The sequence below is a fragment of the Trachinotus anak genome, unplaced genomic scaffold, assembly GCF_046630095.1.
Source record: "Trachinotus anak isolate AG129_WGS33_773 ecotype Australia unplaced genomic scaffold, CSIRO_AGI_Tana_v1 ptg000004l, whole genome shotgun sequence".
In the NCBI taxonomy this organism is placed as follows: domain Eukaryota; kingdom Metazoa; phylum Chordata; class Actinopteri; order Carangiformes; family Carangidae; genus Trachinotus; species Trachinotus anak.
The window spans coordinates 10891305-11019510 of NW_027273855.1; the positions used below are offsets into that span (position 1 = coordinate 10891305).

Sequence of the window (128206 nt, forward strand, 5' to 3'; positions counted from 1 at the left end):
GCTCCGCCAATAAAAAACAAACAAAATACCGCTCTGTCAAGGTAAAATATTCACAACGAACATAACGGAATTGTGAAAATAGAGACATTAAATACCTTCTTTTTCGGAAATAAATCACCGATAATCAATCGGTCATTGGCCAACTGCCAGCATGTAAGTAGCCAGCTAGGCTGCTGTCCATGTGGAAACATTTTTTTATTTACATGATTTGGTTAATTATGAGGATTATGAGGATATGAGGCATTGAGCTCATTTAACAGTTATTGATGTGAACTTTATTTAGGTCAGCAAGAGCCACTAATGATTAGTAAGATGTAGAAAAGATGTTGTTTTTTTTTTTTTTTATGTTATTGGCGAAAACCCTAGAGGGCTTAGAAACATCGCCGCGCCTCGCGATAACACACCGAGCTCGACGCGAGAGATCAGAGTTGCGCATGCGCGGAGTTGCATCCGCTGAGATTAAAGTGAATGCAACGCAGAAACGATGCAGAACTAAGGCTGTATGGGAAGCTTGCATAAAGAATATGCCTTTATGTTGATTACAGCCTATATTCTGTAACATTCACGTGTGATTTAGAGTGTGTGTTTTCTTAACAGGGTTATAACAAAGGACCATCAGCTGCTCTTTGACATCCAGGAATCTCCCTGCTGCTTGCAGCTCTCAGAGAGCTAAGGTGGAACTAAGGTGGAATTAATAATAAAAAAAGGAATTACGGTTAATTGTTAGATAAACTATAAGCATAATCAGGTGTACTTTGATGATCACCATTTTCTGATCTGTTTATTCTAATAACTTAAATTATTAGGCTGGCTTTATGTTGGAAGGGACTCAGTGTGTCTCTGGTTAAAGTTTATTAAAAAGTTAGAAGAAAATTTTCACATTTCATAGCTAAACATTTGTACAAGCAAACGTTTGGCATTTCTGCTTGAAAAATGACAGAAACAATTAATTATCAAGGTTACTGCCCACTAATTTTCTTCAGATGGACTGTGCATGTATGTATGCATGTATATATACATACACACAGACAAATATTGATGGATTATATTGTATCTCTCCTATTATTATTCCGTGTCTTCCCTCTATCTGGGGATAATCATGCTCCATGTTTTGGAACCACAGTTCCCATAATGCTTTGGGAATATAAACAAGAACTATAATGTCATCAGCTGTGTGCTTTTAGTCTATATTTAGTAAATGTTTTGCAAATTAGCACCATTAAAAGTATGACGAATCAACTATTACAAGTTCTTGTATGCAATGGATCCATGCATGTACAAAAAACTATTACTGGATTAGTGTGATAATGAAGAAAACTCCAAAACGTTTTGATTCTCAGGCAAGTTCGGGAATTGCATGGAAAATCTTCTTCTGAGCAGAATTATGGACATTATTCGCGATGAATGCTATCAATACTTACATCATCGGAAAGTCCCACTGAATCTAAAACTATATATTATAATGTCCGTGTTTTCAGAGACTTTGCCCCCGATCCGCACGGTCCCTGATTCTAATGCACAGGGACTGGGAGGGAAGAGAGCAAGATAAATGGGTCACTCGCATAATTTCGCCTCATTACCGCATCGAAGTGTTTTCCTTCTACTGAACCGGTGTGTCCTTGGATGACACTGCTGAGCAGTGGCCATCTACATTTGTAAAACAAATGCCTCTCGGTTTCAAGACAGTGGAACAGAACGGAAGAGAAGACAAAAAAAAAAAAAAAAAAATGACGGCGTCTTTGGGTTTGTGATGTCCCTGTTTCATTTCCTGCCACTCCAGCATGGAGACAGCGCCGTCGGTGTTCGCCAGACCTCCTCGCACCGTCTGGTCTGAACCGGTTCGGGGAAAGTGCGCGGTCTCGTGCACACTGCAGACTCCGAGCGCTGGTTCACACAGCCCTGACGCGCGCCCTCGCCGGCCAGGCCCCGCCCCCCTCGCCCCGCCCCTCTTTCCGTCAGGAGCTTTCTGATTGGCTCCCGCGGCCGCGGCTCGCCCACACCTTCCGCGTGCTGTTTGGACGCTGGGAGAGCGTGCGGGTTGCGATTGGCTCGCGCGAACATTTTCTCTCGGAGCAGGAGCCGCGAGCTGCGCGCGGGCACGCGTGCGAGCCGGAGTTGTAAACGAAACGTGTGCACTTTTCAGCACCAATACCGCGTGGATAGCAGCCAAGCGGAGTCGGGAGGGCAGTCGCTGTGGGGTTTGCTCCGTTTATTGTGATAAACCGACGACTTTGCGGTTTGCAGCGCCGTGTAACCGCCGCGGTCCCGGGGAAACTTTATTGGTAGTTTGGAGTCGACAGGGGACCGATATAAAGCGGCACCGCTCGAGCTTTTGTCTGCCCTGGGGGGGGGGGGCAAATTTTGCCAAAAACAGTATCTCCACAGAGGCAACTTTCTGCGGGCAGAGGTATCTTCATTTTCGGCTCGCCTGTGTCGAATTTGCGCGGGTCTGTGTTCGTCTAGCTGCGCCCCGGGTGGACTAAATGGCTGCAAATGAAGGCAAACAAAGGTGATAAAGAAGATTATTTATCCTAGCCGGCTCGGCCCGAACAGCGGTTGAGCCGTGGTCCTGTTTTTAGCCACAGCACAGCCTGCTTGTACCGCTAGCCACCGAGGTCTCCATTGTGTGAGCATCTCTGAGCTATTCCGCTGCCGCCCGATCCCCAGATCCCGCGCTGCCAACACACACCTGCCGCTTCCCACAGCTACAACTGCGTGTTTCCTGGATTTTTGTGTAACTTTTTTTGAATCCACGCATCCAAAATGTGTTCTCGGGTGTGGTTCGTGACCGACCGGCGTATCAGTCAGGAGTATCCCCAAGTTCAGATCTTACGGGCACTGAAGGAGCGCTGCGCCGATGAGGATGTTGAATTCCGCTCTCTTCTCATGGATCAGATCGTGCTTACGATCAGCGAGGGACAACTAGGCAAGTACCACCCGGCTAATCAAAGCAGTCCATGACTGGCCGTAAACTGTGTAAGTTAATGGTGTAGTGTAACTTGGGTTTTATGAGATCAACAGTGCTTTACGTGGTCCACAACGTCGATAGCAGACGGTTATTGTTTGGGGACTACACTCCCGTGAAGCAAGGGGAGGGCTAGCCCGGTCTGCCTGCTAGCAAGGAAGCCAAGTGTAAGCACAGCCGTGACCGCCTAACCCACTTTCCAGCCAGAATGCCTGCAGACTGAGGGGAGCGATGATGCTTGATTTAATTTCGCTGAATGCGTTACACTCCCAACAACCGATGATAAGATTAACCCAAAGCAACTGGGAAATAGTTTTAATATAACAGAAGTCAAGTAATTAGATCACATGCATTTACTAGCATTTAACAAATTAAACCAGCATCAAAAGTGATTCTGTTATCTACTTAAAGAAGCCAAAACGAAGTACTGAGGTTAAAAGAAGCACATATTCCATCTGTGGACCTGTTTTCTTCTTATTACTTAACAGATTACTAAAATGGCACATTGATGATCGAAGCTGAAATCAGTAAACCATGTATCAGCTTAAACCTCATATGCTGCTGTTTCAGGGTATCTGCCAGGGTGTATATGTTACCTTATCTATGCTACCCACTTTGAGTTGTATTGACACATCTTCGGTCAGTCTTTTGTTGTCATTCTTGGACAGCTTTGTACAGGACACACTGTGTTTTGGTTGTTAGGATAAGACAACATTTCACAGTAATGACTATGGAGGCCTTGATCAAGTGATGGTAGCAGTAGAAACATTCACCAAACAGACACTCATGGAATTTGTCAGGGTGGCGTGAAGTGGGGCTGTGTCACCAGATGTGAGGTGTGTAAGTCTCAATTAACACATAGAGGGTGTAGGCTGGCATTGGCAGAATTTGTGTAGTTGGAATAAGATTTGGGAGGTGTAGAGGGGGGACAGCATGTCTTTTGCAGACTACATACTGTCACCTTTTACTGTTACATTGATGCAACTGTACAGTTCAGCCATGGCAAAGCTTTATACTTAACATAGACCTTTAAATGCCAACAGTGAAGTGTTAAAGTAGAAGGCAAGGCATTTAAAAAGTTACATATATCTCACATACAATGGTACAGCCAAATGAATATTTGTGAACATAAACAAATTCTATATTTGTGGCATTTATACAGAATGCCTACCACATGAACAATTACATACAACTTTTTGCTGCCGTGGCTAGATAATCTCACGTAAAAAAATAGGCTAATTTGTGGATAACAACATGCTAAACACATCGAGGTGACACCTTGAAAAGGTGAGTATATTAACCAACACGGATAGGTACGTAGACGACTGTCTAGACCTGTAGCTTAGCAAGACAGACATCACAACTAGAGCAAGGCAGTTATAGCATGACCTGTAATCCATGCTGACCCCAGGTCGCAAATACAGTAAATGTCTTCTGAGCTTTGGCCTGACATTACAGATTAACAGCCAGCAGACAGACTGGCCTCACTACACTACTAAATGTTTGCAATCTTCTTTTGTTTCTGTATTGGAAACACAAGTGGTATTTCACCATCATGTAACCTGTAATGCCCTTGTGGTCACTGACCATCAAGAGGTAAGAGTTATTCACCATTGCTATCTTGGGTGCATTTACATTCGAATGAAATGTGTATAAATTTGACATCTACATGTCATGTAATATTAATTGAACAAGCTATTTCAGAAATGCTTACAGAATTTACAAAATAACAATGCTTAAAGGATGTAAGTAAACCTTATTTCAGAAATGGGAATGATACCAGAACTGCTTCATAGATAGGTTTCCCATTCATAGAAGATGTTACATTGTCAACCTGCACCAGAATAAGTTCTTGCACACATAGTATAAGTTTGAGGGTAGGTCAGAGTGCAATCACAATGCTAAAACTGATAACACCTTTACAGCTTGCTATTTCAAAGGTTTCTCATTCTCTTGGCTCATTTATGTGTTCTCAAGTCAGGTTTAGGTCCACATTTCACACTGAAGTTAATGGGTGTGTCTTCAGGAGGCGAGATGAATACGCACATGCTTGCCCACACACCGTTATGGTTTGATGTCAAATAATGGCAGCCAAAGCCAGATAGCCGCAAGATGTTTAAACAGAGACCGGATATGAATTGATGTCACAATCCTTTGTGATCCTTGCACATGCCACTGGTCATACTTTTACCTCAAAGATGGCAAATGCAACGCTCCTGTGTCAGTGAACGGGAAGATGGCACATCTTTACCACTACACATGTGAGTGTGTCTCAGCATCAACATACATGCTGTTGGAATACTGCATTAATGCCAAGCCCTGTTTGGTTATTTCTGAAGCTCATACTCCACAACTACAAATACAAGCTCTTCACTGTTGTTTTACAGTGAAGAAAAAAGTGTAAAAAAAAGGGTTAATATTTTAAGGAGCTTTTAATGGGTCTTGATTGAAGTAATTACTTGGGTATATCCCACTGTTGTCATTGTTTAGGTAAAGAACGAGGTTCTTTGTCACAAGCTAACATTTTTTTAAAGAGAGTGCACAGTCTTTTTGGGGCTGTGACTTGATCGCATAAGCCAGCGCTTCCAGGAAAGCAGCTTGTCTGCCAATTAACCAGCAGTGTCTCATTCGCAGGTTGTCACATGCAGCCTGTAACATGAATATTTGCATTTTATTGAGAGGCTCACACTACTTGCTTTTTTGTCAAGCCAGGAACACAGAAAACATAGATCTATATATCACCACACAGTAATAGCATTTTTACATGCTATTTTAACTATGTACTACACATGCACTGAATTGTATTAAATTATTACAAATTGTGTCAACTAGGCAGGGGGCTAATATTTCAAATGACAACAGTAATGACTGACACACCCTGAAAAGTTATTAGTCACTTTTATTTTTAATGTTATGGATAACAGCACCATTCCTAGAGTAGCAGATCCCTATTAGTACGTGGCAGACTGACATATCTTTCCATACTAAATCTGACTATCTGTTGTGAATGTCCAGCCTTTCTTTTTATACATGGTCATACTGCAAATAAGCACTTGTGTTTGTAATTTGCATAGTTGCAGTGGCCAAAGAGAACGACTGCTCTATGATTACCGGAGTCTTAACTTCTTAACTTAAGTATTGACTGTAATTTATTTGATTGTATGCACATATGAAAATATTACCAATATATTATATTGGAATATTTTTTGTGTTTTGAGATTATTGATATTGATGATCACTACAGTATTGTACATGCCAAATAATATGATGGAAATAGCGTGTTGCTATGAAGTGTGATGTCAAGGGAAACTGATACCTTAAAAAGATCTTCATGAACATGTTTCACACTTTTCAGAACTTCATTAATTTAGATAGCAGAATCATTGTATGACCATGCTCTATCTCATCTGAAAAATAGTGCACAGTAATGCTGAAATACTTCCCAGGCTTAAACTAAATACCTAAAAGGTGACCATAATCACAGTTAATGTGTTTTGGATTTGACCTCCAGTATTAAGTCTGAGGATTCTTCTGTGGCAGTTTAATATGTTTGTTGAGCTCTCTATACATGCCATTCAGTGTTGTCTTTGGCAGATCAATTTGTTGTCTCATCATAAATTTCATCTACCTCGGGATAGTTCAAGTGCTGTCGGTGCCAAAGTAGCCAGCAGCTACACAGTGCACAGGCTAAGTCACAGGGGACATGCAGGTTTACATGGCCTCTGTGTTCGACGAACAAAAGATTTTTTTGCCTGGCCTCACTGTAGGCCTGCAATATATGTTTTTGTCTGATGTGTGTATTGATGACAGATATGTAAAAAGACCATTGAAGGCATTGTTAGCCCAAATCTAACTGGAAGAAATCACAGGGGAAAACTGCTACTCCATCAGGCTAATTCAAAAAGGATACCCAGTCCCAGAGTGAGACAGCATTTGGGGCTGGCAGAACCCACCAGCCAAACATTGGCACTGCATTTGTCGGCATCGCCTGCTTTGTGACGTTGCAGCGGTATGCGTAGAATGCTTGTTATGCTTGTTAGCTTTGTCAGGCAGATTGAAAATGGGCCACACATATACAGTTCATTGAAGCACAAAAACATGATGATCTAGTGTTGAGGTAAAAAAAATCCCATCAGTTCTAACTATAAACTGGTCACACCCACACTAAATTTAGACATTGTGCCACAAAAACCTATGTTGCCTTTGTTATACACCAAAATGGTCAGGATGGTTTCTGAGTGTTTAGGCGATGGTCACATGACAGACAGTGCAGTGCACACGAACGCTTGCACAGATGAATAGGACTGATTCATCTGGCTGCCTCATTGGTCTCTGTTTGGTTCCCCTGGAGATGCGATGAGCACCGTGAACAGTGAATACTGTCTGTCAAAAACCATGAGACCACATCCCCCGACACTTCCCACTGTAACACCACTCACTGTGTTCTCAGTGGCTGCACAATCAGAGCAGTGTGAGAGTGTTGAATAGGGCTGGAGAGACAGCAAATCCTCCTGCTTCTATACTGAGATTGTGAGGAGCAAGAGAAAAAAAAGGAGGAGTGGTTGGCTTTTCATGGATCATACTCTTCATTTTCCCCCTCCATCTTTCCCTACGTGTTATTAAGGCTATAGGACATCCCTGACCTTTCCTGCTTGCTGCCTTTTTTGTTCTCTCTCTCTCCCTTCTACCTGTCTGTGCATAGAATAACCCTAAAAACAAGTATTGATCCAACCTAAAGTGTGTGCACAATGCATGCAATGCAGGCTTGATGCACAGTGCATCCACTGGCACATTAATAGCTGCCTGTCTGTTGTGATTATGTATGCAGCAGCCATCAAGCTTCTTGTGACCTCCGATGATCTCAGCCAATGGCGGTGTCACTATTGTAAATCTGCAGATTCTAAGATGGCTGAAGTTCAGGTTACTGTCGAGGTGAAGTTCTGCACCAGAGCAGATGTCTCTCTTACCCCCTGTCTCACACATACAGTATATGTGCATACCCACACGTTTACACAGGTTTTGTCATCACTCAGTCTGTTCATCCTGATGAGCTGTTGGGTCAGTTCGTCTGCTCAAAAATGTCATGCTTTGTCTCTGTTTCCTCCTCTCATCCAGAGTGACAAAGTAGCACCAGTCACAAGTAAAATGCTGCCAAATCTTTGGCTATGGCCAGTGAATTTGCCATCTGCCTTATAAATATCAAGCCAATATTCTGTTACATCAAAATCCTGTTCTATTCTGTAGTCCCAGATAGCTGTTGATAGAGACTGGAGATGACGATTGACTATTTAAGTCTGCCAGATTTCTAGGTTGTGGAAGAGTTAGTGTATAGCATGTCCTTACCAGACTAATTCTCACCATCATACTGCGCAGTCTTCTTTTTGTCCAGTCTCCCCTGTTGTCCATGGCTTATACATGCTGTGCTGTATTGAAATGGCTGATCAGTAACCACTGCAGATGTGTTCAGCCAGTCTATTGTTTTTAATTAGCTCACATTTGCATGATTAAAGTCAGGCTGTTAGGCTGAGACATTGAAAACTAATGCCAATATAACTTTCCAAAAATCAAAACACCATAAATTTCAAATAACAGTCACTAGTTAACAATGATGTTTCATTGTGACAGGATTATTACCATTTAATTTTAGGAATATTGGATTAGATTGTAGTCAGAAATATCCTGAATTTTTTTAAAGACCCTAACAAAACAAATATGTTGTTGCATACTGTGCAATACATTTTAACAATGCTTTTCTCCCTGCTGTGTGTTTATGTCTTAAATTCAAGTTTTGCACCCTTGGGGTTTCAGACATCTCTCCCTACCCCACTGCCCCACATTGAGACAAAGTAGTGTAGAGTGCCAGTGTACCAGCAAAGACATCTCCTTCTCAGTCAGGAGAGAATGACAGTATTGGCCCAAAAGGCAGTGGAGCTGGCATCACTGCAGGGGAGTACTGTATATGGGCATCATGTAAATAATCGTATCAGCAGGCAGGGCACGTTCCAAATTTGTGGCTTAACACCACAGGCCTTAGAGTTGGCTGCCCCTGCCTGGTGCTGTAACCCAGCCAACTCTTAGTCAGAGCTGTGTGGTGACAACTGGAGAAATGTCCACAAACAGTCTCCACTAGAGGAGTAAACTTTTCCACCAGTGGACGATAGATGTAAAAACTCACCAACCACTTTCACAATGTTTCCAGATACTGTAAATACTTTTGGGATGTATTGTACAATGCTTTATCTAGGGCTCAAACTTTTCTTGAGTGACCTGTATGTATGAGGTCCAAGGCTGATAAACAATTAATCTTTTGTCTAACTGTGGTCATTATCTTTCCAACCTTCCACTCCCTCCCCATGTTACCCTCCAGGTCTGCGAGTGGATCAGGAATTGGTGACATCTTATCCACAGGTGGTGGTGGTGCGGGTGCCCACACCCTGGGTGCAGTCAGATAGTGACATCACTGTGCTGCGCCACCTGGAGAAGATGGGCTGTCGGTTGATCAATCGGCCTCAGGCTATACTCAACTGTGTCAACAAGTTCTGGACCTTTCAGGAGCTAGCCGGCCATGGGGTGCCTCTTCCTGACACCTTCTCCTACGGTAAATCAGAACGTCAATCTTTCCCACAATGTTGAGGTGTTGTGGTAGCACAGTGTTATTGTAACTAAGACCTCTGAAGCTGCGCTCCTTGACTATAATCAGCGAGTCAGACAGTGAATGTATAATGTAACCGACTTTATTAATAAATCTACTTCCCATTGTGTGGACAGCAAGTACACATCTTGAATCGGGGGATGCTTGCCTGTTGACCTATACTGCATTTACTGTACTTACTACATGCTCACATTGCATTGTCCCTGATTTAGGGCTCTTCACACTCTGTGATGACTACACAATGTAGAGTGTAATTCTCTCAGTAGAGTACAGAAAAAAGTATTTGATACAGATGCACAAATAACAGCAGTGTCCATCACAGCACCCACTGCACAACTTCTTACCACAGACTCAGTCAACCTAGCTTCAAAATTCCTCTGTACATCAGTGTCTTCATGAATAATTTCCGTCTTATGTAGTGTTTACAAAAAACTTTAAGGACTGCTTTTGTTGCTTAGGTCAATGATATTGTGGCGAGTTAGTAAAATTAAGTGAAACTGAGTGAACACAAGCTGGAGATTATGTGAAGCAAAACCCATATAAATTATCTAGTATGCATAAACAAATCATAAGAGAACATATATGCATCATCTACAGTCAAAGTCAAATATTTGTATGCAACACCAGCACTGCTGTGTCAAATGTGTCAATTGTCTGAACATGTATATATCTTACTGACCACTCAAAGTGCTTTGCAATACTTGCCACCTTCACTCACACATTCATACATCACACACACACTCATACACTGATGGTCAGCCATCAGGGGCTCAGTAGGGTTCAGTATCTTGCCCAAGGAAACTTTGACACGCAGCCTGGAGGAGCCGGGGATCGAACCACCAACCTTCTAATTCGTGGACGATCCACTCTACCTCCTGAGCCACTGCTGCCCTCAATCTGTATAACAGATTAATAAGCCATTAGTGTGACAATCACTACTCCAGTGCAATTATTCAAACAGCAGAGAGAAAATCCCATTCACATACCTGGTCAAATCCTCTTAGCTGTCCACCAAACCGCTTATGATTTTTACAATTTCTCTAACATCACTGGTTTTTATTTACTGTTGTGAAAGGCAGGGTATGTGGGGAAGCAGGCCTCATAACACAAGCTAGACAACTGCTTATTTGTAGCAGTTTGTTGATTTTTTTTAATAAGGCCAGACAAAGGCTGACATCATCACCAGATATTTCTTTCCTTTCTGTTCTGCAAAAATCCACAGTGCTCTGGTGTTTGTGAGTGCAGAAAGAGAAGGATACAGACAGAGAGAAAGAAAGAAAGAGGAGGGGGATGTTTGGCCTACATTCCATTCGTCTCTCTGCACAGTAGGCCAGGCGATGCATGCAGAGCGGCTGGAGAGCTTATGTAACCCCCCCCCCCCCCAACGCCCCACCCCATGCCCCCTCATGATTTTAAGAAATAAAAAATGTCATTGCCTGCCTCCTGTTCACCACCTCAGCAGCTTATGACGTGGTTGGACCAACATTTGGTGTCCACTCTTTCCCCTCCCCTGCTCGCTCAGTTCTAGCCCCCTCTCACTGCAAACACATGTGAATCAACGTATCTGGAAAAAGCCATGTGACAGGGTAGTCCACATCTGTTCCCTTGACTGAATGCCACAGAAGACCAAACAGGCAAGCAGAGAGAGAGAGAGGAAGAGAGAGAAGGAAGTGGAGATGAAGAAAGTAAGAGGAAAGAAGTTAACACCTCCATTTTTCAAATTTTCTTTTATACATTATTCAATCGCTTGTCAAGCCAAAGCAGAAAAAGCTAAGGCACATCTGTCGCTACATGCTGCTGTTATGAATTAGTGTCAGTTATGGTCAGCTGCTTCACATTAAGGCATTCCTCAGAGACTGCTGTGTTCCAATCTCATGTATAAAGCTGCAAAATAAGTATAAGCTCAGGAAAACACTCCTCCAGCCTTGCTGTTTTGAGTCACTTCTGTTGCCATAGTGACAGGCTACCCCCCACCCCCACACCCACCCCCCAACCTTGTGTGATCTGCTGTTATGTGTGAACAATGCTGTCAAAACATGGACAAGTTTTTTATAAATTTTACACCTCTGCGTGGGTGCGTGTGTGTGTGTGCCTGCTATGTGTTTGTGTGCATGGGCGTTTTCCAGGAGGGCATGACAACTTCCGTAAGATGATTGATGAGGCGGAGCCACTGGGCTACCCGGTGGTGGTGAAGAATGCACGTGGCCACAGAGGTAAGACCATCTTCATGTCACCAACCACATCTACACCACACCTCAAGAATCGGTACACTGTACGCCCACAATGAAGGCTCAGGCCACACTGTTCAATGATTAGAACTGAGGTGCGGCAACAAACACAAAACAGAAGGTTTAATGCTTACAGAATGGCTGATTTTGACTTTGACTTTGTTTCTAGTTTACAAATTACCCCTAGTTTCCTCATGTTAACGCAATTCACAGGGGGCTTGTGTGGGAAGTTTCAGCCTTGCCATTGATGTTGTGCTTCCTAGAGATCAGCCCCAGTGTCTGCTGACCCATTAGCCCTTTCCTATTCATGGTTATCGACACTCGACTGGCTCTGCCATTGTGTGAGGGAATAACAATGGACCTTGGCTAGCACAGGCTGCCATCGCAGCACATTGTTAATGAAAGCAGCCGTTGGTCAACCACTAACTTGACCCTTTTTATGGAGTTTGCTGTCTCAAGAATTGCTTCATTTCCCTCTGTGGTTGACCATTGACACTGGCTGAAGTCCAGCTTGCCTTTCTTCTCATGAGGAAGTATAAAGGCTCGTGAGCAAATATAAATAGCTGTTCTAAACTCTTAAGAATAATTGGTATTAACAGGTCTTTACTAGAACCCAAATTTAAATTTCATGTGCTCTCCCTGCCCAGCCATTGAGATGTGAAATGTTGTAATTCACAACATGGTGTATGCCTTAGGGTGCACATTCTTCATTGTTTTAGAATCATCTGTACAAATGAATCTGTACCCGTGTCTCACTGAGTCACAGGAGCATGATTACTTGTTTGTCTTGCTTTCGATTTGTGAAGTGTTACATCATGCCTGCCACTGTCTATCTTCACATCTTCATGCTATTACCAAGGGATTGCCTTGTCATCTCATTTGGATTGTTAGTCACACACGATGTGCACGTACTCACACAAGCAACCACATGATTTTCCCTGGTGCAGGAACAGGGGTCAGAGGGCTTGACAACCAGGAGACAGAGCCAAGCGGTGCTAATTAAAACAGGCGTCTTCTATCCTCTGTGAGAAGCAATTCTGTGGCCGCTAATAGTTGTGTCCTGTCCATCATATGAGAAATAGGAACTGGCATGAGACTTGGTCAGCAAAAGCAGCTACTTGTCAGGAAAGACTCAGAGGAAGTAATCCAACCTCAACTAATATCAAGCAAATGTCAGACAGTGCAAGTACTTTCTTTTCATGTTAACATAAACAGCTTCAGTTTCCCTGAAAACAAGCTCATCTTTCCTTCTTTAATTCATCTCATACCTCCTTCCCTCTCCTAGGCAAGGCTGTGTTCCTGGCACGGGACAAACACCACCTGACAGACCTGTGCCACTTGATCCGTCATGATACCCCCTACCTGTTTCAGGAGTATGTCAAGGAGTCGCATGGCCGTGATGTGCGAGTGGTCCTGGTGGGCGGCCGTGTCATCGGTTCCATGCTACGCTGCTCCACTGATGGTCGCATGCAGAGCAACTGCTCCCTGGGTAGGCAGATGCCCGAGAGTCAGTGATGACATAGTAAATTAGTTAACTATTGAATACTATCGCACACCGATTTGTCTTCAGCTGAGTAACTGTTTGTAATGTTTTATTTCTAGTCATGTGGTTAAATGGCATCACTGTTCTTGGGGGATTATAACTAGTCTGGTTATTATTAAGATCTTGAGAGGTTGATTTATAAACAGTTTCTATGCTCCTTCCACAAACTGACTTCCCAAGAGTTTTTTTTTTTATTATAAAAGCATTAATTATTAACAAATACCTTTAGAAAAAAAACATGGTCTGTGTTGTATTTTGTTCAGCTCCTGCTATATGTGCCACATTCAAGGGGCCACTAGATTGTTCTAATCATTCCTGTACATGAGGACATTATTTAACAGTCAGTCAAAGCATCTTCCTTGATTTTTTTTGCGAGTATAACACTCCATCTGTTCCCCAAAACTGGTTTGTGGAACAGTTCCAAATCAACAAGCTTGTCCTGAATGCACCCTAGAGACATCAAATGACACAGCATTCCAGCTGATGAGACTGATTTCCAATGTCAGACCATGAACAGTTTTGGTCTAGTTGAGGCTGTAATGTGCTGTGACATATTTAGGACATCAGTCACCAGCTTATTCTGCATTTATGTAACAGATCATGTTGACACTTTCACAGGCTGGATATGATGTGGTATTTAATTCTATGATATTAAATTTTTTTTTTCTTTAATTACCCACATATATTTTTTTGATTGCCCTTGATTCATAAAAGCTGTATAATTTTTGACAATGTGTGTGAAACTCAAGTTGTTCTTGTGGTCCATCTCTCTGAAAAGTGAGTGAATGACATTTTGTGGTGGGTATTAACCGGCCTCTCTCTTGATTGTTAGGTGGTGTGGGTATGATGTGCCCACTGAGCGAGCAGGGCAAGCAGCTGGCCATAGAGGTGTCTAACATCCTGGGCATGGATGTGTGTGGCATTGACCTCCTGCAGCTTAATGACGGCTCATTTGTGGTCTGCGAGGCCAATGCCAATGTGGGCTTCATCGCTTTCGACCAGGCTTGTGGCATGGACGTGGCAGGCATTGTTGCCGACTACGCCCTGTCGATGCTGCCCAGCCGCCTCACCCGGAAGATGTCTTTGCTGTCTGTCGTATCAAGCACCAGCGAGACAAGCAGTGAGCCTGAGGTGTGCCCAGTGCCCACTGTTGGTGGCTCGCTGCCTGAGGCTGTCTGCAACATGAGCGTGGGTTCTACTTCCAGTGAGAGTGACCCGGAGCTAGCTGAACCCTCCCAGTCCTCGCCCTGCCAGTCCACAGGCCCCACCTTGCCTGATCTCCCGGACCTCCCTGATCCAGCCTACAATTTCAACACCCTCCTTGCCAATGAGATCAAGTTATTGACTGAGTGAGATTCAAGTGGCTTCTTGCACTCACAAACACCACAAATACACATTAAAAACACACACGTACACACACCTGTTCGCATGGCAACAGATATTCCTCTCAAAAAGACATATCAATCCAAAAATTATAAAAACATGATTTCAAATGCAAAACGAGATCAGAGAAAAACAGAACACATACAGACACAACCACATAAATACAAACACCAAAACATGAGCCCTCTCCTGCTATTCCCCTTAAAAACACACAAAAAACAAAGATCTGAGGCTGCTCCCCTGACTCTCCTATCTTTGCACCTCTACTCCCAACCTGCAAACCCCACAATCCAAACTTAGCTTACACTGCAGCATGGTGGTGAGAGTGGGATATAGTACACAAGATAACTGCCAAATGCCTCTTGTAGTTTCTGTTTTGCAAAATAGTAAGGGTGAAGGTTTTTGGGTGGGTGTGGGATTCCCATAAGGCAAACACTTGCCATGTTTTTATCCTCACAATACAGTAACATTATTTAAAGGAGAATCGTTGTTGACATAAAAAAGGGTTTCATGCTGAGACTGTAGTCAGGTTTGGTGGATTGGAGGCAAAATGAAGTGTTTTCTTTTCAAGTGGTTAGCTCCTTGGTAGAGGAATGTATCCTCATGCTAGGCACATTATACTGTCAGTTCTTATGTAGCAATGTTGTGCTCCTGTCAAGGACACAGAACAGGATGGGGACCATCCTGCAGCAACTGGAGACGGAGGAAATTCATGAAATTCACATCAAATTAAATGCAATTCATAATTTATAATAACTGAAATGAGAGTTTAATTCACTCTTCACTACATGTCAAATCTCATATGTTGTAAATCTAGCTAAAACAGAATGTATACACAATGTTCTTTTATTTCTTTTTTTACCAGGTTAACGTGAATAACTATAATTTAAAATCCATAGAATCCCACTTTGGAATTAAAATGTAGCTTGAGCTGCTACATTGACAGTGAATAAGAGGCTGATGTTGTGGTGTCCAAATAATTTACCTTTTAATGCGTAAATAAAAATATTACTTACTCAGATTACATACCCATAATACCAGAAAATCATCCTGGGTGCAAACACAGTGTCAATAAATTAATTCTCTGTTCAGTGTGAATGAAGCAGGTTAATGTGAAAGTAATCAAAACTGCCCTAACCTGTGCCAGGTACTAGATAACACATATCAGTTTTGCTGAAGACTTACAGCCTGGAATATAAAAACGAATTGAGTGCCATTACTCGATTTTTAATTTTACATCCCTAGATAGCTTGTTTGATTAGCCTTACCAGCAGCAGCAGTGAGCTGCTTTTTAAAATTCATTCAATGTTTAGCACTTTATATGACACAGTATGATATGATAAACAGATGCATTTTTCGCTCTCACTCAGATGACATATTTAGGAAACATGTATCAGAGTGTGAAACCTGCATCTCCGCCTGCAAGCGAAATATACCTCAAAAACACTTTCACTGCCATAGAAAGACAGAGATATTCAGACATACAGTACATATCAGCCAGGATCCTTGTGGCCCCCGATTTACCAGCTGTTTTCTCTCTTTATGTCTCGGAACTGAAAAGGTAGTTGTGTATTATTTTTTTATTTCTTTTTTAGCTTCTTGTAAATATTTAGGTAGTCAATTAGCTTCAGTAGTATCCAGCTGATAAAACTGGAACGGCTGAAATAACTGCCAACATTGAAATTTTCCATTGTGGACAAACTTGTTTGTACAGATCTGGAATATTGAAAGGTTGAAATTGAAAATTGGTGCTAACGTTTCTGGATTTGGTTAGATGTGATTTCTCAGTCATGATTTTTGTAGATTTCACTTTTATTGTTTTCATGTAGTTTTTTGTTTTGTTTAGTTTTTTTTTGTTTTTTTTTATTTTGATAAAAAAATGAAGTATCCTAACCCAAAAAATATGTTGGCCTGGTGTACAAATAAAAAAATGAAAACTATATTTTTGCAGTCTCTTTGAATAGAATTTCTTTCCTTAGAAAAGGAAACAGGGATTTCAGCAACCAACAACTTACTGCGTATAGTTTTCTGTTCCTCTTGATTTACCTCCTGCACGCCCTCTGAAATAACTTTCAGCGTTGAGCGTACTCTGGGTTTACTGCCGTTCATTAAGAATAATTTACAAATCTGATCAAAAGCACACAGTAGTAACGTTCATGTTTTTAGGCTTGTAACCCCTTCTGTTGAACACAACTCAGGGAAGCAGCCTGGATCACACCCTTGACCCCCAAAGGCATGGCATATCCATCCAAGCATACTTCAGAAACAACATCACACATAGGCAGACAAAAAGACACACAAACAAGAATGAAAAAAAGGTTGTAAACTACAGTATAAGACAATGTGGTGTAGCTATACCATGGTTAACATGCACTTTTTTTCCTTGCTTGTTTCATATTGTTCCTTGTTTTCTTCCTAATTTATGGTAGTTTTAAAAAAAAAGTGGTTTGTGTGCACTAATATTGTTTCAATAAAGTGAAACCGCTGTGAAGCTTGATTTTATTTTCCTTTTTTTGTGGGCCAATTTACTAACTGTCTGAAATCTAAAAGGGGCCTGCCTTAGGGTGCCAAATCTAAACCCACCAGACAACAGGAAAGGCAGCTTTTTTTAAAGCCTGCTGTCAAGTGATCACAGTGGCTCCACTGAGAGAATAACATCATTTACACTACTGTGGTGTTGTCCGGTATCTATATATTCAAAGTATCTGACAAACAAAACTGTGAAATCTGCTGATGCTCACGCTCCTGACATGCTAGGGCTGGTGAGCTCAATCATTACATAACATCCCAACATAAAAGCTTATATGGGTGAACTATCTCCAGTTGTTGTTGTCCCCTATTTTTTGAAGTCTTCGTCTTTGTATTGAACCCTGCGTCATTCCACACTGTGTACATAAGTGTAAATCAAAGATCTCATCTCCTTTCAAGACATTAAAAAGCCAGCCATAAGAACGACTGAGATGTCCATTGCTCTCCTACAGCCCTTGTTATTCAACATTTCTAAGCCATTGATGGGTCATTTAACTGTGCCCTAACAACTTTAAAAATGCCTTTTCACTGTCTGGTTTCCTTTGGGAACATTGACTTGAGGGCCATAGTTGACTGATGGTCCTAGTTCAGGCACGTTTCTTTCAGCTTGGTCTGTATAGATCAATGGCCATGATGAAGTGAATAAAAGGCATGGAAGCTACTGAAAGAAACAAAAATTACTGAAAATGTATTGGCCTGTGTGGTGCTCAGACAGCCTGGAATAAACATGTAAGGACCTCTGGACTAGTCAATGTGTACAACAACACAACAGAGCACAAGGTTGCTATTTAAATCCAAACTGCTGCTAATGTATATCTGGCTCGAAAATGAAAAAGGGAATATGAGGAAACCCAAGTGTTTCCACGTTTTGCTGCCTCTCAACACATAAAAATGAATCTGAATGCCAAAAAAAAAAGCATTTTGTTGTATAATTTAGTACTAATAACACTAGTAGTGAGATGATTTTAAAAGTGATTCTTTGTTTTGATATAAAGAATAAATGTGTCAGAATTGTATATAATATGTAGGATTTCACAGCAATCATCAGGTACATTTTATGTCAATGTGTTTTAAAACAAACCTGAGGTTTGCTTAAAGGTTTACAATATACTTTGATTTGCAGGAGGAAAACCCAATGTTTATGCTTCAGTGAAATGATGCAGCTCTCTGTTGATGATCTATAGACATTAGAAATCTTATTTTTAATTATATCTGCATACGGTGACTTGATGAAGAGGTTCTGAACTAGGTACAAGATAAGCAAAAACATTGTGTAAAAAAAGTCTCAGCAAATGCCCTCACTATTATTCTCTTCTGTATCATTCTGACAGTGTTACAACATGGATCCCAAAATCATGTCATTCACAAATGTGCAAAAAGATGTAAATATATATCCCTCTTTTTTAGAGTAAAATAAAGATGAGTCATTATTCAAAACCAATGAAAATGTGTCTTCTCTTCCTTTTATTGATTTTATCAAGAATTTCAATAATAATTTGTTTTTATGTCCTTAGAGATATGTCCCCCAATATTTTTCCATCATCTACATGGGTGAATCTGTGTGGGGCTAAACAGATGTCCTGATGCCATGCCCTCTTGAAGCAGAAGGAGGAGCAGGGTATGGTGACTAGTCAGGACCAGGATGTGGGCCTGTCTGCAGACTCTGCACCAGCTGCAGCAGGCCCTGGATAGGCTCTGTCAGATCATGGTTTGGTATCAGCTGGCTGGCCTGCAGGGCTGTGCTGCCAAATCCCAGTGCCTAGCACAGAAACACAAATGGAAACAAACACAGCAGCTGCAGCTGTTAGACTCTGTGAGGAGAGCTGACTTACGTAATAAAATCACTTAAAACTGGACTAATTAATCTATCCCACTTTACCCCTCTGACAATCTGATCTGTCAGGCTGTTACAGTGTTCGATACAGTTTACAATAAAATGAGGACGTTAAAGCTTTGTTTGATGCTGTTGACAAAACCATGAAATGGAAACACGCCAAACTCAATGTGGAATTCATTGAGGAAGGAAGCAGTTTCTTAGGGTTTATAAACAGCTAGGAATATGCATTGTATGTGTGCTACTTAAGTGTTTGTGTGTTTAGTGTTATATCTATCCACAGTTCTCTCAGTGGTGAATACAAGTCTGAGTTATTAAGCCACAGACTCTCCTATCTAATGTTTCTCCATCCCTTCAACAGCACCCTGAATCACCCTGAAAAAGTCAAAGAATTTAACCACAATTCCCCCAATAAAAACAAGACATCCTAATGATACTTTAAGAATATACAACTGTATATTCTTACAGTGATTCTTGCTAAAACTGCAACCCACAATGGAGCCATGACATGGACAAGACCAGAAGTCAATCTGAAACCAAAATAACCATCACATAACATTACACTAAAGAGTAAAAGTGGTCATTACAACTCAAAGCCTAGTTTTTTTAAACTTTATAGTTCAATAAATATAAGGAACAAGAGACAGTTGATCTGAACAGAAGACCTGTGGCTGAGTGGCACGCTGAGCAAGCTGAAAACACTACACACAGAAAGGCAAGCAAAAACTGTGGAGATTAAAGATACTCCTCAGTCAGCTGAAGCAGCCCTCAGGTTAGTTAACTTATGCATCATCCAAGCAAGGGGGAGCACTGGCCATAGTCCTACAGCTGTCATTATGCCACTCAAAGTGAGTATTTAACAACAGGGGGTAACTGCTTGACACATGGGCCACGTGGCTGACTATTTTGCCCTTAGAGAAAAGGCTCCATTTTATTAAAAAAAAAAAAAAAAAAGACCACCATCTTTATCTTTTTTTCCAGTAGTTGCAGGACTCTGGTGTAGCTGTTCATGAAGTAAAAAAAACTCCAACTATATTTCACCCAGCCCTGACAAACCACAAAACCACCAGATAAAAACATGACTGTGAAAAAAATCAAACACATAAACTGACTGTAGTGTTGGTTTTGTGTTACTGTCTATTGTTGTGTCTATGTATATGTTTACTGTTTGCTAGAGTGAGGCATCTTGAGCTTAGCCGGAAGATCTCATCCAATTTTTTTTACTTCTCCCTCAACAAGGTTTTAAGTCTGTGGTGGCCTCCTCTCTGGTACAGAACCTCACAACAGCACAGTCATTCACAACATCTGAGCTGCCTCAGTCTTTCAGCTGGCATGACACACTAGATTTCATCTCATACATCTCACGTCGAAAGAGGTGCAGTTTACACACACAAAGCCTCCAGTGACATTACAGAGACACCGGAAACCAAGCTGTAAGTCTGAGTATTGAGACAGTCACATCATCTCCCACTAAATCCCACCTTATCTTTACGGCTTTACCAATTAGAGATAATCCCATCTGGAGAGGGCACTCCAAAGGAGGTGCGTGTGGAGGAAATGGGGAACTGTGTCACTGTGTCAAACTGAACCTTTAATGCCTGGTGACCCCATCAGGTGACTCACCTTTAAGGCCTCTCCTCCCAGAAACCACAGCATGGCCAGGCAGTGGGCCACCAATGCAATCTGTGCAGAGTCTTTTCTGGAGTTATTGTGTTCAAACTCCAACATGGTTCTTAACATCTCATCGACTTCAACTCGACGGGCTTTGCCTGATTAAAAGTCAGTGATACAGACAAAGATGCAAATGTTCTTAAGTTTTTACAATATATTACCATGGACATACATAAACAATACACTTAACCAATTCATAAAAATTGCATGTATGCATTTAATTCACACAGCTTTCATCAGATTGGATGAGCGAGGTTTGTAGAGGTTGGTCAATAAAATTTAGATCTGTTTGTGTCTTATATATATTTCGTGTAAGCATCCTGCCCTCCTGCCCCTATCTTTCCACTGGTAAACATCCCAGCAAGCCTGGGAAATTGCAGTGCAGCTAACAGGCTTAGCATCATATGTAGGGCAGCAGCTGCAATAGAGGGTAGTGGTGCGGATGCTGCGCAGCCAGACATGTGTCAGCAGTGGTCTCTAGTCAGCCCTAAGCATGCTAGTGTAAATCTGAGGTTTAGCTTTCGGATTGCACAGCAAGACAGCTCAGCTAAATATAGCACTGTTGACCTTATTTTTTCACTGATACACCAATGAAGCTCTGCTGTTTAGCGGGTGGAGCAAATGATGGATTGGTGATGTTGTTTTCTGATTCTGCACTGTGTTTGAATGGTTTGACAGAACTGGAGAGATTTGAGAAAAGCTAAATGTGTGGTTTTATATTTTTTTTTACATACACATTTATATGACATTTATATTGCACGTATTTGGTGTGACAAGACGCACCATAAACGGGCTCCAACAACATGTCAGGACTATGGATATTTTGGACGCAGGTCTTGAGGAGTTTGGTCAGATGGCAGTGCCAAGTATGTGCCACCTACAATATAAAAGAAGATAAACAACAAGATAAACCATGAAACACATAAACAAAAATAGATTTGGTCACATGGGCAATTACATCATAACTGCTTAATTAATCAATTATTAATTAATAATTAATTAATTATACCTCAGAGTACAAGGAACGAGCAATGGACATCTTCCCCTGTTTGGCAAACACATTAGCCATGAGGAAGTAGCCACCACAGGTGACTGTGCTATGTAGACCATACTCCTCACTGGCAAAGTATATCTGAAAACAATTGAGAACTCCATTTAATTATATGCTATATGAAAATGTACTGGGGATTTCCTGTGTTGGAGTGAGTGCACATAACATGTAAGCAACGTTGTACAATATTGTACATTCTGAGAGATGAACAATGCACACCAGGAACTCTTTATCATAGTCATGCTTAAAAATATTTACAAGCAGTGAGACAAATCCATTCATTTTGCTTCTCACAATATCAGTTACAGAAAAGTTGAAGATACTTCATGTATTGAAGCCATTGCTGGTGAGTGTACTAATTATGACACAGACATCATTTGCAAAGTTAAGTAGAGCTGCTTCCAGGTCTCCAGTCGCTGTGTGTAGGCGGCCTAGGCTCCTGTGTAGTTGGTGGTGGACTGCGGGACCACATTCTGAGCTCTTCGACACCACCCACTCAGCCTGGGACAGGAGCTCTGTCACCAGACCTAGTTTACCCAAACCTGGAAATGCAAATACACACAAATATACATATATGTACACAGTTAAGCATTCTGCATCATATGGGAAGAACAAAGGAATGCAGTTGAGCGGAGAAACCATTTTGTGCTCCCTCCTCACCCATGTTGGCTTCTGCCAGCAGCAGGTAGGCAGGGACCAGTTGGACAGTACTAGGGCCATGGACGTCTATAGAACAGCGCAGACAGAACTGGGCGGCAGGCAGAGCCTCCCGGTGTTTCCCCTCAGATAGCTTGCTCTGAGCCACCAACCTGCAAATCTCAATCAGCTCTTCCTAAGCAAGGAAGCAAAGATTACTTTTACTTACTTTTACCCCACATTAATTCATCAGACTTCCTGGAACATTATGTAACAATTCATGGGAAATGAGGGTAATCACGAGAATATTCAGTAGTAGCTTATACTGTATATCACTGTTTTAACATTCTATTACCAAAGACGGAGCTGGCTCTGGAAACACTACAGGACCGGACTGGGAATTAAAATTCACTGTGTCCACTGTGACAAAACTCCTGGAGGGAATACTGATTTAAGTCTCAGTAAGAATCATAATCTATATTTTTTACTTTTCAACCTAAAAGAAAACTTTCTCTGCTCTGTCTCCTCTCTGGGATTTGTAAAGTGGAAAAACAAAAGCATGTCTTTTGTACAGCTTCCTGTATTTATGTCAGTCACAGTACATCACAAACTCAAATACAGGTGAGAAAGACTCAGGGGCTTGAACCTATTGAGACTATAAAAGTTTAATGAGTGCTGTAATGAAATCTTGTCTCTCTTTTTCCTCCTTGTCCACTAAAACACCATTCTGGTTGTCCCTCTACCTCTATCTATTCTAAATACATCAATTCAACATTTTTACTTAGCTTGTAAGATGGGTGAAGTGACATCAAAGAACAGTTGTTGTTGAGTGTTTTTGCTATTTAAATTCTATGACTTTTTCTTTACTGTTTCCTGAAAGGTAGCACAGTTTACATGATTACATTACATTTTTTTTTTAGACAGTTCATTCTAACATCTTACTGTGTGCTCTGGGTTTGGATTTGGCGACTTCAGTCATATAAAATTAGGAAAGCTAAAACCCTGGGTTTTCTGATGGCTAAATGGTTAAGGCACATGACTACAACGTTGACAGTTCGATTCCTGGCTGGGGGACCCCTGTTGCACGTCATGCCCCCCTCTCTCTCTGCCTTTGTTTCCTGCCTCTCTCTTGACTTCCAATTATCAAATTAAGACAAAATGCCAAAAAATAAACTCTAAAACAAATATAAACTGAATACTTGTAAACTGAACACTGGACCATTTGAAAGGAAATGATGAATCACAGAAAGACTTCTAAGAACAATGGAGATACTGTTTTCAGAAGTCATGTTTTTCTTTGCATGTCATTGAAAAAAGATGGCAACACTCTACTGCGTATTTCATTGTTTTCCATATGAGGTCCTTGCGCACATACATCCTCACCTTTTTAATCTGTATTTGAATGTGGCCAACCCGCTGAAGACTAAGGAGTGTTGGGGTGCGAATAGGAATAAGCAACTGACAGATTTTCTCATGGATTCCCACCCAGTCAGCCTGCTGGTGCTCTGCATCACTGAGGAATTAAAAGAAAATAGACTGCAACTTAGATTAGACTTTCTCCTTCTCCCCCTTCAGTCACCTTATAGTCATTACATCCACAGAGTCATTATAGTTTTTTTTATGGATAAAGTGAATCTCCCCTCTGGTCCAAATCTAATTAAGGCAAAAGGAATCAAACTGTTGATCAAGAACCAGTTTTTCCTGCCATGATCTGAACTTTATCACCGTCTGCAACTTACACTGTAAGTAAAATTGGTTTAAAAGGTGAATCTGACTTAAGATTGCAAGACAGATATGATAATGTGTACTATTAAGAGTTTCTACACAGTACATATCAGTTGGTTTGAACTCTGCAAACAAAACTCTTTACAAAGCAGAGTTTCTATCCCATTCAGGAAATATTGTCTGAGTGCACAGAGGGCGTACTAAATTGTATGCCATTACATAACTGGTCTGTAATTTTGTTCATCTGGCTCTCCTCTTCTGCACACTTTGGTGGAAACTGTCTTGGTTTTCCCTGTGTTTTTTTTCTACTGAGGAGCATGTGTGCATACTCCAGTGTATTTGTGTTTTTGGACCCGAGACGAGCAGACGGGCAGGCTATGATCTGGCCACGTCACATCAACAAAAGCACTGAGACATAGCTTGTGTCTGTGTGTGTATAGACACGCAGAGACAAGCACAAATCAAGGGGTCTTCTGAGGATACAGAGCCACTGCACTTCCATGACCCTGCTGAGCTTTCTTTGCATGATACTACTCACTTTGCCTAATAATATTCACCACTAGTCAACACTAGTCTGTAGTCAGCCAGAACCCTGATAATATGTTATGGCTCATTAGGCTTTGAATAAACCATTTCAAATTTAACACTGTGACAGTTTTACACTCTTATTTGAGGCCAAAGCAATGTGTTCCAAAAAATATGCTGGTCTGACAAAGAACAAAAGCTAACTCAGCTCTGAACTGGCAGCATCTATTACCTCTTATATTTGCTTCAATTCTAATGAAAACAATCGGTTTGCCCCACAATTGGTATAGTTTATATAGGCTAAAATTTTTCATCTCATGACGAGACTTGCCACTTCACTGTAGAGGCTTAGAGGAAAGCAAGCAGAATAAGTAGCTGTGAGCTCCTTTTAAGACACTGAGTGTAGTGGCTCATCCCTTTACATAAATCCCCACAGGGAGAGATGTCACCACATGCTCCTCTCCACTCCTCATTCGGTGCCAATGAGGACTCCACCAAGCACCATCCTATGATCTGTAATTGACTCTGCAGAGATGGGAACCTGCGCCAAAGGTAATGTTACCTCACATAAAAAGCTGATGTTGACCAACTCAAATTATCGTGAAGACGCAGGCAAAAAAAATTCCCTGACAGTCACAAGAACAGAAATACTCGTGTGGTAATTTCATTTCCAGCTGTTCCTCTCCCTCCTGACAACACAGTCACATGAACGCCCTTCATGCCGACGTGTGCTGTGGTGTTTTCCTGTGGAAAATTCTGGCTAACACTGACACCTAGCGTCAAAACCGTAGACATGGTTTGACCAACCTCACACAAAACGAACACAAGTAGACCCTGTGAAATTAAGAAATGAAGCTCTCACAATTAAATAAGCTACATTATTTCTTTTTTCTTTTTTTTTTTTTTAGCAGCCTTACGTTTCACGATGAAACAGCTAGCTAGGATAACTCGATCTTACCAGTAAAAGGTGACCCGACATTTGTCGCATTGCAGGTGCGCTCCTCTTTGACAAAGTTCACACAACTTTTCCGCCCCTCTGGGTAAGGCAAGAGGAATTATCTTTGATGTTGTCCCAGAAAGTTGAGGTTCAGTTTCCATTGTTACAAGAAGGCCCAGTTGAAATGGATAAACACACGTGTTAGTTTTCCAACATTGCGGATGAAGCTAACGCAAGTTGTTGAGGAACTAAGTTTACATTTGCTATGGCAACAACCCAAGTCTGTATAGGACCATACATGCGGATTGATACGTTCCACAATGTTTGATTATAGTTGTCAAATTATTATCGGGAATTTAAAAACTGGGTTTACTTAAAATATATTGTAACAACGAGGAATTGCACACATTATGTTTCAATATGTGATATTTATTAGGAGCAGCTACTAAGTGTAGTCTACATGTCAGTTTTAGGTACAAAAATATATATTTTCAATTAGCTGATGGGAAAATGAAAAGCAATTCAAATGCATCATAAGGCCTACAACAGTAAATGAAAAATACATAACTTTTCTTTGTATTTGCCGTCTTTGGTCAACATATGAAGAATAGTGGACAAAATCCCCTCTTATGATAAAAATGTCTTAAACCTTAAGCTGAGCATTATATATACTAGAATGACATTGAGGATTCAGTATTTGCCTAAGAGATCGTCCATCATTTCCTAAAAATGTTTCCAATATACATGTATCTACAATTCAAAAACATAATCACATTAACCAAAGCCTGTGCATAAATCATAACATCGGCATTTGTGACTGCTGTGAAATGAATATTTCTCATTAACAAGAAGCCAAGTCAGTTCGATGCTTTGTTTTACTGTACTGCTGTTGACATCTTTTTCCTTTTTCTGGTCACTCTTTCTTACGCAGGTGAATGTATATGACACCGCTACAAAGCAACAAAGGGACGCACACCCAGGCCAGGATGAAGCAGTAGCCAAAGTGTCCTGAAGTCAGTTCTTTGGAGTTGGGAAGGATTTCCTTGTTGTGTAATGTGTAGATGAGAGCTGCAGAAAAGGCTGTCAGGCCTATAAAAGAAAGCATAGATGATGTTTGTTTTAGGAGAATGGAGAAAAGTTTTCAATGTTTGTAACCTGCCTCATTATATATACTTATTGATTGGTATCATGTACAATAGAGAAATTGCAACAGCAACATGTGGCAACAGAACAACATGAATCATATGAAGATCACAATACATTAACCTTTTGTTGAGACTGTGCAACTCTGTGGTGGTGTTTGTGTCATTCATTTAACCTACACACTCAAAAATAGGGGTATGCCAGATTTGCTATAACATAATTACCTCATCCTCCATATTACACACATTTTTACCAATTCAGCCATAAGTAAAAGTAAATTAAAGGCATAGCCACTGTATTCAGTGAATGGTGGATAAAGGGATGTTTTGGTTGTAAAATTATACTTGTAAAAGTACAATTAGTAGGGATACAAAACTGGTCTTGCAAAAAAGGTCCTTTAATTTACCTGTATCAGGTTCTTTCCCACCAACAAGGTCCTGAACTTGAGAAAAAGAACTCTCTAATTCTGCTTTAGCAGAAATACAGAGGATCTTCTCTCTGCCTTATTTACCCACTATGGGATTTAGATATGTGCTTCAGTTTGCAAGAGCAAGGGTCACCCTTTTCAAATGGTCTCATCACACAGAGACATATTGGCAGGCACATTGTTTCACTCCACTGTTACCTGCGAAGACTTGACATAGCCCAGTGAAATAGAAGAGTCCACCCTTAGACATGGTGAACAGCTGACCCAGGAACACCAAGAAGGAGACTGAAGAGAAGACCACTGAGAGAACCATCAGGACCTGCACTGCCTGAAGCCACTCTAGGAAAGGAAAACATTCCCATAGATTTTACCTTTGGGGAGACAGCAGTTAATGTAAAGCCCATTTTGTGGAGGTATATAAAATGAGATTGTTGCCTACCAGTTTCTTTGGAGGATGCACAAAGCCAGGTTCCTGTGGCGTTGTCAAGCCTACAGTTGTACCATAGATCTGAGTTCTCCAGGCCATCAAGCACCCACCAGGACTTTAAATAGAGATTAGACACAGCACGCACAGCTCAACATATTTCACTTATGAAAAAAAAAATAAGTGAACAAACATCATTTCCTAAACATGATCATTACCTTCTCCATGGTTGCAATCAACAGCATGGCCAGTGTAATGAGATGCAGCAGGGTCACAAACATAAGCAGGTATGCCATTTTTATTTTCTGCCAAAAACAAACAAAATCGTTTAAATTTAGGCTTCCTGAGCAACTGCATTCAGCATTACGGTTAGCAAGGAAACAGTGTGTGACCAATTTAACATGTTTTCTGGTTCCAGAGTGGAAATCAGTGTTAGGGGATTTTCCTGGTTTCCCTTGAAACATAAAATGGAAAATATGAGTAGCTTAACACAGTATAGTCTGTGTTGCATAACGCCATGCTTCAAAACAGGGTGCAATGAGTTATTTCTAAAACTTCTCTTTGACTGGCCTCTGTATTGCCATCATTCAGCAAACCTGCTCAGAACCTGAGCGGGTTTACTGAAATCTAAAGTGTGCAAAAGTATTTACCCAATTAAGCTCTACCCTGCTGAATGGTTGTCTGTTTTTTTTCATTTATTTCAACTAACATTTGGATTTCATTAAAGCTGCTCTACATGTAAACTTAGAGGAAATTAATGTCTGAGGAAAAGCCTCTGATTTTTCAAAGCTATCTGATACTGTACATACAGAAGGACTGCACAACACTAAAGTGGCCATTGTAAGTATCACAATAAGAGGACATGCAGTGAGACAAAAAAAGACATGGGGAAAAAGAAACAGGATGAAATTGTCTGTGTAGATCTTTATCTGTAGGAGAGGTCCATTTGGGCGGCAAGTGGAGTCATGATTACTGTCAAATTATCATTATATCTACTGTATATTAAATTTTGTGTAATGACATATCATTATGTCATTAGTACAGATTTCATCATCATCACATCAGACTGAATAAAAGGGAAACATTCAGTGAAAATGACGTAGAAACAAACCAAATAGTTGTCAAAGAAATCATTTCTGTGTGAGGAATCAAATACAATACTCATATTACACAGATATGATATGTGACATTATCTTTTTCTGTTGCAAGGCTGTTAAAAGAAGTCATCTTACAGTGGCACACAACATGTGTGGTAACAAAAACATACATCTTTTGATGGCAGGATTTATGCAGGATCATTACCTTTAGAGCTTGTGTTCTCAGGATTATCTGAGGCAAGGGTCACAACTATAACTTCTTTGTTTTAAAAGTAATCTACCGGTACCATGATTGAACAAAATATTCACAGAAATGCAACGAAAAGTCATGGAAATATCTACTTACCCCGTATTCCGTTCTTCTGAATGATACCTCAGCAGGAGCTTGGAATTTGCCTCACAGCTCTACAACATTGTGCCCCTCTTGGTGGTCCCCTCCTGTCTAGCTTTGCCACACCCCCTTATTTTTTCAATCACTCCAGCCAAACTTTCCAAGGAGAACGCCCATTTCCTCTGTGCAGAACAGAGCTCCCTTTTGCTGTGCCTCGTAGTCCCTCAGTACAACATCACCATCCAAAAAAGACTCAAATGAGACCCACCCATGGGCAGTGCAGGCACGTAAAACCACATGAAGAGACCTCCTCTGTAAACAGTCTGCCGAAATTGCTCTTCGATGTAATGAGCATTCTTCCGTGCCTCATCCATTCATGATCTGAGTCTTGTTAAGGTAAATGTGAAAAATAAACACGCAGCTGCGGCATAGCTCGCATTTCTACACCAGAACATAATGAGTGGTCACACAGTAAACATCTGGGCGGGCCACACCATGCAAACGTGCCTCGGTTCATGGAGTAGGGTCACAGGCGGTAACAGCAAAACAGCATATTATCAAGTTACCAACTTTACTTCTACATACAAGTTAAAAAAAGAAAAAAAAAAAAAAAAAGAAAAACAATAATCATGAAAGGATTCATGTACCTGTGAACGTGTTCATTGACGAATGTATCTCTCCATTAATTTTACTAATTTCATGTCATATTTCATATTATAATTTCAAAATGTAACAGTGTGATAGAGCTCAATGCTAAAATCGTGGCACAATTCTAACATTAATTATCTTATTTCACGGCCATGAAGGAAAGGGTTATGTTTGTTTGTCTCCCCCTGGTGCTTACGTCCATGGATAAACGAGAAAACCCTCATTAAAAGCAGTGGTTCGCCAGAAATAGTGAATAAAGCCTGACACTGATGGATACTGCACACAGCCCACCATTATACATTCACACTGTTTTTGGATTACCAGCCGATTACCAAGGCCGAAACCACATGTGAAAATCGTTTAATTGTCATACATTTTATTTTATTTCAGGCTCAGGTAAACTCTTTAGGGTAATTACTTCTGCCAAGCTATAAAGCTGTCATTTACCACAACAATATTCCTTGGAACATTTTTTTTCAACAAATACGAACACCACAAGTTGCTTTAGTTGGTTGCATCTTTCCTGATCGATTGTCCCCTGCATCCTTTGAATGGTACGGTCCGTTGCCTAGGTGCTGGTAGAAGCCAATTCAGTCCGCCACGCCTGTCCTCAGCACTTGGATTTCTTGTCTCTGCTGCCTTTGAAAGGTGGGTAAAACTTCAACTGCACAAGTTATGCTCAGCTTCACCACCCCAACGAAGTCAGCGTTTAAGCCAGTGTCTCCAGTTATCACGACGAAAACCTTACGGTGTTCACCAATTGCTGCCAAGCGGCCACTGGAGAAAGCTATGGCTACCGTTAGCGAGCTAGCGTTAGCTGGCTGTAAAGTACACCACGATAACTTTGGAACCAACTTTGCTTACTTGCTCGCTCTGCAGGTAGTAACAATTGTCCGTTTTGATTATTTACTAGTTTATTAACACAGCGCAGTTAGCAATACTAGAATAATTAGCTAACATCTTTCTGAGCTTGCGTGGCCAAAAAGGAATGCAAGTGGCTGTTGTCCTACAAAACCCTCGTTTGCTCCTCCTCGTCAGACATTTTGGGGAGATTGGTTAGCTAGAAAATGAAGATTTTTAATTCCATGTGAAGTGGAAGTCGTACAAGAGTGGCACTGTCCGTATTACTATAAAATTGTATAGATATTGTTGCAAAGTGCAACATTCTCAAGTGCAGGACAAGAAGACGCCTGCTTAGAAGATAGAGCTCTTACCCCTATTCTGTCCATGTTAAATTCTTCTTGATAACATATCCGCAGATCAGATATAGCTAATCAACTTGAAGCTTTGCATAGCCTCAGGTGATGCAATAAAACTCATTTGTTAAGCTGTGTGCCTGTTCATGTGTAAGATTAGGTAGCTAGTCTAATCCCCATGCTTATGACTGCAGGTCCTAACATGACTTGACAGCATTGTTCAAAAGTCTGTCATGTTTTACAGGGGAAAACCAAGGACAAGAGACGTTGTCATGGATCAATTGCAACAACAATGGGAGTGATGACGTTTGAGGATCTTCCTGTCATTGCAAATTAAGACTGGTTTCTATATGATACCATGTAGGCTAAATTGTTTGTGACCAGTACTTTTCACCACAGAGGAAAACGTTCATCACTCACAGATGCAGCTTCAACAGACTTAATGTATGACCATGGATCATGAAGAGGTAACATTCATAGCTGTTAATTTGCTTACAGATAACAAAGTGTTAGTCACCGAGATGAGATGCCTTGTTCATTGTTCAACACCAGAAATGTTTGATGGAACTTGAAAACTATTTTAATCTACACAACTTGTGACATTGTTTTGTTTTTCGAAATGGCTTTTTGTTTACTTATTTATTGTTTTTGCCATTTATTCCTCAGTGGCAAGAGCATAGACCAGTTGGTGTGATGTTTAAGTACATCAGGCACATGAGACCTGATACCTAGCTTGTGACAGTATGTTGCATGTTGTTGGAGCAGTGATCGCTCATGGAGTAGTCTAAATGCTGCATGGGGGGCCTGCTCAGGTTACAACCCCTAGAGTACAGTATTGTATTCAGCAACAGGTGTTCAGTGCTGGCATGCCTCTCTGATGTTGTGTCCCTCTCATATGTGTCATGCAAACGGATCAGTTTTCAGCAAGGCTGACAGCCTTGATGATGAATGCTTGCTAATGCTATAGTTTGTAAGATAGTTTGTTTGATCATTGTTTGGCAAAATTAAGTAAAAAGTAATTTGCTTATTATTTTGCAGGTGTCATGGCATGACGTATTTTAAAAATCAGTATATAGCAGTGTATAGCAGCATAGTGCGTACAATTGTTAAGGAAATTTATCAGCCTTTAGGTAAATGACACTTGAGCTGAATATACATCATGCTATAACAGACAAATCTTAATAATAACAAGCAGTGTGCCCAAGGCTACTCATTCACAGGCTTGATTTGATACTTCTTGATTCACCACAGTACTCAGAGGAATTTCACTTCATAATCTGCTGCTTAATAACATTCAGCTTCTCGTCTGAGTCCTCAGGTGTGGACAGAGCTGGACCAGATTTCTCTGCGGCTTCAGGAGGATGGCTTGCCTCCAGCAGCCACTGCAGAGGAGCGGCAGTGTCATCTGTGGCAACAGCTGCTCAGAAGTGAGGCAAAGCTTCAGTCAGCCACCCAGGAGCTGCAGACTTTACGTACCCAGCAGGCCAATGAGATGAAGGAGGTGAGACACTTGTGTTTTAGTAAGCCAAGTGTTGCAGTGCTACAGACCTTTAGGACTAAGGTTTTATGATTTAAGGTTGCAAAACATCCAGTTTTACATAGTATGCACCTTCTTTTTATTGAAGGTATAGACATATTAAACTGCTGTAGATAATGAGTGAGGTACATTAGAAATACTTCCACACTTCTTTAAAATGGGTACAGGACTAAGCCAGTTGGTCAAAATGGTATGCCAATTACAACTGAATTACTTTTGGGTTTTTGTCTTCTTGTCTATCAGGTGGAGAGCTATGTTGCACATATTCGTGGGCTGTTGGAAGAGCGTGAGTGTCTGACTGCAGACTATGAGAGAGACAATGAACTCTTGCGACATGAGCTTCACAAGATCAGACAACAACAAGGTGAATTCACTGCCACTGTTATTCAGTGTTGGCATCCTTTCATTTGGGTTGTAGCCTAGCCTGGCTCACAAGAGCTCCTGAGCAGGATATTTCATACCATTCTTGTCTAATAATTTTTATTTGCCATGCATATTCTAAAATTGTCTGTGTATTCTCTTAGTTGGATATTTACTCGTGTTAATGCTAAATCTGCTGCCATACAGAAATACTAGTGCACTATTGTGTTTTCATCCTGTCTTGTTCTAAATCTTATTTCACCACCTGCCACGCAAACCACTGACCAGTGTAAACTCCCCTTTTTTCCAGAGAGTCAGAGCAAAGAGCTGGCAGAGATGCTGGCTCAGGAGGACCTTGGAGAGATGGGCTTGAGCAGCCCAAGTGAGCAAGTGGCTTACTTGCTGGTGGAGAGGGCCACACTGCTGGAAAGGCTGGAGGCTGCTGAAAGGAGACTAGAAAGTCAGAGCCTCGCTGGCAACTTGAGGGAGGGCCACCACCAGGTAACGCACTGACCCACATCAGAGGACTGTTTAATTTCCTTATAATGCCAGGAACCACATAAGACCACTTTGAAATGTTTCAACAATTAGTATAGTACGTACAGTGTATAGTATAGTAGTGTAATGTATAGTTCATTTTTACCATTTGAAGTATAAATGTAAGGTTTCAGCGAAAGTGCACAGCCCTAGCCATTTTAATGTACAGTCTTTAGTCATTGAATTTTCAAATTAACCTGTCTAAAGGCTTTGTAGTTGTAGTGCAATGTAATGATTACCTATCCAGGGCAAATGAAGAGCCCATATAAATGTGGTTAAGTGAGTCTCTGTGTTTTTGTGACACTTGGACAGGAGCATATTCAGCACATGATGGAGGAGGAGCTAAGGCAGCAGAGGGAGGATATACAGAAAAGCATAGATAACATGACAAAGGTGAGGTGACTCTCATTGTGCCATGGCTGAGTTACAGGTCTGTATAATGTCACAGACTTTTCAGGTTGAATTTAAAGTACGGGGATACCATTTGATAGTTATTTAGTGTCTGTTGTGATTCTGCACACAATGGTCTTTCCTTTCAGCAGTGTGCGTCCCAGAGTCCATGGAAGAAGCTGTTTGGGCTGCGCAGGTCTGGTCAGAGCAAACACAATATTACCCCTGTAGGTTTCAACCTCACAGCTTATACTAATTTAGCAACTAACACCGATATTGTGATAAAAGAGTCAAACAAGGGTGTCACTGGGTTGTTTATGAATGATTCTTATTTTTGAAATATATTCTGCACTGATTACGAGCCTTTATATCTGCATGACCGCTATGATGCAGACAATATTGCTTGTCTCGTTAACACATCTGTCAGTATAATTTTCTAACAGCTGATGGGTGTTTGAAAGGGGTGGATGGGAGAAACAGTCATGGCATGTCACAGATAACAGCATGTGAGTTATTTGTCCCACTGGTCTCTCTATGCAGGTGAATGCTTAGATATAAATTATACTATAACTCACTACCCATGCTCCTTTCCAGGCCTGCAGTTATGATGGAATGTCAGTCTCAAAATGCATGTCTCTTAAAACAGCATGTTGGGCCACGTGCATCTCCGGTCAGTCCAATCAGTATTCTTTTGTGCTGTACTCCCACTCTAACCATCCACAACTCATAATTTAACACCAGGCCCAGAGTGAGGAGATTTCCCAAGAGCGAAACGAGCGCCAGCGGCTTGAGCGGGACCTGGAAGAGGCGTCAAGGAGGCTGGCGATGGCTCATCAGGATATCCGCAGACTCACCAATGAGCTGGATGTTGCCAAAAACAACAACCCAGACTCAAGTGGTATGTTGCAAAGACTTACAGTAAAGTACCGTGAGTTTATGTTAGATTTTGATATGATGCTTTTAAAGACTACATACTCTTACACTGAACAATTTTGTATATTGGTTTTGCACATTGTTGCTGCACAAGTGGTTATAAGAAACACACACATGATAGCATTGAGTACCCATGAATATACTGATTCACACATGCAGCCCCAGTCCCTGGACTACCCATCTTGTTACTTCCGACCTTTAAAATATTTTAATGTCCCCACACTGTTGTCAGGCTACAGATTTGTTTAATATAGCAACTTCACATTCTAAACAGTGTATTTTTTTGTGGAACTGATTGTATTATAGCCAACTACAGGAAATCACAAACAGCATTAGAGAAGAAATCTTATAAAAGGCATGGATTAGCAGAAAGCACCTTTTCTGCTTTATAGAATTAAAAATATGCTTATAATCTCAGGATCTGGGATTCAGGGAATGGTCCAAGAAGTAGAAAACCTGAGGAGGGAAGTGGACAAACTGAAACACTGTGGTGAGACAGACTTGGGTGTGACATAAATTACTGCAAGAGTGACTACCTCTCTAGGAAGTACTTACTATTACTTTCACATGTATCTCTCCATTGGCTCTTGAACTTTAAAAACAAGTAATTGTTTTATTCCTCTTATCATGTTGTTAGAAATATTTCCCTTATTTTTGCTCTCCACATACAGGTAATGTTTTGGCTGAATCTTGTCACATAACCAGACAAAGGCAGTAATGTAAAACTAGTCCCAACAGAAAGTCCTCTTTGTTGGACAAAATGCCTAATGATTTGCTGTAAGAACTAAAATTTCAAGCTCATGTTTTTTTTTTTTTTTGGTTTTTTTTTTTTACCAAATCCACCTTTCTTGACAAATTGACTACCTATAGTGCACTATAGGTTGGTTTAAAAAGAGGAAAAACAAGAAGACCAAAATACATTTTCATGACTAAAACTATATATTCATGGTCATGTGTCTCTCTCCACAGATATGATGAAGCTGCAGAGAGCCAAAGAGCAAAATGACAGACTAGATGCTGAGAACAGAGCTCTGAGGGAGAGAGTGCGCACTATAGAATCTGAGAAGAAAAATCTCCAGGAACAGGTTAATATTTACTGAATTGATTTATTTACATTTTTTTTAATTTAAAAAACCCACAAAAGTTGTTGCAGCTGCATTGCATTGTTGGTGTGTTTGTTCAGTTGGCAATAAATGACGCAGACCAAGATGTAGCAGCTGAAGAGGATAGAAAGGACAAGGGCCTTAACAGTGAACCACAGAACAGTATTTCTGCCTTGTCAGCTCAAGAAAAGGATCACGTTCACAAACGGTAAATTCATTAATTCCTCAACGACACAGTGGGTAACTGTGTGTTACATTTCTGTTGATTTCATCAAGAGTATCCCACCTGCTCTTTCTGACTGAAATCATCATCATTCTCTATCAGGTGTCACGAGGCGATGGAAAATGGGCTTGTGCAGGTGAGGGAGTTGCAACGACAACTCCAAAGGCTACGCAAGGAACAGGAAGAGCTGGAGGAGAGGAATGAGGAGCTGGAAGCCCTGCTGGGGGAGGCCCAGAATGCCAGCAAGGAGGAGAGTCATCGCCATGAGGGAGAACTGGAAGGACTGCACAGGAGGGTAATGAGTAGCACTGAATTCTTGCTCAAAATCTATATTCAATTTCTTAACCTTAGGAAAGATTGATATTGGAAACAGTCATCTCTCTAATGGGTGAGTTATTATCTGAACTGGTCATGCAGATCAAAAGCCTGGAGGCAGAGCTGAAGAGGCAGGATGCCCACGAAAAAATGATGAAGAATGGAGAAGAGGTCAAAGCCACTGAGTCCTACTTACAGCTGGTAAGAAATTACTTTTCAAGGTCTTTAGTCTTTCCTTTGAGATTATTTCATAGTTGTGTGTCAACACAGCAGGAACACTACAGTTCATGAAGACTTCGACTACACAGACTTAAATAAATACGGTGATTTATTAAAAGCTCCTTCTGAAGCACAAAGGGATATAATCCAAATGGTTAGTATGTAAAATAAAGTGAGTTTTAATACATTTTCATGTTATAAGCAGCGAAAGGACAATAAATGTGATTGAGACAGGGATAGCCATCCACCTGTGCTGTATAAAATTAAAGGAAATTGTCACAGTATCCCTAGTTTTTCCTTAAAGATCATATTTGGACTCAAATACAATAAAGTAAAGATAACTATACTGTAGAATTTAATTCTAACTATACTTAATGTCGTCCTTTGCCATGCCTACAAAATTAAATGGGAAAAATGGGAATAAATTTAAACATTGACTACCACCCTGCAGAGATTAAATGATGGTACACTAGAAGAGTTTAAATACAGTACTTCAAAATAAATTACTCAATACAAGTAAATACTTTCACCCTGTGTGAAGCACTTAAGGGACAGCAGCCAGGAGAGACTGGCTATGCTGGAGGCACGGCTGACTGAAGAGAAGGACTGGAGGAAACAGTTGGAGGTTGACCTCAGTGCTGCCCAGGCCGCCCTCAAAAAAGACAAAGAGGTAAAAACCGCACACATTCAATGCTTTGTCTAGCAGAAAAAACAATAACACCACAGCTACACCAGTATGTAAAATTCCGTTTACAGTTGGAGAAATGTAGTCCTGATGAAAAGAGTACTAAAGTAACAATTACAAACCACACAGTAACTGCATATAATTCCTTCATTCCCTACACTAAAGGCTTTGCAGATAGGTGAGCGAGAGCTAAAGAAGCTGAGACTGGAGGTAAACAGCCTTCAGACAGAATGCCAACAAGGGAAAACGCTCATCAAGAGCCTCACCCAAGTCAAAGGGGAAAAAGCAGTTCTAGAGGAAAAGGTTTGTTAATGTTACAGGTCCACTTGCCTCACTGACACAGGAAATATTTAATTAGAAATAGAAAGTCAAAATATATGACGAAATGAAAATACACTGCTTGAATGCATAAGTGTGCAAAATAGACTAGTAAGGCATAATGTTAATAGGAAAAAATATCTGCATTGTAGTTGACAAAAAATAAGTGTTTACAAAAAAATTTATATATCTTAAAAACTCAGCAGTAAAACCAATAATATAGATTATATGAAAAGAGTTTATATTTATTCAACATATTTATTCAACATATCAAAATAAACTTGACATTTATTGTCAACATGAATGCATCATTTTGACATTTATACAACTAAAATGAGTTTCTCTCCATCTTTCTGTCTTGGACTCCCTGCCTGTCAGTTGGCCCAGATGGAGCGCGCCCACAGCCGACTCCAGAGTGAGCTAGAGCACTATAAGGACATTAACCAGACTGAGGCGGACCAGAAGGAAAGCAGGCTTCAGGTGGACCAGCTGCAGGAGCAGGCTGACCAGCTAACTGCTGAACTCAGCAGCCTGCAGGCAGCACACAACACACTGAGGTTTTTGTCAGACCAGAGTTGACAGTGCAAAAGCCGATGGCTCATGCAGTAGTATGTTTAATGTGGGTTGAAATAGAGTCTGGAAACAAGTGATAGTGCTGCTGAACTGGTACTTCTATGTTGTTTCATGGCCAGTCACAAGATACGACCGGAACACTGGCTCTGACTTGTGTTGCATAAATGTGCATATTTTCCAGGGATGAAATGGTTTCCGAGCGGCTGCAGACTGCTGAGCTCCAAGCCAAGCTGAGCTCCAGTGTCCAGCAGAAGCTGGCAGCTGAGGGAGAAAGAGAGAGAATGGAGCTTGAGGTACAGCACCTCAAAGAGCAGCTCAAGTGGCATCAAGAGCAGCTCTCCTCTATGAAGGAAGCACTTAGTAGCAGCCAGAAGCTTGAACTGCACACAACTCACATAAAATCTAGGCTTAGTCCTGTGGAGAGAACCAAGGATGAAAGCTTGGATCAGGTAACTGGATTTCATGTCCTTTGCCAGGGTGTTTTGAATTGTAAGAAAGGTCATATGTAAAATAATCCTGTGTGACTGTTTAGTTAATTCAGAGTTCAGAATCTGCGGCAACAGGGTAAAGTAGAGAAACAGGTCTTCAACATTACAGCCCAGGTTCAAAGTGCAGCTCTCCAGCTTTGGTGTCCTTGAGTAAAGCACCGGGTCCCTACCAGCTGGAAGATACTTTTCTACAGCAGAGCCTAACCATTCACCTGCTTGTAGTGGAAAGAGAGGAAATTTTCTCTGCCAGGATGGTATAGAATTCATATACTGTATATGTGTGTTATGTTCATAGCTTTCGTGTCTGAAACAGGAGCTGAATCATCTGCAGACAAAGCTGGAGGAGGAGCTGCAGCTGGCCTCTCAGCACCAACTGGCCCTGCAGGCTCAAGTCAACGAAGCCCAGGCACACATCAAGGTACTTGTGATCATACCACAACCTTATCGAGCCCAAACAGCCATGCTCTTCCTGCAGATATCTGCAAAAAAAGCTTGGAGTGTCTTCTTTGTATTCAGTACGTTTGAGTTTCAGTTGTCTTTTTATTGCCTTAGTTTTCATAAAACAGCAGTGAGATTATGCCTTCATACTCAAGGTATACTTAAAGTATACAATTGACAGTTGGTCATCTGGATGAAGTGACAGTAATCCAGACAATTTTAAAGTTTTTTTATAGTTTAGCTTGATGCATTTCTTGTATTCTTCCTCTTGTCCATTCATAATGAATTCTGATGAGTATGACAAAAGCTTTAGGCCTCCCAGTTCAAGTAGTTTATCATGCTTTTGACAGACTTTGACTAAAATTAGATTACATGGGAGTGCATTGGAGTGGCTTGATGATTCATAATGGCCAAAAAAATCTTAGATGAAGACACTTCTGGCTTCTTGTATTTATCTGTACTCCCACTCAACGTAAACCTGTCACAACCTTGTCTCTACTTTTCCTCTTTAGTCCCAGGACTCCGTGTTGAGCCAGAAGGCAGAGGAGGCTAAACAGATGAAGCAGGACCTGCAGAGGGCCCAGAACCTGTTCACCTCAGCAGAGAGAGAATTGCGCTATGAGAAAGAGAAGAATATGGACCTGAAGAGACACAACACCCTGCTGGATCAGGAAAAACTCAAGGTTGGTATTTAATTGCAGGCCATTTGGAAATTCCTGATTGCCTCTGATATTTATCACTTAATTGTCATCTTTGTCACTCTGTCACCTCACTATGAATGCTAATTGCCATGAGCAAATGTGAAACTGTAACATAAACCTTAACAGGGAAGGAGGGTGCTGTGTAAAAAGCTATAATTGTTAAAATATTTATTACATTGGTTTTAAGCATCTGTTTTTGTGTTCATGCTCTGTTGTCTCATGTTTGCTTTAGCTTTGTGCAGAGCTGAAGCAGATCCAGACCAAGCTGGTACAGGTGGAGCAGACCGTCCACACTCAGCTGGCTGAAAGTGAAAGTCAGCAGCAGAAAATCAGGGAACTGGAGCTGGAACTGGCACGTAACTCCACAAATCGCAACGCCACCACAAGTCTGCAGGAGGACCTGCAGGCTGAGAGGGCGCGGCTCATTGCTGCTGACAAGAAGGTCAGTGCTGGAGCAGGTGGTCCCACTCTTTCATGATGTCTTTGAATCTTTCAATTGAACAGATTAGTTTACTTATTTCCTAATTTCTCCACAGGGATCAGCAAATCTAATGGGTAGGTTGGTAAATCCAACTGGGCTATTTGATAACCAGCTTTGTCATACTGGTTATGACTCGTTGCCAGTTTTAAGCTTGGGAACACTAGTTCATGCAGAGAGAGCCAGACTAAGTTGAACTTGCTTCATGATAAAGGGCCCAGTTGAATTCACTTATTAATTCCTCTTCACTTGTTGACATTCTGCTTATCAGTGGAATACCCAGAGAAACCTATATTTTGAGACCTTAATGGATGTGATTTCCAGTCTCTTGAAAATGCTGGCCCACAAAAGTTGTGATATTGCAAATGGCCCATTTGAATATCTCCATACAACTCATTGCATACTAATACATACTCTTTGTTTCTTTATATGTATTGTAATTTCTGTGACCTGCACTTCAGCTTTAATAAGGTTAATCCTTATCTGAAAATTGGGTATGCAGAAGAAGCTGCTGCCTCTTAGCTTGTGTAGAAAGCTTGGAAGTTCATTGCCAGAAGTGGGATCTCATGTTTTCTCTTTGTCTCACTGAGTATGAATCCTGTGGCTTTGATGTGATGGCAGGTGTTGGAGCTGCAGCAGCAGCTTAAGAATGCCCAGCACCAGCTGCGTGTGGAGGAAGCTCGGGCTGGTGAGTGCAGCCGCCTGGAGCGGGACAGCAGGGATCTGTCTGACACCTTGTCAGCCCTGAGAGCCCAGCAGCAGGAGGAGCACATCACCAGGTCACAGAATATGTGGTGCTGTTGACACTACCAACTTTTACTTGGTTCCTGTTTCACTAATTGTGTCATAAACACCATTGCAAGTTTTAGGGCATGATTTTGATCCAGTCTTTGTGTTGACCCTCCTTCTATCCGTTTCTTCCTCCATGCCCGCCACAGGAAGCTGTTAGAGCAGCGTGAGGAGGAGCTGCTGCAGCAGGTGCGCTCCCTGAGGCAGAAGGAGGCCTCCCTGACCAGGACCAACACAGAGATAAGCCACCGTGCCCAGCAGCTGGACACCCGTCTGGCCATCATGGAGGCTGAGCTTAGCAAGGCCAGAGAGGAGGTAAGGAAAATGTACAGCAGTTCAGCAGCAGTCAAGTTGATCTTATTTTTTTAAGAGGTCTTGTGTTGACAGCTCATACCCAAAACAATGTTGTACAGTCTGTGCGCTCTGTCATGTTACCACTAAAGTCCCTCAAGCAGGGCGATAGAATCTTTTTTACTGCAGTTATACGTATGTTACCAGAACTGCAATCCTTAAGTGCTGCTTGACTTTTAGCCGATACCTTAACAAAATCAGTGTGCACTGTGGAATCTTCACATTTGCCATGTTTCTTGTTTATATATTTATATTTCCCTTTTTGTTTTATGCGTCCTCCAGGCAAGAGACAGCCAGAAGTCCAGCCACAGACTACAGGAGGAGCTGGCATCCAGTCAACAGGAGTGCGACAGACTGCACGGGGAGCTGCAGCAGGTTCTCCTCCAACTTGATACACACGTCAGGTGAGATACAAATAACACCAATATTAACAGTGAATGCAATATTATGAAATTAACTCTATATGTATTTTCTGATCAGCTCAATACAGTCACAGCTTAATCAGAAATTAAGACACAAGGAGAGGGAGGTGCTTTTCCCATGATTAATTTCCTTTTCTCCTCCAACTCAGGAAGTACAACGAAAAGCAGAGTCAGCACAAGACTAAGCTGCGTCAGGCCAAGCAGCTCTTTCTCAAGACAACAGCACAGAGGGACCGTACCATCCAAAAACTGGAGAACGACCTGTTGCTGGCCTCCAGCCTCTCACACAAGGTCACACACATCATGCAGGATGCTGTCTGATTACTTTTAATGAAGCATGTTTGTGCTAGAAAAATATTTTCTAACGTTTCTCTGTTTTTGTATCTTTGTTCTCCTTTGTTCACTTTTGTTTCCTCCTTGGTGGCTTTAAGGAGAAGGAAAGAATCCAAACAGTGATGGAGGAAAATGAGAAACTTTTGGAGGAGAAGAGGGAACTATTGAGGAAGATGAGTGAGGCTGAAGAAATGGGTAGTAATGGCATGAGGACTGCCTCAACTGTTCAACACAGGTATCTTCATGAATCACTCTTTATACACATAACCTGCTGCACAGCCATGTGAAGTGCTGTCCAAAGGCTTGGCAGTTATTCTAGTTAGGACATAATTGAATATTTCTTTGAGTAGAGTACCTTTTTTCCAAGTTGAAATTAAGTATTACATTTTGGATATCAAATTACAACATCATTGCCGTTGTCATTTATCAAGAACTCTCTCTTAACCATGAGTTAAAATAATAAACGAAAGCCAAACAAAGCTGTGTAATTGTTGTATGTAAGAAATGAATACTGTAAAACACAAGTCAGGAATTCATGGGGTTTGATCTAATGTGTCTCCCTAAAGAGTTTTTTTGGATGCCCTGTGAACTCCTAAACAAGAGAGTAATGATTTTAATTGTCATCAATCAGCATGTGTTAGTGATAACATAAAGGACGCACTAGCTAAATTGTTTTTGTGAGTAAATATGAATATGAATCTGTTCAAGGGTCAATGTCTTAGAAGTGGAAAACAGACAGCTACAGGATCGCACCTTGAAGCTCTCCAATCAAGTTAGTTCCTTAGAACGAGCCCTGAGGAATGTCCAGTCATTCTACAGCCTGGAGGTACCACTATACATAAAGTATCTTTATGAGTTAATGGGATATGTCATCCAAAATTCACAGGTTTTCATTACTGTTACAACAGCTCAGACAGCATTGGTATTAAAGAATCTCAAATTTGACTGACAATGGTACAAGCTGATCATCACTGTGGCTGATGCTGAACGTCTTTAAAGATAAGAGAAGCAGCTTGACCTAATGTAAAATGGGTGACATGTCTCTTTTTTTATCATGATAAAACATATGATAAATTTAATGCCAAATACATGATAATTGTAAACGCTTGACAGAATTCCAAGACAGTGCACCCCCCTGAAAGTCTCTGTGATGGCATCCTACATACATCTAAACTAAGGTAAGGCAGTTCTGACAGAACTTATGATTTTATTAAAATTATTTATTGATTAATATTTGTATTTCTATATATATTTGTTTAGCTTAATTTCTGCTGTTGCTAGAAAAGGTATAAAATAATTTTGTTAAGATCGTCAAAGAATTTCCCACTTAATACACTTGTCTTATTTCATACTGATTACCGTACAGAGGTAAATGCATGTATGTACATTTCTCTCGTTTGTGCCACTAGTCTGACATCAGGTTCCTGTGACCCATTGGACATCCTGGACAAAATCTGCCGCGTGAAGGTGGGCGAGCGTATGCTGGTGGACGGCAACCGAGCGTCTGTCTCCACACACCAGCTATCAGAACAGGGTTACCTGAATCTCACCTCCCCACTGGTTCCTCCAGAGGCCAGAGGCGCAGAGAGCTCTGTTAACAGTGACAAGGTATGAGACGTGGTACGTTCTGACGCGGGTGTTGCCTTTGTGTTTACAAGAGCAAGCTACCAGCAAGGATGAGTGCTGTGAGTCATGCATTGGGTGGCACTATAGTATTTGCCTACTCTGCTGGAGATAAAAAAAAAATATGTTGAATGCAAATAATTCTTGTTAAAATATAGTAATAATGAAAGGGGGGCTTCCACTGCAGTTCTGCTCAGGGTGATATCTCTTTTGTATTGCAAAGCAGATTCTTGTTCAGCCTGCATTTTGATCCAGGTTTATACTGAGAGGGAAAATATTGGGGATTTTAAAAAACCCTGTGCCAATCAGTAATTTTTATGACGTATTTTCAAGGCAGCAGGATGTAATGGGAGATTTGATTTGGAAGCTAGCTGGCATAATCTTTGTTGGTCAGTTGTCTGGTCATTTGTTTGCATCAGCACACCAAAGCGAACCAGAATGTTTGAAAGCCTCATGTTGGTTTATGGGTTGGTTTTTTTACATATAGCTACAGGATAGGTACATCACACTAGTGCAGTGCAATGTCAAAAATCATTTCATGGTGGATTTGAATGGGACTAGTTTAAAGCACTTTATAAAAGTTTTACATGTGTTTACATTTGAGAAAATGTAGCAGTGGGATATCAATGGTATGTATTTTTCTGAGTTAAATTGAATCTTGGCAGTGTTTTCTATGAAAAAATGCCCATGGTGTTCTATGTTTATGGTTTTACTGTGTCAAAATATCTTTAAACAAATCAGCATTTTTTTACAAAATCATGCGGATATTATAACATTGATAATGTTGATGACCCACTCATGTCAAATATGAGACTGTGTGGTAAACAGAGACGTCATTCCTATGGCTTGTCCGCTGTGGTAACTCCAACATTTACGATGTGCAGCTTTGCTTGTTGTTTAAAAAAACATCCAAAAAGTTGGATACATAATTCCAGAAGTTTTGTTTTGTCTATTTTGAGCTTCCATTGCTTCCATTGGTTAACCTCAAAGGTTTCCTCCTGGGAAGCTAGTGCTTGTACGCCAGCCGCAAAGATCATCAGCAGAGACGTGTGTTTTGTACTTGGCATTAAATGACATTAATTATTTCATACTGCTGTTATTATTTTGTGTCAGTAATAGAGTTATACACTGTGGAAACCATAGTCTATTTTGTCTATTTCAATGTGCCTGAAATGATGAAAGTATTAAACTTTATCTTGCTGCTGCGTGAATACGTCTAATAACAAAAGCCTGTTTGCGACAGACATGTAAACCGAGATGTAATCGACAAAAACCTTTGACTTTTGTTTTTGTTGTGTAAATAATTTTTTTTAGACAAAACTATTTTCATAAATAAAAGTGAATACATAAGACATTGAATGTTTTTGTTTCTCCTCCACCTCACTCTCTGAAAAAAACAGATTTGTTGGCAGGTACACTTTTTAGTAAACCGACTTATCAGTGACGAATTTGTAACAGTCTGTTTATTAAACAAGGTAAAGATACAAAGCTTTTTTTCCTTTTTTAAACATTGATAACCTTAGTTTAACTTCTCAGTCTTGGCTGTGCATATTTAGTTTTCTAGAAACTGTATATGAAACCACAATGCAAGACAGGAAAAAGTGTAATAAATCTACGCAATATCTTTTCATAGAGAACATGGGTTAAACAGTTATCATACAGATTACAGCTCAGGAACTCCATGCGGAAGGAAAAAATAAAAAATGTTTACACGATTGAATACTGCAGAACACAATACAGAGTAATGGAAATGGGATGATAAAACAGTTAAGGCTTACATGTAAATAACTGATATAAAACATGAATATTAATAATATACGGGTAGACTAAAATAATTACAGTAAGTCCATACATAAACTTTTACAAAACCCAAACAGAACATGTTTATGAAAACTTAAAATAGGTACTATAAATGAGTAACATGTTTTACAGTACAGCAACATGTACATTTTCCCATTATCTCAAGAGAGAGAGTAAATTGAAGAGGCAGGGTTTGTTGTTGGCGTAAATGTCTGTTTTCAGGCCAGTGGCTTGAGTAATAAGTTTTTATTCTTTTGAAAACATACTATATACTGTATATGTAATTTACATTATTCTCAGTTCCATCTCAAACATAACATCTAGCTGTAGCACCTTTTCTGAAGTGCCCTGAAGAACACAGGGTACCCTATTAGTACCATCCAGAGGTTAAAGTTACAGTAAAAATACAACAAACAATACTGTGTACAATAAAAAGAATACTAAGGAGAAAAAAACAAAAGGAGAAACATCACCTCCACATAAACTCATAATATTGGCCTATGGAATATGACTTATACTGCAGTTTATTTCAAATGGGTAAAGCTTATTAAAGATTTAAAAGAATCTTAACTGGGTCAGAGTACAATAACTTCACATTTGGTCCAGTGGTTGGGTGTAAAAATTTACCACTTGAGTAAAATTTAATTTCAGCTGAAGTGTATTTAAAAGTAGGGCTGAGTAGAGTAGAGCTGGCACTGATGCATGTGCAATGTATTCAACCTCTGCAACATATACTTCTAATACTAAGAAAATAAAAGTCAAAGCTTAACTGAATAGAGAAAGCAGACACACACTGTTACAAGATTTACTTTCTCATGAAACCTCAACAAGGTTCATATGGCACGAGTTAATGGGATGTGAGGAAAACATAATGTGAGGAAAACATAATGTAAAAAGCAGTGTTTCTTTGATCATATGCGATGATCATAAAGGTGCCATAAAGGTGAATGTCAAATATGAAGTGAAAGATTTTGGAAATTAAAAAAAAAACATTCATCTTTCTTCCCTTCCATGTTGCTCAATTTTTTTTGCCTCCCCAAGTCAATCATACAACTTCTTAATACAATCATTAAATGTTTAAATTGTCATCTACCGATTGCCTTTCTTCAAAATTAGCCGTCCCTGTAAATGTGTACTTGCACAAAAATGTGAGTAAAAGCAAATAAAGTAACAGAAAAAGACTGTAATTTATACACAGTCCGTACTCTTAGCTGCCACAAGTAATGCCCTTTGGCATTTTCCATCCAACAAGATTGAAACAATTTGAGCCAAAACCACAAGGCCTAAAAGTGCTTTAAGATTATCTTTGGATGTCTCCAGAATACACCCAGCAAACATTTTTCTACTTTCTCAATTCTTTATAAGGGCAAATATCATCTGGCACATTTTAGAAACCCATTTCATGGAAGAGGAAAAAAACAAAAACAAACTAACTACAACATTTATGATGGCCAATGCATCCGGCAGTTTACATGACGCTTACGAAAGTGCTTATTAAATCTGACACAAGACATTCTTTGCCACTCGATCCTCCGGACAACATCTAGCTGTATTGTTACATTCACAAAATAACGCTGTGCTCATTTTTGACAGACAGTCTGTGTCAAGACAGATGGAGGCAGTCCACTTACTAAATCTAGCACTGAATGCTTACAGTGCATTCAGAAAGTATTCAGACCCCTTCACTTCTTTACATTTTGTTATGTTGCACCTGTTTGTTTAAATTCATTTTTCCCCTCTCATCAACCTACACTTAATATCCCACAATGAAAACAGAATTTTTGCAAATTTATGAAAAGGGAAAAATTGAAATAATTATTTATTTATTTCATTATTTCTTTATTAATTGTTAATTAATTATTAGCATAAGTATTCGGGCCATTTGCTCTGACACATGAAATTTAGCTCAGGGTGCTTCCCATTTCTCATGACATCTTTAAGGTGTTTCTACACCTTGACTGGAGTCCACCTGTGGTAACTTTAACTGATTGGACATGATTTGGAAAGGCACACACCAGTCCATATAAGGACTCACAGCTGACAATCAAAACAAACAGCAAACCATGAGGTGGAAGCAACTGCCTACAGAGCTCAGACACAGGATTGTGTTGAGGCACACATCTGGGGAAGGCTACAAAAAAAAATCTGCTGCATTGAAGGCTCCCAAGAGCACAGCGGCCTCCATAATTCTTAAATAGAAGAGTTGTGGAACAACCAGGGCTGTGGTTGAAGCCTTTTTGCTTAGGAGGGTTCCTAACTGAGTGAAATGATCTGGAACTATCTATGTGGCAGCCATGATAAGGGCTAGTCAAATTCTCAAAATGTTAAGGAAAGGTGCTTCGATGCTCCCTTTCTTATCTCCTTTAGCACAGGGTACACTGGACCTTGCTTTGTGAAAGGAAAGGAAATGATGCCATCCCAGAATTCCTTGTGGCAGCAACATTTAAAGAAAAGCACCATTCCATGTCAGTAACTTCCGCTCCTACTGCCTTGTGCAAGTGCTGTAGGATTCTCCTAGCATCACAGTTGTCTTTTACTAAGCCCTCATGATTTCTCCTTCACATCTGTCCTTGACCTCATGAGTTCAAGAGAAAGTCGTTAGGAAAGAAATATTTTGACTTGTCAACTGCAGCCCAGTAATCTTCTTAGAGCTGGCAGCCTAGCCAAACTCAGCTATCGTGGTAAGAGAGACCAAGAACCAAGGTCATTCTGGCTGAAATGCAGAGATCCTGTGTGGAGATGGTAGAAGCTTCCAGAAGGACAACCAGCATTGCAGCACTCCACTGATCTGGACTAAAAATCTAAAATTCAGTTTTGGCCTTGCCATTATAAGGTCTTGGGTGTAGATTGATGAGGGAAAAAATGAGTTGAAATGATTTAGGCATAAGGCTGCAACATAACAAAATGAAAGTGAGAGGGTCTGAATACTTTCTGAATGCACTGTATGTCAGCTGTCATAATGCTAATGTAAGCCTTATGTAGATGGCCGTAGGTGCAGGGCCTCATAAGCTCCAGCCGAACGTAGCCTCTGAATCCGACCTGCTCCTGAGCAGCCGGGGAGCTCAGATGAGGGAGATGCGTATGGGGATGCTGGGGGACTCGGTCCTCTGGGGTGACTGGTGGCTCACTAGGTGCTCCACCACCGTGTGTTTGGACATGTGCTTCATAAGGTAGGTCTCCTGTAAAGACATGAAAACACACCAAATGGTCCAAAATGAAATTACTGCCACTACTTACATTTTATCTTAGGAGATTTGACCCTTTCTGTCCTCACATATTGACTCAAATATGTCTGTCTACCTCATAAACGCAACATCACAACCTGGCACAAGGTCAAGTGTAGATGTTCAAAAGTTTAACTTGAGCAAGAGCTAAAGAAAAGAATTCTAACACTGACGACATAAAATCAAAAGATTTTTAAAAACTATATTGTGTCAGCTCCATTAGCTTTGTTGTTGTGTCTTGCAATATTAAAGCTAAAAAAAAACTTTGAACTCACAGTTCAACCAAACACTACAGAAGTGTTTTTTTTTTTTTCACCTATCAGTTATCTCTCTTTTTGGGTGTGTGCTAACTACTGAATTTTGAGTACTCTGTTGGGTTTGAAGAGATATTTGGAGATTAAATATAATACCTTACCAATCTGAATAATTGGAAAAATGTATTAAATTAACTGGCACTCGGTAGATCCCTGTATTTTAAATAAGATATGGACCCTATTAATGATATTAAAAAAAAACACTCCGCTGCTTTTCTGTGTGTTTCAACAGGAGCATGGACACGTTGAGTTTTGAAATGTCACAAACAGGAAACAGCTACTTTCAGACCAAGCAAAACAGGGTGTCATCAAAGGTCATCAAGACATGCTGAGATAACAAACGGATAACAAATAACAGATTTACTCACTGAGGTGTATGCCCGGCCACACATGCTACAGCAGTAGGCCTTGGCATTTTTGATAGCGTGCGCTGACAAGTGGATCTGCAATGATGCGGAGTCTGAGTAGGCACGGTAGCAGTTAGGACATTTATAGGGCTTGTCTTTATTGTGCTGCCTCTGGTGAGACTGAAAAACAAAACAAAAACAAAAGTTGTAAGAGGAGATCACTTAATTTTAACTCCTTTTACCTTTTGATTTCAGTTGTGTTTCACAGTACAGCTGTGTGACCATGGACTGACCTGGAGGTTGGACAGCTGGGTAAAAGCCTTTTCACATCCAGGGTGAGCACATTTATACGGCCTATCGCCAGTGTGGATTCTGTGGTAAAAGAGGCAGGTAATAGATAAATGTTAGAAACTACTCAAATTTTTAATTTTTTCATGACTTGGATGAGAGAACCACAGCAGTTAAACCACAGAACTGCAGCAGACAAGATCAAAGCATTTTCATAACAGATTTCACAACAGATTTACAAGCAAACAAACTCTGGCGTTTCACCACATGTTCTAGTGAAAACGAAAACCATATTGTAATTCCCCAAATTGATACACCCGAGGTAGTAAAGAAACTTCAACAGACAAATTCTTTGCTAAAAAAAACATGAATTACAAAATGTTGTAAACAGTAGTAAACAGCTTTTTTTTTTTTTTATTATTATTATTTGTCCGGATAGAGTTAATAGAACAGTCATTGAGTTTGCAGCTCATCAAGCACTATTTCTTTTTCCCACACTAACTTGAATCTCTGTGTTCACAGCTGGACCAACCTGGTGTGCTGCTGCAGGTGTGACAACTGACGGAACGAGTTCTCGCAGTAGGAGCAGTGATAGGGTTTGATCCCCAGGTGGATGCGCAGGTGTTGAGACAGGTAGGAGGCATTGGCAAACGTCTTGGAGCAGTGGGGACACTTGTGTGGTTTGGCCTCCGTGTGGGACTTGGAGTGAATCTGCATCTCTGACTTGGTTAAGAAGGTGAGCGGGCACACTTTGCATCTTTGTGACAAAAACGGGAAAAATACATAAACATGAACAGTTAAGGCTGCTTCAGTTAAGTTAAGTTCAAGAATGAATTTATTTTGATTAATTCATCAATTGTCTAGAATTGATGCCTGATAGAGACTATGCAGCGCAGCACCATTCAGTCTCAACACAAATGGAATTTTCAAAACAAATAAAGCGAAGGGTCCAATTAGTTACGAAAAATTCCTACAGACTTGTCTACCTTTTGCCAACCTCACAAATTAAGTTTAAGTCTTATAAGATCAGTTTTGCTACTGTGGGAAACAAACTGGAAACTGATTATATTTGGCAGCCGGAAGCCAGACCATTTAGACTCGCTGCCTCTGAAAACTCCTGTTCCTCATGAAAAACTCAAATAGAATAAAAATAAGAAGAAATTTGCCATGTCTTTCCAGGTGATAATAGGAGGCAAAGATCAATTGACAATCAGCATGACTTCATATTGATGTCTCAGCGAAGAACAGAGCATCTCAATCAGTCTACTTAAAACCAAACTTGTCTTTGGTAAATGTCTATTGATCCTTTGCAGACCACAATTGCATCTGTGAATTGGCTTTCCGTGAGCAACAGGAAATGTCCTTCTCGACAATAGCAGCAGCTTTCTGTGTCTAACCTGTACGTTTTGCCCTCTTTGGGTGCAACAGTGACACAGCCTTGGTCAGCTAAGATGGGGTAGGGCACCACCAGCAGAGGACCGGACGGGTTTTCAGCTTTGATCTTCTTCCGTCCCCGAGGTGCCTTGGGTGGGGGGCCCAACAGTCCTGCCAGACCTCCAGCCTTCATGTGGTCCATGCCAGGACCACAAGCCAGCCCAGAGATGATGTTCACAGAGGGGGCACCGCCCAGGCGGTTCTGGCTGCTGGAGGTTGGAGTCGTGGGTGTCAGGGCCTCTGAGGTGCTGTGGCTGTCGGGTCGGGACAAAGGAGCCAGACCTGTGGAGATGGGAACCACAACTATTTTAAACTATGGCACAACACAGGACTTGAGAGGCTTCTGATTCTTTAAATAAGTGTCAGTGTTTTTGCATGTTCTGGATTTTTCTGTGTATATTTCCACACTGATCCACACAAACATAGACTTCAATGCCTGGAACAGTTGAAAACATACACTCAAACCTGAAAAGCACAGAAGCATAGTTTGCACAATGGCAAGATGTAATGCAAAGAATGCATGCTTTGTAGTAAACAGACTGAAAAGTGCAAAAGCACCAATATGGTTCAGCGCCTTCAACACGTATCCTGTCAATTAACCACATGTCAGAGTATCTGTAAGTTTTGTTTGTGGTTTTGGTTTATACTAATAATTATAAAATCATTAGTATTAATCTTCATCACCGATATCTGTGTATCCTGAAAACCAAAAAACATCTGTGTTTTTCCCTAAGCTCTGTTCAAACATTTGAACTGTTCATCCTTCACAACACAGTCTCTCTGTTTATTGCTTGACTTTAAGCTTCAAGAATTATTTTACAAAATATTACATCTGATGTTTTGCATGCCTTTCAACTAATGATACAAGAAGTACCGAAGCAGTTTGCTGTGCTCCCTGCCTGAATGTACACTGAACACTGACTGTTCACTGAGTGCAGTGAATTTATTTGTCTTATTTTCCAGCTACTGTCTATACATCATTGTACCTGTGTGTGTCAGTGTATCCCAATCTACTGTGACAATGTCCTACATACAGCTTATATTAATAACTGACTGCAATACCTGAGCGATGGTTGATCCGGCCTGGTTGCTCGCCAAGCTGTCTCATGTGCCAGTCTTCCCACAATCCTTTGGCCTTTACTGCTGACTTGTCGTCCATATTTCCATCTGGAAGTTGTCAGGTGATGGTATTTTAATCAGGAAACAGTAGATCATGTTTTGAATCATGCAGAATACCACACAACGTGAAGTCAACACCTGTAGCCCACAGAGACCCTCACAACCTTATTGTGAAATCTGAGGTTAGACCTGTAATATACATATATATCAGTCATTGACTTTACTTTAGAGGTCTTTACCAATACCCTACCAATACATTTGGTCTGTATTCAAAATGTATTGAGGTTCAGTAACCTGGCCTACAAACAATGACAACTACCTGGTCCAGAGCTGGAGGCGGGACGAGCGTGCAGAGCGATGTCTGGCTGTCCAGAGCCCTGCGGCTGCGGGTGGTGGCCCGGCACCTGCTGAGGCTGGGGCTTTGGCACTGGCATGCCGTGCTGTACACTGCCATCTGGGGATGAGGTGGACACCAGCAAAGGCTGCTGGGAAGGGGAGGAGGTAGGCGGCAGGTGCAGGGGTCGGATCTTCTCAGCCATCAGCTGCTCCTTGATCTTGTTAATGAGCACCAGGTTATCCAGCTGAAAGGGTTAACGGCTCATGCTCAACAGAAAACAGCCACCATGTGTGAATGTCATTCATGCCCCAAAAACACATCCCGGAACAGAAAACATTGATCAGCACACAGTACAAGTTTAACTTAATTTTTTTTTTTAATCAACAAGAAGGAACTGGGACAGATTCTCTGTCTGAGAGTTTGTTTCAGTGACTGACTGGTGCTGAATGGCTGAAAAGACATTCACACATGGAAACAAATGGCAATGAAAGGTTAAAACGTCACAGTAATTACACGTTACAGGTGGACTTACCTGGCCTGGCATGGATGGAGGGGGTGGCCAGAAATATGGGTTGTTAAATCGAGGCTCTGCCATCCTGAAATGAATAACATTTACATTTCAGGTTCTATTTAATGAGCTGTTCTGTCACTACAAAATTGTCAGCCTGAGTCACGCAGGAGTTTGTGATGCAAAACATGTTTTTTTTTTAAAGTGCAATGTTTTTAAATATTTTCAACAAAATCTGTAGGCAAAGAGTGCTAATGTGGCAGACGGGCAGACGGTAACTGTAAAGATGAAAATTATGGCACACTAACCGCAAGCAACTAACAGGTTTCATGTGACTAGAAAGGGTGAAGGATTCCTTTTAGCTCCAAATTAACATACACATTTAATTGGTCCCTATCACATTCACCTTCATCTAGCTGTGCGTGCACTTCCATACTTAGTCGCATCATTGTAAAGCATTTAGCACAATTTAGAATTAAACCAAACTGCAGCACTTATCCAATGTGGAGAAACGTTGATGAGGAACTCTTCTTGCAAGGTGGCTGCAGTTTGAAAACTGTAAAAAAAAGCTCTCCGTAAGGCCAAAAATAAATACATTTTAGACAGATTTTGGAACTCATTGTGCAGACTTTCACTTGGTGGAACTGGAAGATTTTAATTAGGCAGCTCCATAAATGTTATTAATAACTCTAGAGGGCTTGCATTATTACATATCTTTTCCTATTTCTAATTTTCTTCAGGACAAATACCAAGATTATTCTACATTTTTTTATGACCAGTAAGTAAAAAGGTTTGGTTAATCTAGAAAAGACCCTTTTCACCACAGGCAGATGTATAGATGAAGGTCACACATACAGGTAAATCTTATGCTTTCTATAGGTTTTATTGGGTTTTTGGTAACTTAAATAAATCAAATAATTTTGACAAAAAAAAAAAAAAAAAAAGACATTTAAATTAAAATGTATCTTAGGCAGGTATCTGAAAATGTGTAAAACTGGATTTAACTTGACCTTGGAAACGTATACTTGTATCTCGGGGGTTCACTCACTGGATTTTCCGAGCTTTCATCCACATCTCATGGTCTTGCTCAACAGATGGGGTTTGCTCATTTATCATGGAGATGGCTTAGCTGTCATGAGCATACTCCATCCAATGAGGAAGACTGTGGCATGCCGGTGAAAAATACAGTAAGTGGACACTGAGGTCAAATTTCTTTAACCAAAACAAAACAAAACAAAACAAAAAGATATTTTAAAGAGTTTTCTGGGGCTGCACTCATCTTTAAGATATAATTAATTAATTAATTAATTAGTCAAAAACTAATAATAGTAAAGTCATAAACTGATGGCTGTCACTGAAGTCAAAGCTCTTTTTTTTTTGACAGTGCAACACGCTGGAAATCAGGCCTACAGTGTAAACTGTCACCTTTAACTTCACACAGGTCAAACAAAGACATGCCACCTAGAAATATTTTGTCCCTCGCAAAAAAAAAAAAGACAGCAGTGTGACAGAGCCGGAGCCGTCCAGCTTGGACATTTAGCCCCTCTGATCCTTTTGTCTGAGAGTGAATTCCTGAAAATAAGTGCACGTCGCTTTAAATTTTCAGATAAACGCGAAGAAAAAAAAAACAAAAAACAAAAAAACTTTCCTTTCTATGACTTCTCGGACATGTCCTCTGTCTGAGAGCACCTCTGGACTCAGCCTGGGGGGAGGATTGCTCGGACCGAGCCTCCCGGTGCGGCTCAGACATTCTCAGACAGTTTTCTTAAAACATTTCCAGACAAAAGAGAAACAAAAATGGCAGCCTTATTTTTATAAGGCGGGACGCCATATTCTGCAGACCCCCCAAAAAATTTAGGAGCATGAACATCTTGTCGTGAGGAGGGCGCTGGGGGAGAGGACGCGGCCGACGCAGACACAAAGGTGTGTTTATCATGTCAAAGGCATGGATGATTGTTTACGGCGAATTGCAGGTTTGAATAGCCCGGCCTCCCCACCTCTTAAAAAAAACTGACACTTCCTACAACAACCATGCCCTGCAAAAAAAAAAAAAAAAAAAAAAAAAACAGCACGGAAACGGACAAGATGCAGGCTCGACCCAAACACCACATCGACTAAAACAACCGTAGCGATGCGTTGAGGTCCAAACGCAACCGGCGCGGACTGCCTCGCCTCCGGAGACACGCTGTGCCATCTTCACCAAATCTCACTTTTAGGGCTGCTTTTTTTTTTTTTTTTTCCTCCACATTCTGCAACTTTTGAACGAATCAAAGGACAGCAATTGCACAATGTGCACAATGCACGCATTTGAGAGTCTATCGCTTGTCGCGGAAATGCACAGCAGTGAAGACACGAAAAAGACATGCACAAATACCTTGTGTCCTGATTGCAGATATTGTCTTGCGAGTACAGCTATAATATAAAAGGTTGATGTTCTTTCTGCCTGCCTCCAGTCGGACCACCGCTTCCGGGTCGCTTTGTTCACTTCTGGGTGCTGCTGCTGCTGCTGCTGCTGCTGCAGGCTCAGCTCAGCACAGACACACAGGGAAATGTTCTCCTTGTGTTGCTTTGGATTTTTATGCGATGACCTACTTTATTCGCGTTTTGGTGGACACCGAATTTCCGAAGAATCTCAATTCTGCGCAGTTTCGGTTGGATTTAGCCTATAGACCCGCAGGGATGCACTCTAAAATCCCGAAAGAACAATAGCACAATGTCGAAATACTTCATTCCAACGAAAAGTAATGCCTTCAAAATATCCCTTTGGTAAAATAACTGCAGAATGCACTTGGGTGTAAAAAGAAAAAGCGGTTAAACGAGAAAAAGTGCGTTTTGAGCTGAAGCTGAAGCTGAAGCTGCTCAAAGTGATGCTGCCATGTATGTGTTTGCAGATAATTATCTTCTGACCTCGTTTTCATTGTCATGTTCTTTATGTGAAATCTTCTACTGCAAAGAAATTTGTCAGTCAGACAGATGTGGGGGTAAAACTACATTTGACTATAAAATGTAGTCAAGGCAAAGAAGATAGTGCCCCTAAACTTAAATGCATCTGTAGCCTAAGGTGATGAAACAAAAGCAATATCTCAGTCCCCAGTAGATTAGATATCTGTAGCAGGTTTACCTTCATTTAAGTGAAGGAATAATTCATTTGAGTAAATAAAGTATCATTGAGGCAAACGTGTTTTTATCTCAATGGGACAGATGGGTTCCCCAGCTAATTTTATAAATCCTTTGTGAAGGCAAGTTGATTAGAGACAATGACCAAATTGAGGGGACAGAAAATGGGAAAGGCACGACACACAAAATAATGTTCAAGGATGACATTTTTTGAATATAAGAAACCTGTTATCCTCCGCACCTGATATGCGAGTAAATATGGAGAACTCTTTGGGTTCAAGGTCGATCTGAAGCAATGATGACCACGGGAAGTTGGCCCAAACCGTTGGACGGGGAGGTAGGGCTTTACATACTTGGGGTCAGTTTAACTAAGAACTCCTCTCATCTCATCGTCAGTTTGAGTTTCAAAATAGGAATTTTGTATCAAGAAAATGCAATTTTACTCTAGAAAAGAATATCAAGTTGACTGAAACGGATTTCAGTCAACTTTTGTTGGAAACCAATGAAAAAAATGAGCCCCAATTACAAATTCTAGTTTAGAGTTTAGGCGTCAGTTGTAGGCTAAGAGATTAATATTCAGTGAGTAATTCATTCAGCCTGTTGTTACACATTATTATTTAGATATAAATTATTATGTTTGTGGGTTATGTATAAGTCATCGCACATACTGCAGTTTTTGAAACACACACACCACAGCAAATATTTGACCATTTTGACAGTCAAGAAAACTTTCATGTTTGATTATATATATTTCTTAAAATCAATATTCATCCCTCTAATTGGGGATTGAGTTTACTGTTTTTCATTAATTCTCCCTCTGGTGCCTGCCTTATCTAAATTTGTATCTTTGGTTTCAGTCTTTCTTATGAGGAGATGAACCGAAGCCACCAATGTGCCTTCTATCCAAAGTACACATACACACCACCACCTGCATACAATTTCTGTATCTGGCTCATGAATGGTTCCCGTGTATGTCACCAGTCCTTCTGTCTGAACCACATTACCATCAAATAGGTTCAGTGAAATTATAGGAAACAATCAGGGGGAGGAAGTCTGACGTTGCCATCAATCTTAATGTTACAGGGTATGTGTGAGTGTTTTGGGGAAGGAGGGTGGGCGGGGTTGTGATCTCACTGTTGTTCCTGTTTCTGGCACCACTTCTCTGAAGACTCCAAAGAACTGACAGCTCTGACCTACAAATACGCAAAACACACACACACACACACACACACACACACACACACACACAAACAGCACTTTATTTGACTCAGCTTCAAGGGAAATCTACAGAAGACCTAGCGTCAGAATGCCTCTTCCTGTTGATGAATCTAGTGGTGTCCTCCCCTGGTGATAACTGTTGGTTGTTTAACTTTTTAACTGTCTACTCTTCCAACATGGCCTTTGTCTTGGTAAGTGATCCAGTTCAGTTGTTTTATTTGAATAATCTGCATGCTCTATTTTAAGAATGCTTTAAGTTAAGTTCTGTGAGTGAATTTTAGATCATCGTCAGTCATCATTACAGGAACTGTTGTCACAGTACTGCTGTTACCACAAATGGTACAAAACACACATAGAGAATGTTTCATTAATAACTTGATAAGTTTGGTTAAAGAGGCAGTTTTTTATTTGTTTATTCCTGGGTGACTGTGTATCATGTTAGAACATCTGTGGCTTCAGGGGTAGATGTGCTACCAACTGTCAGTACTGTCAGAGAGATGTACACTATATACTGTATGTACTGCATAGTCCCGCTGTTGGGGTGTCAGGTGAACATGTTGGACATGTTGCTTCTTCTCTGCACTGCCACTCTGCTGCTGTAACACTGTGATTTTCCCAACTGTGGGACTAATAAAGGCTATCTTATCATATCTTATCAGTTGCTGCAAAAAAACATCACCCATCCACATATATAAAGTTATATGTGGATGGGTGATGGGAAAGGTCTCTTAATCAATTGGGTTCCCTGTCATGGTCTTGTAGCTCTGGTAACAACATGTTTAATAACCTAATAAATTTACTGGGGCTGCAACTAAGTAATTACTTACATTTTTGTTTAATTTACTGATTATTTTCTTGATTGTTTGTTCTGTAGAATGAGAGCACATAGCAAAAAATGATCAGAATGAATGTATCAGAGTCCTGGAGGACATCTGCAGCCGTCTTGCTTTGCTCAGCCAAAAGCCCAAAGCTCAAAGATATTCACTTTAGATATTCAGAATGAACTCTGAAATATTAATACTAAAGACATTTTTTCAAGGAGTTAAACAAACACATATCTACATACATTTGGAATGAAAGATTGTAAAAAGGCTGCAGAGACACCTGATTATTTAATGTCTTTCTGTATGGTAGCTGTAGTGTCTAAGTGTCATGCCAGTTGTGAGCATCATCCTTTCCACACTCAGATCATCAAACCTCGTCTTCTGTTCCAGGTTTTCCAACTGATACTTGCCTTCCATTCCAGTGGACAGATTTACACTAAGGTGACAGAACAAACCAGTGATTCATGTTATAAATTGTGCCCAGCTGGTGAGTTATAAGACAGAACTGTATACATTGGCCTTGTGTTGTACAGTTATAGTGAAATTAGCTCATGTTAACTCGTTGCCTTTCTCCCTGTCTCCACTGTTTTCCAGGATATTATAAAATTGGTAACTGTGATGATCCAGTTGCAAAAATTAAATGTAAACGATGTGAGAAGGACACATACACAATTATGGAAAACCAGATAGAGAAATGCAGGAGGTGTGACGTATGTAATCGTAAGTATCTTGTTCAAAAACCATTACTTGGGTGTGTCATCTTGTGTGATATTGTGTACAAAAATCTGATGTTAACACCAGGTTGACATCAGGTTAAATAGGATCTTGTTCTGTCCTTGACCAGGTTTATCTGACATTTTGGACTAGAATTAATAGATTAGCCATTACCGACTGAAGGCGTGTGAAAATTGATGAAAATAACCCCTAAATCATGCTTTCGAGGCTTTTTACTGTACTGTACAGAAATCCAGTGGGGATCTTGTGTGTTAATGCTGTGGATTGACACAGAAACTCTGTGTTTTGATTTTTACACAGATAATGAGGTGGAAATAAAGTCCTGCACCTTCAATAGTAATGTGATGTGTGACTGTAGAGAAGGATACTACTATGAAGGCTCTGAACCCAGCGCAAAGTACTGCAAGCAATGCCCATGTCAAATTTGTGAAGGTAGGTGAAGTCAAAGGGAGTCAAAGTGTTTGATTGGTATTTACAGCTGCCATATTGATTCATATTCTTGATTGTTTAATATGCTATACAATGCAATACAATTACCTCCATTTCTGCATGTCTATGCACACTATGCTGTGAAACTACTGTTAATTTACTGTTAAATAATCTATACCCACATTACACTTCATTCAGTTTACCATTGCACATTATGGTTGATTTAATTTTTAATTACTATTGCTATTTTGTCATGTTATTCACTTTGTTTTTTTTTACTTTTTTACTTCCTCTTTCCTAACTGAATGTTGAGCAATTGTAACGAATCCCTAGGGGATATTTTGATTCAGAAGGGAGCCATATAGTTTTTTGAGTTCACATAAGTGTTTTCTTTTTTTTCAGAGCCTCATGATAGTCCTAACTACACAAAGAAGTGCCAGTCCTGCCAAAGGTGGGAGGTCATTCAATATGATAGATTTTTTCTGACAAGAAGAAGTGTGGATTGTGGGGGGCAGTCTTTTCCGAACTGTATTAATTTTGGCACTTTGCAGTTACAGTACATTTTTGACATTCATTTTTTTGCTTTTTCTGTTTCTATGGAGGGAGCTCTTTTTTGTTCTTTATCATCAGATTATTTCAGTAGAGGGGCAGACTTAAATTATGCAGTTTACAACCGGAGTAGTGAGTAGTAGTGATGTTTGTGTAATGCCTTCTCTGTGATGTTTACTTGACTAAGTCTGAAGAAAACCTCTGTGAGGTGGAAACTAACCCCTGAAAAATTAGTCAAGTAATCTTTCGGTCAATCGACAGAAAATAATAATTAATTTACAATTGTTTTGATTCCCTTGTATAAGGACTTTCATTCAGCAAAGATAGTAACACTTTTCTTGACTCCATTATGATTTTTCTTCTTCTATGTGTGAATTGCTTTGGGTTTGAGGTGGACAAACAAGACATTTGAAGACATTCTCAGAAACATAATAAATCTGTTTTCTAGCTTTGATCTAAAAACGTCAACACAAGCATAGTATGATTCAAAGCCAGGGTGTATGTTGACTTTATGGTTTGGGGAAGGAAATCTCTGTGGTTTTACTGAGGCCCTGCACTAACTGTTCTGAACAGTGTGCTGTAAAAGTCTCAACACAAAGGCAGTTTTGTTAAAACTGTTAGTGCAGCAGTACTAATAAAATGTTGTAACTGTGTGCACAAATTTGCTGTTTTGCCTATAAAAACACATTAAAGAACAGGTTCCAAAATAATAGTCAGGTATCCATACGAACAATGAACAATCCGTTTGACTCAATTCATTTTTACTTGCTGTAATCACTTCTGCTGTTCATACTGGCTGTTAAAAAATCCTCTTTAATGTGATTTCATTGTTCCCTTTCTGTGCAAATACATTCAAAGGTTTAACTGAAGCTAATAAAAGGCTTCAGCTGTCCAAGTTAGGAACACCAAATCAGTATCTTTCAAAGTTGCAGTTGTTTTAGTATGAAATTCACTCTGTCTTACTATAGTATCCTACAGGCAGTCACTGTCCAGCCAAACACAAAGTGGGGATTCTCAACTAAAAAGACTAACTTTTGAAGACATCAACTTGATAAGACAAACTCAGACTGCTGAAACCTCAGATTAGCTTCAACAACAATCAACCTGGGAATGTACTCTTACACTTATCAAGGATTGTGCATTCCTTCTCCCATCACTTAAAATGAAATCACATTAGAAAGGGATCTTTCAATGACCAGTATGCACAAGAGGAATGATTACAAAAAGCAAAAAACTGTTTCAGTGTCCTTATGGTCACATGACTGCTGTTTTAAGGCTATAAACATTATATGGATAAAAATGATGTGAGATTCCACTGTCTACATTAGTCTCTCCTTTTTTCAGGAGGGTCTGTCTGGAAAACTCAGATTGCAGGAGGAAATGTACAACTGCAATTTCAACTGCAATTTCACCTCCAACTACGACTACATCTGCACCTAAACCAAGTGACAATGGGTCCACACCTGCAAACAGAACATCGAATCCTGATATGCAACTGATAACTGACAGTTAGTTTCCACTATTAACTGTACTTTTACTTAAAGTGAAGCGACAGAAAAACTCACTAGTCTGTGTTTATAATTCACACGATCACACTAACAGTGGTTATTTATTATTATTATTTATTTTAGATTAACAGAGCCTGATCGCTTCACCTTTTTGAGTGGCTATCTGGGGGATCATTCATATTTTCATCATCACAGGTTTTCAGACAGAATTCCTGTATGTTAGACTTGATGAGTAGTGGAGTAATGTCAGTGTTTCCTTATGTCCACAGAGGGGCACCATATGTTCTGGCTGTTTCTCATGGTGGTTGTGCTGATATTTATGGCGCTCTTTGGGATCATGCTGCTCTTCATCTGGATCTATTCAGGAAAACAAAACAGCTGTCCCTGCTTGGGCACAAACAAAGGCATGGAGCCACATGCCGAGGAGCCTCAATTCAATGGTAACCAGTGGTAGAATGTAATTAAGTACATTAAGTACTGTACTTAAGCCAAATTTTGCTACCTTACTGAATATAAAAAAGTTGAAACTACACATACATTCCTACAATTTAATGCATCAGTTATTATAATCCAATATTATAATATATAATAGTTTTGTAGATAAGTATGTGTCCAAAACCATATCTGACTACCTCTTGCACCTCTTACAGAGAAGCTACGTTCTGGCACTTCAATCTTTAACTTCATAAAAATACTAGACGTATAACAGCAGGTGCTAAAGATAAACTTTCATGTGAGTCCTGATACAGTTAAATTGCATGCATTAAATGCGAGCTCAAGACACAATCCTTCCAGTATTAAACAAACAAAAAAAAAAAATCTTTTCACAGAAATTCACAGAGTTTCTTTTTTAAAAAATCTTTCTCGACTGAACTTGTTCACACAGGAAACTTACTGATAATATCTGGTTTTCTCCTTAACAGAACATTGCAGTCATCAAGACAGCAACCCAACCACACTGGTTTGTGTTCAGTTTCATGCACTTTATGTTCTTTTGAGATAGAGATCTAGCTTGGAGCAGTACTGTAGGTGGACAGTCAGAAGGCCTTGTGAAAAAAAAAACATGTAAAGGTCATTAAGACCAAAGATGTACTCTTGGTCACACCTTGTTATTATAAATGATATAATAAAGCTATAATAAATGATCAAAATAACTTATAAGTGTTTGAGAAAGGTTGAAGAATTTCACTCATTACTTTCTAACATTTTGAAATATGGCTGCAGCAAAGACATTTACCTTTATCTTTCTTTATTCTTTCAAGACGATTAAGATATCTGAGGAATCTCCCATGATGCCTCCCAATTACAGTCCAGCCATACCACAACATCCAGCCCACATCGGTCCTCTGCTGCCAAATGCTGTACACGAAGGTAAGATTCAGTATTTGATCCCCAACAACAATACGTGGCCTTGGTTGGACTTGTTCAGTACATGAATTTGACAATGTTTCTCTGGTGCAGCAGGTGGTAAGCTTATAAATGGGAACTTTAGAGAAATTATCTCAAAACATCAGCAGACTATAGAACCTGTCATATACATATATGATATTAAAGACATATCAACCCAATCCAGAGCTGTGTCACAAGGGTAAAGCTCTTCAGTAGAAGCTTGCATTGCATTATAGACTTAGATTAAGTGAGGTGTGGCATGTTGAAATAGGCCCGAGGGATTAACCAGGGATTGTATCAATTTATTATCAAATCTGCTTATTAATTTATGTAAAATCTTAGATATATGTGTTAGTCGATCTGCACTATTTTATTTTCCCTTCACCCTTTATAATGGGAGCTCAGAGGTCATCTCATGGTAGTGTTACTGCTACTACTATTGCCACAACTGCTACTACACCTAGTAACAAGTCTTAACAAATCTTGCAAACATGTATCAAAGGCAGCTTAGAGGTGTTATGAGCTACTCTGATTCAATCTCAAACAGAGCAGTTTCAGCACTGAGATATGAAGCCAGACTCATATTATCGAAGAAGCATTTTGGCTCATTGAAATAAGACACCACTTTCTCCACAACTGGAAAAGAATTTGAGTTAAGTCAAGAATTTTTTTTTTGTAATGTTTATGAAACTACATTTTTGAAGGGGGCTGGAACTGCCCCAGAAGTAAAGAGAAACTGGTGATTTGAAGGATGGAGGGACAAACTACCTGAAAAAGAGAAGCAGTAGGTGGTTGAGGGACAAATTAATTTGTCCCAATACCACCCAACCAGAAATTGGTGATACAAAGATGTATAATGTGAACGTTGGGGAGAGATGAGAAGCTCTCTGATATTAAACACTTTATGATCCCAAGAGATGTGTCAGCAATGAAAGACTTTATTACATAGAGTGAAAGTTACAGCATGGGTTCATAGAGAACAAGTTCATTATTAAATCGAGAAATTTGAGAAAAAGTGGATACATACAGAAGACTTGGGGATAAAAATGGTAAAAACGTTGCTTTTGTCAGAGACCCAACAACATGAGCACAAGAAAAAAATCCCTCAGGTTTCAAGTCCCACTGCATTTCTCATGAAATGACTTTTATATAGACATTAAATAGTGTTTTATGGAACAATGCTTTTACATTTTTTCAGGTCCTCCCCTGAAGTTATCAATTCTTGGCATGATGTCTTGCCAACTGAATGAGAGAAGCTGAACAATCTGTATGTGAATCTTTACTCTCATGTTTAAATAAACGTCATGTCAAATTTTGTTAAAAGGGGCAATATATGAGTATTTTAGTGTAATTTTAACATTCAAAAAATTGCAGAGCTATATAATGAAGTTAGCATGCTAACCAGCTAGCCCTCGCCTGCCCTGTCTCATAACACCACTTTGTACATGGCGATAGTGTCATCAGTCTAACAATAACCAAAGAAAACAGCCTGTGTGGAAAACATAATTCTCCAGTCCATGCAGGTTTGGCAACATGTCAACAACTGCCCAATGCTGAAGTTAGATTTATTCAAACTAAGCTCACCGTGAAGATTATGGTTGAAACTTGGCTGTGATTGGCCAGTGAGCCCAGTCCTGGTACACACAACATGCTCTCATGTGCACCCTGAATAACAGGTACACAAAGAAGGATAGTAAAAGCTTTATGGATTCTTTGATGGTCCACTGGCCCCCAGATGCGGTGGCTCATCAGGATTCGTCCAAATATGCTTGATGGTACAGTAGAAGGGGAAAGGGAAGGAGGGACCAAAGACTGCATTTCCTTATATGACAGGGGACACCCCAAATTTCTGGTAAAATGCTAGGCCAATTCTTACACATAGCCACTTTAAGAGAAGGCCTACTGTCTAAAATCACCTGTACATGAATTAGTGCCTTATACTTCAGCAGAGGGGATGCATGCACACACAAAGAATTAAGCTTGTCTGATTGTCTGGCTATCTGGTTAAAAGGTGACATCACTCATGCCAAATGTGAAAAATGGTAGAGAAAGTCCATGGCGATAGTTTGCCCCATGTGATTACTGGTGTAGGCAGCTATCAGATGCTGTGGTGTTTTCACACTCGGAACAGCAGCCTTTTCATCTTTGCTTGTTCAGCACGCTATTTATCTCTGATCAGCCTTGTGGCCCACAGAGTGGAGGTGGAAACTGGGAAACAGGTCACCCTCATTTTTTCACGTCAGTCAGCAATTTGACATTTGGGGAAATGACAAATCAGATAGAGCGTGCATGTCACTGCTAACCGTGAACAATTTGTGTCCTTGTACATCCTGTTTTAACTCCTGCGAAATCATCAACATCCACAAACGTTCAGATGTTATTTATAGAATATAGAGTGTGAAAAGCTGAGTAAGTCACATATAGTTTCCGCTGCTTTTTTTTTTTTTTTTTACCTTTTCATTTGCTTATTCTCAGAATCCAAAAGACTTGGTTAGTTTCTGACATTTCAAACAAATCAGATCTATGCTTTACTTAGGATACAGGTTAAATCTTGTTGCCGTTGAAATATGGGCTGGTAAAACCCTGTGGTGCCAGCTACAACCAGTTAAAAAAAGTCTTTCAATAAAGCTTTTAGGATGACCTTCAATACAACTGTGTTTCCTGTCATTAGTAATGTCATGTTGTTGTGTCTGGCATTTGTGGTTGAGCTGAAAACCCCCTTGTGGTTGTAGCGCTGTCGGTATTGTGGTGAGGATTATGCTCTCAGTTCATTTCATAAATTGGGGATAGTGATTGATTTACAGTATGTTTTATGTCTTTTTTATGCAGAGTGAGGAAGATTTTCCATGTACCACATGCAGCCTACAAAAGGCAGTTAAGAATCTTGAATCTTTCCACGTGTAGCAGTGTAGCAGTGTAGCAGCTGTTTTTCCCCCTGCATGATTCAGTGTTCCTTGCCCCGTTTAAAAAATCCCCACCAAAAATCATCACAGGATAAAGCTGTTAATCTTCTATAGGCCTATTGTCCTGAAAGGTGTTATATATAAGTTTTTGCTATTGCTGCATAGCTAACGTTAGCATTAACAGCTGTTTACACACCGGTCTAGAGCATTGTGAGTTCAGCATCAAACTTAATTCCTTTACTTGCCAAGGGCTGTCTCCAGCATTGGAAATCAACACCACGGTTATCTTGTTTTGCTTCTACTTCTGTCACTTATTCATTTCTACCGAAGTTAGCATGCTAACCAGCCCCGGCCCCCCCTGCCTCGTAACGCTACTTTGTGATAGTGAGTCACTGTTGTGTCCAGCACGGCCTCAGTTCAGCATGAGGGGATGAAGAAGTGTTGCCGCCCAGACAGCATATTCTAACCTCTTGTCTTGTAAATGCAATGATGACTGCGGCTCTTGGCAAGTGACCCCTATCACCACCACCCGCTCCCAACAAGAAACCACATTCAGCAGCGGAGAAAACTTACATATAGCACATTTAATGTCAACAAAGGCTCAGTAAGTTACTTAAACAGCTGAGCACTGTAGTCAACCCAGAGATAATCTCCAGACATGGTTGGTTAAAAATGCCTATGCACAGTTGATCTTAATGACCTTTAATTTATCTTGAAAAACAAACCAAAAAAAAAAAACATAATATGCTGCAAGACAGAGCTGTGCATTGAATCACACAAGGGGAGACTTGACACACTGCAAAGCACAATTTTTTTTCTCTTAATGTGGTTAAACAGAAGCACATTGGACAGATAACACACTCGTGCAGCTTATGCCACTATTTCCGTTATTATTGTTGTTTGTGTCCTGTTGTTCTCTCCTGCCAGTTGTGAAACAAGATGAGCAGTCAGAGCATTGGCCGGCTATTGTTCTCTATGCAATTATCAAGGAGGTGCCCCTGCGTCGATGGAAGGAGTTCTTGCGTCTGCTCTCAGTGGCTGATCAGGAGCTGGAGCGGGTGGAGCTAGAAGCTGGTTTGGGATTGGGCTCCATAGAGAGGCAGTACCAGATGCTGAGGCTGTGGAGCCAGCGCTCCTCTGCAAGTTTGAATGATGTCTTCTCGGCCTTGCGCTATATGGATTTATCCGGCTGTGCCCAGCTGCTGCAGGAGAGCCTGGAGAAGCTGCAGTGGAGGCCTGAACAGTAGCAAGGTTTCACAGCCTGCAGAGATTTAAGAGCATCAATGCAAGACACCTGAGACTGCACCTGGAGACATAAATAGCATGCTATTAGGCAATGCAAGACATCAGTGCCTCAAGCCTGGACACCAGTTCATAAGACTGGAAACTTGAAGTTCCTTGAAAGTACCTTAGCTACTACATGGTACAACCACAGGAAACTGAAATATATATATATCTTCTATATCTCTTCTAATTTTATAATACATTTGTAATTCAAATGTACTGTATATTACAATCTAACTAACAGTTATATGGCATTATTGAGCACCATGGAGATCCTGACAGGTCCAACTGCAACTGAAGTAATTCCTCTTTTACTACTTCTTTTAATGGATAACATCAAATGCGCTCCAGAAATGTGTTTAATATGTTTTTTTTTTTTCATAGAATAAAACTCAACTCTTTATTGAATTGAATTGAGATTCGTCTTATGTCGAGAGTGACGCTTAACATGCAGTATATACAAACAGTATAAGAATAATTTATTTTTTGCAGTGCAGTCAGCTGTAGAACTGGAGCTTGGATCATGAAGTGGCTTCCTCAAATGCATGTGACAACAACAACAGTGGCATTTTTAAGAAAGGCATCATGCCTGAATACTCAGGCAGGACTACAGTAGTTAGATAAATTGTATGAGCTACATATAAGGCATGCTGTCTAAACTACTAATTCTGTCAAACACCACTTAACTTTCAGCTTCTTGTGTGACATCTCTTCATAGCCAACAGTGGAGGGCTGTGGTTTGAGAGCACAATGCTGAATGTAAATATGTTTGTTTTTCTCTGTGACTGTGTCAGTGTATGGAAGGGAAGCAGGGTATGGTAAAATGAAGAAAAACATCCTTGTTTGAATTCTGAAGACATTCTAACAGGTAGTGACAAGATTATTTTACCTCTATAAATTGGTGCTCTTTTTTTTTCTTTTTTTTTTTTTTTTTTTAAACCATATGACTAGTCAAAGCAAGGACTCGTGTTCAGTTTGAATATTTAAACTGTGTGAATATTTCAGTGAACATCTATGATGTTTGAGGCAGCACTGCTACAGATCATTTGACCATGTCTAACAACTCCATCTTATTTGACATGAAGGTTTGGCATAACAACTCAGCCAGTGACTCTTGTTGCACAGCCTCACAAGGGAAGAAAACTGGAATCCCCATAGGATGTCAGATTTTCAGTTTCATGCAAATTAATGTTGACAAGGTGCAGTGGGCTGGGTATTTCCTCACCACACATATTCCATTCAAACTGCATCACTGCTGTGATGTTGTTGTATCTCACTTTGAGACTTTTTGTGTGTCAGTTCAATTACTGACACTAAAGAAGTTGGACTTTCCAGTAATGGGTTTTGTTAATGAATGTATGAATATGAATCTTTTGGCTTTTAGCTTTAAGCTTTGAGGCATATGTATGTGCATATATTTATAATTATTTTTAATTTTCTGAAACTACTTATAGATGCTTGCATATTTTGTTACAAAGCTCTGTGAGTGGATTTTCTAAAACTGCCCAGGGTCAGGAATTTTATCCTCAGTGGAATCAACTATGGTACAAATGTATGGTATCCTGTAAGAGCCTGTTGAAATATCACCATACAACATGTCATGAATAAAATTCTTGGCCACAAGATGGGAGTGTTGGCTGAGTGTTTGAACAGCAGCATCTGGTGTGCCGTTTTGAACACGGGATCTCATACAAAGAAATGCCGGCAGGGTGCTTGGGGAGCTTTTGTTCTTGAGCAGGATTAGACCGATCTCATGAATTGCAAATTCTGCTTCAGCACAAAGAACAGCTGTCCTACATTGTCTGTTTCCCTTGGATAGAAAAAGAATAGATCCAAAACGGAGAGATATTTATAATATTTGCAATATTTTAAAGCCTATACACATACAACAACAGCATCTGTAATTCTGATGATTTGATGCACACACACGTAAGCACTCACACACGCAGTACAGTTTTTGCATAGTACAAAAACATGTTGATATGCTAAGTGGCCATGACGAAGGTCATTTTTACAACTGTACGCGAATGCGGCATATCTGTCGACTTTTCAACCAGTCCCCAGTTTCAATGTTGGCGTTTAATGGAAGATAACAATACAAAAATTGTTTTTTTTATCGCAATATTTTTACATCTAATCTATTAATGTGGACCACTACGTTTCATTTAGCGTTCAACATGAGAAAGTGCAGAGTTTGGAGGGGTATTTAAATGACCATTTCTCGCACTTTCAAAACTTTTTTTCTCGCTTTCAGCATTTACAGAGACATCCACCATCTGGGATACCGAGAAGACACAGATTCTAAAGCCAAATTCGATGTGATATTAGAGCGAAATGAATAAATCCCGAAAATACTTCTGATAAAAATGATAACGTTAAGCGCCAGCGTTAGTTGGTTTCCATTGGCAACCAGACCCATGCTCACGAGAATACAGGAACAGGGACCGTCCCGTGCAGACAACAGAGGAGACGGAGCCAGGAGGGAGTTGACTGAGATGTGAAGCTTGTTGCGGTTGGTTTGGTTGTTTTTATCTTGTTACAGTCTCTCTATGTGTGTCTTTTCCACCTGTAACAGGCTGATTTAAAAAAAAGCTTTTGCTGAATGAGCGGACAACACCATGTTGTTCCGGGCAACTCGGAGTCCATAGCTATTGAATTACAAAAATGGGGCCCAGGTTTTCTGTTCTCGGGACATTCAGTTACAGAAAATGAAGTGACACCGACCGTGTCAGTGTCCGGTGACTTTAAACAAGGACATGGATTTAGGTCGGTTTTGTTCAAGTTTTGGTGCCTCTGTTGTTCGCAACAAAAGCCAGAGGAGCAGGTAGGTGAACCGCCGGTCAAAGAAAGCCTCCTCCACACAGCCAGAGGGGCTAATATTTTTTCACGATGCAAAATAAATAAATAAATAAAAATAAATAAATAAAATTCACCACATTAAAATTAGCTACTTCTTTTGCGAACTCTCACGGTATGGCTAGTAATCCAGAGTTATTTTTCACTTGCAGTATATTTTTTGCTCAGTGTCACAACAGTGCACTAAGTTGTTTCTTTGCGACAGTATTCTCAAGATTACTACTCCAAAATTGCTTCCTAAAATTTCACCAATATTTCATATCGAGGCTGAGTGTAAAATTACAATGCTGTGCGAAAGTTTTAGGTGCTAAAAGTAAAGCGAGGGTGTTTTCAAAAACAATAGCCTGAACAGTTTTATTTATGAGTTAGCTTCATGCAGCATGCAGTAAACAAATGAAACCTATATCAAATCAATATTTGGTGTGATCACTCTTTGCCTTTAAAACAGCACCAGTTCAGTACACTCTGAACACAGGTTTTCAAGGTACTTGGTAGGTTGGTTGTTCAAGCGTCCTGAAGGACTTGACACAGTTCTGTAGACTGTCTCAGTGTCTTCTGTTCTTTTCCTGTAATCCCAGACTAACTGGATGATGTTGAGATCAGGGCTCTGTTGGGGCCAGACCAGCTGTTGGAGGACTCTTGTTCCTCTTGTCTCTGAAGATTGTTCTGTATGACCCTGGCTTTATGTTTTGGGTTGTTGTACTGCTCCAGGATCATCAGACATCACCCTGATGGTATTGCATATTGTGTTGATAAGAATCTAAACATCCAAAATGCTCCCAAAATGCATGCACAGTACTGTATATAAATATTTCTGTAACAATGAACAATCCCAGTGTATATTAAAGGTTATTATATTATTTTGCGATGAAGGTGCAAAGCAGGTTAAGACTTTCAAACATGCTTGACTGAACATTGTTAAATGTTTTTTGTATACCAAAATAGGATGTTGCATCAGTGTCGTACTTACACCAGTTACAGTGTGGGTCACATATCAGCTGTAAATATAATATTGAACCCGCACCAGCAGGCTATATATATATATTTTTTTTTTAACCCATCTTTACCCATCATTACCTATCTTCATTACCTATCTGACAAAATAGTAAAATCAGTGATGGTGGAATTTCATTTAACTGCTTGAGTTTCAGGGTCCTGGTATTGTCCAATATACTGTCATGGCCCACTGGGAAACTTGACTAGAACAGAGCTGTTGTTACTGTTAGTAGTAACACGTGTGCTTTTCCTACTATGACAAGTCAAAATGTCTGCTGTGACTAATTCATGTTTTTAACATCAGATGACATCAATGTTGTTTTCACTGTGAATAGGTGAAGAGAGAAAAACAGATTGAGAGGGCCAGCTGCCTGATCATGACTGCTCTGGTTCAACCTGGAGTCAAAGTGTCAGAGCTATGTGAGGATGGAGACGAGCTTCTTGAGGCTGGAGAACTGGGGAGGGCCACCTCTCTCTACATGTCTGCCTTCAGGACTCATGCGGCCTCCACTGTATCCCATATGCGGAAATTGGAGAAGTCCAGCCTGGCTGGGGTGATCTCTACCCTAGAAGGTTGGCTTGACAGTCATGGGCAGAGCCAGCCTGCTGAGGGTCTTAATAAAGGTCTGGCCGCTGTGTTTCTGTCCACACTCTGCCCCAACAATCTGTCAGCTACCGTTTTCAAAATGGAGTCTCTCCTTCAGAGTGGTGGTCATGGCTGTGAGGAGATTTTTGCTCGCTGCACTGCTCTGCTTGAAGGGAAGAGACACCCTCATCCAGAAGGTTTAACTCGCATGGTGTTGGAGATAACTCGTGCTCTGGCCTGCTTGCTCGCAGAGCCCCACAGTATTAAAGGGTTGAAGCTTTATCTCAAAGCTTACCAGAGCAACAAATCTGAAATTGTTGCATTGGTAAAGACCAGACAGGCTCAGCACCTATCAAAAATAGTGAAGGTTCTAACTGTCCAAATAACCCACATACATCCTTCTCTGATGTTTGACAGTGAGTGGGCACTGACAACAAAGGAGAATGATAAGCTTACTGTAGAGGCCTCTGTAATTATTGAGTTTTTGTTGGCTATCTCTCCTGGTAATAGAGAAGTGCAGGAACTTCACGCAGTGCATTTGTTTTTGTTAAGTAGGTTTGGGGACAGTGCAGAAGTGTACTCTTCTCTTTTACATCATGGTCATTGTCAGAAAATGTCAGAGAGTGCTACAGACAAGTCATTCCAAGACAGTCCTGAGAGGAGACCTCGGCTCTTAATCGGTCGTGCCGCTGCCTGCTTCTCAGCAGGTGGACGGATTGCAGAGGCGTGTGAGGATCTGGGGGAGGCATTTGAGATGCACCCTGCCACTGCCCGAATTTATTTCCAAAAGTTCTTCACAGATGATGGTACAGGGATGGCTGCTCGCAACCATCTCCGTCAGCAGGCAGAGAGGGGCCTGTGTGGTTACAGAGAGAGGGTTCTCATCCGTCCAGATCTGCGTTCCACTGAAGGAGTTGAACTGCTGGACCCTGTGATCACTCACTTACGGACTCTGTGCCTTTTAGAGCCTGACGGTGGAGGTAGAGAGCTGCGGGTACGACTGGCTGAGTGTCTTCTCCTCAGAGGGGAGTGTAAAGAGGCCCTCTCTATCTGTAGCCAGCTAGCTGCCAACCAAGGTCAGCAGAGCTATCAAAACACAGTGCAGGTTCTTCGTGGATATGCAAGACTTCTTTCCGATGACCACAAGGGGGCATTAGAAGACTTCCAGGGTGTGATTGAACACAATGCCCCCCACCCCTCCAGCTGTGTGCGGGCACTGTGTGGCAGGGGCCTCCTGCGCATGATGGGAGGCTCAAACTACCTCACAGCTCTAGACTATGTGACAGCCAGCAGGCTCCATCCTCAGGAAACAGCACTTACTATTCGCTGCTTGGTGCCATGGAACAGCCGGGGGCTGCTTTTTACTGTTTTATTGGAGCAGGGACGAGTCATGCTGGAGGGAACTGGAGAGCACGAATCCAAGTCCATGTCCACGGAAAACTCCCAGCTGCCCCAGCAGGAGGATCAACTGTGTGTCCCGTCAAAGAGAGACACACACAGAATAGGGTATGATGTTTGTCTCATACAGTTTACTCAATAGGCTTTTTTGACAGTAGACATATTGGCACATCACAGCAGGACAAGCACAGGTGTAAATAATAAACTTAATGAATGAATTTCATTTAGCTGTTTCAGTTTCAGGGTCCTGGCATTGTTCATGCTAACTCACTGTGACACTGTCATGGCTGACTGGGACACTTGAATATAATGGAGCTATCATTAATTTTCTTAGTAACACCTGTGCTTGTTCTGTGCTTGACATCTCAATAAAACTACAAAACTACAAAACCGAGTTTATGAGTTCTGTCCTAAGGAAAGTCCTCTTTCATTTTTTGATGTAGCACCTTTTCCTGCTTTGTGCATTAGGACTCCTGCTGGTGTCCATTCTCTAGCTGTGCTGCTCATGGAGCTCCAGCCAGGTGCTGATGGGCCTCAGATCCTGGCAGCAGATGCCTTGTACCAGCTTGGGCGGGTGGAGGAGGCGTACCGGCTACTGCTCTCTGTTGGGCCCACCAGTCCTCGGGCCCCCATTTTAGCTCGCCTTGCCCTGCTGCAGCTGCACAAAGGCTTTCTTTATGACACCAATCAGGTATGTATAGTAGGTTTAGGGTAGAATCTTTAACTGATGTCCAGAGGCACCATTAGATCCTCAAACATAGCTCTTTGACTGCATTTTTTATACGCTGTCACTTTGCACAGTTCCTATTGCACTCCAACCTTTCTTATATTGTACACCATATTTCTGATTAATGCTGTCTCTGATGTATATATATATGTTATATAGATATTTCTTTCAAATTATATATATATATGTAACATATCAGTACAGCAAAGGTGTTCTTGCCTCACCACATTAACCAGAGGCACATAAATATAAATATACTACAGACACATGATAAACTACAGAGCAGTCCAGCAGACAAGAGAAACATTAAAAATGTCTAATCAATTGTAGAGTCACATTGTATGTTCAGTGTTAGAACTATAAATCTGTTGATTTAGGTTTATTCTTTTTTCATGAATGAATTTAGTTACTGTACTTCCAAATTTCCTTTTTTTAAATAGAATGAAAGTTACTGAGCAGTGACTTTAATCTGATGGCTATGTTTATATTAGTCACAGATAGCTTACAGAGTTGTGGCAGTGAATTTCCTTTTATTTAAATATCATACACAGTCCTTTAAGATGAAATAGACATTTTACTGTATTTGGGGCAAGTTGTAAGTTGGATGGCCCTAGCCTTTTGTGTTTATCAAAACATTAGAACAACAATAACAGCTTTTACAGTCAAATAAAGATTCATATTTCATATCTGTCCATGTTTCCTACAGCTTCTGAAAAAGCTAATTCAGTGCGGGGATACCAGCTGCTTGCGTCCTCTGTTAGCTGTGGCACGACAGAAGGACCGTGCACTGCTGCAGGGACACTGCCACACTGCTGCAAAACGCATCCTTGAAGGCACGAGAGAGGAGAGCGCTGTCAGGGAGGCTGTGGCTTATCTCTCCATCGCTATCATGGCATCTGGTGATTAGAATCTGATTGATGAGATATTTGATGTTTGTTACTGGTCTGAGTCTGATTGTTCACTGAATTAACAGCAGGTAATACTGGAGGAATGATTAAAGGGATAAAGAGACAGGTTTGCACAAAAGAGTTGGCCTCAGAAACCTATCAATGTCAATCCATTTCAATGCATATCACACATACTACTGTGAATTTGGATCAGTGCTTTTTACTGTATAACTATGGCCAATAAAAAACAATCAAGTAATTGTGCTTTTCAAGGTGGTGAGGCAGCAGAGTCCTTGTTGGAAAGAGCAAGGTGTTATGCCCTGCTGAACCAACGAAAGACCGCCATCTTTGATTTCAATGCCATTCTGAAGGAGCACCCAAAAGACATTCAGGCCCTCTGTGGAAGAGGCTTCACCTATCTCATGCTGAATAAACAAAAGGTATTCTTGAGTTTAAACACTGTCAAAATGTAACTATGGCAGATTATGCTTTTATTTTTTTCTCTGTCCTTGTCTAAACTTTATGCTACAACAGGCAACTTTACAGTGAAAGGTGACATACAAACTGTCAGTATTATGCTTATGATGACCAACATGGGCACTAAAAGAGGCAAAAGATGTTGGCAGAGAAGCAAACATTACTGTAAAATGTAAATAAAAACAGAATGTGATGATGTGCAAATCATGTAAACCCATATTTAATTGAAAATAGAACAAAGACAACATATCAAATGTTGAAATGCTGGAATTTTATTGTTTTATGAAAAATACATGCTCAATTTGAATTTGATGCCAGCCACACATTTCAAAAAACTTGGGTCAGGGGCAACAAAAGACTAGAAAAGTTGTGTAATGCGAAAAAAACCATCTTGTTGAATATCTCACAACTAATTAGTTTAAGTGGCAACAGGTCGGTAGATGATGGTATAAAAAGAGCCTCCCAGAGAAGCAGAGTCTCTGTGCAGTGAAGATGGGGAGAGGTTCACCACTCTGTGAAAGACTGTTTGGGCAAATAGTGCAACAATTTAAGAATAATATTCCTCAATGTAAAATTGTAAAGAATTTGGGAATTTCAGCATCTATAGTTTATAATATCATTAAACGATTCAGAGAATTGAGAGAAATCTCTGTAGGCAAAGGGACAAGACCGAAAACCAATATTGGATGGCCGTGATCTTCAGGTCCTCAGGCAGCACTGCATTAAAAACAGACATAATTTTATTGTGGAAATCACTGCATGGGCTTGGGAACACTTCCGAAAACCATTGTCTGTGAGCACAGTTTGTTGGTGCATCCACAAATGCATGTTGAAACTCTACCATGCAAAGAAGAAACCATATCTAAACATGATCCAGATGTTGTTGACTTCTCTGGGCCTGAAACTCATTTAAAATGGTCTGTGGCAAAATGGAAAACTTTCCTGTGGTCTGATGAATCAAAATTTCAAATTCCGCGTCCTTCAGGCTACAGAGGAGAGGGACCATCCAGCTTGTTATCAGTTCAAAAGCCAGCATCCGTGATAGTGTGGGGGCGCATTAGTGCCCATGGCTTGGGTAGCTTGCACATCTAGGAAGGCATCTAGGAATGCTGAATGGTATATACAGATTTTGGAGCAACATATGCTGCCATCCACACAACGTCTTTTTCAGAGAAGGCCTTGCATACTTCAGCAAGACAATGTCAAACTGCATTCTGCATGTATTACAACAGCATGGGTCTGTAGTAGAAGAGAGTGGATGCTAAACTGGCCTGCCTGCAGTCCAGATCTGGCACCCATGAAAAAAATACGACTAAGGAGACCCTGAAATGTTGAGCAGATAAAATCTGATATCAGGCAAGAATAGGACAACATTTCATTTTCAAAACTCCAGAAAATGATTTCCTCAGCTCCCAAATGTTTGTGTTAAAAGAAAAGGTGATGCAACACAGTGGTAAACATGCCCCTGTCCCAACCTTTTTGAAACTTGTTGCTGGAATCAAATTCAAATGGATTATGTTGACTTGTTCTATTTTCAATTAAATATGGGTTTACATGATTTGCAAATCATCGCATTCTGTTTTTATTTACATTTTACACAGCATCCCAACTTTTTTGGAAACGGGGTTGAACAAACATAGTTTGGCTGGTAGGACAGACATAATTTTACATAAAATTGTCTGTTGCCGCTGTAAGAGATATGTATTTTAAATATAAATATAAAATTCAAATGACCCCTTTTCCACGCTATAGGAATGCACTCGTGATATCCTGGAAGCACTTCAGATAAACACTGACATGGTCACCAAAGACATCCTGTCACTCAAGGACAAGGCACGGAAGCTGGTCTGTGATTGGCTACATGAATTCTGTCGAACCAGTCTGTCAGACATCCTGAACACTAATGCTGTCCCCTGCCACGAAGAGCAGCTCAGAGAGGCTTTTATAATTGGTGGAGCTCTCATGAGGACTGACTGCAGAGACCCCCGATGGCATCTCCTTTATGTGGACATACTCTTAGCCAAAGGTGAGATGGGAATTTACTGGAAATGGTCCACGTAGGAGATTATGCCTTAGGCCGTGTGGTGTTTTCACCTAATTAAAACAGAACCACTGAAGCTGGCAGTACTTGTTTACAGTAATCCTTATGCCTGCTGTTATGGTCCATCTTCTCCAGGTGAAGTTAAGGCTGCAGGCGCTCATCTGTGCCAGGTGTTTGGTCAGGAGCCAAGAGATGCGGTGGCACAGGCAAGGGTGGGTGTGGTTGAGGCTTGGCAACAGAACTACCGCAGCGCAGCTCACAGGCTCAGCAAACTGACTGAGAGAGATCCATCCAGTCTAGACTTCTTGCTGGCCCTGATTCCATTCAGTCAGCAAAAACACATGGCACAGGTAAGCCCCAGTGCTGGAATCCTAGATTTCATTTTTAAGTTCCACGGGCAACAGGATTTGTTCTGGCAATAGCAACATTTTTTATTCTACCATTATCAGCAAATTAGGTTTATCATTAAGCTGCAGACGCATTTACATCACAGGGATAAAAAAAAATACCCACATCTCTTCTTTTAGATTGACAGAGCAATATATTTGACTGCTTCCTATGAACAAATGCATACATTTAAAATAAATGTTCAATTCTATATCACAAGATTGTAAAATGAAACAAGACTTAAGGATTTCAATTTATTTTTTGTGTTCATCATCTGTATGTACTTTATATTTAATTGATTGTAAAATAAACTTAGTCACTCACTGATGAAATTATGAAATTGATCCACTTAGGTTGTTTTTCAGTCTTGCCACAATGATAGTGCTGAGCTACTCTGTGATTCTGTGAACCCCCCTGGTACCTATTCTTATTTGACCTGCATGACATTTTGATTTCATCTCTGCACTACACTGCACTTTTGGTGTTTATGTAACATAGTGCCAACTAAGAACCTAAATAAGCCCAAAATGTAATTGTACAAAAATGCAGTGGCACCTCCGTCAATTTAGGTGGTTCCCTCTGAACATATCACAGTGCATATTTCATATGCTTGAAATGGACAGTAAGGTCAGTGAAGGTAGAAAAAGAAAAGTATGCATAATGTATGATGATATCAGCTAACTGTTTTACAGTACTTACAAGACAGGCCAACTGCATCTTCCCTTTATCTAGCTAAAGCATTGTAAATAAAAAGTATTTATGCATTTATAAATAGCATATTAATTGTATATTGTAACAGGCAGCAGCACAGGAGGCCCGCAGTGTGTCATCAGGTGGCCAGTGGGATCAGGCCCTCACACTCCTGACTGTAGCAGTACAAGCAGTGGGCAATCACAGACTCCAGTATCTTCGCCAGCGGGCTGCCTGCCTTGCTCAGCTGGGTTTACACGAGCGGGCCATAGCTGATCTGGACAGAGTTATTCAGAAACACAGTGGATCCAACTCCAGTTGCTCAGATGACCCCCAAGTCTGGGCGGAGGACCTATGTCGACGAGGTCGCAGCCTGGTACTTTGTTCCAGAGAAGGAGCAGCTCTGCAGGACTTCAGTCGGGCATTGGAGCTACACAGGGACCAGGCAATCCAGTGTGTGGAGGCTGGTCTGGGGAGGCTGCGTGTGGCTGACTGCTTCCTGCGGGGGGCACTGCAGCACTATGGGGAGCAGCAGCTCAGTAAAGCTTGGACCTTGATTGAATGTGGCCTCACTGTGGACAGTGAGAACGCAGAGCTCCGCAGACTGAGGGCAAGGGTCAAACGGGAAGTGGCCAGTCCCTGCAACGTCAACTAGTGTTGATAGTCAAAGAGTCAAACAGAAAACAGGGGCTCCATCTGAGCTTCTAAAATGTCAGTGCCTGTACCTTAATTTGTCTTATGGTGGAGAAAATGATGGAAACTGATGAGAAATCTTCCACCCTTTTATTGAACATGTTTGATGGTTCTTTGAGGACACAGTGCTTTGATTTGTATTGTCTTTTCCAAGTTCTAATTAAGGATTAACAGCAGTGTTTGTTGCTGTACTCAATATGTTTAAAGTCAGAGCACAGGAGTATATTGAATATAAGAGGAGATTGAGCATCATAGAGATTTTAAACACCACAGTTTTATTGAATGTTTTATTATGCCTTATTTTATGAACCAGTTAACTTTGGTAGTTCATACAATGTATGACTGAAACATTAATTACTGAATTATTGAGGAAATGGACACAAAACATGATGGTCACGATGATTATATGGTATAAAGGAAATCACAAAAATGAAATTAGAAAGCATGGTTTAATTCAAACTATCACACCTTGATAAGAGATTTAAGAAAGTGCCCAATGTGCAGGTTTATGCTTAAAATGGAGGAGGCACACTTTTCTTTAATATTATTTAAACACAAATTTTGAATATATAAATACAGGAAAACATGAATAAATACTAGAATTTAGTCCATACCACTGACATTAAGGAATATTTAAACAAAAATACAAGGTCATTACATTAGTACTCTTAGTGCACCTGAAGTAGGACTTAATAATTTAAAATGATGTCAAATATAGCATTAAATTTATACATATACTGTACGTGTAACTTGTGGTGAGAAACTTGGTTTAATTTGGTATTATGCAGACACAGTAATGTATTGTGGTTCCATGTTACCGAAGTAGGATTTCTCCCACTCACTCATGAGGTCAAAATGCAGCTTGCGGTCACAGAAGGTGCAGGAGGCCGTGGCTGGGCTGTTGAGCAGGAGCCCCACCTCCTGCCACACCTCCACCAGTGCGTCTGTGATTGAAACAAACATTTATTACAATGAGCAAATAAGTCCCAACATGTTTTTTTGATCCTAAAAATTTTAGCTCTGGTCATTTTAGCCGGCACAATATAAGATTGTGTTGTGTGACATGATATTGTGATATTATTCTTACTGCATTGCAGTTTTGGCGACAGGTGTATGCCAAGATACCCATATATGCTTACAACGCAAAGAGACTCACTGAGGACAAACATAAATCACTTGTACCTGCCATTGTCCCCTCTTAACTTAATTGGATGTTTACTACAACAACTCTGACCTAATAGCCGTAAGGATCCCCACACTCACCCACGAAGTACTCCATCATGGTGGGGTTGTGATGAGGGGACGGAGCCAGGCGCAACAGCTCCTCACCTCGAGGCACTGTGGGGTAGTTGATGGCCTGGACGTAGATGTTGTGTCTCTCCAGCAGGGTGTCACACACCTTGGTATTTAACTCAGCGTTGCCCACCTAGAAAATGGACCAGTGAAATGAACCATTTAGGGGACGGGTTTACTCAGCACATTCAGATGTAGAACTCAAAGTCAGAACTGTGGTTTACTTTTGTACATTATTCTCAAGTGTGCTCCTGGCTTAATTTTAAGACTTTTTAAGCAAGTGATGCATTTGAAACTTACAAGTCGACTAATTAAATTATCATCTAAATGATGCATTATGGTATTACAAAAATATTTCAGTTTGCATAATTTAAATGCAGACTGCATTAACATAATGACTTCTAATTTTCTAAAATGTATAAATTGGATCATAATTAAACACTGAAAAAGTCTATAATTATTCTGGTACATTCCAGACTCCATATGTTCTGTGCTGTACCTGTTGAGTTATAGAGGAGTATAGATCAGACCCTTTTCACGGCAGAAACTACTATGATTTGTCATAGTAGTAAAAGAGCAGCTGTTACTAACAGCATTAATAGGTGGCTCTTCTTTTCAAGTGTCCCAGTGAGCCATGACAGTGAGCTAACAGGAACATCACCAGGACCCTGAAACTGAAGCAGCTAAATGAAATTCATTCACTATTAATTTTATTAATTCTGCCTGTGCTTTTCTTAGTGTTTGATGAAGTATAGGTGTTTGCTTTGTCTTGAGAGAAACTGAACAGCTTGCTAAAGGTGATACTGCTTTTAGCTTAGAGACATTTCACTATTGTCAGCTGAGGAGTTGGTAGGGAGAGGTAATGTAGTAGTGGAGGCACCAGCAGTGCTATATTGTCATACCCGTATGGGTATGATGTGGCTGGGGCAGTTGACCACAGGCAGGCCATTATCCATGAGCAGCTGCCTCATGTGTTTGACGTTCCTCTGGTGGGCTCTGCGAAGCCCCTGCCCCTCAGGGCTCTTCAGCACCCGGACAGACTCCAGGGCTCCAGCCAGAGCCATCGGTGGCAGGGCAGTGGTGAAGATGAAGCCGGCTGCAAAGGAACGCACTGTGTCCACTAGGGCTTCGCTACTGGCAATGTAGCCTCCCACACAGCCAAATGCTTTCCCTGGAACAGTAACAGATCACAGAGGGTATATGAGGTGAGGACACAGGAAATAATCAGTGATATGCATTTATTTGACAGCTTAAGTAAACTTGTGTGTGTGTGCGTGTGTGTGTGTGTGTGTATGTGTGTGTGTGTGTATATATATATACATATATATATATATATATATATATACATATATATATATATATATATATATATATATATATATACTTTTTAATGATAATAATACAGTTAAATATCCAATACAATAGTATGACATTTGGAAAATGGACACTGCAAAATGAGCACTTTCACTTTCAATACATACACACTGTAGATTTGATAATAGAACTATTAACGTAATTTTGAATGCAGGACTTTTAGTTGTGTTTATGTAATTTTACATTGTTGTATTGCTCTTTTTACTAAAGCAAATAATCTGATGGATATTTTCTACAATAAAAAATGATAAATGCCATATTATGGCATTTTAGTGCCTGAAAAGTTGGTTAACTGAGGATGTTTTCTAATTTGTAGGGATGTCATTGTGTGTAAATGTGCTGCATGCAGTCTGTATGCAGTATGGTCCTAGTTGACCTGAGATGAACTTGCCAAGTGAACACTTGCAACTGTGTCATATAAAGTCAAGTGTTGTAATCCAGACTTAGTTTACATTTGATGTGGGGTTAACAGGGATTAACTTTGCAGTCATCATAAAGCTACACATGGCATGGACTCTGATGATCGTTTTATCAGTACGACCAGAGAGGGAGTAAAGCTGGCACCCAGCAGATAAAACCTCTGCATCCTTTGATGAGGGCTCACTCTTCTCCTGCCCTCTATCTCACCAACACGAGAGCAGCATCATGCTTGTTGAGAGCTACTGCTTCTGTGTTGGCAGTATGACATTGTCAGTTAGTGCAAGAGAGGCTGTGAATGGGAGTTTGGCCAATTCATCTATGGCAGTTTGAAGCCGTTTGCCTTGCCCTTCTTGGTGTCTTAGTGAAAGGACATGTTGGTGGATGAGTGATATAAAAGTTATCAGCGTAGGACTGTCTTTAATCTCTTTGAAAAACAAAAATAAAATATTATATATTGAATGCACAAAAATTGGATTTTCTTCATCAGATACTCACCTAAGGTCCCAGACACAATGTCAATCTTGTGCATAACATTGTCCCTTTCTCCCACTCCAGCTCCATGGGCTCCATACAGGCCCACAGCGTGAACTTCATCAACGAATGTCAGAGCTCCATAACGGTGAGCCACATCACACAGCTCTTCTAGAGGACATATGGCACCTGGAAGCCCCAGAGAATTATGTGGTATAATTAGAACTGTGCATCACAGGTGAACAGCCGGACATTCATGTGGTAAATGTCACCATGTTGCAATATCTTCAACACATATGTACTGTAGGAGAAAATGTACTGTAGGGGAAAATGTATATAGAACGCTTTTCTCGTGACTGAAGATATTAAAATCTTACTACATCTACAAATCATAGAATATTTCTTTAAAAATGACTTCTTTCGGGGTGAATTTCTCCCGTATATAGTCGCAGCCATCCATTCGGTCTACTTCAGTCTGTGCTTTATGGAGCTGTCACTGGTGTGATATCAGACAGAGAAAGAGCTGAGGGGGAACACTATCTGTCTCTCCCATGGGAGACAGTGATGAATGACAAATACTGCAGACTGAATAACTGCAGATTATAGAAATCTAAATACCCCATTACTAACTTTCTCTTTGTTAGCTATGAATTATGAACTTTGCTGACCAAATTTACATGGTATACATATCGATTCATTAGTGATATAATTTACTAATTTCAAGTGGTATTTCTTCTCATTAATGACACAGTGTGAAAAAAGGGCTTGGTCAATTTCTTGCATCAGCAAAAAACAACTGAAATTCTTGAGATTGCTATGGATTGTGTGCCAATTCCTACAATACAGGTCTTAAAGGTTCAAATATACAGCAAACTAAAGTGATGCCATGTTACCGTATCTACTACAAATTAACATCAACATTTATGTCTTGGGTGTCAGTTCGAATGATCATGCAGCTCACTCTTCACACACACACACTACATACAAAAATACATTTTAAATAGGTTTATCCACAACAAATTATCAATCTAAACAATTTCTACTAAAAATGTAATTTAACATTTCATTGTACTCACCATCCATCGAATGCACTGTCTCAAATGCCACTATTTTGGGTGTCTTGGGGTCTGAGCGTTGCAGCAATTCCTCCAGGTGTCGGCTGTCATTGTGGCGGAAGATGAAGCGCTTCGCTCCACTGTTCCTGATTCCCTGAATCATTGATGCGTGGTTCCCTGCATCAGAGTAGATCTCGCACCCTGTACGACACAGTGAACACACATCAAGCCAGTGGGGATGACTTCCCTTTAAACAGTATCAACCCTGAAATGCTCATTCCCTTTTCTACAATATATGAATCATGAATATGTCTAGACTATGAGCTCCAGAATAAAATCGCAGAGCATCTGGAAATGTAATAGACAAACAGTGACAGTGACATCCGTGCTGAACTTTTCCTGAATGTCATCACCTGAATCTATTCATATGGCCCATGGTTCAGAGGTCAGAGGTCAGTATTTACCTGGCAGCATTTTAGCTAAAGTGAAGAGGGTGGAGTCATTTGCCACAAAGCAGGAGGAGAAGACCAGAGCTGCATCTTTCTTGTGTAGCTGGGCAAGCTCCTTCTCCAGACACACATGGAAGTAACTGGTGCCTGAGATGTTCCTGGTCCCACCTGCTCCTGCACCGTGTCTGTCCAGGGCATCTCTGAGAACAAACAACAAAATGATAAAATGTAATCCATGTCATCAAAGGTGTCCAATCAGTCAAAGTCAGTCTAAAACATCAAAATAATGGTTCAAGGTACCACACCTTGAGCCCACTCATTACTAAATGAATAAAAATTCAGAGAGAAAAGTGCGAATAGATTGAACCCCACATCAACAGTACACCTGCCACTGAAATGCAACATAGACTTATACAAAGTAACAAAAATCAGCACTTGAGAGTGGACTTGGACTTCACTGCCGAAAAATTTCACTAACTTAACATTTGCCTCCTCGAGATGACTTGAGACATGACAGCTCATTCAAACATTCAAGTCCCTCTAGGAAGGCAGTGACAGGCAGGTCCTTGAAAATGATACCTTGAAAAAAGAATTATTAGGCCTACGCCTTAAAAGGACTTCGTGTCTACTATGTATAAAAATAGCTTTGAAAGGAAAATCTCAGATTTCCAAATGACTTGCAGTTTCCCTACATAATTTGCCTACTTCACACTTGATATGGACTTGCTTTGACAAGAACTGGGATTTAACTTAAACCCATCTCAACTGACTCGAGACTTAATGTGGGCTTTCCTCGAAATACTTTTTTCTGTCTTATTTTACCTGATTGCACTGAGGACCTGCGGGTGCCGACTCATTCCTAGATAGTCATTGCTGCACCAGACAGACACCTGGGAGCCATCCCGCCCAGAGATGGAGTAATCCTCTGCAAAAGGGAAGACCTCAGCGCTCCTGTTCACTGTCTTAAAGACTCTGTATGTGTGGTCCTTCTTTTTGTCAGCTATCTTCTCAATGAAGAACCGGTCATAGTCGTAGCTGGGGCCAACTGCGGGAGTGATAGTTTAGACTTTAAATCACTTACTGCATTCAATGAACATCTCTCTGACATGGCAAATTAAAAAAAAAAGTTTTACAAAACGTTCAGGCCTTTTTAAACTGTGAAACATACCCATGTTGTCTTTAAGGAGGTGGGTGACAGTGTTGGTTTGAACTGATGTCTGGAGGACTGAATCTTTTAAACCCTTAAGCAGAGAAGTCATCAAACCTGTGAAAGAGGAGTGCAGGTCTGTAAGTGTACAATTGTAGCAATTTTGTTCTGGATTTTTGTCTTCCCTTCGAAATTTGGCAATTTTTGCTTCTGTTAAAGTTAAAATCAGTTTCTCTTATGTTACAGCTTTTATTCTGCCTACCTTCTTTGACGTCCTCCTGTACTTCAGGGCTGGCTTTGACCATCCCAATCTGGGAGTTGACAAAAGGGCAGCCCTTTGATACAGACACAGCCACCTGAGTGGCCGTTTGAGCAGACATCATCCTTTGGTCCACCATGGGAAGTCGGTGGCTCTTCAGCTTGGTGGGTGAGATGCTCAGCGTGGCATTTAGAGAGGCAGGGCTGCTCACGGTGATCTGACGAGCAATCATGGGGCATTGATCAGCCAGAGTCAGCAAGGCAGCTCCTGATCTCCTCAAAGCTGGCTTAGGAACAGACTTCAGAAAGGGGCAGCGATGAAGGAAGGCAGCCATGGTACTGCAGCTGTTCTTACTCTGAGTGAAGACAGAAGACAGGAAAACCATTTCATTCTATAGAACTCCAAAGGCTGACTCGGCATCTGTGACATATTTGTAAAGGGTATAAATATTTCATTGCATTCAGGATGTGTAAAAGAGTATTATGTTTTAACTTTTTCCTTAAATTGTTTCTAGCCACAGAAAAGCTAAAATCTCGAGCATAGTCAGGTCACCAAATAAAAAATGAAGAAAACACAGATATGACTGAACTTGTTTTTGAGTTTCATAAAACAAAAATCCCATTACAGTTGATGTGGTTAAAAATGTTCAAAAGGGCTATGAATATATGTAGTGGTTCATCTCAGCTGCAGCAGGTTCCTCCTACAGGGTGCGGCAGGTTGCTGCTGCTTATCTTGACTCTGCAGGCGCTCAAGTGCAGCCCTGACAGACGTCATCGTCTGAGGCTGATTACTGCAGTAGCTGTCAAATAATCCTCTATAAAACACAGTGGGGATGCGTCTAATTCTTTTCAGTACCAACTATTATTTCCTCGCTGGTAAAAGTTTTTCAGACTTGAAAGAAAAATTAATATTGGCTTTAATAAATAATCCACAAAATGACACCAAAATAGTACTTAATCCAGACTTTAATTTGCTGATGAGCAACTCTATGTGCAGGTTAGTTTACAAACAGAGGCCAGCTGTATCATTTCTCTCACAATGCCCTGCGGTCAGCAGATAAGCTAATTCTTAGGACCTGTGAATTTCTCTTGTGGTTAGATGTTATCTTTATGTTGGTCTGTAAAACACTAATGCCATTTAAACACCACAAGTAGGTTAAACACTTTATTTTATCCTAACATTGTTTAACTATAACTACCAATCACTTACCAAAAAAAAAAGCTACATAAAGTTAGCTACAGACTGCTATATAGAAGTATATGGAGCATCTACACCGTATGTCTCCGCTCGTTGACTGTCAAAAGTCATTTAGGAATATGTTGTGTGTGACATGTTCTCCACTACATGAAGGAATAAATAAAAATAAAAAAACAATAACACTGCTACTAATAATATACATGATAGCACTGTATGAACACTGTGTGAATACAGCTACAATCTTTACTAAAATCAAAATAATAACAATAATGATAATAATGGAACAATTATGATCAAAAGTGAAAACTGTCAGGATGCTCACCTGTTGACCTGCACTGAGGACGAACTTCAAAACAGCAAATAGACAGAGGGTCACAGAGTGTCACTAGTTAGTTGTCAGATGTTGAAGAGCATTATGCAATCAACTCCACTCCCACCCATTAGAGATGTCATATGGGCCCCAGCTTTGGGGCCACCCAGGGTGAATCTGTGGGAGGTGCAAAGATGTTGATAGGGTTCCTTTAAAGTTGTGTCGCTCTCTGTCATTTGTCATGACTTTATGGTAGACATTAACTTGATGTCTGAGTTGTTAAACCATTGATGCTGCATTTTCAAACAACTGTATCTATTACAAACTGTATCACACAATAATGTAGTTGGAAGATAGATATAGATACAGATATAAGCGTTTGATGTATTTTTCGACAACCATAACTCCTCTTGTGGCACATCTGTAAAAAGTAATCAGTTATTGACAATATATCACAGCATTGTTTATATAAGATGTGTAATTAAAATGCATCCATGTCTCATATACATATTTATTCACTCTCCTTTACTGGGCAAACTCCAGATATAATCACAGACAAATACATTGATAGACACTTAAAAATGCAACGTATTTACAGTTTAAGCTCCTGAATGTTTGTATCTTGTTGTACCGCGTGTTATTGGCCTCATGATAATCACAAACATAGTTTTACCTATGGAAACATATGGAATATTTTAAGCGAAGCAGAAAGCTGCATCTTCAAGGAAATCTTTCAAAAGTGGGCACAAGTACTAAACTTGGCACGAATCCCCCTTGGTAATTACTCTTTGGAAGAAACACATTAGCCACTTGAAAATTCAAGATGGCCACCATTTCAAGCAAGGAAATGTAATTTTTTCAGTAATTATTGCATAAAATTGCCCACAATTTTCCAATATAGATTATCTAGATGTCAAATAATACATTTTAACAACGTAGAAGGCACAATTTAGTACACTGAAAAAAGCAAACTCACAAAAAAGGTTTCCTAGTAAAATCATGACTTTCAGTTGATTTTTGCATTTGAAAATTAAGTTTTTTCATCAAAAATGTGCTTCCGTCTTGCTTAACATGCCTCTTTTAAATGGGACGACCTTAAAATAGTTTGTTGTTTCATATAAAAATATTAAGACCTTCCCTTTTGACGATTATGCCGCAGAAGACGAGGTAAGTTCTACATATTGCCTAATACCAACTATTTGCATACATGCAACAGTATTAGGTGATAAGTCATGCCTATTTTACGTGGCTAGTACACAATTGTGATTGTAATTCTGAGGAAAAAACTGAAAATTAAAAGTAAAATAAATTTTCTGGGAGCTCAACATGACAGTCCCACCACCAGCAAACTAGTTAGCTTATATCAGGCACTTTTGTCAAAGCGCACATTAGGGAAACTTTTCATGTTGAAGTTCAAGCTCTAGAGTAAAGTGTTTTAAGCATGCGCCTTTGAAATGTCAAAGGATGTAATTTAGTTGACACGGGTGTAATTCAATTGACAATTGCTAACTTGGGAGCTAGCTTTACGCTAGCGACTTAGCATAGCTAGCTACCGAGCTATTGTTGACCTAACAGTTCAATAAAAGTAGACTGTCAACTTTTACAGAACTTTTCACATTACATGTTAGAAATTGTACAAATAAAGCTCTGAAGAAATTTAACAGTCAGTGAATCTGATACTGTCATAGTCAAAAACAGGTTTCAATTGCAAAATAATTGAAATCTGTCTTTGGTAGATTGCAGCCATCTTGGAAAATCGTGGCCATTTTGAAAAATCTAGTATCTGCTGGGATCTTTTTTTTTTTTTAAATTGATGGCTCCAGAGAGATAAACATGCCAATGTTGGTGCTTATATCCACATTTGAAAAATTATTACAATTATCAGCTGCATTATTTAGAGTCCCTAGAGCAATATTATGACAATGATAAATAAATAGGTCACAATAAGCTCGTTGTATAGTAGGCTATATAACATATATGCAATCCACTACAAGGTCACGTAAACTTACTGTAAAGTTAATTTAGTAATATAATTAGAATATTGAATCAATAGAGACGACAGTGCAAGTCTTCCAGCAACACCTCCGACTGCCAGTAAATAAGCTCCTGTTTTCATTTTCTTTGTTCAGCCTATTCTCTGCAAAGCTCTCTCCCTGTCAGCCAGGCTGTAATTAACAGTTTATCTGACAGTGTGTACGTGTGCATGTGTGTCCTCACCAGCAGATGGTGCATTCCTCGGGCTTTTTGTTTTTTTTTTTTTTATGAATCACTGCTGCTTCTGCTGGTTTTGGTGCTTGTCGTGTAGAGGCGGAGTTTTCTCTGCTGTTGTCGGCAGCAGCCAAGCAGAGGGCAGCAGGCTCGGTTCATCTCATCCTGACTGGATCACAGGGACCAACATCACCATCCTCCATCCATCCACCCTGACAAGGACAATCTCTCCGGGAAAAAACACACAGGACAATCTATTCGGAAAAAAAAAGGGGGGCAGAAATCGCATCGAAAGCAGCAAAATGCTGGCATGCACAGAGATGATCACCATGTGTCTTCAATCTGCCAAGCACGAACACTTGAGGAAGCAGCAGGAGCTTGACCACAACCAAAATCAAGGCATCTCTCTGTTTCATGATGTAAGTACACACGGGTTTGTGATGTTGAAGTGTAGCCTATTATAGCTTCAAAATCGAGCCGCTTTGTCATTTCATTTTTGGTTGCTTTTATGCATGACTGTACCTATATTTAGACATGTTTGCGGGAGGGGGGGTCGTCTTACAAAGGGGCAATATGAGTAATTCTCTGTCCTTCATTCTGCTCTTTATGAATGGTTCACACCGAGATAAATGCACGTCAGTCTCCCATTTGCGTGCTTGACGTACAGTAGCATTGTTATGTAAGAAAGGTGAGTGCGTGAATTAGGTGAATAACAAAAGAGATGTCAGTCATCTGACTTACATTATAATGTTCTGATTTACTTCACGTATTAAACCTGCAAAGCATTACAATGTAGTTGCTTTCATGTGGCTGTTTCCCTTTTTCTTCATACGTTGAGGGTCATGACATTGGTTGCTCCCTAGATGAAACATGCATATTGTCTATATAAAACATGATATTCTATCTATTTTTAATGAGCAGCCTTCCCTTCACAAAGCTCCAAACATAGATATAAAAATTGAAAGATCTTACATCTTGAATGATTAATTCAGGCTATTTCTCACACAGATTCTCTCCTGGTAGCTGATTCATTTTCTTTCGGCTACAGTATGAAAGTACCTCCATACAGAAGATGACAATACTTACATGTACATGCAGCATTATATCTTAAAACACTGCATTATGTTTGGAGCATTAATGCCTCTGGTTTTCTCAGCACCCTCCAAAAACTATAAAATGAAATACAATTCTCTGTTTCCTTGAGGCAGATGATTAGCCAGGAAGGGGACCATTAGACTGCAGCAACAGCACATTTGGTTTAAATGCAGTTAGCATCCATTCTCTCCAGCCCAAAGCTGCATTTCTTTACTTAACCTATTACAGTGGCTAATGGCGGATTATTTACTCTTTAATAGCTGCAGAAATTCAGAGTATGATCTCACTAGACAGCAGCTTATCCAATCTACCATAACCCCTTTCCAGTACAAAGAGCGCTGTATCTTTTTTCTTTTATTCCTCTGTCTTCCTGACAGCAAAATCATGCTCACTGCTCCATCATATTGACAGTATTTCACAGAAAAATTGAGTTCCATTTGTAGGTTTCCTCTCCTGCACAGACTCATTACTGCTCACTTAGACACCAGGAAGCTTTTTGTGTCTTTTGTCTCCCTCTCTCTAAAAAAGACTGTTTGTCTGTTTATATAATGACACGATCTAAAGGAGGCATTGTGTGGTTTAACAGACTCAGTTGTGTGAAGGTTGTGTTAGCTTTTACATTCCTCGTAGGCATTTTGCTGCTGTTTTTGAGAGGCTGATGGGAAGCAGTGTTGTCATACATTGTTGTTTCATACGTGGCTATGGTGCTGTAGATGTCCTCAGAGTGTCAGTTACTCCTTCTGCTGTAGTTTTATTGTGTTTAATAGGACTCAGTGCGGCATATTAAGAGGCCCCAGGGACTGGCTGAGATAGACATTACAGCCGAGCGGTGTCCAAATAACTAATAATGCTTTTAGAAGATCTTCATAAACTCTGTGGGACGACAGCACCTCCATCGACTCCACCAACCTCCCACTTAGCAGCAGAAAGGAGGTAGAAAGGCCAGTGAATCTCCTACTCAGGTTTCTCCAGAGCCGATGTTTATTGCTCTCAGTTTGTTTCCCGCATTTTATGGAGCAGCCCTCTGTTGCCTTTCTCTGATGTGTTTTTGACAAGATGCCTACATTAGCACTTCTATTGTTTAGGGAGATTTTACAGTGACAGTGCAAGTTTCCTTGCATCACCTGCATACAAAAGTGATCATATCTGCATGTCAGTCCAGAGATGTGAAAAGACCACACTGGTTGGTTTGCATTTTTTCAGCCCATTCATTCAGATTTTTGTCAACCCATAAGTAACAAGGGATTGAAGGTACAGAAATGTCAAAGATGGGTTTTGAAAGGTGCCTTTCAATCTTTTGACATAAATAATGATTTGAACAACTTTGTTGTAAAATTATAATTAAAAATTATAATTAAAAATGTCATGTTTACAGTACAGGCGTACCCACACTACACACTCATTCATTTACTATTTTCAATTCTTTTATCAATTAGTTTTTCATTGACCTCAATATATTTGTGTTGTTTATAGTTGTTATTGACAGTTAGCATTTAAAATGTACTGTTAAGGTTCTTATCAGGTTTATTTTTTAAATGTAAATGTCCAACACTATACAAGTGTATATCTTGGTGACAACTATTTGAGAAGCCAGTTTTCTTGTATCCACCTTGAGTTGTATTGTCTATCATGGTGAACATCAAGTCTGCATTAACTTTTTTTTTTTTTTTTTTATCTTAATGTTTGAAGCAATGCAATACTCTGCCCTTAAACTGCATTACCATACAGCAGTAGTGAAACTTTGAAAGTAATTAATTTAGACTTGTTCTGTCACTGTGAGTCTGCTAATTGTTTTTTATACCTTATAGAAATAAATAAAACAAATGGACGTCTAGAATTGTAGGAAAAATATGTGAAAAGTCTTAAACTGCTCCCTATGTGTTTATGTAATACATACAATATCTGTACACATGATTTGCAAATATATGGTCCTTTAAGTTTACTCTAACTTCGAAACATAAAGACCAAGCTTCTTACAGGTTCTTTAGAAATTCAGTGCAACACTTTGTATTTTGTACATTTTGTTCAGTACTACTCTTTCTCGCATAGAGTTTCTGTGAGTCTCAGGTGTGTCCTGAATGGAGGAAGGATGTTGATAAAAAATGGGATGTGAGCAAAATGTGTTCAGGCCTTCATACTCTGATGTGCTTGAAAGGTGACAGCTGGCTGTGAGTGCACCGTTACACTCTGATAATACAGTTCATCAGCCAGCCACTGGACTCCTTTCGGTCCACACAGGGTGATTAAGCAGAAAGAAAATGAAGTGAGAGAGGTGCCACTCTGATCTCATACACAACTCCTTGCACTCCACAAACACATCTGAGTTCTCACAGGTTTGGTGTTACATGGTGAGGAGGTTGAATATATTAACAAGGACTAAAGCAGCATGTTTGCTTATGAAAACCTTTAAGCTATCATTCCAAAGCCACTCTTAAATGTGTGCTTAAAGAGAGAGGAATATGGTAAAATGTAGTTCTTATATTGATTGATTGCCTCACATTTGTGGAAAATCACTGGTTAGCTTGCATCGCAGCTGCAGTAGACAAAAATCCTTGTGTGCATTTGTACAGCATTTTATCTTTTTTGGTATAACTACACATGTAAATTTTCACTTGCCACATGATGATACTGTATTTCCTCGTGGTTGTTAAATATCACTGTTGATGTTTTTTTTTTTTAAACTTCCAGTGTTTTTATGTCATTCGTGCAAGTACTCCAGACTAAAAAACCTAAACATAATATTCTTGTCTTATTGCAGATATTCCGCCGGGCTGACAAAAATGGTGAGTAAGAAAAATACACCCCTAATTGGATTATACAGCTAATTAAAACTCAATTAAAAATCTCTTTGAAGGGGTTGCATGCAAAAATGAGATGCACCAGTGTAAAAACAGTCATATGTTGATGGCTCTGTTCAGACTGAGGAGAGTTAAGTAACCCTGCTGGAACTTATCTGTCTGTTTTATCTCCATCCTTGAGAGACCCAGATAGAAAAGGATATAATAACCAAGGTCAGGTGCAGTTGCATCTTTTTTGTTTTGTGATGTAACTGGATTTTACAGGATGAGTGCAGCTGCTCACTGATATCCGGTGATATCCAGTGATGTATCCTGCAAATATTGCAACACATGCGCACAAAAATGTATCGTATAGGTAAACTTGCTATACAATAATTGCGGCCCCAGCAGCTCTTGTAGAAAATGCAGTTTTAACCCTAAATGGTACAAATTCAGTGGGGACTTGCACCTGATGTGAATTTAATGTATTTCTCCTGGAAACATGTCACTGTTACATTTGATTAATGTGTTACCGTGTTACATTTAAATCCCCTCTTTACTTCAAAGAACACCCCCCCTCTCCTAAATATCTCCAGGGGAAACATGAAGATATTTATGAAACATGGAGCATCCATCTCTGCATGAAAAACAGTGCTGACAAACAAGAAAACCTTTTTGCACTTAATTTTTTATTCCTGCATCCATATAATGGAATGTAAAATGCAAAGGGGGCAAGTGATTAATGCATGTCAACTATCTGCAAGCTCTGATCAGTTTCCTCAGGAGGACTGCGAATGTGTTACATAAGAGCTGGATTAATGATGCAACGTGCGCTGCAATGAGCAGGGGTTGTCTGGGGTGCCTCACAGCTCTTGTGGACATATTTAGATACAAAAAAAAAAAAATCAGTGTGTGAATTATGGAAGAGCCTTTAAGAGGTATTTTTGTTCTTTCGGGCTGTTGTGAAGAAACTGTAGAAGTTAGAGGGTAAGGCTGGGTGGATTTTTCTCTCTTCAAGTTATGTCTCATCTGAGGCGATTACTTTGTGAATTATTAGTGAAACATAATGACTGAAAACACAACAGAGGTGTGACATTGTAATAGAAACAGCTGTTGTATTTATATTACATGCATTTTTGTGAAGCCTCAGGCCTGTCTCTTTATGTTCTTTTTTTCAGCCCCCCCCCCCCCCCCCCCCCCAGCACTCACACAAAGCTTTTATTTTTCCCTCTTTGTAGAAAGAAGGATGATAAAGAGAGAGAAGAGAACTCTGTCGCATGTTTGTGGTAGTTATCTTCAGTTTGCAGCCGAGCTCTGCTTAGTTCTTGTCCTCCCAAACTCACTGAGTCGTGCACCCCAGAGGAGAGGGCTTTCTTCCAGTCAGCACTGAGTGGGCTGCCATGATACGCCTCAAGCGCTGCGGAATTACCACATAATGAGGGCTGGCTACCAACCCACTACACTCCGTTCCTCCACGCTATTGTAATGAGGAATTTAATTTTTTAAAAGAAAAAAAAAACAACAACAATTGTATGAGTACAAAAACAAGAAGTAAAGACTGAAAGCTTTTACTCAACAGCAGAGATTAGTTTGTAGTACATTTATGTTGCAGAATTCTGGGCTCACAGATGCACACAGGGACTCAAATTTTACAGTGCAATTCAGATCTATCATCAGGAAAAAATCAAACCATGACAAACGATCATGAAAATGAACATTATGCACATTATTTCAAATGTCTTTTGAAATAAATGAACTTTCATGGAAGAGGGATCCATTTTGTGATAAGTCACAGATTTGCCTGCAGGGGACTTTCAAAGAGACTAAAATGTTATTATCTGAGCTCAGTTCTTAACGCATGCACTGAACTTTAAAATGATTTGTCAAGGCCTTTAATGGCCTTAGTTTTATAACATAGACAAGTATGGTTTTACTTTTTGTTCTTATTGGTGTTGATTTGTTCCAAAACATAAGGAGGAAACATTTATATTATAAAAAAAATATGTTGGAGAGGTGTCTGAGTGTCTGAGTGCATAAGACAGTTTTGCTATGTCTCTCTAGATAATGAGATAATAAAAATCACTGTGAGGTTTCCCCCTCACATATTTGTTCACCTGCAGGTTTTTGATTAGAGTAGACCACAGCAACACTCTCACAGGATGCAGGGATGTACGCGAGAGCTGCAGCTCTGGATGGAGGACAGTAATCAATCACTTGTGAAATGCAATATTCAGCTGTCATTTATCTGTTAAATGTTTTTACAGCAAAATGTTTCTATTTAATAGTCCAAGCTAGGGTTGCAACTAATGATGCTTTTCATTATTGCTTAATGAGCTGATTATTTTCTCGATGAATCAGCACAATTTAGTCTATATTGAAAAATATAGAAAAGAAAAAGACCACTCACAATTTGTCCAAGTCCGTGAGGATGCCTTCATTGCTTGTGTTTTCTGACCAACAGTCCAAAGCCTAAAGACATTCAACCTGCTGCCATATAGGACAAGGAAAAGCAGCAAATCTGAGAAGCTAAAATCCACACGAAAAATTGAGTTGATTTTTTTGACATCTGGACTTTAGGACAACATGTGCAGAAAGTGCTTTCATTTTTAAACTAAAAATATGGCACAATGTTAATAACAAACAACTTAAAATTGGAATTCTGTAGATTTATTACATTTCTCTGTAAGAGAATGACTGAGTATTTTTTGTATGTTTACTTTCCAGTCTATTCTTGTCTCTTGTTCTCCTGAATTGCATTGTTGGGCTTTATGAATTATTGCTGCTGCTTCAGTTTTAGCACATTTAGCTTTTGGATTCCCTCATGGAAAAGTGTTAGGGTTATGGTTAGGGTTAGAAGATACAAGCTTCAGTACAGGTAGAGATTTTCATTTAGGTCACAGTTAGAGCTGCGGTTTTATTCAGTGTGAAGTGAGACAGTTAAAGACACTAATTTGCTTTGCTCCTGTTGTGAGGTCCTGATTTATCATCCATTGGAAAAACACAAATTTCCCTGCAGAGGTTTTGTATTAACAGTTGTTAGTCACAAACCCTAAGATACTGCAAACACTGCATTTCTTTAATTAAATCTCACGGTCTGAGAACTTGATGTTGATGACCTGTTCTTTTCATAACACAATACAATATTTGCATGTATGTGGTGTAATGGCATTGATAAATAGACTCATTGTAACACATTGTTAAAGGACACTATACCACTTCACAATGCGGAGAAGGCCAGTACAAGGCATATAATCAAAAATGTACAGTATTCAGCTTCACTTGCAGTGTGTGTGTCACTATAATCACAGTGTAGCCATAGAACAGTAGTTGTCACCTGTGTGGAGGGAATTGTGTAGTCTGCTCCTATAGCAGCACACTGTGTTTTTATATGTAAGATAACTTTAGAAGATGACAAGCTCTGTACATATGCAGTGGCATTGTTATAATGTCTGCGACCAATCATTTTTATTATCAGTTTTTCACAATGATATAAAACTGACTGTCAATCCTCAGATTTCAGAAACTGAAAGGAACAAATGTTTCACATTGTGACTTTACAAATGACTGAAATGGTAAATCACTGTAAGTAATCAAAATTATCGGATTCCACCAGCCCAATAACAGAAATGACAAAGCAGGTATTTTGATCCAGTGTCTCTTACGGTTAAAGTTCAGTTAAGTTTAGGTAACGTTAAGCTATAAAAGCATCACTCTAATGTGATCTTTGTTTTATTGGCCTGGCCACAGGAATCAAATAACCCTTAACATAACTATTCATTAATTTCAGTAATTTTGACGTGTTTGACCAAACAACCAATGCTGTAGTCCTTTCTTGACATTGTCACTGATTGGTAATCAATTAATTGTTTCAGTACTAATTGTGATTTATGGCCCCCAATGCTTATTCATGCACATTCTAAATATGATGAAATTTGAAACAAATCCTCAAGACAAAACACATGCTGCACAGATTACTGGCCTCTAGCTTCAGAGACAAATGCCGTCTAAAGCCAGGAGCTATCAACCATTCTTCCACTGCGGCTCTGCTCTCTGAGAAACAGTGAACACTTGCAAAATGTGCCATCTGAGCTGCGCTGTAACTTGTTTTTGGGCTGTCTAATTGGGTGTGAATCTACACCAAAGAAGCTCTGGTGGAGAAGGCAGGAGAATGAGTCAGAGGTGCAACAGACCGTGTTTACTCCTACACCATGTGGAAAGAAGATTTTTACAGGGAAGTTTGAGAAAGGAATTATGATTCCGCCTCATCTAATAGCTTCATCTTCAAGCGGAGGTTTAACGTACCCAGACCACAACAAATGTTTCGTAAACAAACAGATTTTAATCCTAAATGTGTGATCCTTATGTAATCATTAGTGATAAAGTAACAACAAACCAATGTAAAACACTTTATATTTTATGCAGTAGATTTTTGCATTTATGTAGTAGATTGAATATACCATGCTGAAATCAGGAGCAAATCTCCTCTGGAAATGTTTCATTGTGCTAAGAAGCCACAAAACGCATCATGTCCAGAGGCATCCACTGCGTGATTTGGCAAAAAGTAAAAATCGTTCTCACCAACTAACAGATGATATGATTTACTGTGAGCTCAGGCCTATCAGTCAGAGCACTGTTGCCTGGCAGGAAACATAGAGCAGGGTCTCAAAAGGTTTTAGCGCTTCCACAGCCAAGATGATGAGATCTCATTATCGTCTGATGTTAGTTTGCTTGTGAGCTCTGCCCCCACTACTCAAACTAGGCCTCAGTCTGTTCTCCCAATTTTCTCAGGATGCTGCAAGGCCTGCAGCACACAGCCCCAGACGCTGCTTATGAGAGACAGACCATACTTGTTTAAATAGACACTTGTTTCTGTGTTTATCCTCTGAGCTGCTGTAACTACACCATGATGAAGGTATAAAAATGGTAAAACCTGTCTTTTCAGCATTGAGAAAATGGAAGCAGGGATATTGTTTCATTTAAAAAGAGAGTTTTTTGCTCAGAGGGAATTATTAAATTGTATTTTCAGGTGTATTGATAACAATGAATCATTTATTGCAGTAGTGGGGAAATTAGTTTTAAGTTGTATTCTGTTCTATGAGAAGGACTTCTTTTCCTCAATTTTTGTCCTTGACAGAGGTTTTAAAGCCAAATAAAGACATAAATGTGAATATTGTCATTCATGGCAGCGCCTTTGAGCTCATCACAGGAATTCATTTAGTGCTATAAAGCCAAATTAGGCGATCCTATTATGCTGAATAAAACTCTTCAATAAGGTGATAAAACCTCTCAGGCTGCAGTGGGGTGTGATTTTTATGGGTGTGTCTCCTTTCAGATGATGGGAAGCTGTCCTTGGAGGAGTTCCAGTCATACTTCACTGATGGTATCCTCACCGACGAGCAGATGCAGGAGCTGTATTACTCCATCGACAGGCAGCAGACAGAGTAAGCTCATCTTCCTTTTGGACTTCCTCCAACTTTGCTGCCATCTGTAGCCCCTCCTGCTCTCCTGCTGCCTGGCAGTGCGATGTCAACACTTCAGTGAAGATTATGTCAATATTCCATAGAGAGCCTTAATTCTGGAAGCACTCTGGTTGCACACTGATGAGCAGAAATAAGATTGTTAAATATGGTAATATTTGCCTTAGCTATCAGCTTACAATTAAAATGTTAGTATTATTATTTTATTTAAACCTTAACTAGAATAATGAACATTTGGTAATATAGCTACAAAATAACAAGGGGATATTCATTGCTCACCCTGTGGGCACGACACTGGTGAAATAGAAATGAGATATCACCGTCTGCTATTGGCGTGAAGTACCAACCAGTCATAATGAAGAATGACCTCTTTGGTGTTAAAGCTTAAGCTACACCCTTGCAGCTCAACTTTATTTGTATACTGTTGACTTCAAACAAATTAAAAAAAAAAAAGAAGATGACAAAGTTTGCAAAACATATCAAAAAAGCTATGCATTAGCTTATTAAAATTACATACTAAATTAGATGTTGTATGAGGTAACATAATCAAATTAAATCATATTTCTGTCTCTCTTGTTATTGAAATCTTGATTATAATGATTGAAATCTTAAGTAATATATCAATATATGTTAATAAACATATAATACTGAATGACACAACACATCTGTCCAACACAGATTTTCCTTTAAAATCAACACAGTTATTTTACAGTATGTTATAATTACTATAATACAGTACATTATACTGTACAATATGCTGTAAAAGTTCTTTCAGGTGTAGTTGCAAGGCACCAGTGCTCCTGTATTTAGTTCCTTGTCTAAATGTCCCTCAGAGATCAGTAGTGAAAATCATTGTCTCCTTGCTACAACATCAAGGAGACAATGGTCTTCAGCCATGCTAGTGGCTAATGTTGGCATGCTAACATGTTCTGAATAATGATACTAATGTTCTGGTGTAAAACAGGCGTAAAGTTTACAGGTGTATCTTCATGATCTTAGTTTATCATGTTAGCATGCTAATTAGCACCAAACACAAAGTACAGCTGATGTGGATAAAAATGTCATTTATTTTGGAGGCCATAAATCAAAATACTAAAGTACAATTTGGATGAAAAGTCAGTTATTAGCAAAATGTTACTTGCATGTACCTCCTATATACTATGTATATCTGCACCAAATTTCATGGCAATCCATTTAACAGTCGTGAAGATAGTTCACTAAAAGCCAAAACTGCCGGCTGCAGTAGAGGAAAAGTGAGGGGATAATCAAAGTCAGTCAGATTGACATTGGTCTGCCAACTAACACTGGAGCCATGCTACTAGCATGGCTAATAAGATAAAAAAGACTGGACTCTTTATATATATAACTCTTAACTCTTTATTTAGCATGACTCTTTTTCTCTTTCTATTGCCATCCTTCTTCCCAGCAACCTTGACATTGACAAACTCTCAGGTAATTATGTGTCATTCTTGCATCATTTTGTTGAGTGTGCTATCAGTGTCACTCAAAACTTTATATAGAGTACATAAGCCTGTTGCTCTTCACTTGTCTGATGATAACCGTAACTCAAACCCAAGAATGCACCAGCTCAGTGACTCAGCAATTAAGACGTAATTTGCCATTGGCCAAACTACTTTAATTCTGTTAATGCCATTAGTGCCAGTACTGATATATTACCTTCTTGTGGAAAACACCACTGGTCAGTGTGCTGATCAGACACAAACCATGGTGAAATTGCTTAACAAATCTTTTCCTCCAGAGTACTTCACCCCGCATCTTGGAGAATATGTCAACGTCCTGTCTGCTCTGGAAAAGTTGAATGTGGCCATTTTGAAGGCCATGGATAAAACTAAAGAGGTGCGTGATGATAGTTTCTCCTCTGCACTGTTTTGAACTTTGCATGTCAGGACACAATTCAAATGTAGCACGACATCAGCAGCATTAAACGTTTCGATATCTTTTAGATTGTCAGCATCCTTCATCGCTCCAAGCATTCAGACAGACTTTGTTGCTTGTGCCTCAGCTGTCAGTGTGAAACTCTCTCAGAGGTCTTGGTATATAAGACTGCCCAGCATTACAGACTCTTCCTCTCTTCACTGATAATACATTTTCAAACATAAGTTCACAAAGCCTTACAAGATGAGCTGTACTTTTAAAAATGACTTCAACAAGACAGCTTATGTCAGCTTGTTGGTGTGAGAAACATGGCAAATGTTTGTCTTTGTAAATTATCTGGACAGTCAGTTAAGAGGAAGTTAAGCAATTTATGTGAGGCTGTACTTGTGCTGTATTCACACAATATCGATAGAATGGGAAGAAAAGGAAATAAACCTGTCATTCCAACCTAGGAGTTTTCAAGCATCATTTAAGGTGATAAGCCCTAGTGTGAACATCGAAGTCACATCAGATAAACAACTTAGATTAGCTACTGTTGTGTTATGTATATGAAGCAGTTTGTTACCAAGTTAAAAGAGATCAACAAACAGTATAAAATGAATTGAATGATTGTAACAATGTTTTGGATTGGATTTTGCTTTGCTGTAACTGACAGTGGTGCTTTGGAGCAGCTTTAAGTCTAAAGCAGACATGAACGGCCAGCATGCTACAGCATCATGCTAAGGTTTAGCATGTACAGCTTGCAATATGCTCCTGCAGGCTTAAATGACCTTCACAAATGGACCAAGATTTTCTGTAGCAACATAGCTGTTATTACTGCTGTTAACTCTTGTGCGTCTTTCATCCTCACATGAAAGCACAGATTGCATGGCGTTGGCCATCTGACATTACATGGAGTAATTTTTTTTTTTGGCTTTTCATTTAAAACCACTATATCCAGTAATGTGATTTCACTTAGTTTCCATAACTTTGGTTTAATTGCTCCATCCTAAATGTGAATTTAAGAAAAAAGGGCATTTGCATTGCAATTAAGAAAAACACTGTTAAGTTCAAAAGAGTGAAATTTTTAGACCAGTGTATCTTTTCCATGTATTTCCAGATAATGTCTCATGAAATCATCAACCTTGAACTGTGAAACATGCTGATTAGAGCGTCATGAAATGTCTGTTAACAAGCCTGGTCCAGCAGAACAGTACACTTTATATTATAAGATTTGGAGGGGATTAAAGGCTCGGCCATGGAGAGCTGTGGTCATGCTGTTTTAGGCACTCACGCAGATGAGATCAACATCAGAGAACTTCCACTGGGACATCAATAGCCCAGCTGACTTTTTATCGATCTCCCCTATCCCTTCACGTTAAGCCAACTAGCAAATATTTATTTCTGTTTGGCAAGAGAATCATGTGCAGACTGTGAACATACAGATGTTTGGATGCAGTCTTATAAAAGGTTGTTTTCTGTGTATGCGGTGACTTATTTTGGCTGCAGTGCAGCAAGTGGGTGTTTCTGATGATAGCAAGAGAGAGTAGTAGATGACATTATCTAAGGCTGACAAACCCCCCAGCTATCCAACTGATCTGACATCAGATGTCCTCCTCATACACTAAATGCACCACAAACACACATTTTTTTCAGCTACTCTGATCTTTTTCAATTTCTGTCCCTCTTTTTTAATCAATTTCCATGATTCACTTGGGTGCACACTTTTCTTTCTCTCTGTTTTATCTCTTTTCTCAGTACATCCATCTTCTCTGACATTATCTCCCTGTCTGGCTCTTTTTCTCTTTCTCTCGTACTTTCCCTTTCTCTGTGTCACACACTGCCTTGAAGAAACTAATGCACTTCTGCACTGGCGACAGCCATGGCTGGAGGGATTATATTTTCAGGTTGTCTGTCTGTCTGTCTGTCCGTCCATCCATCCTATTCTCGTGAACGTGATATCTCAGGAACACCTTGAGGGAATTTGGCACAAACATTCACTTGGACTCATGGATGAACTGATTAGAATTCAGTGGTCAAAGGTCATTGTGAAATCACAAAATACACATTTTCACTCAAAAGTAGAATAAAATGATGATATATCCAAAAGGTTGGCTTCACTGTGACATGATAATATTCTTCAATAACACTTTTCTTGCCACTATTTAACATTGTAAGTCAGAGTCAGAAGGGGGGATGTGACCCATATTTCTTGCAGCTTGGCTGGTTTGGGGAGGCATGCATTCTAGTTCATCTGCTATTAATTTGTCTAAAAGTTTCCTTTGCCTTGAATAGCACATACTTCTTTAGCCTTGCTGAGTACAACAGAAAGTGAAATTATGAAATCAGAAGACTAAAATGTGTTTTCTGTATTGTTGTGGTGCCCCGCTATGAAAAGAAAACATCAGTTGTACTGTCACAGCTCCTCTGTCTCAAAAAGTAAGGGAGGAGAAATTGAGAAAAGGACTGAGGTTCATTACTCATGCTGCAGTGTCTTTGCTACAGGGAAAACAGAACACATAGAAACAAGGACCCCAACAAGCTCGGTGGTCATTTTTCAAATGTTTCCTCTTCATTTCTTTTGAACTCTTTCCTTGCACCACAGGGTGCTGGTGAGGGTGAGAGGCGTCATTATCCACAAAAACATTTCTGGTGAAGTTGTGTTTATGAGGAGTTACACAGCTAAAAAACAGCAGCCATTACACTGAAACTTATAGGGCTCAGAAGGGTCTCTGAAAACTGGTCCTTTCACAGAATACACCATCCAGTCAGTCAGTTCACAGATCCAGTTCAGTTCACAGATTACACCATTATTACTGTGTGTGCTTTGCATCCATTATTCTTCCATTCCATTATTATTATGTTCACATTATATTTTGAACTGTTTAAGGGGGCAGTTGGGAATTATGTTATTTTACAGTAATTCTTCTCACCAAATCACTGCAACAACATGCCTCAAAAGGCAGACCTTATTATTTATTGAAAGAGGGAGAGAAAGCATAATCCTAACAAAGGAAACAAGAAGCATTTCTTAAGAAATGGATGAATGATGATTTTTTCCTTTATTTTACTCTTACTCTTCGCTACAGGAGTATCAGGGTTCATCAGTGCTGGGTCAGTTTGTGACACGCTTCCTGCTGAGGGAGACCTCCACCCAGCTGCAGTCCCTTCAGTCATCCCTGGACTGTGCTATGGATGCTGTTCATGACCAGGGCTGTACAGGGAGGAGGATATTGAAGAAGCCCCAGGACTTACCTGTCCAGAGGCTGGCCAAACGCCCTGGCCGGCGCATTCAGAAGAACATGTGTCTCTCACCAACTGACCCCTACTCTGGCATGCTGACCACAGGTACACTTCAGAAACACTGAGATTAAGATACTGGAGGTAAATCTGTCCAGGGCAAACGTTAAAAAAGATCATATTAAAGGTCACAGTAGGTAATTTAAACCAGGATATGCATCGCCGTGACAGACTGTCCTTGGTCAGACTTCTGGTGTTGTGTTGTGCTCATATTTTGTTTCTTTGGTCAGGGGTCAGTGTGGAGCCAGACAACCACTGGGGCTCCCAGATCAACCAGCTGGAGCAACTCATAGACAAACTGGAGTGTGAGGTTTGTATAAAAATCTATTTGCTTTTGTCAGAGTGAGGATGTTTTTATCCTTGGATAAAGCCAGGCTAGCTGTTTCCCCTCACTTCCAGTCTTTATGCTAAGATAAGCTTATATTAGCTTGTATTACCATTAAGTGGTAATATATCAATAAAAACCTGAGACCAGAGCAGCCCTACAATGGTGAGGTGCTTCATTTTCATCTTCATGTGTTAGAAAGAGTAGAAATGGCAGCCAAAAGGTTTCGCTCACGAGGCAGAATTGCTCATTGTGAGGATCGGGTTTAACTGCTCAGCTGCTTGAGGGAGAAATGTAAAGCAGACCGTATGAGCCCTAATCTGTATTTGCAGATATGGGACCTGACATGTTGTCAGAGAGGATGAATTGTAGAAAGTGCAAAATAATCTGAATGCCATGCATTAGGAATCAGTCTGTGAATACATGCTGGGCTCCACTCAGACTGGACACTGAAGAGAGGTTTCAGTTAGCTGATGAGACACAGCGGTTGTTCAAGAAGAGGCCAGACCTCTGCTGGATTCAGTTGAAATAGTTCTGCCCCTAATCCTTGTTCTGCTCATGGCTGACTGAAATATTTACACCCCCATTTACAGAGTCCACGTCTTGAACCTCTCAAAGAGGACACATTAGCAGGGACGTATAAATCGGTGAGTCCAACTTGTGCACAGGTTCACCAGCATGTGTCAGATTTGAAATGTTTGCATAGCACTAAATATCATGTACTAATGTTGATGCTAATTGTTGAGGTGTTGAAGTGTTTTTTGATGTATCTGATTTGTATAAAAATTTTTGAATGTCTGAAAGTGACATTATTTAGTGATGTAATTATGGCTCTGGTTTGTTTTCTCTCCCCCTCCTATAGAACATTCTCCTAGTTCAGAGACAAATGTCTGTGAAGGAGAGAGATGTAGAGCAGTTTCAGCAAGCTCTCAAAATCTACACAGATGCCGCCAGCAGCCAACTAAACAACCTGCAGTATGTCCCTTTATCTGCCTCAGTGCCTTTGTTTGCCTCAGGAGCTCTCTGTGAATTGGCGCAGCCACTTCAAAACGCTTCAATTTTCCCAAACATACAAGATAACCCCCGCTGCCCTCTTTCTCTCTCTTTCTCTCTGCGTCTGTGTTTATTTTTAGCGTTTCAGTGCAGAACCTGCCAGACAGATCATGCTTCATCATGTATGAATTTTGGCAGGACCGTCTCTCCTGGATGAGGTAGGATCAGAAGGGCTTTCATGGCATATTACACCAGAAAACACATACTTAGGATTTCACTGCTGAAACAAATTTTGTCCAGCACAGTGAGCTGCTCACGGGCTCTCTTTGAAGTTTTATTTCCTTGCTGAGAGGCTAATGTCAGTCTCATCCTTACCATCGCTGTTTCCCCTCAGCTACCTACAGTCATCCATCAGTAAGACCTTCCAGCGCTGCATTATCGACTCACTGGAAGAACCGGAGATAGTCTCCACTATGCTCCTCCCAGGTAGGAACCAGACCTTGAAACAATAAGCGCTACATTATTAAACACTGCTTTCTCATGAACAAAATCTCCCATGAATCCAGATTGGTTTAATTGATCGTTTTTTGAATTAATTTATAACTATTGTACTTTAACTATAGTTAAATTGTGAAAATGAAGAAAAAAAATATTATTGCACATACCTCACAACGAACAGAGATTTTCATCGGTTCATGAGAGAGAAGATTATAGATGAAATGAAACGTTAAATGATGAAAGTGATGAAATCAGGAAGTTCGTCTGGGAAAATAATTTTTTGGGAAACAATATAATTGAAATGCTTTACAGCTCGAATATACCTTCAATGTTCTTACAATCAATATTTTTATATTAACAGTGGATCACATTATTATAAGTTTGTATCTGAAAAGGAATGGTTCATAGTGTACAGAGTAGTTCCCCTGAGCTGTAATGAATCATTTTAGCATCTTATAGCCCTTTTGGTTTTCCAGCCTGTAACTTTACTGTTTTGGTTCACTCTCACCACTCTTGTCAGCAGACAGGAACAGTTTGTAACTAGCTAGGAGACATATTGGAGCATCGAGCTGCTAAAGAGCCAGATATTTCCCTCAGGAGTTGGTAGAGACCAAAAACAGAGCTTAAAGAAGAGTAAATATTGTACTTAAATTAGTCAGAAATCAGACTCCAAATTCAAAGCTAATACTGTTCTGGATCTGTTGGGTGTGTAACTAGGCAACTGGTTTCTAACAAGCTCAGCATATCAACTTAAAATGTGTTTCTGCTGCACACTGTGTATTGAATTCAAATGTTTTTTGCAGATACAGATGCTTAATTTTTGTTTCATTTTACAGCCTCTTGGTGGATAATGAACAACAACTGACAGAGCAAAGCGGCTACTTTTCAACACAATAAAAGAAGGAGGAAGAGGCAATTGTATGATTATTTTTTTCTTTTTTGTTCCTTGATATTTTTTTCCTCATGGCATGACCAGGATTATTTTTGCAAAGCCATGCTCCAAGGTTATAAAAAAAGAAGACTGCTTAGATAAATCAGTCAACAGCGCAACAAACTAAAACCTTGGAATAGAAAGAACTGAGGTAATGCAATATTTTATTGTGTGATCAGGATCCGTGCCAATGTTGATTTCACAGTTTTGGCACATTTCTTGCTTCTGATTTAATAGACACACAAGTAATAATAAAAGAAAAAAGATGCATGATTTCTTATTCCTCTGTGCTAGTTTATTTCAAAACTACATCTTAGAGTAGATATAATGTCAAAGATGCCACAAAAATAGAAACACATGAATAACATCTGATCTGTGCATCCATCACTATCCTTCACTCGCTCTCCAGTACAGACAAAAACAGAAATAGTGGTAGGGTTAACCTGCATTTTCCCTTGTTCTCTCTGTGGTATTGTGCTTTGTTGTATTCTTCAAAGCTTTGCTACCAGGTGTCTTTTTGCTGAAGGGTTATAGAGCCATTAGATAGAACAAAGTTAACGAATGATTATAGTCCGCATCTAAACTTTTATTATCCGTGTGTCACTTTTGCACTTTAGAAAAATATGAAATATGGACCTTGTTGTGAAGAACAGACATTTATTGTAGACTGTCTATTGAACTTGTAGAATTAACTGCTGTTTTACCAAGCCAAGAGCTGCACTGAAGTTTAGTAGGACATTAGCGGACAATAACAATTAACCAAATAATTGTGCAGTTTGCCTGTACTGTTACTTTATAAATAAAACTCAAAAGCCATTATTTTACATTTGCAGTGTGTAATCAGAAGAGATTATTGGTACAGTGCACACAAATAGAAGTTTATATTTTGAGTACAGAAAATAAGCAGAAACAGTTTTGTGTGATGACATAAGACATAAGTTGATTAAGATTGTGTACAGTCATTAATGAAAGCTGTAAGATGTAAGTAAGTGTTGTAGAAAACTGGTAAATGTACAGTCTGGTAGTATAATGAGCCTCAGATGCTCTGATAAAGAGAGGAATGAGTGTGTTCACTCTTTCTTTGAAGTGTTTAATCATTTATTTTATGAATAATATACAGTTGCTATGTTGATGTTCTGATTGTTTTCTGGCATGAAATAAAGTTCATGATGATCTTGATGACATGAAAAGATGCATTACTTGTCTCTTGAGTAAAATGTTAATGCATTGTGATCTTATGAGAAAAAATCAAAGATGTTTATAATTAAAGTAAATTACAGTTAATGTCAAGACAAGTGGTCCAGATATTAAGCATTTACCTCATATAGTGTTTGTGGGACTATTTTAAATTCATCAGGAGTAAATAATGGGTTAAAAATTAAAAGTCAGTTTTAAATCATATAAGAATCAATGTGAAATGGCCATCAAAGAAACTGGCATAAGGATAAATTATTTTCCTTCTTCACCAAATAAGACTGACAGACTGAAAATATCTTGTAAATATAAGCTGATATCAGCTGCTGGAACCTTTGAGAAACGTCTAAAAAAAAAAAATGGATCAATTTCAAGCCCACCTTGTGTTGAATCTGGGGCAATTATCTAGTTTCCATTCTTCAAAGTCAGTTGGCTCTTCCTTCTCATACACAACATGAAAGAGCTCTAACCTACAAACTTTATTGTCAAAGTTTGCACTGCAGCAGCGGCTGAAAGCTCACATTCACAGTCTATTTTTGGTCTTAATAATATATAAACATCAGGGTATGTTTGCCTTCACACCATCTTTATCCTAGAGTGCATTAGCTACCAAAAATAAGCAGATTAAGTTGCAGAATTTTAAAATCTTCCTAATACATAATCCATGTACAATATATGAGGATATCACCTGAGGATTTCGTTTAAGTACTAACACTGTGTTGTTGTGTTCTTACACTTTTTATCCGTGAGTATATTTTCAGACTCCAAAAGTAGGCCAGTATAATGTGTTAACTCACCCAGTAGTAGTTGAAAGTATTACTCAGATCAGTCTTAGTAGACATTCTTATGAATTACATTTACATATCTCTTGAGCTTGAAAACAGAATCTGCTGTTATATCTGCTGCTTTTAGAATTCTTCAAAGGTCAAGTTAGAAGGAAAGGGTTCTCTATGATAGAAGCTGTAGGGAGTGGAGAAGCTGAAGGCAGGAGCTCTTTTACAGCTGCGGCCCCTCATGGAGAGAAATTCTCCTGCCGTAACACATCTCACCCCCTAATCCCTCCCTGCTGCTATTTTCTTCTCGTGACACTGAGACTTCTGGAGGGATGTTGGGGCCAAAATCCACCTCTCAGTGAATGGGTACAATATGTTGATGCCATTATGTCTTTTTTTTTTGCAATTTACTAGTGCAAATTGTGCAGAGTATAGTCCACAGCAGACTGAGCAGACACTAATATATGGAAGGTGGATCCAAGAGAAGGCGAGTCAGTCAGTATGGTGTGGATTAATTGCCTGTAAGTGGATGTTTCACTGCACGGCTATCTGATCAATGAGGAGCTCGAGAGCATGTGTGCTTGGGTATAATTAAGAATAAGGGGTTAGAATAGTTGGAGACGAGGTTAGCAGGAAATGCACAGGCTAGAGAGTAGAGAAGGACAGAGACAAAATGAGAAAAGAAAGAGAGAGGAGATGGTGGTGTGTGTGACGAGACAGTGACACACAGGCAGAGGAAAATCAGGGTCAACTGTCAGAGCGCATTGACACTGAAGGGAAGCAAACCCAAGCAGAAAGCCTGAGCTCTGATTTCCCGAAGTGTAGCACAGATGCACACTCTCACACGCACAGAGGACAGATCTGTAATAAGCTATAGGGTAACAGAAGGATGGATGGAGGAGTGAGGAAGAAGAGGTGGGCGTTTGGAGTTGAGGATTCAGAGAATGCAGCGAAGGGTATAGCTACATGTCTTCTAGCATTTTCCAGGCCAGCTTTGTGCCAGCTGATCAAGCAGGGATTACTGACAGCCTAAGGCACAAAATATATTTCCTGAATTAGAAGGCGTTTGATCTGGCTTATCAGATGGGCTCCGTTGCCTACTTTCATTGGCTGCACGTTGGTATCAGCAGCAGATGACACAAACACGAGCGGAGGAGTGCATCAGCTAACACACAATAACTGTAGAGCTTTCTGAGACGTTTTCGGATTAATGGTCTAGATCTGAGTAAAACAGAAGGAATGACATTTGGCATTAGCTTAACTCGAAGTTCCTGTTCCTGCTAATAAACAGTGAGGGGTCCTGGGGTTTCAGTGCATATAAGAACATAATGAATGAGTGAACAGACACTTCAGTAAGCACACCATATCATTTTACTGGCTGCTTGAAGTCTTATGTTATGATTACTTTGTAACCAAAGAGACACCAAACGTAACAAGCTCCAGATCACTTAAAAACAACCCTTGGATGTTTGTGCTCATTTACTGGAAAGAACAGATCACAGTTTAATAATTACAGTAGATACTGAGTTATTATCTGGATAGTCTGGCTAGACAAAAAAACACTTGGCCGACGACAGAGTAATGGAGAGGTTCAAGTGCATGTGGAGCCAAAAGCACCACAGTGGAAAAATAAGACAGAAAGAAGATGGTGAAAAACAGGGGTAAAATATAGTATAGAGAGATGTGGAAGCAACATCATCATCTTGCAGAGGCAGAGTGGCGTTATCTGAGGGATATGCATGATGTTTTTGTTGGAGGGGGCAAGATGAAAAGGACTGATGAAAAGAAATAGGAAACAGAGCCCAGTGTCGGTGGGTGATGGAAACAGGAGGTGGATGTTCTTTGAAGAGTGGAGAGACTGTAAATTGGCACCATGAAATACAGAACAAGAAAAAAAAAGTGGGAGAGATGAGAGGAAAATTAGAGAATAACAAATTAGGAAATGGAAACCTAAGAAATGAAAGAATATAGCACAGCCAACAAAAAAATATGTGGACAATCTAACATCTCTAAGTAAAATACAATTAATTTAAAATCATAAAAACCCTGGAGGAAAAACCTGTAGCATTAACAATGCACCCCATGGCCAAAGGTATGTGGACACCCCTGCTCATATAATTGTGCACTTTTCTGGGGCTGTTTCTTCCTGTTTCAACATGATAATACCCCGAGCACAAGGTGGGATCCATTCAGAAATGCTAATCCTGGTGCTCATATATACATGCACAACATCACATACACATACACACATACATTCAGTCCAATGGGACTTTGTATTTATGTTCCCTGAGTTTACACCACATATTTTGTCACACTACACAAATAAAATAAAGGGGGGAAAAAAGAAATATATATATATATATTTTTTCAATTTGGTGTGCAAGAACTTGACTGGTCTGTAAAGAGCCCTGATCGAACTACTTAACTAGCTAAGAGCTAACATCAGTTTCTGATGTCTGACTAGGGCTGAATGGGCTGAATAGGAGCAAATCCCTACAGTCAGATTCCACATTATTGTGGAAAGCCTTCGCAGAGGAGTGGAGTTATAGCAGCCTATTAAACTTCATGCTTTTGAAATGAGATCTGTTCAACAACCATATATGTATTATCTAAATTCCAAACTGCATTTAAGGAAATGTAAACTTGAGGGTTGATTGCATTTGAGCAAATTACTTTAGGACCCAACATCTCTGATGATCTGCTTCTCTTCAGTTCTTTGGAAACCAATGCTCTGTGATCAACATTAATCATGAAGTTATCACTGTCTTTCCTAATTTATACAAAGATAACAGCGAAATAAAAATAAAAGGATGGAAGAGTGGAGACAGATGGATTAAAGGACAAGCAGTGGGAAAGAAAATGAGTGGAAAGAATGGAAAAAAGATTGAGGGAGACATTTTACAGGAAAAGAAGATTAGGAAAAGAAGATGACAGCATTAAAAGCTGAAAACACAGAGGATTGGAGCAGCCTGAAAAATAACATTACAGATGACTGTAAGTGAGAAGACAGCCTTAAGGAAAAAAGGAACAATGAAGAGATAAAAATAGTAAAGCCAAAAATAAATAAAAGCAATTCAAGAAAAAAACGATAAAATAAGAACAGAAAATCAGATGCAGACATGGGTAGAAAAGTATATGAGTAAAAGGAGGTTACTACTGGGAGAGATGACATATTCTAATAAACGGGGAAAATGGTCACATTGTAAATTAATATCAGTTAAACATGTTGAATATTCTGGAGGCCTTGTTGTTGCTGATCTTAGTAGACTGGTGGGACTTCTCAGCCAGGACCAGTCCTCAATATCCTGCTCACTATAACCTACTCACCAGTAAGTATGACTTTGAGGAATTGGTACTTATTCTCCAGCATTTCAGAGAGAAATATTGTACTTTTTCCTCTACTACATTCATCTGACACCTGAAGTTAATTGTGATGTTGCAAATTAAGATGCTACATTCAACATGAGATACTGGTGCTGTGGAAGAATAAAATATCAACTTTTTAGTACCTACAATATTAAAAACTGTTATAGTGCTGTTAAAGTGCTGTGACAGTGCATCATGTAAAGCGCAGACAATTCTTCATTTGATTTGAAAGCATAAAAATTGAGATACAAGGAGGCCTATAATATGATCATTATCACACACTGCTGTAGTTAGAGTCAAATCAATATAATGGCATGTAAATGATATAATCAGGCTCAGCTCCACAAGGACCTGCTATAACATTAAAATACTGTTTACTCACCAATAATTCAACATAATGAAAGGGCCCATTCTTCACCACAAGTCCTTTAAAACTTTGGGTACTGCTAAGAGTCATGTGATTAATTTGAATTAAAGGCTTCTCACACTAATAGAGTACTTTTCCACTGTGTGCCACTTTTACATGAGTCAGAATTTCAATGTTTCCTCCACCTTAATCATCAGTGGTGTTTATCTATTTTAAAACTGTGTCTAAAATTACTTTATTGGTACCTGTTCACATTTAACATATTGTTGTCTCTGAGCAACTGCTTCAAGTTCAACTTAAAAGCAAAAGATAAATAAAATCATGGATTTGTCTCACAGAAGCTCTATCCCATAAGCCTCTCTGCAAGATGCTGGCTGTCACAGTGCTCCCTGAAAAAACTCCACACTGCTGACACTACTGTGTGGGCTGCAGCCCGGCCTGTCTTTCTATCAACAGCTGTCATCGCTGTCTGCACACGTAGTAATTAATGTGCCATCATGTTGGTGCAACATTTTGAGTATCATTTTCATGTCAGTGCCATCATGAGAGGTGTGTATTTTTAAGCAGCTAACCTCAACCATTCAGTCTCTCTTTAAAATATTCATGCAAGTATCGCATAACTTGGGTAAATATACTTTTTTTAATTTTTTTTTTTATCCACAGCTGTGTTCAACTGTATTGAAAGATGTGGACCTCTGCAAACAAAGACATTGTGTTGTGTCTCACCTTTTGCGGTGCGGCTGCTGCTATTTATTGCGTGTGAAATTAAATGTATGTTTTAAAATATAAATGTATCGGTCAGTATTAGCGATAAAGGTGGAAAGAGAGTAGTGCGGGTCGGATTCTGAAGCTGCGTCCCACCTCATGCATTGGTGATTTCAGGCCAGTGAGCATCACATCCATGGTGTATGAAATCAAATCATGGTGTATCAAAGCAATAACAAAAGACGGCTCTGAAATAGCTTGGGATCATCAGAGTTGTTGTCTTCACCACCCATGGATGTATTATAAGAACTTGTGGTCTTATAATACATCCATGTCACCAACATTGCCATAATCTTTTCCTGGTTAGGATTCCTTCAGTGTCCGTCATTCAGGAGGTTTTCACCAGGAGCCGAATTATCTGCAGAGGTCTCCTCCTCTCTGTAACAAACACACCTGGTGAACCATTAAAAGCAATGAATAAAGTAGGATTTGATTGTTTGTCTGATAACTTATTAACCAGTCATTCAAGAGGTTTTCACTACAAGCCAAATTATCCACAGATGTGTCCTCCTCTCCATAACAAACTGACCAGGATAAAACTGGTGAAAACACAGAACAAAGCAGTTTCACTTTAAAAATCAGTGATTCACCCATGTTCTTTGGCAGACATGAAATGTCTTGGATCAGCTGGGAGCTAAGCTTTTAAACATTTACCTGGCATTTTTCTCTGACAACTTAAGATCCAGATGTCCATTGACTACAATCCTGCATCTGGTTAAAAAGTTGAAAACGACCATGGTGTAAAAATGTATCTTAAAAATGTAGCTTAAAATTCAATAAAAAAATAAAAATAAATTTTGAGCTTCTGGCAGGTAACCACAAAACTGAGGCATGCGCATAGGAAATATGACGTCATTAACAGGCGACCAAATGAAACATACCATTATCATAACGAAAATCACATATTTCTCTAGTTTTGAGAATTGGAGAAATTTGTGTGTGCACAACTCAAAAAAATATGTAACATAGACCTAGTCGTTTTTAGACATTTTTATGTGGAAAAGTTACATATAACTTTTAGTAAAATATGTCTTTCAACTCTTACCTTCAGAGGGTTTATTTTATTCCTCTTTTGTTATTCTCTCGAATTATTTTGTTAATACTATATAGATGCAACAGTAATTGGTAAATTATGTGCAATTTGTGGTTTCCTTTGGGCTTATGTCTGTGCCATAAACATAATGGACATGTGAATTAAAGCACTCAGGTAGACTTGCAAATCCATTTTGAATTGATAGCAGGTTCCAATCCAATAGTGAATGATCTTCAGTGCTGGGGCACACATTGGGCCTGTAAAGAAAAACATTTGAAGACCTTATCCCATAATTCTGACTCACTATCTCCTAATTATGAGAAAGGGCTATGGTAGTTATCAGTCATTGCTATCTGAGAGGACAGAGGCTCATGGTGCTGCCTGATTTAATTTGCTTTTATTGCCTTGGTTCCAGACAGTGGGAAGTACTGATGTCATTAAGTAATGTGGGTGATATTATCATTAGGACGGTTTCTTTGTCTAACCTACATCATCTGAATATGAGATTAACAATATTGCTGTTTGTCTTTTCAACAATTATTTTTGGAAAATATGACATTTACCATTTAAAGTCTTCACTTTTGTGAACAGTTGAAAACATTTACAAGAAACTGGAAGTTATATTGCAGTGGATTCAGTGAGTAACCCTGTGGGCCACAACTTGACCGTTTTTTCAGCATGTTTAAAAAGTTTAAAAAACTGAGTACACCGAATTGACTGTCAATGGTTCAACCTTTGCTGTGTCCCATTGGACCAACTAACAACTATCAATGAATTACTGTGATACTGAAGAAATCTAAAAAACTAGATGATTCTCGGGCAAGTTACAAAGCGTCCGATTATTTGAGTCTACGTGATCTCATAATAAGGATCTCGTATTATGAGATAGTAAGTTGAGAAACGAGAAAGGATCATTTTTTAAATTTTATTTTGTGGATGCAATGCGCTTCTATAGGCTACTGAATAAACGAATATGATCCGTATAACTGACCGCATTTATGGTAGCCATCTTCTTGGTTACTATGCCTTTAAATTTTCCCATGAGCCATCGCTGTGCTGAACATATGAATTCAAGAACCAGTTTCTTGCAAACGAGAGAGACAATCTTTGTAAGACGAGGCCGGGCTTCCTAAATTGCCGCTCACCTTTTATGAGATTAACGTTACGATGCGAAACTTTTCAATAACCGTGATCGAGAACAACTGTCGTCTGTCCTCCTTCATATCCACCGTTTCCTCCCCTTCACATCCGGGCATTCAGAAGGCTTGCTCTCTGGGCTACAAGCAGAGAACCCGGTTTCTCCCTCCCTGCCCAGGGGAAAGTCCCCGGACCTAAGGCAGAAAGTGCCCTGGGTGAATCCAGCGTCGACCTGCGCTTCACCGCTGATAAGCAAAGACGTTCGTGTGAACAGAGCTTGGTGGCTCGTTGGTCGACATTGTCAGCGTTAATAGTAATGCAAGTACGCAGATACTGACGCCTAAACAGAACGGGGCTCATTCTCGGAATGCACTTTTTACACATTCCAGTTTTTACATCCCACATTAGTTCTTCTGTCGTGGCCTGCCCCTCCAGTCCCAGGCAGAAGACTGTGTTAGGTCCCTCCACCCCCCTTATGAGCTTCAAATATTACCACTATTTGAAAGTGATTTTCTTTGATGTAAGTGGTTGCGGTCAAGAGTGGATTATATACATGTTGAATTTATGTTCGATTGGGGAAAAAAAGGCAGAAAATTAATTTGTATTCTAACTGTGAAGCAATCGGTGACAGCTCATTACAGATCAGTAATCTGTGAGGTTATCTGGTCAAACTGGCAGCAACTATGAGTTTACAACGGCTGCGTGACTGACAAATAACACAAACCAACTTTACTCAAGTTTGACCCCAACTGGACAATCTAACTGACCTATCTGACTTCGCAGGGGTCAAGGGGCGACGCAGTATCATAACGAATAACGCAAACTAGGGCTATTATTATACCGACACTCCTTCTGAGAAGTGTTTTTATGTATGTGTCCTCTAATGTGCCAGGAACAAACTTTCAAATTTGAAACGTGTGTGGGTCGCCATCTAGTGGTTAAGAATGTGACGTGCAACCGTGCACCTAAATTCAGGGTTATCATCCTGATATAACAGGTTACAATTTGTTTATAAAGCAGAAATCTCGCAATAAATAATGTTACAGTCTCATTTACTTCAGTATGTAGTGCTTTGAACCCTTACACATTAGTTTTGAGAAAACCATAGGCTGCATGGTTTGATATTTCAGTGATTCAAGCATGTGAGATGCTTATATGTTGATTATGACATTATAGGCTGCACATTTTTCAAATAGATGATGAAACTTGCCTTCCCTATAAATAGCAAGAATTACCAGCAAAATATCATTTAGATATAAGTCCGCAGCTACAGTACAATGGCCTTGTTATGGAGCAGTCTGAGGAAAACCTAACCCTGTCACCATGTATTTAGCTGATATGTTGGAAGTAAAGTGGTGGAAAATGTGTAAAGTGATACAGAAATATCATGTGCCTCATCATTATTATTCCTGCACTGAATAGGGCCGGTAAGACTGCATTTGCTCTGTGGTGTCACCTTCCTGCATGACAGAGGGAGAACAAAGGCACATGTTATTCCACGTTGGCACCACTAGAGGGAGCACCAGCCCTGCAGCATCCCTCCCTAATACACTACCATAAGATTACACTCAGACAGACACACTGTATTCAACTGGATTAGGCAGTGCACAAAAAGATTATAGCGTCACATGGTGGCCCCTGCGAAAGGTGCCTGCCAGTAACCTACTTCCCCCTTTGAGATATCCCATCATTCATTTGGAGTGGGTGTTGGCTCACACAGCAGCATCACAAAGGTTCAGCTCCTCCCTGAGGGGGGGGGGGGGGGGGGGCAGCAAGAGGATCAGGGTCAGATGAAGTCTGAGTGACGAAGGCAGTGTGTGCAAATGAAGAGGAGAGTGTGTGTGCATGTGTGTGAGAGTGGACGAATCAGGGAGGGTTAGAGAGAGAGAGTGAGGAGGGGAGGGGTTGTGTGTGTGTGTGTGTGTGTGTGTGTGTGTGTGTGTGTGTGTATATGTATACGTGTGCATGTGTGAGAGTGAGATAGGAGGAAATTCAGGCAGGAGGAGGAAGGGGACATAAAGTGAGGAAGGAAGAGTGGGGCAGGAGGAAAAAGACAAGACAAGGGGACCCAGACTGAGAGGGAAGATGGCTGAACCGGAGCTAAAATCACGGAGCAGGGAGAGCGTTGCTAAGGCGGCGAGCCAGGAGAAGATGGGGGGTAGGTACAGTGCATGCTCACGCCTCTGTAGATGCCACATGGTGCAGTGCTGCATTAATCCGCCATGCGCTCTGATGCAACCATGCCTGATGCAAGAGTACATTCAGGCTGATGTAGATATAGAGATACATCATGCTGTTTTGGGTGTGTGTGTGTGTGTGATGGTGACAGGTGACCAATGTGACAGGTAAGGAAAGTAACATATTTTTAAAAAGCAGATATTGTATGCCTTACCCTTTACTAGGCCTGTAAACACAATTACCTGTTGTGGTGTTTATAGTAACGGAGGGAGAGGTAAATTAGGGAAATAAGGTGGCGTTATTGAGAAACCGGAGAAACCCTGATGAGCCAGTGTGACCTGTTCTTTAACAGTCCTTGGTACAGATTTACTGAAATTCCTGATCCAGATAGTACACCACATGTATGCTTTGCCGCTGGAGACATGGACGACGTTGGAAAAAATGTCTCAACAGAGAAAAATGTAAAGAAAACTGTGGATTTTTCTTTTCTTATGACTAGAGGAAAAATCTAAGTGATTGCACTGCACATATTAAACTCTCTTGTCATCTTCTGGTGTGCTGTCCTCTCTCTTCCAGCAGCTGACGCTGACCCAGACCAAAATGGTCTGATTGTGGAGCAGCCAGCATCTCCATCTACCCCTATAGTCTCTGCCCCCACTGCCTCAAGCCCCACTAATGGCCCACCTGCCAAAGGGGAGAAGATCGAGCTGAAACGCAGCATCACCCTCTTCAATGGTGTAGGAATGATCATAGGCACCATCATCGGCTCGGGCATTTTTGTCACTCCGACAGGTGTGGTCAAAGAGACTGGCTCAGCTGGGCTCTCCCTGATCATCTGGTCTGCTTGTGGAGTGGTATCTACCATGGGTGCCCTGTGCTATGCCGAGCTGGGCACAACCATCGTTAAGTCAGGGGGAGACTACACTTACATCTTGGAGGTGTATGGCGAACTGGCGGCCTTTCTGAAGCTGTGGGTGGAGATGCTCATCATTCGGCCATCGTCACAGTATGTGGTGTCGCTGGTGTTTGCAACCTATCTTCTGAAACCTCTCTACCCAAACTGTGCCGTGCCCGACAGTGCTGCCAAGCTCATTGCCTGCCTGTGTCTTAGTGAGTGGGGGTTGTTGGCTGGGGATACTTTACAAAGAGTAACAATAAAAACATACTCTCTTCTTCTATAGACAAATAACATGCTTAACTAGCTCCACATGTTTGACGCACTTCTATTCTATCTTCTATCACATTCTATTCTGATTTGTATCTCCCACCTCCTGTAGCATCCCTGACGTTTGTAAATTGTATCAGTGTGAGAGCGGCCACCAAGGTCCAGGACTTGTTCACGGCCTCCAAGTTGCTAGCTCTGGTCATTATCATCCTCTTTGGCTTCATACAGATTTTCACAGGTGAGTCCCACTTGCCCACAGACTGACAGACAGAGCTACACAGGCACTAAAAACTCCAAATTGGCTTAATTTTTCTGGGATCTTTGTCAAACTGTGCTATGTAGTAGCTATGTGGTATTGTGTGGGCACAGGTCTACAAAACACAAAGAGGCCGAAAGCGCAGTGATTAAACAGACAAAGACAAGATAAACAAGTTGGTATGTGTTTAGACTGACTCTTGTGAAACTTTAAACTTAGACATTATGGTTCTTATAAATACTTAGATAAATTGAAAATAAATGTAAAACAATTTTAAAGTTCATTCTGACTTCAGTGCAGATGAAAAAGTGTTTTTTGTGTGATGAGGCATATGACAATATGAAAATTTCATAGTAAAATGATGTTGGGTAAATTACCCCAAACTCTAAGTCTAACCCCAAGCCTGATAATTCCAAATCCTTAAACAGTATTAAAATATACTTTAATGATCAGAAAAACTACCACACGATGTGATTGCAAATGCAATGCACATAAGAATGAAACATTAATGTATATATATCTACTAGCACTGAAACCTGGGGTTTATTATTTTATTTTTTTTGTCTCTAATGATCAGGAAATTGTTGACCAACACTAATGAGCCCAACCAAGCAGACTGCCCTCCTTTCAGTTTGTTTGCACAGTTGTTGAGTCTGAATACAAGGCTTGTCTGTCTGCAGCTATGTAATTGAGTCTGAGTGAATGCGTAGCCATGTGCGTGTGTGTCTGTGTGGGTGTATTCTGAACTTGAACACTGCTGAGCATAATTGGTTTCATACATGACACATTTGTATAATATGTATCTCACAGAACATGGTAGAATAGATTCAGTCCTCAAAGGGAGTAGTAGTCGTGGAAAATTAAGAAACACTGATGCAAAAAAGAGACTATTTCTTCCATGCCACTGACCTAAACATGGAGGGAGACAACCCCTGCCGATGTGGTCCACGTGTGAAATGTCAACTCCATCTTGCGTTACAAGAAATATACTGTGTATATTTTTCAAATCTGAAACAGCAAAATGACTGAATCTACTCCGGTCATGCAATTCAAAATGAAAGAGCGCGGGAAGAGAGTGGCCATCCTTTGCTCCATGCTACATCTGCTGCTCTCCCCCTCTTTGCAAAGCCATGCCCACCACTATTGTGCTCTATACTGTGTCACCATGGAAACTAGGCAGCGAAGCTTGCCGGCTGTCTTTCAGAGGACTGAGTGAGAAAATAATGTGTGTATAACAGGCCTCACGGAAAGGAAAGTCATTACCATCTGAAAGCGACAGGTAGAGGAGGGAGTCACGCAGAAGCAAGACTTCAAGTTGCCCTCGCTTATGATGCACTGGTTTTGGAAGCTGCTGTGAATAAATGGGTGGACAGAGGTTTACTTATTAAAAGATACAGTACATCCGCTCATATTTAAATGGCAGCTGGGCAGGGCCTGTTTATGTTTACACTACATCGAAGGAGATGCTCAAACCTGGAGGTAAAGCGCTCAGATGAAGTCCCAGGTGAAATGTCAAGCCTGGTAAAGGGCAGACAGCAACAGACTGACCTTGACACAAGAAATAAAACAGTGACAGCCACCCTAACTTAGAATACATTTAATATCTGTGAAACCACATAACAACTTTATGAACTAAACCTCTTAATGTGGAAAGAGGTATCTTTCTCAATCAGTTGTCCTAAAACTCGTATTTTTTTCTGTGTGTGTGCAGGTGATGTGCCGTACCTGTCACCAGAAAAGGCATTTGAAGGCAGCAAATGGGGGGTTGACAACATTGTCTTGGCTTTGTACAGCGGTCTCTTTGCTTTTGGAGGCTGGTGAGGCATTTGTGACCTATTTTGGTTTAATTACAGACCAGAAATAGATATGATTTATTTGTTGCTTTTGCAGTGTATATTCAGTAATTCCAGCTTTTCCCAATCCCTAAAATAATGTTTAACTGTTTTATTTCGATTTTTTCTAGGAATTACCTGAATTACGTAACTGAGGAGATGATCAATCCGGAGAGGTGACTTAAATGTGATGTGAGGTTGTTTTGAGGATTGTACAGACCCTCCTGTAAATATTTGCCAACATTACCCTTATCCATGTCTAGGCTTGTTTACCTTGTCAGTTGATTGCATGGAAATAGAGTATTGGAGGGCTGGACAAAGCAACAGGAATACCATACAAGATAATGCAAATCAATACAATCACAGCCTCAACTTGACAAATGTTGACCATTATAAACTTACACTGGATGGATTGCATTACATGATTTGATGTTCCAGTTGTTTTTTGTCCCGCTTGTATGATGCCTCAAATATTCCATTTTACACAGGTGCATGTGATGCTTATGCTTTTAAATATTATTATTTATTATTATCTAGCACTGTACACAGCTAACATCATGAAAAATATATGAAATTGTGCAATCACATTTGCAACTGAATTGCATGAAACTGAACACAAATTCAATCCCTGATGTCTTAAATGCGGTGGAAACAAATATTACAGACAAGAGATTTATTGGAAAATATCTTGCTAAGAGGTTTTCTTCTCAAATGACCTCTGACCTTTTCCTCCTGTAGGAATCTGCCCTTGTCTATCATTATATCTATGCCTATAGTGACAGTGGTGTATGTTCTGACCAACCTGGCCTACTTCACCACCATCTCTCCTCAAGTTATGGTCGAGTCTGAGGCTGTTGCCGTGGTGAGCATCATACTTCGTCATAACATTATCACACTTGGTTTGTTGTTTTGTTTTTTCATAAAACACACAAACAAAAAAACAAAACAAAACAGCTGCCTGCATATATGTTACTGATCATACTGTTTTGCAGAGTTTTGGGGAGCACCATCTTGGTGTAATGTCCTGGCTGATTCCTGTCTTTGTGGGACTGTCCTGCTTTGGAGCTGTCAACGGATCCCTCTTCACCTCAGCACGGTATGTGTTTACAGAGTAGAGAATAGAGAATAGAGAACAATAGCTGAATATTGATTGCCTTTTGCTACTTTATTACAACAAATTTTGAGTATATACAGTGAAATGGTGGTGGGAAATAAAGTATTCCTTTGTGATGATTAAACTGGAGTCATGATGTTTTGAGAAAAAGATACTCGACTTTAGGGATGAGCACGCAAAAATGTTGGGAGGACGTCAAGTTTCATATGATAGGTGGGTGAGAGGGGTTGTTACAAAATCCGGGGCTGTTATTGGTTGGACATTTATCTAGGCCAACTATTTCATCACAAAATAACCATGAAAGAGCTTTCTCTCTTCTAGGTTGTTCTATGCTGGAGCTCGAGAGGGTCAACTCCCTGCTGCTCTGGGATTGGTTCACACAGACCTTTTCACACCAGTGCCGTCCCTCATCTTTACAGTAAGACTCCTGCTACTCATCATGATAATCTGACAGTTACTTTTGTGTTTTACAAATCATCACCATTAGAAGTGTTTAGATACTCAAATAAACCCAAGAACATAGATGACATCCAATAAGGTTATGGTAAATAAAAAATTCCATTAAATTATGTATGACCCTCATTAATATTTACCTGCAACCAGAGATTTGCAACAGCATCAACAGGTTTCTGGCAGGTGTATACAGTTATTAGCTAAAAAGAGCAGGCTGCTGATCATGTAGAGTTATTTTATCAGAGAAAATTACTTTTGTACTATGGGACACTAAGATTTACACACATTTACATGCATGCAATGTGTATTTGGAGGCGAGGTTTCTGAAACTAGTTAGGACTCTCTAAATAAAAAGCATATGTAGCACATATTCCCCAAAAATATCCCTAAAATCTATTTCTGAAACCTTTTAGGAGTGCACAGTGTGTGTGTGTGCTGCACAACATATGAAAGACTAACATCATCTTGTGTTCCTTTTCACTTATTCAGTGTTTGCTGTCCATGATGTACGCCATCTCCCAGGACATCTTCTCTGTCATCAATCTCTTCAGCTTCTTCACCTGGCTGTGTGTTGGTATGGCCATTGCTGGTATGGTCTGGCTGCGCTTTACCAAGCCCGACCTCAGAAGGCCCATTAAGGTAGAGCACCCATGGTTGTATTTACAGGTGGCAAATGCTTGTTGCACCAAAGATCCATCTTGAAAAGTCCATTTTAAAGGACTGGAGACTTACTGAAAGGTATACAGATGATGCAAGACCTTGGCTCAAACTAAACACAGCCAGTGTCTCTGTCTGCCTTAAACATAAACACGTCTCCTGGTTTCATAAAGCTTTCACTTTTTTAAATGAAACAACTATTGTATCACTGCTCTTGTTATTGGCTGGAAGTGGAACCATACTGTGATTTCAGGATGGGAGTGGTGCTTGCATGAATACATGGCTCTTTGTTTCTGGTTCATCATGGGAATATTACTTTAGTTGATAACAGTCTTTCATCTCTCCTTTGAGTCTGAGTGCTGTCAGCCCATTTGTTTTACAAGAAACAAATGGAGCTTTCCTTTCTATGTGTAAACCATTCATGAAACAAGAAATTTTTTTACATCTAAATTTATCTACTGTCAGAACAGAAATGCATTTCTCTTCATTACTTTGTGATGATCAATAATCTAAGTACTGCAAGACTCTCAGAATGTGTACATTTAAACTGATATAAATATATTGTTAATAATACCTGTCAAAATGTAATAAAAGTGCAGATGACAATATAATCACAATAATAACAATAACTTCATAAAGGGTGCAACTCTTTTAACCAGTGATGAAAGTAGTTACCACAACAGTGTAAATAGTGCATCATAACATACTTTTTTAAGTACCAAAACTAAAAGCACTAATTTCAGAATAAAGTATATCATATTATGCAACTATAATTATTGATGCATTCATGTGGTCATCACTTTAATTTTGCAGATGATAAAGGTTGGGCTAATTTTGACTACTATACTATACAGCTGTGTAATTTGTGAATTCCTCCCTGAGGATTAATAATCTTACCATATTTTCAATCGAAGGCAGCAAATTCATAATAAAAGACACATTACTTGAATGTCAGTTCTCCCAAAATTGAAGTCACTTTGCCAAATAATAATGATAATAATAGTATCTGGAGCAAACACCTTCATCTATTGTGTTTTCTCTCTGCAGGTGTATCTCTTCATCCCTGTGACTTTTGTTTTGGGTTGTGTCTTCATGATCCTCGTGTCTTTCTGGGCAGCTCCATTTGAGTGCATAGTAGGCAGCAGCATTATTCTCACAGGCATCCCAGCATACCTACTGGGCTACAAGTGGAAGAAACCCCATGTGGTCAAGAAGATGCTGGGTGAGTGTGACACTTTTGTTTTTCCATACTATCTTTGTCTGTTTGTTCAGGCGAGGTGGGTAACGCATCTATTACAGTTTTTTATGTGAGAATATCTGCTCGAGTGCTGCCGCGGGCACTGATACCTTCATTTGTTTATAAAGTCGGTGTGAAGGACTCAAATCTAGGTGTTGATTTAATGTTTAATAAGGTCTGTCAGCATTTGATTTGCAGTAACCTAGCTAAAGAAAACATGGTGTGGCTAATGTGATGAGTTGCTTCTCCTCAGAAATCTTCACCATGTTCTGTCAGAAGATCTTCATGTCTGTTCCAGAGGAGAGGGAGCAACATGAGGCAACTGAGTAATGCTGGACAGACTGAACAAGATGAAGGACTGAGTCAATATTTTTGTCTGAACATTCTTGACATGTTTACATTCATTCTCTTGTAATTCGGCTACAGCTGCTTTTTTTAGTTTTTTTTTTATAAACCTTTTCCAAACCATGCAGGTAACTGTGGAACAAATTGGTATAGCATATACTGTACAAGAGTAGCCTGGCAGACTTGGTAAAGGAGGCTTTATGTATGTATGCTCTTGTGTACAAAGTATGTAGGCATATTTTATGAACACTATAAAGTGTTTAAAAATTCTAAACTCTTAGTCAGGATTTGAAATTCAGACATTTCACGCTGCTTTTATTCTAAATCTGTTTCACAGTTATCTCTACTTTAATGCTAGAACATGCTTATATGTTCCATATTAGTTAGTTAATGGGGAGTCATGCTCTGATTTTAATGTGAGGCACAAAATTAATTGTATACTGAAAACACAGCAGCAGAAGCTCCAGACAATATATTCTAGTGGCCTAAAACAACAAGTTAATTGTTTGCCTGAATTGTACAAATGAGTAGTTTGTTGAGACAAAAAATACGTTTCTAACTTTCCTTACTTTTGCTAAACACTAACAACCAAAACTACACATATTTTATTATAGTTTACAGTTTTATAGAATAAGCCCTCTGCTATCGTTAATGATGAATGGATTAATTTCAGTTAAAAGAAACAATCAGTGTACCGTGTATACATAAGGTCACTGTTGGAAGAAGAAGTGCTTACCTAGCATAACACTGACTAAATTATTCACACAGGCTACTAATAATTGTGTTAATTAAATATTGATTTCTATATTTGTATTTTTTGTATTCATTTATAAAATGAATCCACAGCACTATCTTAAAGCACAAACTAAAATGAGATAAAACAGTGTACGTAATGTTTCCTTAAGATGTGTTGCTGTGAAGTGGGTCTGTTTCCTGTATCATTTTAGTCAGCGCTCCATACGTGATGATATTTGACGAAATGACAATGGATACCAGCACCTGTTTGTGAGGCATTATTATAAGAAACTGATGATCTGTATAGATGTCATTCTAGTGGCTGTAATTAGTAAACTCCATTGTAGAGTTAGTGTTTTGTATAGTTTGTGTGTATTATCTGTGCCAGCCATGTCAGTGCTGATATTCCAGTTTTTTGTTTTAATGTCTTTGTAAGACCAGAATGAATGTTGAATTTTTTTAAAATTGGAATTGTACGTATAAAACCCCAACTTTTAAAATGAATATTTGAGATTTTCCCAAAGTTTTTGCAAGCACTTTCCCAGTCCACTCAAGCTCTCAAAGGAAAAAAGTCTCTGAGGGAAGTGAAGGAAGGTGGAATTTGTGTGGGTTGGAAAAGGTTTCTGGAATTTGCACAGAGTAGACAGTCCCTTTAAACATCAACAGAGAGAGACTCCTCCACCATGAATGGAGCTAAAGCTTTGACAGTTTCACACAATGCCAGACTGAAGAACGAGGGAAATAATGATAGAAAACTACGTCAGACGTCTTTGTTCTTTTAGTAGCAACATCCTTTCCACGACTGGAGGTGAAATGGGTCTTTCTTATTTGAAAAGTGCTCTTCAACCATCATGTGTTGATGGAAATCGGACCAAGGCATCACAGCAAATTGAACAGTGATCAATCAAAGGTTAAAAATACCATCATAGAAATGAATTTACATGTAAGAGGGAGAGGGACAGGCATACCTATAGCAACCTATTTACAACAGATTTTAAGAAAAAGAGGTGCATATGACAGATGATAAAGGGACAGCTTAATGCAGATTTCTTAACATAAAGCATCATTTTCACTTCATGATTTTTTATTCTTTATCACAGTCAGATAATTATGAAAATACCAACAAGCAATGCTTGAAAGAAGAAAAACCCTTCATTAAACAAATCTGATTAAAACAGAAAGCTTGTGTTTAAAAGCACACAGTATATTACTGATTGAGACTATGAAGATACATGGTTTATGTTTGCCTCATCATATATTTTATGTCATGCACAAAACACTTGATCTGTGTGTACAAAGCATTTCTATATGTATGTATTGACAATGCCTGTAATGGTATTTGTCCAATGAAATGTTACGGAATAAAACAAAGCTCTGATAGCGTATTTTTAATCTGAAAATACCTATGTCAGTTATTGTAACTGTTGTATGTCAGTGACCATGGCAGGTACATGTAATAATAAAAATATTTTTGTTCAAATTTTGGTTTGTGTTTCTGTAACATCACTATTAATGTTAATGTTAATGTGTAACATGTTTTTGTGAACAGTATAGACAATGAAATAAATGTTCCTTTGAGAGGTTAAAATCGAATTCATCACTGCAGCATAGATGCAGCGGCCTAATATACTTGCATCAGTTAACAAAAGGCCAGCCACAGACTCTCCGGAGATAACAGCTTCAAATTGAACAAGGAATCCCAAAACACACGATAGCTCCTATCCAGATGAGGATGTTTCACAAGCACAATTTTCTCAAAATGTCGTCCAGTGGCGTTATCGTTTCAGCCATCAAGTGTCTGGGCTGTGATCGGTATGAAATGGTCTGTCTCTCCTTGTTTGTCTTGTCTTGTTTGTTGGCTGTCAGACAATGATGCTGCTGATGCCTGGACTGTCAGGAAAGTTCATATCCGCCTGAAGAGGAAATGAGAGAGTCTGATGGCTACTGATGGAAACAGTATCAGAGCTCCTGTAGACAATATTAGTGATCGGAGATTGGAGAGGCAAGGAGCCAACACTGCACAAGTGACGTATGTATGTATTTTGAGTATTATGATACCTTCTAGAAAAAGGGAGGGATCTGAACAGGGACTTGAATAGTTCATTAAATTGGTACAATAATAAAGGTAAAGCCCAGCTTCAGTGGTTTCAACATTTTTTAGAGTCAAATCTAATATTAAAGCAGGTCTGCAGGACATTTGTCACTGTCACAGACAGTACACATACAAAACTTTAAATCAGAAGCCAGTCAGTCAGATCACACATAAATACTCTATGAAATATTTTCTTAAGTAAGCTATCTTCTTTGTGAAATAACCCTCGGGCAAAACTATAAATGAAACATGGAGTTTCAATTATTTACATCTAGCTGAGGTGAAACTGACTCAACTTTGCAGCAAAACACATCATCAGCATCAATCTGTGCACGTAATTTAGTTGTTTGAATTGAGCCTTCACAATCTATTTTTCATAAAACAAGAAGGATTCTGCAAGAGGGGTAAAATAAATCGACTTGTCCCCTGAGCCTTTTGACTGATGTTCTTGAAATAAAAGTATATAGTTTGAACAAATAGACATTGTTCAATATTCTTTGAACAAGTTGTTATCCTTTGGCAAAGTTGTTTGGCTTCTTTTGAGATAAAACATTATTATGGTTCCTGGATTCAATATAAGACTTCAACATAATTACTGTTAAGCTTTAGGAGACTATGGGATATGGGTTTTATCATTAGACAAACCAGGATATTGTATATGTTTTCTTATCATGCATGTAATTATTGTTTTGTAGTTCTAAAAAAAGAATCAAGAGTAGATGTTGAATTGTTTTTGATGCTAAAACAGAGACTTACCAGACATAACCAGCAGATGGAGATAGAGGAACATCAATTACAGATGGCAAGTCCAACACTTCACTGCTGTTGTACAAATGAAATTAACAATTGAAATTAAAAACAAATGTATTTGTATGTGGCACATAATCCAACATCTGTCTTTAAAGCTAGGTGCAGGATAGAAGCTTTAATTTTTTGATTTGTTGGATTTAAAGAGGATTCTGCTAACATGATGAAACGTCTCCAGTGCTCTGGAGTTCTGCTCATATTATTTTATTTCAGTTTTTACATGTATTAAAGGTTACTACCAGGCTACTTTCCCTTGTTTTTCCAGAGTGCCCTGTTCACACATTCACATCTGGAGGCTCAGCTGCCCTAGCACCACAATTGTGGGTTGAGGGCCTTGCTCAGAGGCACTTACGTAGTGGTAATGATGGTGGCACAAGGGCCTTTGAAATCTTTTATTATTTCTAAAACACTTCACACCAA

At 39.9% G+C, this 128206-nt stretch overlaps 10 protein-coding genes across 27 annotated transcripts; 6 read left to right on the forward strand and 4 right to left on the reverse strand.

The window, feature by feature from the left end:
- The first annotated feature begins 1966 nt into the window (after positions 1–1966).
- rimkla (ribosomal modification protein rimK-like family member A) lies at positions 1967–18741 on the forward strand. The gene is made up of 5 exons (XM_071475833.1): positions 1967–2926; positions 9333–9563; positions 11744–11830; positions 13131–13334; positions 14221–18741. Exons 1-5 carry the CDS (start codon positions 2764–2766, stop codon positions 14739–14741), a joined length of 1206 nt encoding a protein of 401 aa, XP_071331934.1. The 5' UTR covers positions 1967–2763; the 3' UTR covers positions 14742–18741.
- A 75-nt stretch (positions 18742–18816) lies between these two features.
- zmynd12 (zinc finger, MYND-type containing 12) lies at positions 18817–25961 on the reverse strand. Its single transcript, XM_071475834.1, has 8 exons — positions 25701–25961; positions 23876–24005; positions 22517–22688; positions 22229–22398; positions 21815–21937; positions 21589–21682; positions 20758–20903; positions 18817–19059 (listed from the first exon to the last, which is right to left on the reverse strand). The coding sequence occupies exons 1-8, from the start codon at positions 25838–25840 to the stop codon at positions 18928–18930; spliced, it is 1107 nt and encodes a 368-aa protein (XP_071331935.1). The 5' UTR covers positions 25841–25961; the 3' UTR covers positions 18817–18927.
- Positions 25962–26087: 126 nt separating this feature from the next.
- Positions 26088–29678, reverse strand: emp3b (epithelial membrane protein 3b (MAM blood group)). The gene is made up of 5 exons (XM_071475835.1): positions 29117–29678; positions 27892–27978; positions 27689–27791; positions 27448–27588; positions 26088–26768 (listed from the first exon to the last, which is right to left on the reverse strand). The coding sequence occupies exons 2-5, from the start codon at positions 27967–27969 to the stop codon at positions 26593–26595; spliced, it is 498 nt and encodes a 165-aa protein (XP_071331936.1). The 5' UTR covers positions 27970–27978; positions 29117–29678; the 3' UTR covers positions 26088–26592.
- Positions 29679–30042: 364 nt separating this feature from the next.
- ccdc30 (coiled-coil domain containing 30) lies at positions 30043–45113 on the forward strand. Of its 9 annotated transcripts, none has more exons than XM_071475809.1 (28): positions 30043–30397; positions 31190–31412; positions 32264–32446; positions 32726–32846; positions 33153–33343; positions 33692–33772; positions 33919–33996; positions 34511–34667; positions 35121–35192; positions 35672–35787; positions 35886–36013; positions 36131–36323; positions 36446–36544; positions 37104–37232; positions 37413–37550; positions 37944–38122; positions 38320–38587; positions 38922–39044; positions 39577–39747; positions 39998–40207; positions 40865–41022; positions 41182–41347; positions 41666–41787; positions 41955–42096; positions 42237–42373; positions 42847–42964; positions 43252–43316; positions 43548–45113. In XM_071475809.1, the coding sequence occupies exons 2-28, from the start codon at positions 31392–31394 to the stop codon at positions 43750–43752; spliced, it is 3771 nt and encodes a 1256-aa protein (XP_071331910.1). In that variant the 5' UTR covers positions 30043–30397; positions 31190–31391; the 3' UTR covers positions 43753–45113. The 9 variants fall into 9 exon arrangements, with proteins under 9 accessions (XP_071331910.1, XP_071331913.1, XP_071331914.1 ...); XM_071475812.1 differs by having other exon boundaries at positions 33922–33996; XM_071475813.1 differs by having other exon boundaries at positions 30044–30397; positions 38940–39044.
- A 93-nt stretch (positions 45114–45206) lies between these two features.
- znf362b (zinc finger protein 362b) lies at positions 45207–55645 on the reverse strand. 2 transcript variants are annotated; one of them, XM_071475832.1, is made up of 9 exons: positions 55507–55645; positions 53157–53220; positions 52607–52841; positions 52231–52335; positions 51132–51450; positions 50267–50491; positions 49740–49818; positions 49468–49626; positions 45207–48740 (listed from the first exon to the last, which is right to left on the reverse strand). In XM_071475832.1, exons 2-9 carry the CDS (start codon positions 53217–53219, stop codon positions 48624–48626), a joined length of 1302 nt encoding a protein of 433 aa, XP_071331933.1. In that variant the 5' UTR covers position 53220; positions 55507–55645; the 3' UTR covers positions 45207–48623. The 2 variants fall into 2 exon arrangements, with proteins under 2 accessions (XP_071331933.1, XP_071331932.1); XM_071475831.1 differs by having other exon boundaries at positions 52607–52868.
- Positions 53224–68711, forward strand: LOC139620377 (tumor necrosis factor receptor superfamily member 25). 4 transcript variants are annotated; one of them, XM_071475823.1, is made up of 10 exons: positions 53228–57658; positions 58682–58778; positions 58886–59011; positions 59327–59458; positions 59858–59906; positions 61349–61512; positions 61782–61952; positions 62436–62473; positions 62775–62883; positions 66732–68711. In XM_071475823.1, the coding sequence occupies exons 1-10, from the start codon at positions 57572–57574 to the stop codon at positions 67049–67051; spliced, it is 1293 nt and encodes a 430-aa protein (XP_071331924.1). In that variant the 5' UTR covers positions 53228–57571; the 3' UTR covers positions 67052–68711. The 4 variants fall into 4 exon arrangements, with proteins under 4 accessions (XP_071331927.1, XP_071331925.1, XP_071331923.1 ...); XM_071475826.1 differs by having other exon boundaries at positions 53224–58778; positions 66794–66992; XM_071475824.1 differs by lacking the exon at positions 66732–68711 and adding an exon at positions 64100–65347 and having other exon boundaries at positions 53224–58778.
- An 83-nt stretch (positions 68712–68794) lies between these two features.
- Positions 68795–78848, forward strand: ttc34 (tetratricopeptide repeat domain 34). 2 transcript variants are annotated; one of them, XM_071475819.1, is made up of 8 exons: positions 68795–69912; positions 71276–73032; positions 73393–73615; positions 74358–74550; positions 74812–74978; positions 76768–77041; positions 77192–77406; positions 78243–78848. In XM_071475819.1, exons 1-8 carry the CDS (start codon positions 69691–69693, stop codon positions 78786–78788), a joined length of 3597 nt encoding a protein of 1198 aa, XP_071331920.1. In that variant the 5' UTR covers positions 68795–69690; the 3' UTR covers positions 78789–78848. The 2 variants fall into 2 exon arrangements, with proteins under 2 accessions (XP_071331920.1, XP_071331921.1); XM_071475820.1 differs by having other exon boundaries at positions 68795–69600.
- A 232-nt stretch (positions 78849–79080) lies between these two features.
- Positions 79081–86953, reverse strand: alas2 (aminolevulinate, delta-, synthase 2). The gene is made up of 10 exons (XM_071475821.1): positions 86814–86953; positions 85298–85649; positions 85057–85152; positions 84711–84933; positions 83904–84088; positions 83461–83640; positions 82409–82573; positions 81022–81290; positions 80090–80252; positions 79081–79770 (listed from the first exon to the last, which is right to left on the reverse strand). The coding sequence occupies exons 2-10, from the start codon at positions 85626–85628 to the stop codon at positions 79607–79609; spliced, it is 1776 nt and encodes a 591-aa protein (XP_071331922.1). The 5' UTR covers positions 85629–85649; positions 86814–86953; the 3' UTR covers positions 79081–79606.
- A 167-nt stretch (positions 86954–87120) lies between these two features.
- LOC139620378 (N-terminal EF-hand calcium-binding protein 1-like) lies at positions 87121–107470 on the forward strand. Of its 4 annotated transcripts, none has more exons than XM_071475828.1 (13): positions 87121–87968; positions 89025–89428; positions 92863–92887; positions 98214–98322; positions 99785–99810; positions 100118–100215; positions 103323–103581; positions 103764–103843; positions 104452–104505; positions 104721–104833; positions 104992–105069; positions 105246–105337; positions 106186–107470. In XM_071475828.1, the coding sequence occupies exons 2-13, from the start codon at positions 89063–89065 to the stop codon at positions 106212–106214; spliced, it is 1329 nt and encodes a 442-aa protein (XP_071331929.1). In that variant the 5' UTR covers positions 87121–87968; positions 89025–89062; the 3' UTR covers positions 106215–107470. The 4 variants fall into 4 exon arrangements, with proteins under 4 accessions (XP_071331929.1, XP_071331930.1, XP_071331928.1 ...); XM_071475829.1 differs by having other exon boundaries at positions 89107–89428; XM_071475827.1 differs by having other exon boundaries at positions 87121–89428.
- A 9266-nt stretch (positions 107471–116736) lies between these two features.
- Positions 116737–126367, forward strand: LOC139620384 (large neutral amino acids transporter small subunit 1-like). Of its 2 annotated transcripts, none has more exons than XM_071475837.1 (11): positions 116737–117073; positions 117673–118203; positions 118371–118496; positions 120226–120331; positions 120478–120522; positions 121085–121208; positions 121339–121442; positions 121782–121878; positions 122403–122552; positions 123618–123792; positions 124061–126367. In XM_071475837.1, the coding sequence occupies exons 1-11, from the start codon at positions 117001–117003 to the stop codon at positions 124135–124137; spliced, it is 1608 nt and encodes a 535-aa protein (XP_071331938.1). In that variant the 5' UTR covers positions 116737–117000; the 3' UTR covers positions 124138–126367. The 2 variants fall into 2 exon arrangements, with proteins under 2 accessions (XP_071331938.1, XP_071331937.1); XM_071475836.1 differs by having other exon boundaries at positions 116859–117073; positions 117670–118203.
- Positions 126368–128206: the final 1839 nt, after the last annotated feature.

Excerpts from the sequence above, each read along its gene's own strand:
- rimkla (XM_071475833.1), top strand. The coding sequence starts at position 2,764 with ATGTGTTCTCGGGTGTGGTTCGTGACCGACCGGCGTATCAGTCAGGAG. Across the intron at positions 9,564-11,743 it reads TCCTGACACCTTCTCCTACG|GAGGGCATGACAACTTCCGT; the intron begins GTAAATCAGAAC and ends GGCGTTTTCCAG. Across the intron at positions 11,831-13,130 it reads GAATGCACGTGGCCACAGAG|GCAAGGCTGTGTTCCTGGCA; the intron begins GTAAGACCATCT and ends TCCCTCTCCTAG.
- zmynd12 (XM_071475834.1), bottom strand. The coding sequence starts at position 25,840 with ATGGAAACTGAACCTCAACTTTCTGGGACAACATCAAAGATAATTCCT. Across the intron at positions 22,399-22,516 it reads GCTGGCAGAAGCCAACATGG|GTTTGGGTAAACTAGGTCTG; the intron begins GTGAGGAGGGAG and ends TTGCATTTCCAG. Across the intron at positions 21,938-22,228 it reads TACTTAACTTTGCAAATGAT|ATATACTTTGCCAGTGAGGA; the intron begins GTCTGTGTCATA and ends AATTGTTTTCAG.
- emp3b (XM_071475835.1), bottom strand. The coding sequence starts at position 27,969 with ATGGCATACCTGCTTATGTTTGTGACCCTGCTGCATCTCATTACACTG. Across the intron at positions 27,589-27,688 it reads TGCATCCTCCAAAGAAACTG|AGTGGCTTCAGGCAGTGCAG; the intron begins GTAGGCAACAAT and ends TTCCTTTCCTAG. Across the intron at positions 26,769-27,447 it reads GCTATGTCAAGTCTTCGCAG|GCCTGACAGCCTTTTCTGCA; the intron begins GTAACAGTGGAG and ends TTTCTTTTATAG.
- ccdc30 (XM_071475809.1), top strand. The coding sequence starts at position 31,392 with ATGACCATGGATCATGAAGAG. Across the intron at positions 39,748-39,997 it reads TGGATCAGGAAAAACTCAAG|CTTTGTGCAGAGCTGAAGCA; the intron begins GTTGGTATTTAA and ends TGTTTGCTTTAG. Across the intron at positions 42,374-42,846 it reads GCCTCAACTGTTCAACACAG|GGTCAATGTCTTAGAAGTGG; the intron begins GTATCTTCATGA and ends AATCTGTTCAAG.
- znf362b (XM_071475831.1), bottom strand. The coding sequence starts at position 53,219 with ATGGCAGAGCCTCGATTTAACAACCCATATTTCTGGCCACCCCCTCCA. Across the intron at positions 50,492-51,131 it reads AAAGAGGGCAAAACGTACAG|ATGCAAAGTGTGCCCGCTCA; the intron begins GTTAGACACAGA and ends TTTGTCACAAAG. Across the intron at positions 49,819-50,266 it reads CACCTGCAGCAGCACACCAG|AATCCACACTGGCGATAGGC; the intron begins GTTGGTCCAGCT and ends CTTTTACCACAG.
- LOC139620377 (XM_071475822.1), top strand. The coding sequence starts at position 58,541 with ATGAAAGATTGTAAAAAGGCTGCAGAGACACCTGATTATTTAATGTCT. Across the intron at positions 58,779-58,885 it reads TTATAAATTGTGCCCAGCTG|GATATTATAAAATTGGTAAC; the intron begins GTGAGTTATAAG and ends ACTGTTTTCCAG. Across the intron at positions 61,953-62,435 it reads CGAGGAGCCTCAATTCAATG|AACATTGCAGTCATCAAGAC; the intron begins GTAACCAGTGGT and ends TCTCCTTAACAG.
- ttc34 (XM_071475819.1), top strand. The coding sequence starts at position 69,691 with ATGAGCGGACAACACCATGTTGTTCCGGGCAACTCGGAGTCCATAGCT. Across the intron at positions 73,616-74,357 it reads TTCTTTATGACACCAATCAG|CTTCTGAAAAAGCTAATTCA; the intron begins GTATGTATAGTA and ends TGTTTCCTACAG. Across the intron at positions 74,551-74,811 it reads CATCGCTATCATGGCATCTG|GTGGTGAGGCAGCAGAGTCC; the intron begins GTGATTAGAATC and ends GTGCTTTTCAAG.
- alas2 (XM_071475821.1), bottom strand. The coding sequence starts at position 85,628 with ATGGCTGCCTTCCTTCATCGCTGCCCCTTTCTGAAGTCTGTTCCTAAG. Across the intron at positions 83,641-83,903 it reads TTTAGCTAAAATGCTGCCAG|GGTGCGAGATCTACTCTGAT; the intron begins GTAAATACTGAC and ends TGTGTCGTACAG. Across the intron at positions 80,253-81,021 it reads GCCACATCATACCCATACGG|GTGGGCAACGCTGAGTTAAA; the intron begins GTATGACAATAT and ends TCCATTTTCTAG.
- LOC139620378 (XM_071475827.1), top strand. The coding sequence starts at position 89,063 with ATGAATCACTGCTGCTTCTGCTGGTTTTGGTGCTTGTCGTGTAGAGGC. Across the intron at positions 89,429-92,862 it reads GCATCTCTCTGTTTCATGAT|ATATTCCGCCGGGCTGACAA; the intron begins GTAAGTACACAC and ends GTCTTATTGCAG. Across the intron at positions 98,323-99,784 it reads ATCGACAGGCAGCAGACAGA|CAACCTTGACATTGACAAAC; the intron begins GTAAGCTCATCT and ends CCTTCTTCCCAG.
- LOC139620384 (XM_071475836.1), top strand. The coding sequence starts at position 117,001 with ATGGCTGAACCGGAGCTAAAATCACGGAGCAGGGAGAGCGTTGCTAAG. Across the intron at positions 118,497-120,225 it reads CTTCATACAGATTTTCACAG|GTGATGTGCCGTACCTGTCA; the intron begins GTGAGTCCCACT and ends GTGTGTGTGCAG. Across the intron at positions 123,793-124,060 it reads TGTGGTCAAGAAGATGCTGG|AAATCTTCACCATGTTCTGT; the intron begins GTGAGTGTGACA and ends GCTTCTCCTCAG.